The sequence below is a fragment of the Sinohyriopsis cumingii genome, chromosome 16, assembly GCF_028554795.1.
Source record: "Sinohyriopsis cumingii isolate HCF-2022 chromosome 16, ASM2855479v2, whole genome shotgun sequence".
NCBI classification, from domain to species: domain Eukaryota; kingdom Metazoa; phylum Mollusca; class Bivalvia; order Unionida; family Unionidae; genus Sinohyriopsis; species Sinohyriopsis cumingii.
Genome location: NC_142976.1, coordinates 92,863,841 through 93,008,019, shown reverse-complemented (window position 1 = coordinate 93,008,019; position 144,179 = coordinate 92,863,841). Strand labels below are relative to the sequence as shown.

The 144,179-nt window shown below is 37.3% G+C and overlaps 1 protein-coding gene and 1 long non-coding RNA gene across 5 annotated transcripts in view; one reads left to right on the top strand and one right to left on the bottom strand.

Annotated features, from left to right (window-relative positions):
* Positions 1–12,554, top strand: part of LOC149780999 (uncharacterized) — a 22,592-nt gene extending 10,038 nt beyond the window's left edge. Inside the window, exon 2 of the long non-coding RNA XR_016415191.1 lies at positions 12,358–12,554. This is a non-coding gene — a long non-coding RNA (uncharacterized LOC149780999). The remainder of the gene's footprint in view (positions 1–12,357) is intronic.
* An 11,317-nt stretch (positions 12,555–23,871) lies between these two features.
* Positions 23,872–126,984, bottom strand: LOC149780998 (kinesin heavy chain-like). 4 transcript variants are annotated; one of them, XM_089938108.1, is made up of 25 exons: positions 126,461–126,984; positions 112,808–112,831; positions 89,212–89,299; positions 82,056–82,129; positions 79,098–79,202; positions 76,868–76,916; positions 73,680–73,735; positions 71,739–71,826; positions 71,326–71,450; positions 67,714–67,818; positions 65,850–65,998; positions 65,491–65,639; positions 61,807–61,994; positions 61,057–61,332; positions 59,961–60,302; positions 55,852–55,969; positions 51,613–51,787; positions 49,749–49,911; positions 47,327–47,398; positions 44,064–44,180; positions 43,340–43,476; positions 39,378–39,407; positions 33,101–33,180; positions 32,263–32,377; positions 23,872–31,100 (listed from the first exon to the last, which is right to left on the bottom strand). In XM_089938108.1, exons 1-24 carry the CDS (start codon positions 126,611–126,613, stop codon positions 32,265–32,267), a joined length of 2,976 nt encoding a protein of 991 aa, XP_089794234.1. In that variant the 5' UTR covers positions 126,614–126,984; the 3' UTR covers positions 23,872–31,100; positions 32,263–32,264. The 4 variants fall into 4 exon arrangements, with proteins under 4 accessions (XP_089794234.1, XP_089794236.1, XP_089794235.1 ...); XM_089938110.1 differs by lacking the exon at positions 39,378–39,407; XM_089938109.1 differs by lacking the exon at positions 112,808–112,831.
* Between the last annotated feature and the right edge of the window lie 17,195 nt (positions 126,985–144,179).

The following is a 144,179-nucleotide window of genomic DNA, read 5'->3' as shown; positions in this document are numbered from 1 at the left end:
AAGGCACCCACTCTTGGAAGAGGCTACTCTTTTTCTCTTGGGGTATTTTCTTGGATTGCAATGCTTTGCGTGTGCGACCGGCAATAGGTGTTGAAGAGGAGGAGGATGTCTGAGCGGGAGATATCGGTTCTTGTTTCACTTCTGTCTTCACTTCTGTCTTCACTTTCTTTTTCTCTTGTGATGAAGAAGGGGTGGCCATCATCTTTTTAATCCATCCAATTCTGGAGGTAGGTGGTGTTGTTAACTTGCGTACTTTTTCTGGTGGAGTTTGAAACCCTTCTTCTTCTTCTTCTTTTCCTTTTTCTGTCTTGGTCACTGGTAGTGGTGGTACTGGTACTGGTACTGGTGATGGTGCTGGACTTTTCATCAAGGTTTTAAAATCTTTCAGAGTGGGTAGAGCTGTTTCGTCTAAAGCTTTCTGGTGAAAGAGTTGCAGTCGTTGCAAGAGTTGACCGTACTTTTGCGATTTTTCTGTTTCGGACAAATCATGGCGATCCATCAAGGACTGCAATTCGTGTTGTAACTGGGACATCTCGCTCAAATTGGGATTGGGAGGTAAATGCGGGGTGCGTTGTTCTTGCCACCGATGGTATTCCATCCATCGTTTGTAAGGCACTAAAGCTAGTTTTCGTCCTTCCATGGGGTTGTCAGGGGTCGATTCTGAGATCTTGGGACTTCCGAAGGCCTTTTTATCTTGCTCCCACCAGTCCTCCCAACATGGTTCCCAAGACTCCTTTCAGTATGGGGCCTAACAAGAGAGGCAAAATGCCTCCACGTTGGACCAACATCTTCTTTTTTTGACGAATGGGAATTTTCTTTTGAACCATTTGGCGAAGAACGTGACGATGTTTGCTTAAGCATTGTTTCTGGTGTTTGGACAAAGGAATCGTGCCTTTCAAAACGTTCAAACAACATTCGCACACGGTATCGATGACCTCTTTGGAGGCCGTTTGAATGAGTTTTTTTCTTAGGGGTGGAGAAGCTTTGGACAGGACAGATAACATGTCCCTATGTTTGGCTAAACGTGGTGACAGTCCTTTCCTTTTCTTTCCTTGGGGTTTTCTGGAGGGTGACATCTTTGAGTCTTCAGTAGCACCAAAAAAACACTGATACCCTACTCGGTCACAGGCCTTTTTTATACTGGAACGCGTCGCCACTGATTGTCTTTACGTCGTATCAGTTTGAGGACAGGCATGACACGTCGTGCAGGGGTACGCAAGGGACTAAATCGAGCCAGTTCTTGCTTGGACAAATCCAGTAAACTTTGTAACATGCCCGATCTTTCTTGGACTTTGATTTTGGGAGAAGGTACTTTGTGAGCAGCAGCCACTGCCGCTAAATTGGAGGGTCCTGCCACTGGGGAAGTTCTTTTGGGGGTCATCAACGGAGAAGTTCTTGGTGTGATCAACGTCTCCAAGTACTCTTCAGTTCTGGGTGTCATCAACGGAGAAGTGGATAAACGTGAGGATGCCGGAGACGCAGTCACCGCTGTGGCAGGTCGTGGTTTGCGAGTGTAAGGTTGTGTCCTGGCCGAAGTGCCTCTCTTGCGACTAGTTTTCTTCTGTGGACTTTTCTTTTTCTGGGGACTTTTTTTCTGTTTCTTTTTCTGGGGGCTTCTTTTCTTTTTCCGGGGTGGTGGTGTCTGGTCAGAGGAGGGTCCTGCCACTGGAGAAGTTCTCCTTGGGGACCTGGTCTTTTTCTTTTTCTTCTTGGGGCTTCGTTGGACTTTTGTCTTGGGGATAACTTTTGGGGCATTAGGATCCCATCTTAAGAGAGAGCGAATGATGACCCCTCCTAGAGTACCGCTCCCTCCAGGTTTCAAAATGATTTGTTTTTTGGTTTGAGTGTCGATGCGGGGATCGGCCAGTTGGACCAAAGCGACTTTGTTTCGATCGAAAAAGCGTTTGGTTTGATGAGGAATCTGAATGATTCCTTGGAGTAATTGACGTGCCGTCACCGTGAACCATCGTAAGACTTCTTTGAGACTAGCTTCTAAGACACGAGCTCGTGTTTGTGGAATTTTTTCTCGACTGATGCCATACAAGGCACGAATCAATTTGACGGGAAGATGCGACTGAAGGGACGTCATGTTCACACTGTGTGAGACAGACGAAAAAGGGTCTGAGGTTTTTATAGATTTTTTGATGGGGAGTGAAATGAAGTCGAGGACGGAGACGTGTACAGGACAGGCCCTCCGTCTTGGCAACAGTGGTGAAACAAGTGGGTACGAAATCGCAAATCCTCGGGGGTCGTAGGTTTCAAATCGACGAGTAAATAGGCGTGTGGCGTTTGAGTGGCATCGTCGTACGCCTGAGTCAGCCAAGGCGTTCCTAACTGTTTGGCTAAGACTTGCACTTGCGATTTATCTCGAGGGCTTTTAAACAAGACCACGTAATGCGCATTGAGACTGATGGTGCGATGGGCTTTACTTTGTTGAAACAAATTTTGGGTGATGTAAACGACACTGGCATTACGGTGATGCCCTTTGCGCGTGAACCACAGTTTAATTTCTTCTTCGTCTTCTCCTAACATGTCGTCGAAAATGACCAAATGGGTTTGACGGGAGTCAGAGACGATGCCGTCGTCTTCTTTAGGAATGCCTTCCACAAACACGAAGGAATCGCCTTGACTTTCTCGCAAGAGGCTGTACGCCGATTTCGACTCTTTGTAACACCACACGATTCGTTGAGGGGGTCGATCGATCAAATGATGTTTATGTTCGATCAAACGTTTGACGAATTCGGTTTTGCCTGAACCGCTAGGTCCAGCAATGAGCATGTTAAAGGGATGGCGAAGATACAAAGCCTCCCAACTGGCACGATCTAAGTGTTCGTCGATGACTTTGACAGTAGAGGAAGAGGGAGCAGAGACAGCAGAGGTAGCCATTGTGTGAGAAATGTCACTTGTGACACGAAAAACAAACAAGACAAGAGTTTATATACTTTTTCAGAACACGTTTATTGAATGTTTTTTTCAAACATGAATACGAAAGACATAAATACATAAAAGCCAAAGGCTTAAGTACAACGATAAAAGGCACATGATAACCATTAACGTGGAATAAAAACAAGTGTCAGTACAACAACAACATGTTTTGGGTAATGTTCTAACCAGTTCTATAGTAGGGGGTAAGGTCACACAAGTGTCCTCCCGAAAGGGTCTTTCAGGTCTGTCCACGACAGTCCTGTCCTGGGTGACGGGTTCTTCTGGCACCGTCACTAACTCGGGTTGAAAAGTAACTTTTTTCCTTGAACAACTCTCGTGCATACTGGGCCACTTCTTGGGTCCAAGCCTCAAAACCCCATTCTTTCCAGGCACGGACATCTGTCCAATGGGGATGTAAGTCACAAGCTACACACACATCGTCATACACGTCTTGGGTAGCTAAAAGTTGACGAATCTTTTTTTCCTGTTGAGGTCGAGAAGTATCCAGATGAAAACGCAAGGCTTTGAGCAAAAGGAGTTTTTCGTGACCATTTAAGGCCATTGAGGTGGTAAGTACTGATCGTAAAGAGTCCACAAAGAATCGGCTGGTAAACGAAATCCCAGAAAACAAGTCACTAAGACACACACCACTTGTCGTCCCAAATTGAATGGATACAGTTCTTGTAATAATCGATGGTAATGATCCACGGTTTGAATATGGTCGTTCAGTTCCTTCCACGGAATCTGTTCAATGACATGTGACATATGCCGTGGCATGGCAGCCTGTTTTTATATTCTCTTTTTTTCGGATGCAATACACGTACTTTCTAGCCAGAGATCTTCGTTCTCCAGTAGGGAATCTAAATCTTGCATACTGTAACCGAAACGTCAGAGTTCGTTTAGAAGTTTCCTCTTCCGCTAAGTAGATTCCACGTAACAAATGTTGGTAATCCTGTAACTTGTCTTCTTCAATGCGTTGCACTAGGTGAATCTCGAAGTAACCATAATTATGAACATGTCGATCATTAGCGACCTCAAAGTTTTGAACAATGTCTGACCATTGAAACAATTTCTGACGAATCAGTTCTCTTATACCATTCAGGTACCAGTGGTTAAAGATCTGGTGACGTAACGGATGCAATTGTTCTTTACGTTTCACTTGTATTTTCACCAGCTCTCGGTAAATCCTTTCTCTCAACTCCTCAGGCAAGCCCAAAATGTTCTCTTGTAAAGTATCCATAAGTATATACACTGTTTTTGGAATCGTTGGGTGGTGGCCAATAGCCTCGTTTAACTTTGTTCCTAATGTAATATCCACTCATAATCAGTCTTCTTGTACTTTGGAACAGAGCATAATTTAAAAACGGTTCAATAACTTCGAGTTTGCGTTCCACTTGTATTTTGACCAGTTCTCGGTAAATCCTTTCTCTCAATTCCACAGGCAAAGCACGAATGTTCTCTTGTAAAGTATTCATGAATAGGTCAATCCGTACAATTCACAAAAGTAATCCACATAGTGAGTAATTTCTGACCACTGCCATTCAGGGTAACGTCCAAGAATGTCACTGAACTCTTTTGATGTAAACGGTCTAAAGCGATATAATAGGATGAATGCAGCCTTGACCCAAAGAAATCTAACACACTGGTTGACTTTTTTCACTTTCCTCTTATGAATTTCTCGACACAAAAGTTCTACAGTGACCCATTGAGATTTCACTCTGGCAAACCCCTGCCAAACTTCCTTGTAAATCTTCTCTTGCAGTTCTTTAGGTAATGATTCAATATCGTTTTTGAAATGAAGTTTAAATACTGGTCTCGGTGATGTCCAACATTTGACTCCTAGCCAATCTGGTTTCTTCTTCGTCAACGACATGGTAAGTTACTTCAATGTCTCGGTCCCACTAAGGGTATGTAATGACAATTCGGTGACCATCGAGCATGTTCTACGTAGGCCGAATCTTGCGGTTCCCAGTGGTGAAGTGACACACCGCAACTGAAGCACTTGACTTTATCTCCTTCGCCCAAGTAGAACAATCCGGCTCTGGCTAATTCTTCGGAGGTCGGTCCTCCCAGATACTTAGGCCATTTTCCTTTGAACGATTGAAGACGATTTTCAAAGTCGCAGTATTCCGACAAACGCACAGGAAATGAATATTCGTCTTTCACAGGTTCGTTTCGATGAGGGTTGGGTGACATGAACAGGAGTTTGCTCAGGGCTGGATGACATCCGTAAGGGGGTAGACGTGAAGGTGAACATTCCCCTTTAAAACGAAACCCAGTAAAATGTCCAAGAGGACGAGCGGCATCATTTTCGCATCCCTCAGGTTTGACACGCACAGCATCACTTTCCATAATAGGGGTAGGGACACTAAAGTTCCCATGATGCTTTACGGCATCGCTCAGGTCACAACGTACAGCATCGTACCCATCGCAAGGCTCACAATCGCATTCCACTTCCGAAGCCTCACACTTGAATTGTGCCTTTCTAAACAACTTGTTCTGTGTTTCTCTGAAAGTATTCATCTTGTTTGCTCGGTCTTGGTAGTCACAATGAACTATCGATCTTGACCATAGCCCCTTTTTTATACTAGTCGCAATGCAGCCTCCAGCTTGTACATCTTTCCTTTTTTACGTTTTTTATGTCTTGTTTCGGAAGGTACCGTCTCTAAGGTACCGTCAACATTGTACCGTAGTGTGATGGGTGGAAAGGCCATAGAAAGGTAAGGGCAGTGCGGAGACCATCGAGTTTGTTCCAGAATAGCTGAATCTTTATAGATACATAGATCCATTCGTAACTTCAGTCCGCAAGCGAAACACTGTACTTCGTATCCCAATCCTGACTCGGGTCCCAAGTAGACAAATCCTGTTCTAGCTAAAACATGCGAAGAAGGTAATCCTTCCCTATCCGTAGGCCATTTCTGAAACGTGTCCAATCGACGGGCACAATCACAATAGTCAGGTAAGAAGACTGGAAAATGGTAGGGTTTGAACTTGGAGTTCTCATCGGGTTTCTCACTCGATTCTTGCTGTGGCGAAGTCATCTTTCTGGTAGGGTAACTATCCTCTTACAACCAATGTTTTATACCAGCGTGTCCATACGGCAACGTAAAGTGATTGGGAAGTCGCACTCGCTTCTGGTACACGATTTGATAGACTTTTTCCAAGGGCCGACTGACGATGTGGTGAGTGGGTAAACGTACAATCTTGTTCGGTTGATAGGTGGTCACTTTAAAGTTTCCATCCTCTCCCTATTGTAAGGCTTCTTTCAATACCCCAAAGTTGACCACTCGACTGGTACGATGATTCAGAGTCAGTCCTTTCACTTTGCACGTCGTGTGCACTTCTCCTTGTTTGTCCCGGTATTCGTAGCCGTAATTTTTGGGGCCGCCACTGACGAAACTTAGAATCTTGTCGTCGGGATGCTCGTCTGTCCAGGCTCCTAAACGGTCTCCTTCGATGTCAGGGTGATGTTGAATCGGGTGATGGATGTAAATGCAACTGTCCGTGTCAAAGTACAGGACGCGTTCTTCTAACAGTTCTAAAGCTTCGTACAATTTTAAGCGAGCATGGGCTGTCACGTAAGCCGCAATGATGACATTTCCAAAAGGGTCGTCTTGTACAAAGTCCAGATCTTCTTCGTAATTGACCAAGATCAAATCCTCTCGAACGACGTCCACGTGTTTCATGTATTTGGTTTTGTCGTGAATCATCTGAAAGTAGCGGGAAGGTTCTGTCAAATATTCCGTCTTGGGTAAACACGGTCGTTGTGCCATTTTACCCCACAAGCAATTTAACATCACTTTGGCAAACGATCGCCTGCCTTCGTTTTTCTCGATGTGTTCTAAAGAGATGCCTTCTTGTTCGTAGTATTTCTCTTTGAATTTTATTTGGTCTTCGGGAGTGTGACACCAGGACGGATTGCCGCTGGCTTCTTGCTTCAGTTTCAAAAAGGCATCCACGTAGTCTGCGAAAATGCCTTTCTGAGTAGGGTCACCCTTGTGGTATTGTTGTGTCTTGGGAAAGTGGCAAATTTCGTACACTTCTAACAGTTGGTATCCCATGTCCAGAGCTTTGAACAATTCTACGCTGACCCAGGTTCCCGTCAAGGCACGTTCTTCCTGGGTGTGCTGACAAGGTTGGTCTTGGTTGCACGTTTCGGCACAAGTACGGCACAAGGGAAACATCAGTTTGCCTTGACAATGGTGAGGTAAGACGGGATGGTATAGGTTCGTGGGAGGCAAAACTTTGCACTTGATCAAGCCTTCGTATTGTCGAATGTTTTTCAGGTCGATGTGTTCCGTCAGCAATTGCGGGTGCCCTACGGGAAAGCGACAATATTTGCACACGTAGGGATACAGCGAACACACGTCCAAGTATTTGATTTCTTCTCCTTTCTCTTCGTCGGCTTGGTACAGCAAACAGGTGGCATTGGTCCTTCCTCCGTACAAACTATCCCTCGGGTTCAACGGGTCCATGAACTGGTAACTTTCCACGAGGCGTTTAAACTCGGGATCGGTTTTCAAACGGTGATCGTATTCGTGTTCCCACATTTCCACCACTTGGTATCCTTGCTGTTCTAACTTTAGGCGTCGCTGACAAGTGTCCTGGTACAAGTCTTCCATGGTCCGTTGTAAAAACTGATTTTTAGTGTCACGATCAGGGTAACAAACGGGACATCCGTGAAATAAGCAACCGTTAAACTCGTACACGATCTTGGGGTTTTCTAAGTCCCAGCCATCGACCGAATACGTTCCGATGGTCTTTTCGCCCCCTCCGTTGCGGGCATGCTGAATCCACTTGTCTTCCTTGTCGCACAAGTAATGTAACCAACGTAGGGCTTTGACCGAGTATTGACGTTTGACATAGTGGGTCGTTTGAGGGCTGATGACAGCCACGGTGTTTTCAGGCATGAATCGTTGTCGATACACTAAGGAACACGCTTTGGCAATGGTGCAAGCTTCTTTCAAAGGATCGACCCCTCCGTGTTCCATGAACAGTTCTCGAAATTTTCCACAGCAACGCCGTAAAATGTCCACGTCGGAACGACAATACTTTAGCATTTCTTCCTGAAAGTCGAAAGGGTGCGAGGCGTGAGCCTAGTACCAAGCGTAGAAAGCTTCTCGTTGTTCGGTACGCATGTTGTCGGGGTCTTAATAGTGAGCCTCAGGTAAATGGGGTAGAACGGCGTGTTGATTGGCTTCCGTATTGAAAAAGTGTGGAAAGTACCCTTTAGCCATTTCTGTCATTCCAAACGTTTTAGGCATTCGACTCAAAGGCATGGCCAAATAGCTCATCGAATCTTTAAACTGTACTTGTCCCACTTGCATGAAAATGATTGTGGCTCCGTTCAAAGTCACTTTAGGACGCTCGGTGCCTTGTTCCGTATAGTACCTCAAAAGAAACTGTCCATCGTATCCGGAAAAATTGTGAGCCATCACCGTGGCATGACGATGACAATCTCCGTAACGTTCGATGTCCTCTTGGCTCCAAGTCTTGTCGATGGGGTCTAAGACCCATCGAGCGAAATCGGCTAACGTGTTCGGTCCCCGAAAGATTTTTTCACGTCCTCCAGGAATCTTGCTGCAGTGAGGGCAATGACTGAAGATAGGTTCTTGAATGCACTTCTCGCACGCACGATGAGCCACGCAGAAATTAGGGATGTGAATGTCGGTCTCTTGCATGCATTCGAAATCGAAAAAGATGAAATTGCCTTTCTTCTTGTGACCGTCCTCTTTCTCTGGTGGGGGTTGGTATTTTTGCACGTAACATTCGTGTTCCAAGTCCACGATGTGGTGACAAATGGGACATTTTTTTCTTTCCTCGACATACGTGTGCCTTGGCATTGTTGGTAAGTATGCCTTGTCCACACGTAGGGCACAATCTCAGGAGTTGACAAGCACATTTCTTCTGTGAACCTTGTGTTTTCAAATGTTGCTGGTAACAGGTAGGGCTGACAAACGTGCGCAGACAAGTTGAACAAGGCACTGGTTCTTCGCTCAGACAGGGTGGAGAGGCCAAACATCCTGGGCATTTCATTCCACAGTACTTGTGTTGCTCTCGATTGTTATAACCATAGTCACATTTCTCACAATAATAACTGTATCCCAGGAATCCGGTGATACTGGTAATGGTATCGAAATGGTCGTCGTGATAATAAACATGAATGTATTTTCCGTCCTTAAAATCCTGGCCTCGAAACAACAGAGACCCGCGCATTTCTTGAGGGTGCACTTTCAAGGTGTAGCGTGGAGCTAGGGCATCTTGCAATTTTGCATCTCAGGAATGCCACAGGGTGTGTCTTTGGACAGGCCAGCTTGTTGCAACAGGAGTTCTGCTTCGTTTCGTTGTTTGGCTCGATCGGATCGTTGAATAGTGTTCCAGGTTCTTTTCCATTCTGTCGTGTCGTTCTTGTTGGCATAGGTTCGTCCCACCACAATGGCACGGGCTAAACACATCTGGTCATGAGGATTGTGAATTTGGACAAGGCTACGCTTAATGCTGCGAAGCTCGTTCACCAATAACATCTTTTTGCGTCCGGTCCCTTGAGGAGGAGAGACGTGGGTCATGTCCAATGTGGCTTTTCCATCGGTGATGTCAAACTGGTCATTAGATTGTTGCACGTGTTGAATCTTGTCCATGACTTTGGAAGCGGTCAATTCTGCAGGGGTGCTAAACTCGATCCAAACAGGGGATTTCAAACCGTCGTGTTGTATGGAAAGTCTCAAGCGATCGTCTTCTTTGGGTTGACATTGTCGCTTGAGTGCAGTGAGCAGAGAATCCCACACCCCAGTGATAAACACTTCTACTTTCTCTAACGGCACTTCAGCCTTGAAATCTTTAAACTTCACCGTGTATTTGTAAGCCGTGGTTCTAAATTTTCTAGAGGAGCGCTTTTCCGTCTCTCGAATGGAATAGTATTTTTCAGGGTTGACTAAGGGTGGTGAACTTGGTTTAGAGGTTTCAAATTCTGGTTCACTCATGTCCTCTTCAAAATCACTGGCATGAATTTGTGCCAAGATTTCAGCCCTGGTACGAGGCGATAGATCACGTTTCTGCCTCTTACTTTCTTCTTCTTCTTCTTTCTTCTCGAATGAATAGGATCGTTTCATCTTGAGTACAAAACGTCAAATGACTCAAGTTTAAACACCATGGACTAATTTATAGTCATGGCAGACCAGCGTATATAAAAGGGTGTGTGTCTTGTCCTTTCACTATTCATTTCACTCTCAAGCCGAGCACAACGATGGAAGAGACTAACCAAATCGAACGTTTCGTCAGAGCTTTGCGAGGGGTCATTAGAAAATTCTCTTCAGACCAGCCTACGGACTACTCTCCTTCCTTTCGAGATAAAAGTCAAGATACTTGCTATATCTGTCAGAAGAAAGGGCATTGGTCTTCAGAGTGTCCAGACCGTCTAAAAAGAAAAAAAAAAACAGGGGCTAAAAAAGACAAAAGTAAAGATACCTGTTATTATTGTCAAGAAAAAGGACATTGGTCTCCAGATTGCCCAAAAAAGAAACAAGAGGAATCAGAAAAAAAGAGGAATTCTTCAGAAGAAAAGAGGGATTCTTCAGAGGAAGAGAGGGATTCTTCAGAAGAAGAAGAGGAAGAAAGAAGACAATTCTATTTACAAGAGGCAAAGAAACAGGAGAAGAAAAGAAGAAGGGAAGAAAATGAGGAGAAAGAAGAGGAAAAGACGGTGAAGAAATTCAAAAAACAGAGAGACTAAACAAGGAGAAAGAAGAAGTCAATGAACTTTTAATTAAAGTGTTCTGTTGTGAATTGTGAATTGGATTGTAACAATGATAAAAGAATAAATTAATGATATAAGGTAAGTGTCTTTGAGTTTTGATTTTAAAATAAGAACGTACACTCACGCACTCATACAAAGAGACGTACTATAAGGGTAAAATGGGCTGTTTAATATTTTTTTGAGTTATTGGCAATTGAAATTGTATTTCTTTTCGAGAAATGTGGGTGGCCCTGAAAAGGGCCTTTTTATTTTGGTGCAGGGGTGAGTTTAACCAATCAACTTTAACTGCCTTAAGCCTTTGCCACGGCCAAGGCCTACTTCTGGACTGCGTAATGTTGATGATGATAATGATTGGGTTGAAATCACTAAGGGTGGTACGGTAGGCTTAGTCACAGGGTTGACGTGTTTAGCTCGGGAAGGTCGTATTCTCTTCGGTCGTGATAAAGAAGTCTGATACATTTGTTTCAGACTTCTTAACTCCGCTAAAATGTCCAACAGTACCGTGACCGTTTGATTTTCACCCTCTTGTTTCTTTGCTGCTACTTCTTCTTGCTGTTGTTGCTGTTGTTTTTTTCTTACCTCTTCTTCTTGCTGCTGTTGCTGTAGGAGAAAAGCCTGTTCCGCTTCCTTTTGTCGTTGTATAAATTTCTCCAATTCTTCTTTCTGTCTCTGTCTAAAATTCTCCACTTGCGGTAATGAAGAAGATAACGAAGGTTCCGGAACAAATTCTTGCGAGGAGAGAAAATCCACAAAATCCCAATTCACCTCTTCTGAAAGTAAGTCCGGGTTCCCTTGGGCAGTCTCCCCTGCTGGTGCACCCCAATGGATCGTTTTCTGAGTTTCCGTCATGTTGAATCATTGTCGCATAGATTGACTGCACACAAGCGCTAACGAATCTATATAGACCACGTGACGTCACAGACTGTTCTCTTCGGATTGGATGCGAGCTGACTGAATTTTATAACGCGTGTTTGCATTGGTGAATGAACTCAATCCGTTTCAATCCTACCTCTACCTATAAATAAGCGCAGTTCACTGCATTGATTCACCTGTTCTCGTCGCTTCAAGATGTGGACCACAGTAGAATCATCCACCCTTGTGTCTTCCATGATGTTCAGAACGGACATGCTCATGTATGTCCGATCCAAGTGGACCGTTGTCCACAGGACAAACACCAGTTTGTGGATACGTAGGATCTACGTTGAAAGACAAGGATGCCTGAAAAGAGTGCTGATTTACGGACCAACAGTGAGACGCAGCCTAAGAACAAGAAGAAGACCAATGCGGTGCCCTTTATGTTAATGAATACATTAACATAAACCCAAAGGCCCTTTTCAGGGCCAGCCATATTTCTCGAAAAGAGATAGCCTTTCAATTGCCTACCCCTTTTTTAAATTTAAATTTAAATTTAAATTTAAAAAAATTAAAAAAAAAAATAAAAATCCCATATTCAATTCCCCTTTGTCCCTAAACAACCCCCCAAACTCTATTCCCCATGTTAAATTCCCCTTGTACGTATATCGGCCCACTATTTTTTTCCCATGTTAATTTCCCTTGTACGTATATTAACCCACGATTTTTCGCCATGTTAAATTTCCATTGTACGTATATTCACCCAGGGGTCTCCGTAATGCTAATTTCCATTGTACGTATAGTGCCCCACTTAACTACTAATGGAGGATGTGCTGCTTTTCTCAGATTTATGCTGCTCACACTTCTGCACTGCCTCTGCAGTTTTCTATTCAAAATGGGACCGGTATGGATGAGACTCCAACAGGTGGAGTAAACCAGTGTGAGACCTTCTCAAGATTTAGAGTCATTGTTGAAGTGTTTCAAGTGTTATGTATATTTCATTTGCATTGTTTGTTAGTTTTTTTTAAATAATTTTTCTATTTAATTATATGCTATCGATAATTGTATTTGGATTTGACCTTGTCCAAAATCAAGTTCATTTTCTACCTGGCCTGAATCATTGATTTTTTAAATTCTGTAAACATATGTACTATTTTCTCTCAGAGGATGGGTTAATTGTTAGGATTATTATCTTTGCGTGAGTCAAGGACAGTGTGTTTACCATGCTTTTTATAATAGTTTTTGTCATAGACCATCTAATTAAAACTAAGATTTTATCTTGTAAACATTTGGAACCTTTGAGAATGAAATTTTCCACAAGGAAATAGATTTTTTTAGAAAATATTGTTACCCATGGTCAAGTAGAGGACTATATTATATTGTTTTTCTCTATATTTCTTTGTGCTGTAAGATCTGAGCAGAATCAGTTGTATTTTTGGGCTGGAATTTATTTATTTAAATTATTTAACTCAAGTGATTCTTCTCTGGAAATAGAAAGGGCTAAAAAAAAAAAACATTCTTGAATTTACAGTAAAATTGCAAATATGGATTGTATTATTCATTCAACAAAAGACTGTTGACACATCATTGCAACAAAGTCCACCACAGGCACGTCAACACTTCCAGTGTTCGATTGTTTATTTTGCATTATTGGAAAAGTTCATTCAGAACTTTAAATATTAGGACTTATGTTAGAAATTTTAGGATTATTTGGGATTTAGTTTACAATACTATAAGTTCTATTTGTAGTTTTCACTTTGTATTGTACGGAAATAAATTATTTTTGCATTTTACAAAACTTTTGCATTTTCGTTCTTTTCTATTATCTTTTTTACGATCATAGGAAAATAACTAGGATGACTTGAGGGAGTCTTTGAAGCATATCTTCTGACCACCCTGAGATCACTTTCTATCCTTCAGTTTGCCATAGAAAATCTTCTTTGGTAGATATTTTTCTGACATCCTGGTAATGTGGCCTGCCTATCGCAACCATGATTTCATCGGTAGAAGGTGGATGCTTGAAATGTCTGCTTGTGTGAGAACCTCAGTGCCTGGAACCCTGTCCTACCATCTTATCTTCATCAGTTTCCTCATTCAGCCCATTTGAAAGTGGTTCAGCTTCTTGGATTGGTGTCTGTACCTGTACACCGTCCAGGTTTTGAAAGCATACAGCAGGATCAGCAAAACAAGATCTTTATAGACCTTAAGTTTTGTTTGTCGACTGACGCCTCTTTGCTCCCACACATTTGCATGTAGTTTGCCGAAGGACATGCTCACCTTAGCGATATCTGGCATTGGTTTCATCATCGGTGTGGACTGCATGTGACAGTGTGCTGCCAAGGTTGGTGCATCACTTCATCTTCTTGATACTGACCGTGAGACAGAAATGGTCCTTATTGTGCCGCATGTTGGACTCAGATTTTGCATTCAAGGAATGTGTTGACAAGGAATGTGGTGACAAGGAATGTGTTGACAAGGAATGTGATGACAAGGAACTAGAATGCCCATTTTAAGTTAAACAGTTATTGAGCAAAAATGTACTCATGCAACCCTTAGATAGGATGAAGTTTAAGGAAGTAAAATCAACTGGGAAATGAAAAAGTCACTTTTGTTAGCAGTGAGGAGCAAACCACAAAATGAATGCAGTTAAGATGTTTCATCAATATATCATATACGCAAGTGTGTTTAAGACAATATTTTACATATAACGTGTGTTTTGGGATTTTTAAACAGCTTTTAACAATTTTAGTTGTATTGCTACAATGACTGCAGTGTGGCAGATTATAGTAGTGTCTAGCACTGTGACATCATACTGCACATATGTAGCACCATGCCCACCCAATCACATTAACCTGACACCAGGCCAAGCAGTCCTAACACCAACCCCTTAATGCTGAGTACCAAGTGAGGCAGCTGCTAGTACCATTTTCTGGAGCAGATATTGAGATGAACCAGACAGAATTGAGTTACAATAGTCCAGTCTTGAAAGTACTTATGAACACACAAGTATTTTAGTGGCATCAACTGGAAGATATCTGCGAATTGAGCTGATGCATCTCAGCTCAAGATATGCAGCCTTGCATATGTTCATGACATATTGGTGCAATGTGAGAGTACTGTCCAGAGTGACACCTAGGTTTCATACTGAGTGTGTGAATTTAATGTTGGTGTTGCTGATATTTATTGTTTGAGGTAAAGGATGTGAATGAGAAAGTCTTTGTGTTGTGATCAGAATGGCCTCAGTTTTATCATCATTCATCTGCAGCTTGTTCCATGTCATCCATGATTTCACATCAGAAATGCACCTCTCTACACCTTGGATGGTAGCATCAACTTCAGTTGGGTGGCTAGATTTGTATCTTTTGGGTGTCATCAGCGTACAATTGGTGAGACACTGGATGATGATCTATGACACTTGAGAGCGACTGAGTGTACAGAATGAAGAGAACAGGTCCAAGAACAGACCCCTGTGGAACACCACAACATAGATCAACTGGGCTGGAGTGTATTCCATTTGCAGATACAATTTGTGTCCTGTTGACCAAGTAGGACTTGAACCACAGTAAGGCTATATCATGAATGCCAAATACGTGCTGGAGATGGTGAAGTAATATATCATGGTCTATTGTGTCAAATGTTGCAGACAAATCAAGGAGGGTGAGGACTGTAACCTTTCTGCTATCCAACGCAGAGAGAATGTCATTAACTACTTTTAGAAGAGTAGTTTCAGTACTGTGGCAAGGGTGATATGCAGATTGTACATTGCTAAAAAGACTGTTTGAATTAAGATGAGATAAAAGCTGGGATAGAACAACCTTTTCTAAGTATTTTGATATGAATGGGAGATTAGAAACTGGGCGGTAGTTCTTTAAATCGTTATGGTCTAGTGTTGGTTTCTTCATCACAGGCTTTACAATAGCAGTTTTGAAAAATGATGGGAATTCCCCGGATGAGAGAGAGGTATTAATAACATAGTTAGTGAAGGCAATACTGGATCTAAGCACTCAAGCAGCAGTGATGTTGGAATTGGATCAAGTTCACATGACTTTGGTGCACTTTTCGTCAGGATGGTACGTATGAAATCCATAGAGACAGGTTCAAATGCTGCTAATGGTTGCCACTCAAATTCTGTTTCCCACCTGTATGGTGATGACGAGTCAAGTGAAATTGTGGTGTCAAGCTTATCTCTAATGGTTTGTACTTTGTCACAGAAGATATTTGCAAATATGTCCGGAAGGTCGACTGGAGAGAAAGTAGTGAAGTGGTGTAGATTTGTTTCTTGACATTAGCTTGTTAGTAATCTCGAAGAGCTCATTGCAGCTGGAACTTTCCATGATCTTAGTAGTGTAGTGGGCTGATTTCGCTGCGTGGACTGTATTTGTGACATTCTTCTTAGCGACTTCATAGATTTGCTTATGAATAGTGAGTCTGGTGGAAAGCCAAAGTTTCTCAGCTTTACGGCAGTCTCTTTTAGCAGTGCGAAGCTGGTCCCTAACACTGTTATACCATGGAGAACACTTTTGAGTTGATGCTCTGCACTTGGTAGCTGGGGCATGTTTGTCGAGCAATGAAAGCAGGCAGTTATTGAGTTGTTCTGCTGTAGGAGGTAAGCAAGTTGTTAGGTTTGTTTTGATGTCATGCATTAGTTTGGTTCTATTTATCATACGGAGGTTTCTCTTAATAGCAGATAAAGGTGGAGGGTTACGGACTGATCCGTCAAGATGGCATATAATGCAGAGGTGATCTGATGCAAGTTCATGGGATACCAGGGATGACCGTAGAATGTTATCATCAGGTCTATGAAGAATCCAGTCTAAAATTTGACCATGTTTATGGGTGGGTTGGTTAACTGACTGAGGTTGAAAACATTAATGGAATCTGTGAGTTTTGATGTGTTTGGGTTTCTGGGACAGTCAAAGTGAAAGTTGAAATCTCCAAGAATAATCAGGTTGTCACCTATCAAATGTCCATACTCTAGGAGATAGTGGGTACAATACCAAGAGTTCATTTGTGTGAAAGTATATGTTTGTAGGTTTTGGATGATGTGTATAATATAGTGGGTAGGATACCAAGAGTTCACTTGTATGAAAGTATATGGTATTAGGTTTTGTGTGTATGTATGTGTTTATGATTTTTAATGTAGCTATAATAACACGATGTGACAGTTTATAGTGATGTCTAGCACTGGGGCATAATGCTGCAGACATGTAGCAAGATGTCCTACCCAGTCACATTATCCTGACACCAGGCCACCCAGTCCTAACACTAACCTCTTAATGCTGAGTACCTAGAGAGGCAGCTGTTAGTACCATTTTTGTAAGTCTTTGGTATGACTCGAACAGGGATCAAACCCACCACCTCCCGCATCCGAGGCAGACGCTCTAACCACTAGGCCACCAGAGTGGTTGGTAGTAGGTTTTAGATGATGTGTATATAATAGTGGGTACGATACCAAGAGTTCACATGTATGAAAGTATGCGGTAGTAGGTTTTGTGATGATGTGTATATAATAGTGGGTAGGATACCAAAAGTTCACTTGTATGAAAAAGTATGTGGTAGTAGGTTTTGTGATGGTGTGTATATAATAGTGGGTATGATACCAAGAGATCACATGTATGAAAGTATACGGTAGTAGGTTCTGTGATGATATGTATATAATAGTGGGTAGGATACCAAGAGTTGTTGTTGTTGTTGTTGTTCTAGGGTTTAATGCCATTTATCAGCACAAGATAGGCTATACATGGCGGCCGGTATAACTGGATACCAAGAGTTTACTTGTATGAAAGTATACGGTAGTAGGTTCTGTGATGATATGTATATAATAGTGGGTATGATACCAAAAGTTCACTTGTATGAAAAAGTATGCGGTAGTAGGTTTTGTGATGATGTGTATATAATAGTGGGTAGGATACCAAAAGTTCACTTGTATGAAAAAGTATGTGGTAGTAGGTTTTGTGATGGTGTGTATATAATAGTGGGTAGGATACCAAGAGATCACATGTATGAAAGTATGTGGTAGTAGGTTTTGTGATGATGTGTATATAATAGTGGGTAGGATACCAAGAGATCACATGTATGAAAGTATGCGGTAGTAGGTTTTGTGATGATGTGTATATAATAGTGGGTAGGATACCAAAAGTTCACTTATATGAAAAAGTATGTGGTAGTAGGTTTTGTGATGGTGTGTATATAATAGTGGGTAGGATACCAAGAGATCACATGTATGAAAGTATGCGGTAGTAGGTTTTGTGATGATGTGTATATAATAGTGGGTAGGATACCAAAAGTTCACTTATATGAAAAAGTATGTGGTAGTAGGTTTTGTGATGGTGTGTATATAATAGTGGGTAGGATACCAAGAGATCACATGTATGAAAGTATGTGGTAGTAGGTTTTGTGATGATGTGTATATAATAGTGGGTAGGATACCAAAAGTTCACTTGTATGAAAAAGTATGTGGTAGTAGGTTTTGTGATGGTGTGTATATAATAGTGGGTAGGATACCAAGAGATCACATGTATGAAAGTATGCGGTAGTAGGTTTTGTGATGATGTGTATATAATAGTGGGTAGGATACCAAAAGTTCACTTATATGAAAAAGTATGTGGTAGTAGGTTTTGTGATGATGTGTATATAATAGTGGGTAGGATACCAAAAGTTCACTTATATGAAAAAGTATGTGGTAGTAGGTTTTGTAATCATGTGTATATAATAGTGGGAAGGATACCAAAAGTTCACTTGTATGAAAAAGTATGTGATAGTAGGTTTTGTAATAATGTGTATATAATAGTGGGTATGATACCAAGAGATCACATGCATGAAAGTATGCGGTAGTAGGTTTTGTGATGATGTGTATATAATAGTGGGTAGGATACCAAAAGTTCACTTGTATGAAAAAGTATGTGGTAGTAGGTTTTGTAATAATGTGTATATAATAGTGGGTATGATACCAAGAGATCACATGTATGAAAGTATGCGGTAGTAGGTTTTGTGATGATGTGTATATAATAGTGGGTATGATACCAAGAGATCACATGTATGAAAGTATGCGGTAGTAGGTTTTGTGATGATGTGTATATAATAGTGGGTACGATACCAAGAGATCACATGTATGAAAGTATGCGGTAGTAGGTTTTGTGATGGTGTGTATATAATAGTGGGTAGGATACCAAGAGATCACATGTATGAAAGTATGCGGTAGTAGGTTTTGTGATGATGTGTATATAATAGTGGGTAGGATACCAAAAGTTCACTTGTATGAAAAAGTATGCGGTAGTAGGTTTTGTGATGGTGTGTATATAATAGTGGATAGGTATGTGTGTGTGTACGTGTAATAGTGGGTATGATACCAAGAGTTTACTTGTCTGAAAGTATACAGTAGTAGGTTCTGTGATGATATGTATATAATAGTGGGTAGGATACCAAGAGATCACATGTATGAAAGTATGCGGAAGTAGGTTTTGTGATGATGTGTATATAATAGTGGGTAGGATACCAAGAGTTCACATGTATGAAAGTATGTGGTAGTAGGTTTTGTGATGATGTGTATATAATAGTGGATAGGTATGTGTGTGTGTACGTGTAATAGTGGGTATGATACCAAGAGTTTACTTGTCTGAAAGTATACAGTAGTAGGTTCTGTGATGATATGTATATAATAGTGGGTAGGATACCAAGAGTTCACATGTATGAAAGTATGCGGAAGTAGGTTTTGTGATGATGTGTATATAATAGTGGGTAGGATACCAAGAGTACACTTGTGTGAAAGTATATGGTAGTACATTTTGCAATGGTGTGTATTATAATAGTGGGTACGATACCAAGAGTTCACATGTATGAAAGTATGTGGTAGTAGGTTTTGTGATGATGTGTATATAATAGTGGGTAGGATACCAAAAGTTCACTTGTATGAAAAAGTATGTGGTAGTAGGTTTTGTAATGATGTGTATATAATAGTGGGTATGATACCAAGAGTCCACTTGTATGAAAGTATATGGTAGTACATTTTGCAATGGTGTGTATTATAATAGTGGGTATGATACCAAGAGATCACATGTATGAAAGTATGCGGAAGTAGGTTTTGTGATGATGTGTATATAATAGTGGGTAGGATACCAAGAGTACACTTGTGTGAAAGTATATGGTAGTACATTTTGCAATGGTGTGTATTATAATAGTGGGTATGATACCAAGAGATCACATGTATGAAAGTATGCGGAAGTAGGTTTTGTGATGATGTGTATATAATAGTGGGTAGGATACCAAGAGTACACTTGTGTGAAAGTATATGGTAGTACATTTTGCAATGGTGTGTATTATAATAGTGGGTATGATACCAAGAGATCACATGTATGAAAGTATGCGGAAGTAGGTTTTGTGATGATGTGTATATAATAGTGGGTAGGATACCAAGAGTACACTTGTGTGAAAGTATATGGTAGTACATTTTGCAATGGTGTGTATTATAATAGTGGGTATGATACCAAGAGATCACATGTATGAAAGTATGCGGAAGTAGGTTTTGTGATGATGTGTATATAATAGTGGGTAGGATACCAAGAGTACACTTGTGTGAAAGTATATGGTAGTACATTTTGCAATGGTGTGTATTATAATAGTGGGTATGATACCAAGAGATCACATGTATGAAAGTATGCGGTAGTAGGTTTTGTGATGGTGTGTATATAATAGTGGGTATGATACCAAGAGATCACATGTATGAAAGTATGCGGTAGTAGGTTTTGTGATGGTGTGTATATAATAGTGGGTATGATACCAAGAGATCACATGTATGAAAAAGTATGTGGTAGTAGGTTTTGTGATGATGTGTATATAATAGTGGGTAGGATACCAAAAGTTCACTTATATGAAAAAGTATGCGGTAGTCGGTTTTGTGATGATGTGTATATAATAGTGGGTAGGATACCAAGAGTTCACATGTATGAAAGTATGTGGTAGTAGGTTTTGTGATGATGTGTATATAATAGTGGGTAGGATACCAAAAGTTCACTTATATGAAAAAGTATGTGGTAGTAGGTTTTGTGATGGTGTGTATATAATAGTGGGTAGGATACCAAGAGATCACATGTATGAAAGTATGTGGTAGTAGGTTTTGTAATGATGTGTATATAATAGTGGGTAGGATACCAAGAGTCCACTTGTATGAAAGTATATGGTAGTCGGTTTTGTAATGATATGTATATAATAGTGGATAGGTATGTGTGTGTGTATGTGTAATAGTGGGTATGATACCAAGAGTTTACATGTATGAAAGTATACAGTAGTAGGTTTTGTAATGATGTGTATATAATAGTGGGTAGGATACCAAGAGTCCACTTGTATGAAAGTATATGGTAATAGGTTTTGTTGTTGTTGTGGGGTTTAACGCCATTTTTCAGCACACGATAGGCTATGCATTGAGGCCAGTATTGACGGTGGAGGAAGAATCCAGGAAGAACCACCGACCCTCAAGAAGCTACTGGCATGTTTTCTAACATACCCACATTGGCCGAATCCTAGACTCAAACCCACGCAGACAGAGGTGAAATGGCAATGATCCATAACGCAAAGGGCTTTAGACCACTAGGCCACTCGGGGCTCCAGTAGGTTTTGTGATGACGTGTATATAATAGTGGGTAGGATACCAAGAGTACACTTGTATGAAAATATATGGTAGTAGGTTTTTTGAATAATAGTTGTTAGGATACCAAGAGTACACTTGTGTGAAAGTATATGGTAGTAGATTTTGCAATGGTGTGTATTATAATAGTGGGTACGATACCAAGAGTTCACATGTATGAAAGTATGTGGTAGTAGGTTTTGTGATGGTGTGTATATAATAGTGGGTAGGATACCAAGAGTTCACATGTATGAAAGTATGTGGTAGTAGGTTTTGTAATGATGTGTATATAATAGTGGGTAGGATACCAAGAGTCCACTTGTATGAAAGTATATGGTAATAGGTTTTGTTGTTGTTGTGGGGTTTAACGCCATTTTTCAGCACACGATAGGCTATGCATTGAGGCCAGTATTGACTATGGAGGAAGAATCCAGGAAGAACCACCGACCCTCAAGAAGCTACTGGCAAGTTTTCTAACATACCCACATTGGCCGAATCCTAGACTCAAACCCACGCAGACAGAGGTGAAATGGCAATGATCCATAACGCAAAGCGCTTTAGACCACTAGGCCACTCGGGGCTCCAGTAGGTTTTGTGATGACGTGTATATTATAATAGTGGGTAGGATACCAAGAGTACACTTGTATGAAAATATATGGTAGTAGGTTTTTTGAATAATAGTTGTTAGGATACCAAGAGTACACTTGTGTGAAAGTATATGGTAGTACATTTTGCAATGGTGTGTATTATAATAGTGGGTACGATACCAAGAGTTCACATGTATGAAAGTATGTGGTAGTAGGTTTTGTGATGGTGTGTATATAATAGTGGGTAGGATACCAAGAGTTCTCTTGTATGAAAGTATATGGTAGTTGGTTTTGTGATGACATGTATGTAACAGTTGGTATGTTACCAAAAGTTCACTTGTATGAAAGTATATGGTAGTAGGTTTTGTGATGGTGTGTATTTAATAGTGGGTAGGATACTAAGAGTTCACTTGCATGAAAGTATATGGTAGTAGGTGTGTTAATCTTGTATAATAGTGTGAGGAGTTTAAATATATGAAGCTAAACAAAACATAAAAGATACATAAAATCTTAACCAGAGCCTTTAAAAATGTGAAATGTATATCAGTGTAACATACTTTTGTGGTAAGGATACTGTACTAAGAATGATGCGCACACGCTTCTAATTTTATAACTCTAGCATGAATAAAACTCAAGAAATAAACTTGAAACATAAAATTAAACAAAAGTCAATTAGGCATGAAATACAGGTCAAAATGACCTACTTTTGTGAAGATAGTGTAGTACTCATCCCTATATATCACTTCACCAAATTTCATTAATCTAAGTATAACTATATAAAGAATGCAAAAACCTAACCCAAGGCAGTAAATGTCAAATGTAGGTCACAGTGACCTTGCTTTGTGTTTAGGATAATACTAACATATAACTAATATAGTTAGAATATTTTATCATGAACATACCTTGAGAAATAAAGTAAAAAATTTAAACAATCATTTAAGCATGCATCATAATGACCTACGCTTGTGATGAAAGTTGAGACGAATCCCCAAATAAAGTTTCTTGGTTCCAGGTACATAAGTATTTATACAGTAGGCAAGAAAGCTCACCTAAATGCAAAAACTTAACCAAGAATGTACAACTTACTGTCTATGCATGTACAAATTTTGCCATCGCCCCTGGGGAGTAGGCGTTAATGAAACCCTCCAAACTGCTGCCTAGCAGCTAGGAAGAAAAAATGATTGACATTCAGCAAGGATGTATACATGTATATGCTTTTATGTGTGGTTGCTGACACGGAGTTTAGTATAATAGCTCATCTCAACTTTGTATATGACATTTCATTACACTATAATGAAAACGGGTCTATCGTTTGGAATAATATCGACTACCTAACTGAAATCATGTTAGGGTTGGCAGGCCTGAAACTAAGCTTGAATTAATATTGTTTACTTCTAGTTTTTAATACAAAACAATTCCTTAATATGAATTCCAGATCTGATTACCAACAGTTAAGAAATAAAGGGCCTAAAAACACAAAAGCATATCGTGAATTATAATTAGAATTCAAGACGTGGATCTGTGTCAACTTCAAATTAAAGCTTGATCTGTAAATTTATCCTTTTAAGATCTTGGATGATTAAGAGCAAAAGACTGTACATATTAATAAATGCCTTGATCTTTGTCGGACAAAAGTAAATAGGGTAAATCCAACATGAGAGAAAGTTTGGTTAATAATTTACAGTTTTTGTGTTCTTATAATACTACATAAGCCTGCCTAATTAAATGATCAACTATTGATATGGTAAAATGGACGAGTCATATCAGACCCGAATAAATCTGTAGGTATGAATAATTCCATCATACTGTGCTTCAGTATCATTACAGTGATAATGTTTTGCTAGCAAAGCAAGAATATCCATGAACATCAATCAATTTATTTTACGTCGATTTCTTACATAAAAGAACTTATCAATTTAGTATTTATTTAATAGGCTGGGCAGTATTTAAGCTTGCTGCTGTACATGTGCAGTTTCACAAACAAAGCCTCTTCACTTTTTGTTGATAAATCAAGGCTCCACCATGAACAGAGCATCTTACTTGCTCACACAATGATTTACACAATGAATTTGTAACTAGCAAGTACAAAGATTATGAGGACTACATTTTTTTAATAAATGAATAACAATGAAATGTAAAATTTTAAACTTTATTGAGTGAAAGCATGACTCCATTCAACTGTAAAACTTTCTCTATGGACACACTCTACATAAAAGTGTTAACTTCTTGGAGAATTTTTGACCAGCAATATATCATCATATAACAAAAAGGTCTCAAACTTGTATGTATACACCAAATGGCTATGTATTGATAGACATTTAAATAAATTATAAAATGTTGGAAAATACATTTCAAAGTGTCCAGATCCTTGAACTAAATGTTTGCTATAGAGAAATATCAAAGGTAAGCATTACAACATTGGGCTTTATCAAACAGTAGAGGTTTCATCTTAATTGAGAGATATCTGGTGAAATCTGAAAAAATTAATTTGATTGCTGGACAATTATGACACAGACCATGAGGGCTGTCATAAGGGGCAGATGATACAGGCAATCACCTGGGAGGCCAAGTTTGCAGTTTGTGGTTGTTTGTTTTTTTTTGTTTTTTTTGCACAAGTGGGGGTGCCAAAGGCAATGCTTGCCTGGAGTGCTATTTTGTCCAGTGCAAAACTGCAATGGCCTGCACACCATCAATGCTGTGTGATCCAGACATTACAACATTGGTACAATCCTCACGCAAAATTCCTAGATTTTTTATTTTTTTTACCGTACTTGCTAAAATATAGGGTGTGTAGATTTGGATCTGTTCTGTGAAAAGCAGTTTTCATTACATTTTATGCTCATTAAATGTTCCTTATGTACAGTTGACTTTAACACAAGAAATACGATACTGTTTAATTATTTGCACTCGGGAGCATCTCTTGTACAAGAAAAAAGGCAGTCATATTCGAATAGGATTGCCAATAAATATGTAAAATCTATATTTATTCATTGAGAAAAGCACAACAGCCATAAAAGCAACAACAAAAAATGTGTTCATGGAACACAAATACCCTACCAGTGCCTGAATTAAATGCAAAATTTACATGTGATGGATGGATGGACAGAAAACTCCCAACACTCCTACTACTGTGGTTGGGCAAAAATGTGGTCCAAAACTAAGATTTACATTTATGCAAAAATTCTCTACATTAATTTCTTCTGGCACAGTACAGAACAATATCCAAAGCAAAGCTTATTATCTAAAATTGATTTACAATTGCTTCACATATAAGAAAGCTTTTTAAAAGACCTTTTAATTCATTAGTTTATCTTGTGACATTATTTTCATCTGCCATGACAACTTTTGTCCCCTTAAAAACTACTTGTTTACACTCATTACTAACTGATGACTGATATCCTTTGTCCCACTCTTTGCATTAGGCATCAGATAATCATGAATCTCAATTTTACCATCTCATCTGATACACACCACTGTCAAGTAATTGTTCACAAAAATAGTGATTTAATCAACTGCAACTGCTGGAGAAATTATTATATATTTTCCGCTTTATAAATATCAAATATATAAAATCGAGCAAACCAGGTTGCTGCTACAAAAAAAATTCTCTGATTTTGTTCTAAGTTATTTGATCTCAGTGAATGCAAACAAGATAAACTTGAAACTTTCTAAGAATCAGTTTTCCAAAACTGATCTTAGTCACATATTCTGCCGTAGGTGATATTGTGTGGTGGAAATGTAAAACTCTGAAACTTAAGGCCGTTTTGACCTGTGAATCAATAAGACTAGAAGTGTTAAGTACTGCCATGCACACAAACACACACACAAATTCCATCAATTGATCAAGCACAAAATTTTACACCATTTTTATTAACAGTGACTACATCAAGACGCATCTTATCACCTTCAACAAGAAGCAAACAAACAAGAAAATGTAAACATAAAAACACATTTATTTGGAAATAAAAAAAATACATAAACTTTCAGTTTTCTATAAAATGTACTTTACATTTTATCCCATCATTCCAGACTGTCAATAATGTCTTCACACCATTACCCTTATGGATATCTTTCTTCTGAGTATCCAACACTACATTAAATAGAATTCATAGAGGATTTTATTTTTTATGTCAGTATTTTATGCAAAATTAGATATTCCCATCAATCATTATCATTTTTATAAAAATACCTTCAATGTTTACAGTTATCGAAAAACGTATACACGTGAATGATTTTTGGATGAGTCAGATAATTAGTTGTTCTCTAATGCTGGAGTTAAACATAAAAAATTAGAACTGAGATTTAAAATTTATCAACCATTAACATTTTGTACAATAAATGTTACAATTTCTAAACCTTCAACATTTTGTATATTGAGTGTTAGAATTTCTAAACCATTAACATTTTGTACAATGAACATTAGAATTTCTAAACCTTTAACATCTTGTCAAATATCTGACTGCTCATTTATTTTTACTGATGAAATTTTTTAGGGTAGCATTCATACAATTTGGAATCTTCAGAAACAGGCAAATATTGGTATAAGAATCCTAACCTGTATATTTCAAGATATTCAACTTTCACCTAGTTTAAAATTTACAAACATAATCTGACTCAAAGTTCTTAGGAACAAACTACATCATTATTGATACAATAGCTTACTATACTCTACAAATCCTCAAAAATACGAATTTCGATTATCTTTCGCATTCAGCTGTTACAACTCCTGGGATCGAAAAAGGACACCACAAGGGCAACAACTCTCTTCTCGAAACCAAGGGAAAGAACTCTACCACCTATTGATGGTGGTCCTTTCAAGTAACTTTTTAAAGTTACAGATACAACATACACCGAAACAAACTAGTCTTACCTGTTCAAGATTCATTCCTAAATATTGCACATATTAAAATTGAAATTTACAGAAATTCATTTTAAGCTGATTTACCCCATATAATTTTTGTGACCGTATGACCAACACTTGCTATGGAATCGAACAACCTGTAGCAGACCATTTTTCCTTTATAACACCAACTTATCTTACAGTAAAAAAGGTACCTGATGCCAAATGATAGATAGAGCTGAAAATAAAAAAGTTTTTTGATGATACAGTACAATGACATTTTACATAGTTCTTTCCTAATTGTTTTGTATTTGAGAATACAATTCTATGCTTTGTTTCCATTTCCTAAAAATATAACTTCCTAATTCTGCATTCTGACTTCACCGATTTATTTTCCGTAAGAAGATTTACATATTAAACTTTTTAATGCTGTATTAGAATAATCTCAACACCTAAAATAAATCTGCACATGGTTCTCACGGAACACAATCTCACCTACAGGCCAATTTGTGACACAAGGTATATAATTTTCAGGAGCTTATAAATAGAATCTTCACATGCTGAAAATGATGCCAACATTATCCCAACTTTGTACAGGGTTCAAAATGAAAAGTAGAAAATTTGCTAACAGTTTTATGGTTTTGCAACCTTGTAATTTTTTTGTTTTTTTGTACAAAACGCAGCAGCAAAGAAATTGTTTACAGCAAAATTTCTATAATTTCTGGCAAGTACTTTTACCACAAAGATGATAATGAATATGAGCAGGTATTAATCAGATATGAAAATAGCATTGTTTGAAAAAGCATCTATAAGATATGATCAGTTAAATGAGTCTGCAATTGTCTTACTGATACATGTGGCAGACAATGTTCTCCGTACAATGAGGGATGACAATATAATGAATGTCATAAAGTTTTTATATTGGCAGAACCTAAATAAAACGTTAGATAAAAACTTCTTCAATGCTGTAAGCCATTCTGCCATACTGGATTATAAAGCAGGTAGCTACTTCATGCTTAATTCTAATCTCCCAAATTTCCGAGACTACCAGCTACTTCATGCTTAATTCCAACCTTGCTATATATTTCCTAAACTTCCAAGGAAAGCAAGCTTAGATATTCTACGAAGAAATATAATTTTTAAGACAAGATGTACCTAAACATGAATAAACTTAAAATTCTATTTTCTTTATTTTGTCAAAACTTTAAAAATCAGTCTGGCCTTTCTTCTTAAAGAAAAGTTAATACAAGAATGTATGCCTGTTATTCTTGATAAGTCATTATGTTTATATCCCTTACCAAAGTGGTATACAATTTGGATAATACACTTACATACAATGATAAATAAATAAATAAATGATTGAGAATATAATCAATGTACATCAAAGGGTGACATTTCCCAGATAAGACTTGGAACATATATGGAAATTATTCACCTCTTTTCAAAAATAAGAAATCAGCATATCAGTGATTTGTTATGGAGAACCAATGCATTCCTATTCTATTGGCCTGTATATTTTGGGCACATTCCTATTTTATTGGCCTGTATATTTTGGGCATATTCCTATTCTATTGGCCTGTATATTTTGGGCATTCAAATGCAAACAATGAGACCCATCCCATCATTACAAACATCGGGGCTTTTCTTTGACCCTGTTGAAAGAATATCTCTCAGAAATGTTTGAAAGTTTACTTAGGTCCTTTGTAAAAACTGCCTTAAAGATAATGGTGGGCCAACCTGGTGCGACTCTCAATTCTAAAATCAAAGAAAAACCGATGATAATGCATCAGCAGATGAGAGTCTGTGCTATTCATACTATGTATAAGATATGGATAATTGCCTGTAAAATGTGGGAACATACTTTTATACATGAAGAGTCATAATAAAATATTTTTTGGTTGGTGGGCATTTTTTCGTGCTACTCCAATTTTTTTGTGTCTATCCCCAAGTAAGGGTCATTTACAGAGAAAGGTATGAGAGAATGTACCCTGTCTCTAATTGCCTAAAGTACAATACATAAATGAGTATATAAAAACTGATCAAATTTACACGTGTTGCAGATCAAAAAAAGTATTCGGTACAACATAATTATTGATACAACATTAGTTTTCCAGTCCATTCTGCCAATTTATTAAACAATATAAATTTATTACTAATTTTCCATAGTCTTGTATAGTTATCATTAAATTGGCATTTCCTTTCACAGGTGTGTTACTGGAACTATTAAAACAGTATAAGCATTTATCTTTCCTATTATTGAATAGCAGAATTTATTATCATGTCTTTTTATGTTCAATTTCTCCCACAGTATACAGAGTTACATTATACCAAGGTAAGTAGTGATGTCCTATCAATGACATCATAATGTAATCATCATGTTATTTCAGGCTTTGCAGGAAACATTGATTTGATTTTCCAAAAGCAGACTTCACTGAAATACACAGCACTGACCCTGATCTGCATATCCATTATACAATGGTAAAAATATGTGTTATTTCTGTACTTCGATGCATATTATGCAATGCTAAAGACAGTTGTACTAGCAAATACACACTATTTTCAAAAGTACCCTGTAACACAAACATTCCATTTAAAATAACAAGGCATGAACGACTTCCAAAATGTGTCTCTATTGTTCTGCATGTTGGCATGCTGCACTTTTCATGTAAAGGCAATGTGCAAAGGATACAAGATTAACTCCAAGTAGAACACTGTATCATACAATACTGATTCTCGCCTTCAGTTCATTTTGTGTAATGTATATAGCATGCTAGTACTTATAAACCTATCACCACAAAAGGGTATTTATTACTATAGTTCATTCCACACAGTAGCTCAGTAAATTTTGAGGCTGACATCATTACAAGTAGCTAAAAGCAACTAATTCATTTCATGCACCAAGTATACAACACTATTTGAAATGGCCTTGAAATAGAGTGTTTACACATCTGATTAAATATATACTTAAACAGGGTGGTCTATTTATATTAAATTTTTCAATGCCACCATGACCAGATGAGTCAATTTGTTTATTAAGGAGTGAGCAGTTTTCCTATTCAGTCATAATGTGGTTGCATCCCTCTAATTTATTTGCAGTATCAATTATGGACTCTTCCACCACTTAAGACAAATATGATGGACTACATGTGCATAGAACAGTATTATTTCATCATGTATCAAATGAATGGTTTTGTGCTGGATGCCAATATGAATTATGTTTAAATCATTCATGCATAAAATTAATTCAGTACTTTTAGCAACATTCTGAGATGCTGCCACGAAAATTCAACGAGAAACAGATGTGGATATCATTCACATGATGCTGTGTGGAACAAACTATAATACAATAACAGAAGATGGTGAGTTCCAATTACGACACTGGGTTATATATCTAACCATTAGAAGATCATGTGCAATTTATAGAGCCACAATTTTTTAGTGTATGCAGTGACAAATGATGCAGCAATAAGACATTATTCTCCATGCAGCTAAGCAGCACAGAATTTCAAGTTTGTGACTATTTTTGACAGTGAAATATGTGTACTTTTCTTGTTGCTGTTTACTTTACTAAAACTAGCACAAGTAACAGTAACAGCAATTTATACCTACTGTGCAGTCTTTGCTTATTTTTCAAGGGAAATCTATATACTGCACATAAGTCAAATTTATTTTTTCCCTCATTTTCTTTTCACAGATCTTTTCAGAAAAGTACAGGTCATTGCACAATATAAAAACAAATTGTAATTGCAATGATACAGTAGCAATGCAGTACACTTGTCAACAATGAAAACATTACAAGTAATAAAATGCTGGTGAAGTATTCAGACTGGACATATCTAAAGAAGCAACAATGTTCTAAACTGGTTTTGCAATGAACAAGTTACATTTCTCATGAGTAATGTCCCTTTGAAATTATTTTTTTCATTATTAAGTGTAAGAAAAACTTCAACATCTTGTAGATTGTTTGTTGATAAATCATCACTTTCTGCACCATAGGCTTAGCAATATCACTGCTTTATGTGGAGCTGTTCTATTTTAATCCTATAGCAAGAAGCCAGGATACTTGTATAGATGACATTTCAACACAATGAATCAACACTTCTATTTTGTTCACTATTTATAACTAATCATGACTAGACATGTCCAATTTCAGTGTTGCACAAGTGAAGTCTAACAGTATATGCATTAATGCATGTTAAAGTCATATAAAATACAATTTATACTTTACGCACAAAAATTTTCAACAACTGCTTTACTGTTCCTTCTTTTATGATAACTGAGAAGAGGAAAAGAAAAATTTCAAAGGGAAATAACCTTAAGAGATTATGGCACAAATGATGGTACACTATAAGAAAGCCAAGGGCACTACATCAAATACACAAAAATGGAAGCAGTCTATGCAATGGAATGCCATGGATGGATATTGTATCATCTGGACTTTCAATGTGGAGTGTTCAGTCCCACCGATGCATACAGTATCATGTCATCAGTATCTTCTGTCTGTGATGAAAAATGGGACTTTGTCTGAAAAAGCAAACAAAAATACTCATTTGTTACCAACGACAGTGGACACAACAATAATACAACTGATTCCGCTCAGATCTTAAAGCATGAATGAATAATTTCTAGATAAACACGATTTTACAGTCCTCTACTTGAGCTCAGGTCACAAATAGCATTTTCTATTAAAATTTTGTTATACCTAATGGAAGATTTCATACCATGGAAGGTTCTAAATGATTACAAGATAAAATCTTAGTTATAATCAGAAGGTCTGTCACTAAAATTATAATATAAAATTTGGTAAACAACAGTTTGAACCCACATTTCATGGTGAAATTTCCTATGTTCTGGACTCGGATTGAGAAAAGCATGTTCCTTATAAAACCAGAATACAATTATCCATAACATATAATACATTTTTTTTAAAACCTAACAAATCATGCAAATTAAATATACATAACACATAGCATATAAAACCTACAAAATATTCAGATTAGTTTCTCAAAACTTGTTGCACAGCAGGACCTACTTAAAAAAAAAACGATTAACCTGAGTAACACACACAACTCAAATTTGTTTCTCAGTCGACTTCTTCTACTGTCATATTCATGGAGAGATCTAATGCAAAATCAACCATCAACTCCTTCAATTAGATAAATGCTTACTTAGCTTAAAGTAGCAGTATCTTTGTTCATTAGCAACACTACCTCAGATGACTAATCCAGCCCTTTTGACCATCTGGAGTGTCACCTTCCTGCCACTTATCAACCCCACCCACCCATTCCATGGGCAAGCTCACCTTTAGGCAGCACACATTCCTGCCACTGATCAACCCCACCCACCCATTCCATGGGCAAGCTCACCTTTAGGCAGCAAACATTCCTGCCACTGATCAACCCCACCCACCCATTCCATGGGCAAGCTCACCTTTAGGCAGCATACATTCCTGCCACTGATCAACCCCACCCACCCATTCCATGGGCAAGCTCACCTTTAGGCAGCAAACATTCCTGCCACTGATCAACCCCACCCACCCATTCCATGGGTAAGCTCACCTTTAGGCAGCACACATTCCTGGCACTGATCAACCCCACCTACCCATTCCATGGGCAAGCTCACCTTTAGGCAGCACACATTCCTGCCACTGATCAACCCCACCCACCCATTCCATGGGCAAGCTCACCTTTAGGCAGCAGTTTCCTGCTTTACTGGACCATTAATAATTCCTCCTCCACCACGAACTGCAGCACTGCCAGCCGATGATCCTCCTGGGTGCTGACCTGGGCGGATGGGCTTGGCTGTTAAAAGATGCGAATTGTGAGTGTATACTTTTGTCAGTAGAAAAACAATACTTATGTGTTCAAGTATTGAAGACGTAGACTTTTTAATGGAAATTCCGACTATACTATTTATCATGACTCAGATATTAATCCCGCAGCAAAAATATGAAATAATGCATGTCATAAAAGGCAATTTATCTCAAACTATGTGTTTTAGCTAATCTTCCAATTTGGAGACATTCTTCACATGATTTCCATAGAATGAAACATCTTGCAAGCTCCATGAGGGTATCCTCCAAATGCCTAATTTTTTTTACTAAAGAATAATTGGTCACCATAGCCTACTTTTTAAAATGAATGAATCTTAGTCAGAGCTATGAATGGTCTGAAAACTGACTAACACTGAGCAACTTTTGCCTGTGATGAATAGTGCCCCTCAGGAGAAACACATTTATCACACTTGGCTGCTGCGCTCCAAACAAATCGAACAAATGGTACTGAAATGGAACATATGTTGTCAATGACATCAAAATGGTATCTGAAATTTGATGTACATGCCCCCCTTATGCTTCACAGTTGAGTGAGAAAACAGTATTTTTTTTTATTTTGAAAAATTATTGGAGAAAAAATGGTAAAACATTTTCCCCCATGAATAGAGTACTAAACCAATTGCTACCAGTTTTCCTCCATGAACAGAGTACTAAACAAATTGTTACAATTTTTCCCCAATGAATAACTTACCAATGTTAGCTGCATGACCACGGCGAGCAAGGTTCTTCTGTCTGACAGCCTCCTTGATTCTATCCACCTCATGCTGGTACCTGTTGACAGAAAGATAACATTACGTTAGTATTAAACCAATTGTTGCCAGTTTTCCCCTACGAATAGAGTACTAAATCAAATGTACCAGTTTTCCTCCACGAATATGGTACTAAACCAATTGGTACCATTGTCCCTCTTAATACAGCACTAAACCAATTGTTATTAGTTTTCCTCCATGAATACAGTACTAAACCAATTGGTACCAGTTTTCTCCATGAATAGAGTACTAAACCAATTGTTAACAGCTTTCTCCCATGAACAGAGTACTCATCTGACTGTTACTAATTTTTAATCATGACGAGTACTGATCCAATTTTTAACAATTTTCCTCCAAGAGTATTCAACTGTTTCCAATTTTCCTCCATGAATAAAGTACTCAACCAAATGTTACCACTTTTCCTCTATGAATAGAGTATTTGACCAATTACCATTTTCCTCTATGAATACAGCACTTAACTAATTGTTAGCAATTTTCCTGAATGAACAGAGTAATTAACCAATTTTTTAAAATTTTCTTCAATAAATAGAGTACTTAACTATTTGTTACCAAATTTCTGCTGACTTGCAATGGCAATGCAAAGTGCCTGACAGCTGCTAGAGTAACATATTTTTGAGGTTTCAAGTCACACCAATGGTGAGATTTAATGTATTTTTTTAAGTTGAATTGGGGAAAAAAGGAGCTAAATTTATGACAATGTCCTTTAATCAAAGAATTACAAATTTTAAAAAAGAAAAGTAATTCAGAAAATATGTGAATTACTATAAAATATGCTGATAGATAATGAAATGAAAGTTAAATGGGAGCAAGATTGGGAACAGAAAATTCCATGGTGCAGCTCATTGAAGGTTAATCAGGTATTCAAACATGTTAATATTCCCTTTAGTTATTTGAGCACGTTATTACAATAATATAAGCGTTCAAGGAAAAGATGATAGTACATTGTAGATGACAAAGTTAAGGTAGCATTTAGCAAGTAAGATTATCTCATTGTTAGCATTACTAGCACTTTAAATACTATATAAGTTAAGGTAGCATTCAGCTCTCAAAGCAAAATTATCTCACTGTCTGTTAGCATTACCAGCACATTAAATGCTATATAAGTTAAGGTAGCATTCAGCTCTCAAAGCAAAATTATCTCATTGTCTGTTAGCATTACCAGCACATTAAATGCTATATAAGTTAAGGTAGCATTTAGCAAGTAAGATTATCTCATTGTTAGCATTACTAGCACATTAAATACTATACAAGTTAAGGTAGCATTTAGCTCTCAAAGCAAGATTATCTCATTGTCTGTTAGCATTACTAGCACATTAAATGCTAAATAAGTTAAGGTAGCATCTAGCTCTCAAAGCAAGTAAGATTATCTCATTGTCTGTTAGCATTAGCACATTAAAGACTATATACATTTTTCCATCATACCTTTAAAATGCTGCCCATGATACTTATAAAGTGGTTATTTGCTGTACAAGAAGAACAGGAAATTATTTTTTTCAATATAAGTCTACAAATGTTTGACTTTAAGTTTGCCGATGTTCCAAAAATTGCAGAACTATACAAATGTAGTTGTTGTCTTGAGGCTTAACACTATTTTCCAGTGCATATTAAGCTATATTAGGCTATACATGGCAACCAGTATAACTGGTGGAGGAAGAACCAGGCAAAACCCCAGTAATATCCACCGACCCATGGGAAGCTACTGGAACGCTTTCTCATGCACCCACAATAACCGAACTTCAGACTTGAGCCAACATGAACAGAGGTGAGATGGCAGTGATCAGTAACGGTGAGCACTTTAGACCAATCTGCCATCTGAGGCCAAAAATAAATTTTAATAACAAATTCTTTAAGATGTTGACATGGGATGAAAAGCAACAAGCTCTAATAATCTAAACAAAATAAAGTTACACTCAAACTTAATACTTAAATATATATTTATCTTCTTCATACTAATCTCAAATAACTGTATTACCTTAAATATCAGCAATTCTTTCCCCTGAACAAATATCAAAATTTTGAAGGGAAAAATGTATAGTTGAGTCAATATTAGCTAATATTATCAATTTCTGTTTAATTTCTTAAGAAATCTACGAGTAAGAAACAAGAAATATATTAATCAAATAACTGATGCTAACTGATGCAATAGGAAAATAAATTTCCAGGTGCTGAGGTGAGTGTTATTGAAACGTCTTAATAGTCTCTATGAGCTCCTCAGTGACACTAAGTCTCAAGATTTGCAGTCATTCTTCACTGACTAGTTCTTTAGATGTTAAGCTATAACCAAGTTTTGAATTTTGTAAAGTCAATGAGAATTAAGGAACCAGTCTGTGACACAGCAAAACCAACATTAAACTGGTGAATAATATTAAGTTGAATAACACTGTAGTCATCATAACTCAAGCATGTAGAAGTTATTATCACAAGAGTAGAAAATGATAACCTTTTTACTTACGGTATGTCTTACTTATTATTCAAACATAACTATGTAAACAAAATTATTGTTGAAAAATGCTGGTATTAGCCAAATCTTGAACATGTAAGAGTAAAACGCATGATGATGGATGTAACAATTATTACTATCATTCATACAGAATCAATAGCATCGTTTATACAGAATCTCTAGCATCATTCATACAGAATCCCTAGCATCATTCATGCAGAATCTCTGGAATCATTCATACAGAATCCCTAGCATCATTCATATCATTCATACAGAATCCCTAGCATCATTCATACAGAATCTCTGGAATCATTCATACAGAATCCCTAGCATCATTCATATCATTCATACAGAATCTCTAGCATCATTCATATCATTCATACAGAATCCCTAGCATCATTCATACAGAATTCCTAGAATCTCTAGCATCATTCATATCATTCATACAGAATTATTAGAATCTCTAGCATAATTCATATCATTCATGCAGAATCCCTAGCATCATTCATACAGAATCCCTAGCATCATTCATACAGAATCCCTAGCATCATTTATATCATTCATACAGAATCCCTGGCATCATTCATACAGAATCCCTAGCATCATTCATACAGAATCCCTGGTATTACTCATATCACAGATACAGAATCCCTAGCATCATTCATACAGAATCCCTGGCATTATTCATATCACAGATACAGAATCCCTAGCATCATTCATACAGAATCCCTGGCATCATTCATACAGAATCCCTGGCATTATTCATATCACAGATACAGAATCCCTAGCATCATTCATACAGAATCCCTGGCATCATTCATACAGAATCCCTGACATTACTCATATCACAGATACAGAATCCCTAGCATCCTTCATACAGAATCCCTGGCATCATTCATACAGAATCCTTGGCATTACTCATATCACAGATACAGAATCCCTAGCATCATTCATATAGAATCCCTGGCATCATTCATACAGAATCCCTGACATTACTCATATCACAGATACAGAATCCCTAGCATCATTCATACAGAATCCCTGGCATCATTCATACAGAATCCCTGACATTACTCATATCATAGATACAGAATCCCTAGCATCATTCATACAGAATCCCTGGCATCATTCATACAGAATCCCTGGCATCATTCATACAGAATCCCTGGCATCACTCATATCACAGATACAGAATCCCTAGCATCATTTATACAGAATCTCTAGCATCATTCATACAGAATACCTAGCATCATTCATATCATTCATACAGAATCCCTGGCATCATTCATACAGAATCCCTAGCATCATTCATACAGAATCTCTAGCATCATTCATACAGAATCCCTAGCATCATTCATACAGAATCCCTAGCATCATTCATATCATTCATACAGAATCCCTAGCACTCTTCTTATCCAAAGTAATACAACTAGTCAACGTAACACAAACACATATACAGAGTGTACAAGTGATCTATGAATTTCTAACAAATGTTTTATTCTTCACATAATTTACTGCAACTTACGCAGACTAAAAACATTTAAACATTAACAAATTTAAACAATGAAAACTTGGTGATATTAAAGAGTTTCATTTATGAAAATAAAATTCAAAAAGCAAACTTGTTAAGTCAAAACTCAAGTAATAAATGGTTCCCATCACAAGTTTCTATTTTTCGAAGTCTGGCAACGGCCTAGTGCAATGTATAATTGGAAGAGAGCAGCAAGCATAAATGTGCATGAATTGCAAGGATTATAATTTATTTGTGCAATTAAGCTGATGATATTAATTTGTGCTAGATTCAGTTTGGGGTGCTTTAAAACCTGAAACGCCTGATACTATTTGGAAATGCAGTTTTTTGTTGTTGGTAAATTATGTTTCTCTATGAATACATACTCAATCGCATTAACTATAGGAACTATGATACCTCCTGAATCCAGCCCGCATGACAAGAAAAAAAGAAAAAAAAAGAGCCTTTTCTCTCTCTCTCTCTCTCTCTCTCTCTATATATATATATGTATTATACAGACCGGGGGAAAAACTCTTGCCCCTTACTTCCCCTTAACAACTGCTAGGTGGTGCCAGTTCCAAGCTGAGTGATACATCAACTAGGATGCTGGCATTCATGGGGAGGATGGGATTATTTTTATCATAATGTGATTGGGTAAGTATTCCAGGAGAAACATAATTTACTGAAAAGTTTACTTTCTTACTTGAATACATTCCTCAATCATATTAATGTTAGGAGAAAGGTAATAGGAAGATGGAATAATCGGCATTCTACACCTCTACCATGTGATGGAAGAATGGCTCAGTTCCTCATATGAAGGATGGTCCAGGACAACTATACACAGTTTGGAGGGAAATTTATGAACTCTTCTTATTGATAAATTTTCTGGGTGCTAAATTAGTCTGTGACATTCTCTGGGACTGGTGGTCATCTCAGCAAAAGTACTAAATCACTGCATGACATTTTCTGGCACTTATGGTCATCTCAGTAAAATTACTAAATTACTGCCTGTGACATTCTCTGGAACTGGTAGTCATCTCAGCAAAGGTACTAAATTACTGCCTGTGACATTCTCTGGGACTGATGGTCATCTCTGCAAAATTACTAAATTACTGCCTGTGACATTCTCTGGGACTGGTGGTCATCTCAGCAGCAGATGCTAGACGTTCCCGATCCAATTCTCGCCTCTGTGAAGTATGATCCCAGAGATAAAAATTCAAGGTTGACTGTGCATGCCAACTAGCAGCTTCTATTACATCTCATATGAAAACAAGGCTTGCAGAGATCACTCACTCTAGTCTCCTGAGTTGAAATCTTCAGGAGGCAACTCATATGGTTTGAGACCTTACCAAATGTAAAACCAACTTCAGCCATGATGATAGGGCTCAAAGGCAGTATCTTTTTGAAGGGCTTTCACCAAGAGATGCTTTCATGATATCAAGGAGAAGAAACATACAATGACTCTTTGACTGCATGCTGACGGCAGCCTATATTCTTTGCTCCAAAGTCTGGCAGCATCATTAAGATCATAGAACCATCTGAACTGAACTGTAAATAGTTCAGGTCCACTGAAAGGGCATGCAAATCATTCATCCCGCTGCCAAAGCAAAGGTTATTAGAAAGCATGTGCTGTATTAATGTAATTTCAGCAAGGTTCTAGCTAAAGGCTTGCAAAACTAAGGTGGTCAAGGGGATCTATTGAGTGGGAGTTTCTTCCCTTTGTCTATATGGAATTCATCTTTTCGGGTGAGCTGGATTCAGAAGGTAGAGGAATTTATTTCCATCACTTTAATGTGATCGGGGAATGCATTCAAAGGAGAAATCTGTTTGTAAACATCAACATTTAGTTCTAAGAGCTGAAACTTTATTTTTAAGGGCAATCAGGTAGCAAGGAACCATGCATGGTTTCAACAGGGTATGCCATTGCGCATCAACTCTTAGAAGGTTTGTTATCTTAAATGTCTGCTTGGCAACCCAGTTGATTCAGGTTCAATACCCAATCAAGGTCATGGTCATTACTCCTTTACCATTACATTTATGGACTCGTATGACCATCAATAATGTTCATATTCATCTGGACTGTTCCGATGGGCAACCGTGGGTAACATGTTGGTAACATTCATCGTTGAAATCTGAATTTGGGGGGTGGGAGTGCAGGAGTGATGCTTAAGTTGTGAAGCACTGAGGCAGATATATATATGTGTGTATTTATATAAATGCATTTGTAGCATCCTACGGATTATCTTACCCAGAAAACTTGCTCTCATTCATGGATGAACTAAAACAGTGGTATAAATGCTCAAGTTATATCATCTGTGTAACTTGCTGTCATGCATGGATGAACTAAAACAGTGGTATATATGCTTATTCTGTGTTGTATAACTTGCTGTCATGCATGGATGAACTAAAACAGTGGTATAAATGTTTATTCCATGTCATCTGTGTAACTTGCAGTCATGCATGGATGAACTAACAGTGGTATATATGCTTATTCCATGTCATCTGTGCAACCTGCAGTCATGTATGGATGAACTAGGTGGTATAAATGCTTATTCCATGTTATCTGTGTAACTTGCAATCATGCATGGATGAACTAACAGTGGTATATATGCTTATTCCATGTCATCTGTGCAACCTGCAGTCATGTACGGATGAACTAAACCAGTGGTATAAATATGCTTATGCCATATCATCTGTGCCACACAATAATATTCCTGCCATGACAAAACTAAAGGTTGCCTAGGTTTAAGACTTTCGCATCTACTGCTACAATTTATCTAAAATTTCATCATCTTGTACCTGACCATGCTATTGTCTAAATACAACAAAAGCCAATAACTGCTATCATCTAAATGCCACAGAAGCCAATAACTGCCATGCTATCATCTAAATGCCACAGAAGCCAATAACTGCCATATTTTCTTATGAAGATGCTAAGCTAATATGAATAAAATCTGATTTCAATTGATGGCAGACTGGCATCAATGTAAATACTTAAAAGCCTTCCAATAAATTTGGTCAAAATCTGATTTCATCTGATGGCAGACTGGCATCAATGTAAATACTTAAAAGCCTTCCATTAAATTTGGTCAAAATCTGTTGAGAGCATATGAAAAGAAGTTGTTTTCCATTATTATTAATGGCTGCTATATCTGACAGTGAATTGGCATAATTTGTATAAATCTGCCCTTACTACCATAATGCTGTCAAATCTAAGCAGATTCTGAGAAATGGTATTATTTATACAGATTTTTAAAGCTCTTTATGTGACTGTTTTCTGTCAATGTGCTAAAAAGTTATGATATTTGAGAAGTTGTTGAAAGGTTTTTCTACATTTAGTAATGCAACTACATTTGATGGCAGTCTGTGAAGACTCATAGCCAGGATTTTTTTGTCAAATTTGGTCAAATTCAGCAGTTCTGGAGAAGCTGTTTTAAGGTTCTTCTATTTTTAGTAATGGTGGCCATATTGGCAGCTTTGCATCATGTGACCAAATTTGAAACACTTTCATGCCAGGATGATGTTAAATTTGGTTAAATTGTGTTCAGCGGTTCAAGATAAGTTTTTAAAGATTTTTCTATTTTTAGTAATGGCAGTATTTGAAGCAGATCAGCACCATATGTATGTAATTGGCAGCCAATTTATGCCTGGATGCTTTAGTCAAATTCTGTTTAACCATGTTTTCAGAGCAAGTTGTAAAAGAGCAACTGATAATGGACAACACATGATGGAAGACAGATGGATAATACCATAATCTCACCAGAATCTAAGAAATGTATATAAAATTGAAAAGATGCTGTAATGGCTGAAAAGATATATTAAGGTATCTTCTTAAGACTATGAAATACTGTGTAAAAATTCCATGGGTTAGTCTCAGATGTCACTCAGGAGACAGAGGACATCAGGGTCTCTGATGTCACTCAGCAGACAATTATGTCATCATCTCCGATGTCACTTACAGACAGATGTAGTCGGAATCAATTGCCTATTAAAATCTTCCAATTTTTGCTGACCAATACATTAGGCATTATCTGTCAGCCATTAATTCATGACCACGGAAATATGTAACTTACATATATGTTATGTATATTTAATTTGCATTCTTTGTTATTTTTTTAAATTATTATATGCTGTAGGTTATGTAAAATTGTATTTTGTAGCTGACCTTGTCCAAAATCAAGTTTATTGTCCACCTAACTAGTCACTGATTTTTATTAAAAAACATTCTATAAACAACTAATACTAGTTTGTATTTTCTCTACAAGTACGGATTTAATGTAATGAACATTATCAATAGAAATATAAATATTTATCTTGGACTGAGTCAAGGACATTGTGTTTACTATGTTCATTATTATAATTTTAGTAAATCATAACTGAGATTTTTCTAGAAATGAACTTTTGGCCCTCATTCACGTTATTCTTTTGTCTAAGTTTTTTTAATATATAATCTTGTTTACTGGAAAAATTATTTATTCCTGTGATAACATCTGGACAGAATTGATTTATATGTTGTATTCAGATTTTGATTTGGGTGGAATTATTTATTATTCTCTGGAAATACAATGTGCTCAATTATATTTTTGGAAAGAGATATTAACTTGGAATTATGTGTGTGTGTGCGCTTTGGAATTTTAACGTAGCTTTAACAATTTTTCAGTCATATCGCTACGATGTCTGTAGTGTGACAGTTTATAGTGATGTCGAGTATTGGGGCATCATGCCGCAGACATGTAGCATGATGTCCCACCCAGTCACATTATCCTGTAACCAGACCGACCAGTCCTAACATTAACCTCTTAATGCTGAGCTGTTAGTATCATTTTTGTAAGTCTTTGGTATGACTCGGCCGGGGATCGAACCCACAACCTCCCACATCCACGGCGGATGCTCTAACCACTAGGCCGCTGGAGCAGTGCTTGGAATTATGGTGCATGTGTGTGTTATTTGGATTTTTAACATAGCTTTCACAGTTTTCCAGTCATATCACTATGATGTCTGCAGTGTGGCAGTTTAAAGTGATGCCTAGCACTGGGGAATCATGCCACAGACATGTAGCATCATGTCCACACAGCCATATTATCCTGACTCCAGGCCGACCAGTCTTAACACTAACCTCTTAATGCTGAATGTCAAGCAAGGCAGCTGCTAGTACCATTTTTATATGTCTTTGGTATGATTTGGCCATGGTTCAAGCCTGCGGCCTCCCATATCCGAGGCCAACACTCTAACCAATGAGGCCACCACATTGGTTGGGAATTATAGTGAATTTAAACAACCTTGGATTATATTACTGTGATTCAATAAAAGACTGCTGGTACTTCAATACAATTCAGGACATTGGTACATTAGTACAATAGTGACTACCACCATTATGGGCACATCAACACCTTCAGTGTTGGAAATTATTTGAATATGACTAAAGATTATTCAGAATTGTATTGATTGGGACTTGTGTTAATAATTCTAGGATCATTTTGGATTTAATTTGCAATACAGTAAGATTTTAAGTTTTCACTTTGCATTCTGGGAAAATAAATTTGTCGAATTTTACAAAGATATTTGTTTTTTGTTCTTTTCTGTTACTTTGTTTAAGACCATGGAGTTGTAACAGTACCTTAATCATTTATCTTCATGCCAACTCATTCATACATGTAACCTCACTGATTTAGTTTGTTGGACAATTACAATTCTGACAATGAAGCAAGTGTTATGGGTCTAACCAAACTGTACAAATGGGATCTAGCATCATAAATTAAGCAAATGACTTATTTCCGATAATCTTAAAATATGGACCAGCAAATGCCACCCATGTCTGGCAAAATTTCAACTTATCGATTGGCAATTTACCTTGACATCACTCCATTTGCAGACTGACATCAAAGACTTGGACTAGACTCTAAGTTTAAAAGTGCTGATGCCATTATCTAAAATAAACTGGACATGGATCTATAAATGATGGATAGACAGCTATTATGCAGGATGTTCCCTTCAGCCATTGCTACAAGGTATTAAAAATCTTGCTAGGTCAAGTCCACTACTATCTCCTGGGTCTGTAGTAATAGTCTATCTGTGTGCATTACATACAGTTCCTTGTTTCAAGGGGCCATACACTATTTGTACTGCTGTAAATAATAGATTTCTCAAATGCAAGTCAACCTTTCAGGTTTCCAAATACTGAATGCCTATCCATCTGTCTACAACACATACCGTTTCCTGTCTCTCATGGCCCCTTCCTTCGCATCCTTCAGGGCAGTTTCCAGCGACTTGACTCGTTCCATTGTGGCCCGAAGGCGCTTCTCAAGTTTTGGGAGCTCACACCGCAAATCAGCATTATCACGGACAAGCTGCAAGAAAAGTGGAATATATATTAATTAAATATACTATGTATGCAACAAATGAATTGGAATATTTGTAGATTTTGGCAAGACAGAACCATAGTTTTACAAATCAGATTTTTTCAACAGTCCCTGATTCCAGAATGGTTGCTCTACTGGCTGAAAAGAATTTCCAGGCATCTAAGATAAGTCCTTTACTTCAATTTTAACTACTGAATATTCAAGCATTTCTGATATTCCTGAGACACTACAATATACAAAATGTGGAACCAAAATTATTTTCTCATGTTTGAGTTAACATGTTCATATCCTACCATCAGACCTGCCTGGGTTAGCAACCACTGTGTGTCCTTAGCCAAAGCACTTAACTGCCTCTGAACAAAAGAACCTACCTGTGTTCTGTACCGTAAAGCAGCAAACCAAACCAAGCCACACAAGTACTTAAAATAAAAATAATAGCAACTCCAAAATTTTCATTAAAAAATGCAACATAGAGTGTTTACCACACTGTTACCGCTGTAAAATCAACAATAATCTTGATCACTTTAGTAAATGTAGGAATTATTTTAAAAATAAAAGAGAAAACACTTCCTAACCTGTTTGTGGACCTTGGTAAGTTGTTCCAGGTTGTTTTCCAAGAAGGAAATCTTCTGTTTCTGTGCAGCACTTCCTCCTGTGTCCTCCTCCTCCTCCTCATCCTTCTTAGCAGCAGACTGGGGAACAAATGTCAAACATCCATGTAAAATTTTCCAAATCTGATTGCATTTGATTGTAAGAAAACTAACAAATTGGAACAAGTAAGTAAGAGTTCACAGAGGGTAGGAGCTTACAAGCTACTTCCCACTTCTATGGCAAGAGTCTGAAAGGCACTGTATTGCCTATTTGTTTTTGGACAAGAAAATATACTTTTCTGCTATCCAAAAGCATACAAAAATATTTTAGTTGGTGTTCTAAATTCAAATGAACAAAACAAAACCTCCAGGCCTAAGCAACCAAATTCACATATGGAAACTGAAATATAATGTGATATAACAAGGCACTATATACAGAATGTAAAATCCCAAGGAATCAAATACACATGGAATTGGTCTACCCCTTATGTCACATAGCAAGGCACTATATACAGAATGAAAATTTAAGGTTCAAGCAACCAAATTCACATATGGAAACAGGCTTATGCTGTCACACAGCAAAGTAACAATGAATCTCACTGTAAAATTCCAGATAGTAAAATAGTCAAATCTATTTCAGAAGCAGGTAGGTCCTAAATAACACAACCAATGAACCAATCCTGCTTTATGTGGTCTGGTATCACAACTTGCACAGGCCTATTAATAAACTGAATTACAATCCAATACTTATATATTCATAATAATATAGAACACTTAAAACAAACATGTTTTTGCTAGGCTATTTTTTAAAGTAAGTTATTATCCACAGAAATTAGTTCCCAAATATATTAATGGTATATGACTGGGTGCAGATTTGTGTAATTATCCACTCTAATACATCTGAAATTTTGTTTTGAAATTAAGGGTTTGACTTGACTAGTTTAGCCATTTAATGAAGGGTGACATCTACGTAATGCTTTCATAATTTTAATTTTTCTTCCATATGTAGTATAAATTGTATTTGTTACATCTCTGTATGCAAGATAATGAATAGAGAATAATGATTCTCTCAGTTAATGAAAATTTGATTCTTAACTTGTTGAGGCTACTTCCAATGACAAATAAGCCATTTCTCAGTTCCCAAAAATCATATTAGTCTCACTTTTATTAACACTGTATAAATAATGTTTTATTTAAAAACAATGTTGACAAATTCCTGGCCATGACAAATTACTTTGTCAAAAATGTTGGTGTCCAAAAGTACACTTCAATTTTGGTAGTAAAAGATGATGGCAGAATGATGTTATTATATCTTAAAAACAATTAATATCTAACGTAGTTAAGACACTGCCTTGCTTTGATAAATGATGTAACATGACATAACAATAAATTGATTCCTTATAAATTACACTGTAACACTGACATAACAATAAACTGATTCTTTATAAATTACACTGTAACAGTGACATAACAATGAAATTATTCTGTATACATTACACTGTAACACTGAACTTATTATGTGTTCTCAAGTTGTGCAGTAAACATCTGTCAGCAGCAGACACCTTAAAGCCAAAGTTTGAGAACAACAAAGAAAATGAATTTGACATATTTCCCTCTCTCTCTCGTCTAATAATTATTAAACAGGCTAATTACACATGGAGTCTAATAAATATTCACCAGGCTAATTAAACCTGGAGTCTAATAAATATTCAACAGGCTAACTAAGCCCAGAGTCTAATATTCACCAGGCTAACTAAGCCTAGAGTCTAATAAATATTAACCAGGCTAACTAAGCCTGGAGTCTAATAAATACTAACCATGCTAACTAAGCTTGGAGTCTAATAAATATTAACCAGGCTAACTAAGCCTAGAGTCTAATAAATATTAACCAGGCTAACTAAGCCTAGAGTCTAATAAATATTAACCAGGCTAACTAAGCATACAGTCTAATAAATATTAACCAGGCTAACTAAGCCTAGAGTCTAATAAATATTAACCAGGCTAACTAAGCCTAGAGTCTAATAAATATTAACCAGGCTAACTAAGCCCAGAGTCTAATATTCACCAGGCTAACTAAGCCTAGAGTCTAATAAATATTAACCAGGCTAACTAAGCCTGGAGTCTAATAAATACTAACCAGGCTAACTAAGCTTGGAGTCTAATAAATATTCACCAGACTAACTAAGCCTGGAGTCTAATAAATATTAACCAAACAAACTAACTTTAGAGCTTGATTACAAGAAGTGCCTCTCTAAAGTGCCTAAATGACCTAAAAAAAACCAAAATATACGATGGTGTGACAGATAGAAGTACAAATGTACAAATAAGGCTTTCACTTAGTGCCCCTAAAACTGTCATGGTGGGAAATTACAAGAAAATTTTAATTACCAAATAACCTGAAATTCTATCACAAGACTTCAAACAGCTAATGTACCATCTCCAGTTCTGTTTCAAAGACATTATAGAGACCCTAATGGGTCTACCACTTTGTCTAAAAATGAATAATAATGCAGGTACTCTAGTGTGAAACCACACATCTCTACACCAAATTTAATTTTGCCTGTTAAATCACATCTAGAGGAACAATTTGCTCCAATAAATATATCCTTGCCTTTCATGCATTCCACTCCTACCACATGAGTGATGAATTTATAGTAAAAGAAAACTGCATAGCTTTTCTGAAACTAGTTCTGGTACATCGACCTTCTGATGACATAATATATAATGTTTCACATTATCCATCTAAAAACTGCAAATGTTTTGAAAACATTGTCATTTGTTGTATCCGGCTGTGAGAAAATGGCAATAACTCTTAAAGAAGTCTCAAGAACAAAAGAACTTTTTAATACAAACATCTGATGATGATGATGTCATAATACAAATTTCAATCTAGAAAACATGACAAACCATGAGACTAGTCGCAGAAACGAGAATGTTTCACACATATGCAATAAATGTTAAGACAAAAAAGGGCAATAACTCAAACAAAATTTATGGGTGCAAAATGATTTGTTGCTATCCACATCTTCTTGTAATTACCATAATATTTGCCAAAATCTGATGGCAATCCATTAAAAAATAAGCTGGATTAGTTAGAAGGACTGATAGACATAATACTATAAAACCACACCTCTGTGTAAGTATGGAATATAAATTTAGCATTCAATCATGCTAAAAGGAACCATACTATTGTTAAAACCAGAGTGACTCTGGACTGATACTATCTCCCTTCCATCACCAATCCTCACCTTTTTCACTCTGTTCTGCAAATCCTGCACAAAGAGTTTTCTTAGGTTGTGAAGAGTCTGCAACTCCTTTGCCTGAAAGATACAGAGGAAATAAATGGTACCGACTTCTGCTCAACAGATGTAATTACAAATGAAAAGAAGCACAAAACATAAACTATACAAGTATATATCAATGTATATACAACAGAATGCATGAATTTACTACATATGCATATATCCTACGAATATCTATAGGTCATGTTAACTTTATCTTTGTAATTCCACTGGAAAGAAAATAATAACATAAGAAAACAATTATACTATCATTTTTAACTTACTCAGAATTTACACTTTCAACACTCAGATGTTAAAACAAATTTAAGATGAATAATTTAATAGAGAGAAGAGAGATAAAGAAATAATTATCAGAGAGATAAATTCATGCAAAATTAAGTCTACACTCAAGAGAATTTAAGTTCTGCTGTGAATGGGTTATCAACAAGATGGTTGAATGGTCAGATTACAATCCATCAATACTGTAAATTCATTGTTGTTCATGGAGTACCAATCATTGTAGATTTCTTGGCTTCTTGGAAACATGTATTGACACAGCCATTCTACAAGTAACAGTGTTTAAGAAAATAACCTAAATGCAAATCCTGAACCACAGAAAATAAGTTTAATTGTAATGGTAAATACAACTCATTGAACTATGAAACATGGATCACTGTGTCCTAGTTTTCACTGATACCTGTAGTATTCCCAAGTTATATAACTCCACAGGCAACAGAAAATGAGCTAAATGTAAAGGTTAGACTGTGATATGTAGGTTGTAGCAGTCTGATTTTCAATGAAAAGTATAGGAACTCCACATGACACAAATGAACACCAACTCAGGCAACTCTATGAGCAACATTATCTGAGAAAATGGAGTAAATACAAACCTTAACTCAAAGGAAAACACAAATAACTGAACCATTAAATACAGGTTAGTGACATAGTTTTTCACTGAAGGCTGTTGTGCTCCTCATGATTACATTACATATCAAGTTATGTCAATCTATGCAATAACAAACCTCAAGATTACATTACATACCAAGTTATGTCACTATATAGGCAATAACAAACCTTATGATTGCATTACATACCAAGTTATGTCACTCTATAGACAATAACAAACCTCAAGATTACATTACAAACCAAGTTATGTCACTATATAGGCAATAACAAACCTGATGATTGCATTACATACCAAGTTATGTCACTCTATAGGCAAAAACAAACCTCATGATTACATTACATACCAAGTTATGTAACTGCTACAGGCAATAACAATCCTCATGATTACATACCAAGTTATGTCACTCTATAGGCAATAACAATCCTCATGATTACATTGCATACCAAGTTATCTGACTCTATAAGCAATAACAATCCTCATGATTACACTACATATCAAGTTATGTCACTCTATAGGCAATAACAATCCTCATGATTACATTACATACCAAGTTACAGGCAATAGCAATCCTCATGATTACATTACATACCAAGTTATGTCACTCTACAGGCAATAGCAATCCTCATGATTACATTGCATACCAATTTTTGTCACTCTACAGGCAATAACAATCCTTATGATTACATTGCATACCAAGTTATGTCACTCTACAGGCAACAGCAATCCTCATGATTACATTACATACCAAGTTATGTCACTCTATAGGCAATAACAATCATCATGATTACATTACATACCAAGTTATGTCACTCTATAGGCAATAACAATCCTCATGATTACATTACATACCAAGTTATGTCACTCTATAGGCAATAACAATCCTCATGATTATATTACATACCAAGTTATGTCACTCTAAAGTCAATACTGCCTGAGAAATAACAAAATGCCAACCTTAACCAAAATCAACGAACCATGAAATAAGATCATAGCTCAAATTTTCACTGAAAGGTGCATTAATCTGCAACACAGCTAAATATCAACTTATGTGACTAAAAGTATGAAAAAAAATGACCTAAATAATGACCTAACCGTAATCCTAATCTTAGTACTGATGCTAAATATCACTAATCCTTAAGCCCGAAATGATTTGCAATCTGGCCAAATAGATCCAGTGTATTTGTACAATGATTACATGAACCCTGCATCATATTAAATGACACTGGTAAATAGCACTATTACAAAAGATATATGATACATGCACCACAGAGATGTTTCTACCTGAAGATAAACTATTGTTTAAAAACAATATAAATATGCATACTATGAAATAGAAGACGAAGTAAAAATGTGTGTGTGTGTGTACACATGTCATTTTTATCTCTTCTATCTGCTCAGTCCTCATTTAACCCTATTCTGTCCAAAAGAAGTCACTTCTCTGATTAATTTATTAGGTATGCCAATGTATATCCCTCAACATACCACAGTCTCCTCAAGTCCTTTGAGGTCTTGTTTTGCCTGCTCCCGTCTGTCAATCTGCAGCGAAAGTTCTGCCAACTTGGCCGTCTTTTCGCTTTCTTCCTGTTTGAGCTTGTCATAGTCAGCCTGAAACTTTTCCGATGCCAACGCCAACTTCTGGTTAGTACTGCAGGAAGACAGTTATATTTTATATTGTCACTGTTGTCATTATTATATTTTATGCTGTTACTGTTTACAGATGTTTTATACAGAAATATGTTGTTTAGCTTTGCATACATTTTTCTAAATTTCTGAATCATCTTAACCCTTTACCTCATAGAGCATAGTTACAAACTGCAGTGCGCTATAAATAGAACACCTATTCGACTCCATACGCATAGGCCTGTCTGTTAACTGTTAAGCAATGTAGTGTCTGTTACGTTAAACAGCAATTTTAACCATTTTACATTTTTGGTACACATCTATTATGTGTGGAAAAATTTAAGAGTAAAGTCCGATTATTATAGCTGTGTATTTATTTTTCACGGAAGAATTTTTTATGTGCTTTAAAATCTTGAGGGAACTCGTTCACCATCATGTCAGTGAGGCCGCATGACCAACCGTAGCTGCCATTTCTCATACTCGAAATTTACAAGTTTTTCGTCTGTGTCTACATCACTAAGTCATCTGAATTTAATAATTTACAAAAACTAATTGCTGCCTACATCAACAGCAGAGCCTTTACCTAAGTTATTGAATCTTTCATAGTTGTGATTCTAATCATGAAAACTTCATAAGTAGTGAACGAAATCCGCGACTGCCATTTTGGAGAGTGGAGATTACGACCCAGTTACATTAAATAGCAGATATCGACCAGTCCATAAACAGTGACCATGTGATCTGATGTAATTGTCATTTGCAGAAATGAATGTAGTATCTAACAGGGGTTTTTCCCCGAAGGTGGCACTACGAAAACCGGCTCAAAATGGCTGATGTCTACAGCAGTGATCAAAAGGCGCTTCCATGCGAATTGAGTACAGGGGTCAAAGGCGCTTTCATGCAAATGGAGTAGAGGCATCCAAAGACACCTGCATGAGGTGAAGTGTTAAGCTACAAGCTGCTTCCCAAAAATACAATTTTCTTTACTTTTTATTCTGTGCAAGGTCATTGTCATAGATTTCTGTATCTAAACAAAAAACACCATTGATGTCAACTAACCTTCATCCTAAAAGAACAATTTCAATCATTTAATAACTAGGTAAAACTACACTTGTTAGTGACCTGATTATGGGACAGAGTCAATATTCTAAGGAATACTGTAACCGAGATGCATTTGATGTGAGGACACATTAATATCAAGGTGAGACAGGAATTGGTATTCTAAGGAACACTGTCAGAGAGATGCACTTATTCATTTTAAGATAACTCTACACTGTAACTTTGGTAATAAACTCTGGAATGTTTGTTACAGGAGCCCAGTTTTCATGTGCAACCAAACATTTTCCTAAGATATTATTGTGGTGTATGTTTGGTTTCAATAGCTTTACTCAAATAAGATATTATTGTGGTGTATGTTTGGTTTCAATAGCTTTACTCAAATAAGATATTATTGTGGTGTATGTTTGGTTTCAATAGCTTTACTCAAATAAGAGTAACAAGCCTTCGTAAAAGATGGCTGATGCAAAAGATTACTGGATAATACACAGCAAGTCAAATGCATACCAAATACACATTGCTTTTCACCAATGGGATATAATAAGAAATTGTAAATATTAAACCACATACAAATTGCACACCTATACGTACTACCATCTTTAATCAAGTGCCAGAAAATGAAACCTGTAAAGGTATTAATTTCCAAGTACAAAACATTATACATGTAACATACTCTTTCAGCTGATCAATGAGACTCTGTTTGTCGGCAATTTCATCTCTGAGTGCTGCAAGCTGTTTGTTATGATGTTCTCTGTGCATTTCCATCTGGGATTCCATTGCATCCTTAATCTCTTCTGCTGATTTTGTCTCCTTCTCTTTTGTTGACAAGTTGGTCAGATGCATTTGTTCTGTTGAAAAAAAAAACATCATTATACATGATTTTGACATACAGTGTGTGTGTGTGTGTGATTTGGATTTTTGACATGGCTTTAACAATGTTTCAGTCATATTGCAACAATGTCTGCAGTGTGGCAGTTTATATGATGTTTAGCACTGAGGCATCATGCCACAGACATATACCATGATGTCCCACTCAGTCACATTATCCTGACACCAAGCCGACCTGTCCTAACACTAAGCTCTTAATGCTGAGCGCCAAGCGAGGCAGTTGTTAGTACCATTTTTATAAGTCTTTGGTATGACTTTGCCAGTCTATAATGGTGACATGCATGTCTGTAATGGGTTTGATGCCCACAACCTCCCGAATCTGAGCTGGACGCTCTAACCACTAGGCACCGGAGTGGTGCACTGACATACAACAAACTCTGATTGACATAACTCATGAACACAGTGAGTGTATGCAGTGTACTAAGATGAAGGGAACTCAATTTGTTGCATGTCCCCATTACAGACATGCATGTCCCCATTACAGACATGCATGTCACCATTATAGACATGCATGTCACCATTACAGACATGCATGTCCCCATTACAGACATGCATGTCCCCATTACAGACATGCATGTCCCCATTATAGACATGCATGTCCCCATTACAGACATGCATGTCCCCATTACAGACATGCATGCCCCCATTATAGACATGCATGTCACCATTACAGACATGCATGTCACCATTATAGACATGCATGTCCCCATTATAGACATGCATGTCACCATTATAGACATGCATGTCACCATTATAGATATGCAGTCCAAAATCTGAGCAAGTAAAAAATCTGGGGGAAAATGAACTATTACTATAACCACATGAAAATATAACACGGTTCTCTCCATATACAAAGATGCAAACCAAATTGAATTTTTCTATCTGAAGTGGTTTTGCTTAATCTTGCTAACAAGGATTTTTTTTCCAAAAAGTAAAGCCCAAGTAGAAAAAGTTGTAAATTAAAAATTGAGAAATTGCTGCACAGGTCTCAAAATCTGATCACTTCATCAACTTGTCTATAAAATTTTACTTGTCTAACTCAAGTGGACTTTGTTAAATTATGCTAACAAAATCTATGTTACAAAAAGCTTGAAGATGTGCAACAACTAAAAGAAAGAATTTCTGTAATGGCCTGAAAATTTAAACAAGTTGTCTATATTTACACACACATATTCTTGCCAAATTTCATTCATCTATATTACGCGGTTGTCTTGCAATCTTGCTCAGAAACTTCTTGGGATGGCCAGCCATACAAGACATAATCGAGATAAACCTTCTGCAAGCAATGAGGCATTATAACTGTTGCAAAGACCATATATTCATCATAACACTGGAAAACATGCATAAAGACGTAAACAATTTTGCATTAAATGACCTTATAAACAACATGGATAGTTCAGGCAAACATATTTAGCAATTGTTTTGCTTTACAGCAAGTTTTCCAAATAAATGTTCTTAAAGAGATACCAGTAAAATCTAGCTTCAATAAACAGACTTTTACCATATTTTTCAGCCAATAAACTGATGTTAAGTACAAGTTGAACTCACTAATTTTGTAGATTTTCCATCCTCAATTCATATATCAGACAATGTGGAGGAGTATGAGACAAAGGCAGATCAACACCTTGACTTCATCTTTACTGCTAATAACTTCTGGTTACATGAATATTAATGGTATCACTGTATGCAATTCCCAATTACCCAAAATTGTGAAATTGCAGTTACCAATGCTAACATGCCTTTTCCACAGTTTGTTTTGGAAGAGAGGTTTCAGGGCAACTGTAACCTGTACTGTTCAGTTACCTGACAAAAGTGATCTCCCTCATGTACAAGAAATTATAACCTATTCCATTATCAACACCTCTGAATGAACAGTTCATTCCCGCTTTAATTATCATATCCACTGTCACAAGAACCACATGGCTATTTAGTATTTACATGCCAATTAAACATGAAGACTGCTTTGGCTGGGTTATTCCAGTTGACAATGGTCTGAGGGCATAATTGGACACAAGATCAAATTATTGAGAATACCAATAGGAAAATGAGGCTATCCATAGGAAAATGAGACTATCCATAGGGAAATGAGGCTATCCATAGGAAAATGAGGCTATCCATAGGGAAATGAGAAATGTATAGGAATTAATGACCAAGACAGAAAAATAGAGAAAAGTCACATAAAAGAATAAATAAAATGTATTTTAAGAATTCTTTATAATATCTATAAAATAATGCAGCAAATTTAAAGAAATGAATAGACATATTCTTTAACAAGTTATCAAGTATAAATGAGAGCACCTCCATGTTCTAATTTATTTTATTACTGTTGCGCGCTTTAGTCAATAAAATAATGGTACGGGTTCACTTAATCATCTCTAAATCTGATCCCTAAAATTCTCTCTCTTCCATATCAGAATACAAGATGGCGGTCAGCTCATTATTCCCAGTCTCAATCTCAACAATCATGATAGTTTCTGCTTCAACAAAAAGCCATTTCCAAAATCGACTGTGCCACAGTATTGCATTGTCTTATGCTAAGTCCCCTTCACTGCATGAATCTATTGGACTGCAATTGAAACTTTCAACTGCTAAATCAGTTGCAATTTGCTTGGCCTAGCATCATAGTTAAACAGTGTTCATTTCACAACATGTGGCACATTATGTCAACACATTTTCTTCTAACTTGTCCTCAACGTCACTTCATCTTGCTATGCCACCAGGATTTCTTTGTTTTTTTGGTAATGTGTGATGCAACCTTAGTTTTAAGCCAATCCCTGACAAATTTTTCACTTACACCATATCTCCAAATCACTGTATTAGCTATACTTAAGGCAATTTCAATGACATAAAAATATATATGAAAAAACCCAGACTTACAGGTCCAATTGTATTAACTGATATGTAGGAATGCATGGTATTAAGAAAAAAGGCAAGATACAGTGATCTGGCAAGAACAAAAATACCAGTGCTATAATCAAGGACATGCCAAGAACTATGACACTAACAATGATTAAGCCATAAAAGCTACAGATGTCAACATTTTAAAACATTTAAAGGAAATTTCTGAAAAAATGTGTGCATTATTATTTTGTCATTTACAGACATGTCAACTCAATCAAGACCTTCTCAGTAAGGTAGCAGATTTTGTCCTAAGTTGGGCCAATTTTCAGTAAGGTGTAACAAAATATGATGTACTGTTATTGTCAAGCTGGAAAACATGCATTTAAAAGTCCAGAAGTGTGATTCAAGACTGATGTACTGATGGTAAACATTGGGTTCAACTCAGAAGTTTGTAGCATTTACTTTAACAATAATTCCCTCATGTACAGTTTAACAAACTGCAGTTCCAAAACCCTACGAAGCTCAATGGTTTCTCAACATCTCTCAATTTAATGTAAACCTTTTTTTAAAAAAATGATGTGGTGACAGCAATCATCTTTCCTGTCATGTTACATACTCAAATCAGCACATGACCACTAAATCTAATATATGCCCTTCCTACTTTTGTCACCAAGAATCTTAATATTCCATTTTATTCTTCTGTACTATTAAAACTTTTTAAGATGTTTATTGTCCCGTTCATTCTGACCACTCACATGATGAATGCCATTTAATTATAAAAAAATACCACGATTATGAAGACATTTTGACATCACAAAATATGTGCAGTTTATAACATCTGAGGTACTTTGGTAAAACTCGTTCCCTGTCAAATTTCATTGAATCTAATATGAAACCCGGATCCAAATCATACACGGACAATCCAGTATCCGGATTTTACCACATACAATCATATTTTCGTAATTTGTGCTTTTATTCCATATGTCCGAATTTTAAGGGTAATTACCATAAGACTTACTGCGAAATCATAATGGTTGGCAGGTCTGCATTTACTGGCCTTGACCTTTAACCTTTCACACCATACATATTTGAATGGTATGATATGTTGTTGATTGGAAGAACCTACAATTTGCATATCCAAGGACCAAAAGCTCTACTGTAATACCACTTCATTGATACTAACCTTGAGCTTTGAGTCTAGCCACTACATCATTGAGTGAGTCCACGTTTTCTTCCAGTTTTCTCTTCTTCTGATCTGTATCCCTGATTGTTTCATTCAGAGAGGCCATCTTGGCTTCATGCTAGAAGAATCACAGTAATTGTGCACATTTTTACTTCACTGTATTTTAGAAACTTCACTCAGTAAGAAAATGAGATAACAATTCCAAAAACAAAAGGACCTTTTAAAACGTTGGTTTCTTTTCTATTTGATGCCTATTTTACAGTAAATGTACCCTCTTCAATGCAGTGTCAAAACTTTATCAGCAGTCACTACAGTAACAAGGTCACTTTCTCACAATGGTTAGATTCTTTGAATCCTGCAACTAGTTATTACCACTTTTACTCAGGGCCATTCCATTTAAACATACATGGTACCCAGGGAAGGCAGTTTTTTAAAAAGTATATGCCAGGGTACTTTGATTTCTGAGAGTTCATATTAAAATGAGAATTTTTTTAAATTGCATCTATGGGTGAGTACCCCACTTTAAAAGTGCCTTCCTGGGTCCCATTTTTTTTAATGGAACAGCCCTCACTTATAAGTCTGATAAAATAGTAAACAACATAGACTATGATATGCTATCATACAATGTGCCAGCCATCTGCATCTATGCACGTTGCTACGACTAATCAGTAAAACACAGACCCTGATCTGCAGATGCATAATGCACTCACAGACCAAGGTCTATGAAGTTCGCAGTTGGCTCTTACTTGCATGCAAATACATATGGGTTGTATGTGTGAGTGCTATGTATAGTGGTCATCCGTTAAATGCGGTTAGTGGTCCACATAAATGGTCCCAATCACATATGGTCCAATGGTCCATGTATTTAATGGTCAGGTATTAACTGCAAGATCAAATATGGTCCATGTATTTAATGGTCAGGCATTAACTGTAAGATCACATATGGTCCATGTATTTAATGGTCAGGCATTAACTGTAAGATCACATATGGTCCATGTATTTAATGGTCAGGTATTAACTGTAAGATCACATATGGTCCATGTATTTAATGGTCAGGCATTAACTGTAAGTTCACATATGGTCCACGTATTTAATGGTCAGGCATTAACTGTAAGATCACATATGGTCCATGTATTTAATGGTCAGGCATTAACTGTAAGATCACATATGGTCATATGGTCCATGTATTTAATGGTCAGGTATTATCTAAGATCACATATGGTCCATGTATTTATTAGTCAGGTATTAACTGTAAGATCACATATGGTCCATGTATTTAATGGTCAGGTATTAACTTGTTGTTGTTGTTGTTGTTGTTGTGGGGTTTAACGCCATTTTTCAGCACACAATAGGCTATGCATGGCGGCCAGTATTAATGGTGGAGGAAGAACAGGGCAAAACCCCGGGAAGAACCACCGACCCACGAGAAGCTACTGACAAGCTTTCTCATATACCCACATTGGCCAAATCCTAGACTTGAACCCACGCAGACAGAGGTGAGATGGCAGTGATCCATAACGGAGAGCGCTTTAGACCACTCGGGCCCCCCAGGTATTAACTGTAAGATCACATATGGTCCATGTATTTATTAGTAAGATCACATATGGTCCATGTATTTAATGGTCAGGCATTAACTGTAAGATCACATATGGTCCATGTATTTAATGGTCAGGCATTAACTGTAAGATCACATATGGTCCATGTATTTAATGGTCAGGTATTAACTGTAAGATCACATATGGTCCATGTATTTAATGGTCAGGTATTAACTGTAAGATCACATATGGTCCATGTATTTAATGGTCAGGTATTAACTGTAAGATCACATATGGTCCATGTATTTAATGGTCAGGCATTAACTGTAAGATCACATATGGTCATATGGTCCATGTATTTAATGGTCAGGTATTATCTGTAAGATCACATATGGTCCATGTATTTAATGGTCAGGTATTAACTGTAAGATCACATATGGTCCATGTATTTAATGGTCAAGTATTAACTGTAAGATCACATATGGTCCATGTATTTAATGGTCAGGTATTAACTGTAAGATCACATATGGTCCATGTATTTAATGGTCAAGTATTAACTGTAAGATCACATATGGTCCATGTATTTAATGGTCAGGTATTAACTAAGATCACATATGGTCCATGTATTTAATGGTCAGGTATTAACTGTAAGATCACATATGGTCCATGTATTTAATGGTCAGGTATTAACTGTAAGATCACATATGGTCCATGTATTTAATGGTCATGTATTAACTATAAGATCACATATGGTCCATGTATTTAATGGTCAGGTATTAACTAAGATCACATATGGTCCATGTATTTATTAGTCAGGTATTAACTGTAAGATCACATATGGTCCATGTATTTAATTGTCATGTATTAACTATAAGATCACATATGGTCCATGTATTTAATGGTCAGGTATTAACTAAGATCACATATGGTCCATGTATTTATTAGTCAGGTATTAACTGTAAGATCACATATGGTCCATGTATTTAATGGTCATGTATTAACTATAAGATCACATATGGTCCATGTATTTAATGGTCAGGTATTAACTAAGATCACATATGGTCCATGTATTTAATGGTCATGTATTAACTCTAAGATCACATATGGTCCATGTATTTAATGGTCAGGTATTAACTAAGATCACATATGGTCCATGTATTTAATGGTCAGGCATTAACTGTAAGATCACATATGGTCCATGTATTTAATGGTCAAGTATTAACTGTAAGATGATAATCATTTTGAAATCTTATATAAGTTACAATTTCCGAGTTAAAAATGTGTTTACTGCTTTAACTAGTAACAAAACTATACATATCCTGTTTTCTTCATATTAGAATTCCAAATAATGATTCTTTTACCTGTTTATCCTTATCATCAATCCACCCATCATCTTTCTCAAATGTATGGCTTCTTGATAAATGCCAACTGATCAATCACCACAGGAACCACTATACATAGGTTTGACTGAAATCATGGATTTGTGTTTCTCCCAAGATGTTTTTTAAAACCCCCAAGTCAAAGGCCATGTGTTCAATCTCTTCAATAATTAATTAATGACTATTGCAGTATCGAAAACATACCCTGAACATTAACAGTAATTGAAATGAAAATATTCTATTCTGTCAAATGAAAATACCAAGTCATTTACAAATGTATCTTTTGTAACTATGAAATAATTGTATTTTCTTAAAAATTAGACATAATAACCTGCCAAAAATTTGAATACAGAAATAAAAGAATCTAAACAGTTACAAAAACACACTTATTAGCTCTGGTAAATCAAATAACAAGAAAAATTTTAATTAGACCATTATTCACAACAGACCAGATCTGTTCTACATTATCTGGAGACCACAGTCAAGGTAGATCTCATGCTTTTTCATTTTAAGTTACATTCCTTGCCCAAAAAAAATTTGAAGTGAAGATAACAGCACACTTAACTGCATACAGCTCACTTAAGTATGACCCTGAATCCACATATAGATCAGCATAGCACATATAACGGAACACAGCATACTTGGCTATGAAAATCTCCTCCACATATAGATCAGCATAGCACATCTAATGGAACACAGCATACTTGGCTATAATCATCACCTCCACATATAGATCAGCATAGCACATATAACGGAACACAGCATACTTGGCTATGATCATCTTCTCTACATAAAGATCAGCATATGTAACTGAACACATCACTCTTAACTATGACCTTGAATTCACACAAAAGTCAGAATAGCACACAGCCCACTTAACTACGATCATGACCTCTACATAAAGGTCAGCATGGCATATGTAACTGAACACAACCCACTTAACTACAACCATGACCTAACAAAGGTTATCCAAATCTTTATGTAAGTGAGGCCCAGTATAAGAATAAAATATTAACAAAATTGTGCAAAGGTCATATATTAGATCCTAAATTTTTTAAATTCCAATTACTACTTTATTTCCCACCTAACTCTTGGGCAAAGTTGCCGATCCCTAACTAAAAGTTAAAAGGTCAGTAAAGGTCAATATCATGGAATTTAGAAGAATCTTGTAATATGTTTTGTAGCACATTTTTACCTGCTGAATAAGAAGTTTACAGTCTGACAGATCCTTTTCTGCAAATTCCAGTCTTTTGGTGTTCTCTGCCTGTGTGGACTCCAAAATCTGAGCTCTGTTTACAAGTGTCTTCACCTCAGACTTCATTTTACTAATGTACAGCCGTGCAATGGTGAACTCCTCCTCTATTTTTTCAGATTGGCCAGGCACAAGTTGTGTCTCAACTGCATTCCCACCAACAATAGTTCCTATGTCACTCAAATCCTTCAGCAGGGAAATCATCATGTCTGTCACTCGCTTGCGCTGATGGAAGGTGGAATCTTTCAGGCCTTCAAGCTCGGTCTGCAAACTGTTAAGTGTGCTCTGAAACAGGATTTAGTACTGTCAACCTTCTAGCAATGTCATAAATGATCTTGTATTGATTTTATATCAATTGTTGCAACAGTGCATTCTAAGTACTCTAATAGGCCCAGGTTGTGAAGGAAACCCATATACCTGAGGAAAACAGCCAGAGCCTAATTTCAACATTTTTTCCCCTTACTGGTATTTGTTTGCAAGTTGAGAAAAAAATCTACTAAAAATTTCATCTTTGTTTGCACTTTTATATATATGAATGATTCAAAGGAAGAATGGGTCATATTCTGTAATAAAAGTAACGAGTAACATTTCCAACAATTTCCATAAAGGGGAGACTACTTAATCTTCCCCGCAATAAAGTATATCAACAACAGCAAGTGAAATAAGCCTTGTTTGTCAGTTATGGAAATGTCTGTGCTCACATAAAGATGGAAGTGCTTTAAATCTCAATCTGAACTGTGTAAAAAGAAAAACAAAAAAAACTTGCATCTCGTGACCATGCAAGTGTCCAATTCTAGGCCTTCATCCTTCGATGAGCAACAACTACATCTTGCATGCTACAACTGAGAATAAACCTTTGACTGCAAGGGTGCTAAGCAGTTACTTCTTTTTCAGACATCATATTACAAATACAACTGGAGTTAATGTTTCACATTCAGATAGTTTTCAAATAAATAAAAAAATTCTCCCCAAAATTATGGATCATCTTAGAAAAATTTCTTTTGCAGCCATATAATTATACTGTTGATGATATACTGACCATTTTCTGTGTCAGCTCCTCACTAAGTGTCTCATTTTCTTTGTTCTTGACATCCACCTCCTGTGCCTTCTGGTCATAGTTCATTGCCAGTTCCTCCAGTGCCTGGAGCACCTCCTTCACCTCATCTTTGGCCGAGTCATTATCAGCCTGGATCCGTGCCATCTCCTGCTGTGTACTGTCATAATCACGACGTGTCTGCGTGAGGAGTTCTTCCTGGTCTAGCATTTGCTGCTTCAGGTTCTCGATAAGCTGGGCCATGTTGTTGATCTCATCATCCTGCAATGTAATTTTATATATTAATGTCCTCCTAGGACAATTAGTAGCTTATAAAGCCAATGTTTTTTTACTATAAAGATTTTATCAAAATTAAATTTATAATCAATACTGCTAAATTTTCAGGATCCATTTTCCATCCTGCAACCCAATTTACAATGAACTTGACATACTTACAATGAACTTGGCATACTTACTGCTCATCTGCTAAATGTCTGGCTACCACTAGTGCCATTTAAGCACTTTGATTCAAAAATGGTTAAAAAATCTTTGCTTTCTGTGGATCAAGATTACAATTTTGTTACAGTAAATAGGAAACTACTACCCTTGCACCTGCAGTACTTGTGGGGTAACCAGACAGATAGCCTTATATGCCATATACCACAGCTGGATGATTCTGCCAAATATAGTGGATATCTTTTTGTATTTCTTTTTTTCAACATGGTATACTAAACCTTGACAACGTTTTCAACTGACCTTGTCATCCAGTTGCTGGTAAAGTTTAATCCGCTCAGATTCCATGATAGCTCGGTCAGAGTCAGAGATCTGGCTGACACTACCTGACAGGGCAGATATACTGCCCACCATGCTGGTTGCTGGGGTGGAGCCAGGGGTTTCTTCTGTTGCGTTAATATCCACCTGTTCATCATTTGGCACAGACTGGCCTGATGGAAAGAAAGAGGCCATTCTTTTACAGCTGTCCACAACATTAAAAATTCTCTGCATCATGAATTCATCATGAATTTTCTCTCCCCTCCCTACCTCTCCTTCCCCCCCTCATCTCTTCTCATCCCTTCTCCCTCTTTCAATTAGTGTAATTCCTGCCGTTTTAGTGTACATCATTGTTCATGGTTTTGTAAAAATATCTTTAATTCATGTATTTTTGTAGATATTAATGTTGTTTTGTAAAAATGTATTTAATTCATTTATTTCTGTGGGCATCAATGTTTGTGTCTTTGTCAAAATGACTTTAATTCATGGATTGAGGGTCTTATTTATTTTTTTACACAGAACAATCATCATTTGCTATATCTTAAATTTGTGGTTTGCAACAACCCCATGAAAAGCAAAGAAACTGGTACCCTATGAAAATTAACAAATTCACCATAACAATATACAAGTCATTTCACAGTTACATTTCTTTTAAGGACCATGATAATTCCAGAGTCCTGTTTGCAGAAAATGTTAAGTGACTTCTAACTGGATTTTATCCAATAATAAAATCAACCCAGGTTTCACATTTCTTTTTGTCATTAAAGGTAGACTCCCAGCTTTATCACAGAAGAATCCCTTTACATCTGTACATACAACATGGTAGTTGACATTAGTACTTGGAGGTCTCAGAAACACTTAATCACGGAAGCAAATTTTGTATCACTCAGGCAGGAGTCCTCTGAATGCACACAATAGCTGGGCAGCAAATTCAAAGGTTTGCCAGTCCTGCTTCCTGCTAAGCGGGAATAAGTGTTGATGAAATGATCATGTGAGCTTGTGCTGCTATTTACAACAACAGAATTCATTAGGTGAAAAACTCCCATTTGTACATGTTGTAATTACGAGTACATCAAAAGAGCATGGCGCAATAGCTGTGTGACAAGTTGAATACTTTGACTTGATGCTTAATGCTTGGAAAAAGTGCTGATATTTACAATGACCGAATTCAGAGCAAACAACTTTAGCTTTCATTACTGTGTTTGTTTCCAAGTGTAGCTGAATATGCAGTGCATGTGACCTTGAAATCAAGACACATCTTAGGGGTTAAACAGCAAACTGACAAAGATTATGAGATTCACAAGAGTGCTCAAGTTGCTGGAAATGACAGTTTGGATGAAAAAGTAGCCAAGTGTAAGAAAGTGTGTGATACCTGGCTTAGTGTTTGCATTAAGACCTTTCCTTGGATTGACCAAATTCAGTCTCACTCCGATAGATAAACCAGAACTATGTGTCTGTGGTGTAAAGAATTCAGAAAACTAAACTCTGGTTCTTCTCAGCTGTACATTTATCTACTTCATGTATGCTCAATATGCTTCTGGGATGGGACTGCAACTTTTGCTTGTCTAACTCCTAACTGGACTAAAATAGGAGTCCTGGACTCCTAGTTTTAAATTCTAGCAAGATCTTAATACTACTGCTATAAGGAAGTCTTCATTATTTCAAAATTGTTACAGCCATGTCAAATAAATCCAGCCAAGAACTGTCAAGAAGCAACACAAGTTCAATAAACAAATACTTCATTATAATATCTTGCATCATAGATACGATATGACAGACAAGTCTGGTCTGATTTAGTGTTTAACAGCACATCAGCACATGAAAGGTTATGACTTGCCCAAAGATGCACCAAAACAGCTGACCTGACCTCCTCAGGATCTGAACCCAAACTATTCTGGTTGCAAGCCTGGCATACTAACCACTGAGGACTAAATCATGATTTTGATATACAATGTTCCTTATTTACCAGTATTGGACTCCTAATGAACTTCAGTGACCAGAAATCAAGGTCCCTTAGTCACAAAATATGTCAGAGCAAAAATAAAAAAAACTGAACTTGAACAAAATGAAAATTCAGACTCATTGTAATACCATTGACATTTGGTATGTGTGTAAGAATTCACACCTTAAAATCATGCCAAAATGTTCTTGACTCTAACCTATTATTTTTTTAAATTTAAGCACAAGTTCAATATTTATTCTGCCAGTCTCATGAGTATGGGGCAAGATCTGAAGTAGAGTAATGTGCCAGTAGATCAGGTCAAGGCTGTTTGCTTAAGTTAATAAGTTGAAAGAACTGTGCTCACTCTGAGATACTGACAGATTATGTGACTGATTGTCCCAATCTCATTTTCTTTTTAACCTGAAACTGAGATTTAAAAAAATCATTATTTGCTGGCAACCTCAGAGTTTTCACCAAACAATAAGCAGGCATCAGTTTTCACCAAACAATAAGCAGGCATCAGTTTTCACCAAACAATAAGCAGGCATCAGGTTTCACCAAACAATAAGCAGGCATCAGTTTTCATCAAACAATAAGCAGGCATCAGTTTTCACCAAACAATAAGCAGGCATCAGTTTTCACCAAACAATAAGCAGGCATCAGTTTTCATCAAACAATAAGCAAAGATCAGTTTTCACCAAACAATAAGCAGGTATCAGTTTTCACCAAACAATAAGCAGGCATCAGTTTTCACCAAACAATAAGTTTTCACCAAACAATAAGCAGGTTTCAGTTTTCACCAAACAATAAGCAGGCATCAGTTTTGACCAAACAATAAGCAGGCATCAGTTTTAACCAAACAATAAGCAGGCATCAGTTTTCACCAAACAATAAGCAGGCATCAGAAAAAAATAGAGTCATAATATCCAGATTTAATCTCTAAAGAGATTCATTTAATTCCTGAGAAAAAATTGGGGAATCCCTAGACTTCTTTTGCAAGAATAAAAAAGATTCCCTGGTAAATAAATTTAAAACTAAAGAGTTATCTTTCATTTTCAATACTATCACTACCTCTGACTACAATAACAATATTGTCATCAAAATAAGATGACATAAAATCTCAATCTGAAGAAAATATTTGAGAAATATAGTGAAAATGGTGCCTGGATTTTGCTGCCACGTTTGGACGACCCCCATACATACTAAGCAAAGATGGGTTGCATTATTGAAAGGTAAATCTTCCAGTTTTCTACAAGTGAAACATCACCAAATTAAAATGACAACTTGAAACCTTTCTTCTGACAACACCCTACACACAAACAGGCGCCATCTTTAAAAACTAATCACTGTCGGTAATTTTCAGCAAGGTAATATCAGAATGACTAGTAGTTGGTCATAATTTTCAAATACTTCTCTGACAAAATAGGTAAATGTAAACTAGTAAAATTATAACTCTACCAGTTACTTTGCAGAAACTTACAATGACTTGCAACATGCGCAGATTTGTAACTGAATTTCCAAATTTCTAAAACATTAAGTTAATATACAAGCTCAAAATGTGTGTCATCATTTTTTAATTGGTTAAATATTTGTTCCAGAAAACTGGAATGGTATGCCTAATCTGTTGTGTATAAACAGATCTGTTTCACTGCTTTTCTTTGTTCTGCTTTACAAAATTAAAGGAAAAATCCTGAACTGTAAATGTTCAAAATAAATGTGTTGCTTACCATTTCGCCATTTGCTAAGCTCCACCTCCAACTTGGCAATAATTCCCTTCAGCTTGGCATTCTTTTCCTTCTCTCTCTCATACCTCCGCTTCCACTCATCTGCTGTAAGCTCTTCATTGACAGAAACAACGTTCTTAATTGTCTTAGCCCTGTAAATTAAACATTTTATACCATTACAAAATATAATCTTCAGAATTTGTAATGAAAAATACAACCATTTAAAGAAAATTGGTAAGTGTTTTATGCAATAACAAAACTGTCCACTCTTCTTAACTCTATGACACAAAACAGATACAAAATGTGTATTTTAATGTCAACATATTGTTATAAAGGTATAATTTACAGTAACTTGACTATACCTTTGTCCGAAGAGCAGCGTAGATTTGGTTTCAGATTCATTATAGGAGGCGGGAGAGCAGCAAATAACCATGGTTGTGCGGGCATTACCTCCCAAGCTTTCCTGAAGGATTCTAGTAAGCTTGCTGTCTCGATATGGAACGTGGCTTTTCTGGAGAGATGAAGCAGAAGCAAAGTTATTCACCAGATCAGAATATATCCCAGGCCATTTTCAGTGATTTATTTTTTCTGGTCCAACTAGCTTCAATATGGGACCATCAATTAATAAATGATTCAGCACATCTAAAAAAAAACCCACCCTATCATCAGAGTATTATGCAGAAACAGAGCAAGTCTAACCACACACACACACACACACACACACAGAAATGCAAAAACAAATGCTTTATGATTTCAAGAGTAACAACGAGAATGATTTGAGTCTTTTCTCTGCATGAAGATATTAAGTAAAAATTTACAAAAGCAGAACAAAGAACATTATCTACCAATTAATTGTATCTTGCTGTTTAGCAAATTCCCCATGCTGATATGACCCTCCTATCAGGAGTAGTGATAACAGTATTTTCAATATGGACACTGCTGTGGCCATATTGGACATCTGAATGGCACGAATTTCATTTAGGACAAACTTGACAAAATAATAAGTCGTCTGGTAAAAACTCCATGTCAGTATTACTTTTCACTCAGGAGGAGTAGCAACAACAAAAGCAAACATTTTCAAGGTGGCCACTATGGACAATGATTGGCACCATTTTCATTTAGGATCAACCAGACATCATGAGGATGACTCATAAGATTTTCAAGATGGCCACTATGGCAGCCATTTTAAATATCAAATTGGCTCCATTTCTTTTTTAACATAACGGACATCACAAGAAAACGTATAGTGAAAACTCCATTGCAATGTAACTTTCCTGTTAAGATTTTCTAGACGAGCATTGGCAGCCATATTAGAAATCAACTTGACACCATTTTCACTCAGAACCAACCGGACAGCACAAGAAGACTTTTTCCCATTTTGAAATGTCCATTCATACAGGGGGACTACTGATAATAAGATTTTCAAGATGAATGTGTGTGGAAAGCTTCAATGAAATCTTCTAAGTAATTAAGGAAAAGTAACAATTACAAACTTGTGCTAATGGATGGAAAGATGAAGGACAACAGACCATCCCATAAGTTCTTCTGGTCTGTGCTAGTAGAGCTGATAGTAAGATAATCAAGACAACTGGAATGACTCATAATCACAAATACTTGAGAGTTTTCACTGTATATTCCAAATAACCCTGAGATCATAATTCATAGTATGTCAGACATGATGCATCTTGGTACTATGACTGCATTTATGGTGTTTGGTCAGAAAATATTTTAGAATGTGAAAGGAACTGACATTTTGTATACATGACCTTTTACCTTTGTCTGCCACCCCAAATCTTACCTTAACATGCCTCTCATAGACCCAACTATACAAATGAGCATTTTACCACCTCTCAGAGACCTCACTGTAAATAACATTTTACCCCTTCTCAGGGCTCCTTCATTGCATATCTGACCTGTTACCCCCTTTCACTGACCCCAACTGCACATCTGCCCTTTTACGTTCTTTCAGGGACCCCATTATACATCTGACATGTCACCCCATCTCAAGAAACCCAACGGACAAAACCTACGGAAGATAACTTTATTGCAGATCCACACGCATAACACAAACTTTGTGAAATTCCACCCAGCAAAAAATGAGACGTGTTAACGGATATAGACGGACATATGTGCAGAGACAGGGTACCATTGTATTCCCAATGCTTTGTAAAAAGCACACAGATAAAAAAATTGTATATGTGTATTTTTTCAGAAATGATGACTCACGTTTCCATCAGCCAAGGCTGAGATTACATTGCCGAGAGCGGAAAGGGATTTGTTGATGTTCTTTGCTTCATCTAAGACAGATCCTTCAGCTCCTGTTTTGCTGACCTGAAATTATGAATAAAAAATAATAAGTTGATAGAAAATGATTGCTCCCACATGAAGAAATGAAAGTCGAAAACCAATTTCTTCCAGGAAAATAAAACCTTGGTTACTTTACCAAAAAGTCATTCAAGCATGAAACAGCATATGTGGCAACCTGACTGATGACAGAGGTATAGTACTGCTCAAGTGGACTTTCAATTGTCGATGTGCCATGGTGGAGCAGTTAATTCCCTCAATGATTGTTCCACAACGAAACTCCAAGGTGGGGGGCTGAATACCAAGAAATAACCACCATGACTTGGCAGGCACTGCTTGTGCTTCTGCACCATAGATGGGGCAACTGACATTAGTGATTGACATTTTAACAGCTAAATCATGAAGACCACCCATAGAAATACTTCAACGTCAGTGATATACAATTGGATATAATTTGAAGAATCAAGCCTTTATATCAATTATATATTTGAAGAAAAAAATCATTTCAGAGTAATCTTGTACATTCAATGCATATGTGTTTAGAAAAAGTTGATTGACTTCAATGTAATATATATACCACAATTTGCAGTTATTGCAGACATTAAAAATGTATGTGCATTCCCTAGTCATTTTAAACAATGTAACCCAAGAAGTCAAGACCATGGTCAGTGGACAGTGAAAAGTAGATCACAGACACTTCTATAAATTTACATTTTTACTTTATTCAAAGAAATCTGAAAAAGCTTGTGCATCAACTTGGTGAGAGCAAATCTTTCAGCTTCACTTGAACAAAATCAATTATTCTGTTGTTACAAAGGAAACATAATCCTCTAACATACGGAAAGTTTGATTAAAATATAACAACCACTGCTATGTAAAATAAAAATGGATGGAAAACAAAGAATTTACACTGAAATGTGAACAATGTGCTTAGCCCTTAAGAAGCATTGACAGTACAAACTGTCTTCAAACAGCAACATGTGCACAATGTAGAATCTACACAACTTTCAGCCAGCTAGGTTCTGATGCAACAGGGCCTACAGCACACATTCCATAAGGAACCTACTATTTAATCTTTGGGGGAGGGGGAGTAAAGGGGTGCAAGCTGTGACATTTTCTGACTGAAAATTATTTTTTTTGTCTTTCTTTACAAGACAGGTAAAGAGTAGTCTTTTCCCCCACAAGACAATTGTTTTAAGTTTTTTGAAAAGAATCCTAATAAAGGGTCTGTCCAAAAGACGGACTTGATTTAGTGGATGTTCTACTGAAATCAAAGCATTAGCCATTGTCAACACTGGTACAAAATATTGACAATAATTAGCATCAAATGAATGTCAGTTTCGGCTTGGGAAAGTATTATTTATATTACACAAAACCATTTGACATGTACATCATATTTAACAGCCCCAGTTAAAATCCAGCAATTGACAGGGGAAGTTTGTTAATAGTGTTATGACTATAGTGTCTTAAACTCTGTAACAAGAAAGAGCAAAACCAATAAGTTTGTCTAATTGAAAAATATAATTTATTTCCCAAAAAACAAAGTGAAAGAATAAAAATAACTTCCAATATAATGAATGAATTCCAAAAATCCTAAAAGAAAAGCATCAATTCTTCCACTCGAGTTGATCAGTTAATCCAGAAAAGAGCCAATTTTTCCACTAGAGTTGAACAACTAATCCAGAAAAGAGCCATGAAAGTAGTTCCTCATAATTGATACACCTCTGACCTTCACCCTCCCAAAACTAATGAAAACTATTATATTACAGAGTTAGCAGTTAATGATATTTAGATTTAGACAATCCAACCTTCTGTTTCAGACCCAGTATGAACTAAATCTGCCAGTAAGGGAGTGCTTATTGAGTACCCCTGCTGTAAAGGCAATAATTTCATAAAGTCCCCATATGGTGCCAACGCACACCAAGCTGCATCTCAAAAGGTTTGGGAAGATTTTAACTGTCAGAAGTGTGACAGAGTGATGGATGGACACAACTGCATAATATTCCCACTTGTTTAATAGTCCTCCCTATAGATAACAATTTTTTTTGTGCACAAATCATTGTTCTTCTTTAAGTCAGTGACTTTGACATTTGACCCCAAAATCAACAGAGTACTTCCTCACCCAAGTGCAAGTCATCCCAAAAGTGGTAACTGTAGATGGTAGACAACCCACAAGTTACTGTGTACAAATGAAATTGGTAACAGATGGACATATAGACAAATGGACAATATCAAAACAATATACTCCACCTTAAAATGCTTATCAGACAGGGGCCCCATTCTCTGACAAGACACATTCTCAAGGCATAATACATGTATTATCATCACAGTAATGCCATCTCAACTGCTAGATCACGTCAAGTCGTCAGCATCATGATCCTGCTGACAACAAGGCATGATCTAGCAAACAAATCAAATGAACCTGATATTTTTGTTAAATACTTATAAATTTTCTAATAATTTAGTGAAAATCATTGATAAAGAAAATAAATTATTTAACGTTTCAACCTATTCTAAAAATGAACATCCTACAGGATGAACCAAATTACATACTGGCAAGTTACAGAACTGTCAAATTCAGCAGGTTTTAGTAAGAGTTTTCCTATTTTTAGTAACATCAGCCATATCAAATGGCAGATAGGCATCATATATATATAAGTTAAAATACCTTTATGCCAGGTTACTTATTGTCAAATTTTTAAGGTAGTTTTTAAGAAGTCATTTGAAGAAGTTTCTTCAGTAATGGTGGCTGTATCTGATGTTAAGCAGTTTTTAAATAGTCATTTCAAGGTTTTCTATTTTTAGTAACAGTGACCATATTTGATATTAGATCGGCCTGCTTTGCAAAAACTTGTCTGTCATCTATGCCAAGATGAATGTTCTTACATTCGATCAATTCTGCTATTTGTTGTTGTTTTCAGTTTAATACCATTTTTCAGCACCTGATAGGCTACACATGGCAGCTAGTACATCTGGTGGAGGAAGGACCCAGGAAAATCCTTGGAAGAACCACCAACCCAAGGGAAGCTACTGGGAAGCTTTCTCATATATACACCAAGGGCTCCTTTCAATTTTCAGTAACAGTGGCCATGTTTGATGATAGATTGGTGTCTAATGAACACACCTGAAACACTCCTTGCAAAATCCAGATATACCCCCAAAAAGTGTCCTACAAGGAGTAGGTCCCCTACCTAATGGGATGCTAGTGGGGGAACACTTTCTTGTGCAGTTACTTGTTACTCTACCACATGCTGAGATGGTGAGGTACTGTCAAAATGCATCAGTGTTTCTATCTTCTCATGAGTCAGCATCAACGATCAAGCCATAGCAAAAGCTCACTAGACCCTTGAAATACAGATTAGACATATTTTACTGGATTTAATGTCTAGTCATGATACAAATACATACCAATTTTCTTTGAGATCTCTCAACAGATTTAGCTATTAGATAAATGAATCTGAAGGACAGATGGATGGATGGACAAACAGACTCCAATATACCCCACCCCACATAAATCTGTTTGCAAGCACTTACTTTTTCACTTCCAGCTAAATCCACTAAATATAATTTTCCACTGAGTTTCTTTTGGGTCTCCACATTTTCTTGCTTGACATTGATTAAAAATACACTATGGCTCCTACTGCTGTGTTCATTCATATCTGAAAGAATAGAAATGAAAGGAAAGTAAGTTAAATAATGCAGATGTCTGTTATGAAGAAAAGAAACATCTTTGTGCACTTTGCAAAACTGATGTTTTTCAAAGATATTTTCCTTTGCTGAAATTAGTGAAAGTTTACCTTTGATAGTTCTAAAATTGCAGAAACAGAAAAGATCTACAAATCTGCAGAACCACACGATTCTCTCTCTCTCTCTCTCTCTCACACACACACACACATACACACACACACACACAGAAAGGGAAATCTTTACTTATTTCAATGGCTTACTAGTTACTGCTACATGTCTATTGGCTTTTCCTTCATCTATTGTTTCCATTACCTCCTCTGGACTAGAAACAAACCTCTCTGTGGCTCCCTGCAACATAAAAATAAACAGTGTCCTTCAAAGGGCAAGATGCTCTACTGACATAAAGAATTTCCAGGAATACATGATAAGAATAATTCGATGTTTTTACAGCTCAGTGTTGAAACCATCTGTTATACACGAGTGATAAAGATTTTAAAATTGGGTCAGTGTGGCAATTAAACTGATTATAAGATTGGCACCATTTCATTTACAAACAGCCAGACCTTATAAGTTATCCAGTGAAAACCCCATGTCAATATGACTTTCCATTCAGGAGTAGCAGTAAGATGTTCAAGAATGCCACCATGGTGACCATATTTCCAGTCAAATTAGCTCCATTTTCATTTCCATCTTCTAGTGAAAACCCCATGCTGATACAATCATTCATTAAGGAAGAATAGTGATAACAAGATTTTTAAGATGGCCACAGTGGTGGCCATATCTGGTGTCCAAGTGGAACTGTTTTCATTAGAACCAATTAAACCTTGTGATAAATGCAAAGATTCATAGCAATCCTACCAAGCACATCTGAGGGAATAGCAATAATTTGTGCCAATAGATGCTGTGGTGGCCATATTGAATGTCTGAACAGCACCATTTTCATTTAGGCCCAACCAAAGATCACGTGTCCTGTAGTGTAAAACCCTTGTTTATTCAGAAGTAGCATTAACAAGATTCTGAAGTTGGTTGCTGTGACAACTATACTGAACGTTATGCATCATCTTTCTTGTTAAGGACCAGCTAGACAATATAAAAAGTCTTGCACCTTTCTCATTAAGGACCAATGAGACATTATAAAAAGTCTTGCACCTTTCTCATTAAGGACTAGCAAGACATTATAAAAAGTCTTGTACCTTTCTCATTAAGGACCAGCGAGACATTATAAAAAGTCTTGCACCTTTCTCATTAAGGACCAGCAAGACATCATAAAAAGTCTTGCACCTTTCTCATTAAGGACCAGCGAGACATTATAAAAAGTCTTGCACCTTTCTCATTAAGGACCAGCAAGACATTATAAAAAGTCTTGCACCTTTCTCATTAAGAACCAGTGAGACATTATAAAATATCTTGCAATGGAAACCCATGTTTTTATGATTTTCCATTTAGGAATAACATGAAAAAAAGTTTCAATATTGCCACCGTTGCAGTCATAGTGAATGTCAAGGTGGCACCGTTTTCATTTAGGACCAACTTGACCATGGAATAAATGTTTGTGTGCAAGGTTTCATGGCAATTCTTGATGTAGTTTAAGAGGAGTAGCGATAAACTTATTCTAATGGACAACTGAGTAACCATAAGCTCCACTGGTTTATGACCAGATGAGCTAAAAAAACAAAAAATGTGTTTCCAAAAAATCTCTTCATTAAAGAAGAAATTTGAAATTGTAAGTGTAATGTTATTTTAGCAATTATTAAGAATAAACTCATGAAAGCAATATGTAAATTTAAAGTTTGATTTTGTAAAGCCTGTTTATAAGCATATCCTACAGAGAGCAATATTTAATGGGAAAAAATATCTCAATTCCTTTCTTTTCTACAAAGATGTTCATTATTATAAATTATTGATCTAAATATTATCAGCCACTGCCCCCTTAAAGAAGCATGGTGAGAACTGTAAATATAAACAAAATTGTTTGTTTACAGAAAAATAGAAGTGAGATCAGACTGACAGACTGCTGGTTAGTGACATGCTAAACAAACCGATGTCAGTTGGAACATCAGAAAAACCAATAAATTATAGTTTGTTTGTTTTTTTTTAATTTTTTAAAACAACTCTCCCCTGTTTGAAGAACAAATCAGTATATTTTTCTGTCATTTTATTTTATGTAACTGTGTAGCATTTTATTACTTTATAAGTCTTACCTTTACATAAGGAACCCTGTTTTTATCTTCATGTACCGACAAGTTTGTCTTTGTTACTGGAAAATAAATAAATTTGTCAGTTTCTTGAAACAATTTTGATGAACTCATTGTTTAAATTTTAATAAAAAACAAGGAGTATGTCATTTACATAATTAATTTGACACATGTATAGACTATGTACCTAAAGTGACAAAAGCTTAATGGGAATGCAGTGTACCAATTTTATTGGATTTCATGACTGTTTTAAATTATCAAAAGATTTTCTTTCTAAATAAATAAATGCCATCATAAAATGTCAGCACCTATGAAAGTGCTATTTCTTTCTAACTGAATTTTTATTTACTCTGCTCTGTGTGCTTAAAGTTAAAGCAAACAGATCAAGAAACTGCTTCAGAAAGTTGCATATATATCATTCCCTCACTATAAGATCATGCATTATAACACTGTTCCTGTCATAACACCCTTCATTACAACATGGGCTCCTGTTATAAGGGTCCTATTATCCTTAATTACAACAAGATTCCTGTTGTATGGCCCTTAATTACAACACAATTCCTGTTATATGGCCCTTAATTACAACACGATTCCTGTTATATGGCCCTTAATTACAACATGATTCCTGTTATATGGCCCTTAATTACAACATGATTCCTGTTATATGGCCCTTAATTACAACATGATTCCTGTTAAAAGGCCCTTAATTACAACAAGATTCCTGTTATATGGCCCTTAATTACAACAAGATCCCTGTAATAAGGCCCTTAATTACAACAAGATTCCTGCTATATGGCCCGTAATTACAACAAGATTCCTGTTATAAGGCCCTTAATTACAACAAGATTCCTGTTATATGGCCCTTAATTACAAGATTCCTTTTATATGGCTAACATGGTTTAGGATCTTGTTTCAATACATGGTTGAAATACTCTACGCATAATGTACTTCACCATAAGGTGCTCTCATTATAAGGTGACACACTAACTTACTTCAGTGTACAGCATTATAATGTGTGATTGCTATATATTACTGCATCTCTATATGATTTCAACATCTCACAGGTATTTCTCATATGTTAAGCCCAATGGACGTTCCTTGCAAACTGTTTTGAACTACAAAAGGGTGGGCTTGTACACCAAAAAAGAAAAAAAAAAAAACAAATTGAAAAAAATAGTGGGCTTAAAATACAAAAATTTCAAGAAAAAAGGGCTGACTTATGTATATATATAAAAACAACTGAAAAAGTTGTGGGTTTATGAGGAAAGCTTTCAAACATAAGAGTTAGTCAAAGTTTTGTGAAAGTGGGTGATAGGCTTTTCATGTGAGAATTATCATAAGGAATTTTGTTTTACGTTTTTTTTCCCTTAAGAACTGTACATGAAAGTGGTAAGAATTAAGACACCATTAAATAGTGAGAAGTTTGATTCTTGCATGTATTCACAATGGCCCTGTGAGTAGTGTGGCAGTTTATAGTGATGTCTAGCATGGAGACACCATGCCACAGATATGTGACATCATGTCCCACCCATACACTTTATCCTGGCACCAGGCTGACCAGTCCTAGCAATAACTACTTAATGTTATGTGCCAAGTGAGGAAGCGGCATAACCATTTTTATACGTTTTTGGTATGACTTGGCTGGGGTTTGAACCAGCTAATTTTTAATGACAAGATTTTCAACATGTTCACTGTGGTAATCATAATGGACATCTGTGGGGCACTGTTTTTATACAGGATCAACTAGTTATCATAAAAAGTCTGTTGGTGAAAACCCAACGTCAATATGATCATTAATTCTGTTGTAGTAGTGATTACAAGATTTTCAGGATAGCTGCCATGGTGGCTATATTGGGTGTCATATCATCAACATTTTCATCTAGAACCAAATAGTCATCATAAGAAGTCTTTGGCAAAAACCCAAGGTCAATATGACTTTCCATAGTGGTAACAAGATTTTTAACACAGTTCCAGTCATGGTCATACTGGATTTCACATTGGCACAATTTTCATACAAGACCAACCAGACACCATAATAAGTCTTCCTGTGAAAATCCCATGTTCATATGACTTTCTCTTCAGGAGGAGTAATAATAAGATTTCAAAATGGCTGCCATTGTGGCCATATTGTGTGTCAAAGTGGCACCTATTTCATTTAGGACCAACTTGACATCATAAAAAAAGTCTTTTAGTGAAAGCCCCACTCTGGCAACTATACTGGGCATCACCATTTTCATTTAGGACCAACCTGACATCATAAATAACTCTAGTTCAAACCCAATGCTGATATGACTTGCTACTTAAATTTTCAAGATGTCTGCCATTGTGGCCATATTAGATGTCAGATATGCACCATTTTCACCAAGGACCAACTAGACATCATATAAATTCTCTTGATGAAAACCCCATGTTCATATGACCATCCATTCAGGAGGAGTGGGAATAAAATTGTCAAGATGGATGCTGAGATGGCCATATTGTATTTCCAGGCAGAACAATTTTCATTAAAATAACTAAATATCACAAGAAGTCTTCTGCTGAAAACCCCCTGCCAACCTGTTCTGGAGGAGTAGCAAGATTTTCAACATGGCTGCCATAATGGACATCAGATCAGCACCATTTTTAAGTAGGACAAAGTAGTTATCACAAGAAGTATAAACCTCATGCTGACCTATCATGCGTTCATTCAGAACAACAAAACTGTCCAGCTTGCCACTAATACTATGATGGCCATATTGGATTTAAGACTAACCAGACAGCAGAGGTATGCAGGCAAAACCCTCATCAATATGACTTTCCATTCATGAAGAGTAACATTTACAAGATTTTCAAGATGGGACATCAAATGAGTACCATTTACAGTTAGGTCCAACAAGACATTATGTCTTTGAGTTCACATTGATATGACTGTCCATTTCAAAGAAGTAGTGAAAACTAGAGTTTCAAGATGGCCAGTGTGATGACCATACTGGGCATCTGAGCAGAACCATTTCACTAAGGGCCAACTATACCTTGGGATAAATGTGTTTAAATTTCCTGGCAATCCTATGAGTAGTCTATGATTGTTAGCAATAAAACACACTTGTGCTCAATGATAGATGGACTGCATATGGCGGATGATGGACAAAGGATGTGTGACAAAGTAGAACTTGTATTCAACATGTTGCATTTCAAGCTATTCATACAAAACTCACCATCTAAGAGGTCACGAATTTTATCCATATATATTTCAAAATAGGATACCTGAAATAAAAAATACCAAATCAAATTTTAATTATGCAGTTCTGTATTTGTAAAATATAAATCCCTGCTCCTCCCTCATTTGACATTGTCCCAAAGTTTGAGCCTTTTGGTGAAGTCCTGGAATGCAAGGACAGACTTAGTAGCCAATGTCAGTTGCATATTATCTGCAGCCTTTTCAAGAAAAGCAAGTTTATGCTTAGTTAAATACTGGGATCTAAAGAAATTCCAAGTCATGACTCATGGGCTATATTATATACACTATGTCCCCGAGACAGCTGCAAGTATGGCCCTAGTGACAAAACTTACTTGCAGGTCTACATTTGTCCTTGATGCCCAGTAAGTCCACATTTGTCCTTGATGCCAGTAAGTCTACATTTGTCCTTGATGCCCAGTAAGTCTACATTTGCCCTTTATGCCCATTAAGTCTACATCTGTCTTTTATGCCCAGTAAGTCTACATTTGCCATTTATGCCCAGTAAGTCTACATTTGTCCTTTATGCCCAGTACGTCTACATTTGGAAACAGGATGTGGACCTCAACAGCTTCCAACTTATGACCATGGAGCTAAGTCACTGGGGATGGGGAGGTGGAGGGAGGAAAGATACCTAGGACATAACCCAGGAGTCACAGTCTGAAATATGTCGACAACTGGATCATTGTTGTCACATGACAATTTGGTGACACATGCAGTAATTTACAGTTATGCAAAATCACCTTTAGCACCCTAACACCACACCTTGGGACAGGTAAAAACTCAAAGGTATCAGCATGGTCTACACCTAGTATTCCCGTACAAAAACTGATATGTGTGTATGCATGTATGTTTCTAAAGATGGCAACATACATGTACAGAAATTAAAGGACACATATATAAAGATCTGACATATAATTTCATAAGTATACTTTTTTTTGCAGATGTTTCATTCCATATGCATAAGGAAATTTGTTATCATAATCAACCAGCTGCCTGACTCAAGATTACCTATTAGGCGACTAATAAATTTAACATCAATGCCCATCATTATCCAGTCACATTGCTCATTCAATAATAGGATCATCAATGCCCATCATTATCCAGTCACACTGGACATTCAATAATAGGAACATCAATGTCCATTATTATCTAGTCACACTGCTCATTCAATAATAGGATCATCAATGCCCATCATTATCCAGTCACATTGCTCATTCAATAATAGGATCATCAATGCCCATCATTATCTAGTCACATTGCTGGAACATCAATGCCCATCATTATCCAGTCACATTGCTCATTCAATAATAGGATCATCAATGCCCATCATTATCTAGTCACACTGCTCATTCAATAATAGGAACATCAATGCCCATCATTATCCAGTCACACTGCTCATTCAATAATAGGAACATCAATGCCCATCATTATCCAGTCACATTGCTCATTCAATAATAGGATCATCAATGCCCATCATTATCTAGTCACATTGCTCATTCAATAATAGGAACATCAATGCCCATCATTATCCAGTCACACTGCTCATTCAATAATAGGAACATCAATGCCCATCATTATCCAGTCACACTGCTCATTCAATAATAGGAACATCAGAATTTCACTGTGATATATTACAGTACAGGACAATGCATTGCAATATGTATTATAATATTTGGGTGAAATGTTAAGAATAAAATAATATTAAAAGTTTACAAGAAATCAAAATTTAATGTGGGACAGTCTAAGGCATATGAAACAAGTTCCTGTACAAATCTGTATCTCCTCAACTCTGACCTCACAGAATTACACACACCCAGTGCTCTAAGATTTATTTCAGACACACTGCAAGGTCAAATGGCTTAAGAAATATGCTTGCCTTGACTCAAATTTAATTTGCCTGAAAGGGTAATATATTTTTACATTCCCTGTGAAACTATGATAATATTGCTACAATTTAAATAAAAATATACATTAAAGTAACTCACTTTCTGTGGCCCCCGTGATCTCAAAGAGGTATTTTCAATGGTGTCTATAGGAAATACATTGAATATCTTCTACATTTAAGAAATCAATTAGACTGTAATTTATCCGGACAAATCCATATGATTTATGGCATGCTTGAAAAATACATACTTTTTAGTTTCTTTGGAGATTATTAATGATGAAAAACAAGAAAGAATAAAAGAAAAGACAAAAATATTACTTACTTTTATATGGAATTCTAAGTTTTCATCCATTCCATAAATGTAGTTGAATATATCCTGGACAATCCTGGGTATAATACCCTGCATTGTGGAGTCTCCCAACACACCCTAAAAAAAAAGCGTATTTAAATACAGCACTTGAGACTTCCAACTCAAATCTGAAACAAATCGGCTTGACACCCAACTTTTCACAGTTATTCATTCCTTTTTCCTGGGAGTCCTAGTGTTCTCTATCCAGAACTATTCACTTTTTTTCTGAATTCTAATTGTCTGACAAAAACATGACTTGCAAAGGATAATTTTTAAACAGCTGTTGGTAAACAAGATTCCAGACATTTTCTAGACCGATTTGCAATTTTTTCCCAACTCCTTTAGCACATGTATTTAAAGTTGGTGTTACTATAAAGAAGCATATGGTATCAACAATATCTGAAACAGTATTCACCATGATAGGTCATGTGTGTCACAGTTGACACCGTATCCATCCTCTAAGAAAGAAAACATAGTTGTAAAAAAAAACATATTAACACATTAACCCCTAGCGATGACATAACAGGGCAGGAGGTAGTAGCATACTGCCGAACTCTGTAGTGTCATGGTTGTGCAAGATAAACTAAAGTGGGTGGTATCATAGAAAGGGAGACAGATGTAGCTCTACAATGATACCAAATAATCTGGAAGTTCTAGTTGCACTACAAAATACACATTAAAAAAACTCATTTCTTGCACCCGACTTTTTTCTAACCAAAATTGGCTTATGGTTGGAATTTGATTTTGTGTCCGAATTTTAGACTTTTTGGTCTCAGATTTAAGGCAAAGCTGGTATGAACTGCAAACAGACAGATGAGCCTTTGCAAAAAGTAGGATAAGATGGGCATTTGGAATAAAGAGTGGTCTCGATACAAAAATAATGGCTCCGTGTAGCAAAAAAACAAAAACAAACAAAAGAACTCCAACTTTTACCCTTCTGCTCATGCACGAGTCAAATAGCCAATGAAAAATTATGTTTCTAACACTGCTAGGCAGTATGTTATTGAAAGATCACCGTGGATTTGGTGTTTTTGGATCTATTCAGAAATGGCTTTCAAAATGTGTTTCCTACTCAATTTTCAGGTTAAAATGACAAAAACCTCCAGGGATTAATGTGTTAAACAGTGCATTTTGATGACATCACCAAATTTGAATATTCTTTGCGTATTTAATCACCTGTGCATCGACACTGCACATAAATTACAAGTTTAGCAATTCCTTGACAATTTGTGAAAAAAACCCCAACTCCTTATTAACACATTAACCCCTAGCGACGACTTAACAAGCAGGAGGTAGTAGCCTACTGCCAAGCTCTGTAGCATCACGGTCGTGCATGATACACTAAAGTGGGTGGTATTATAGAAATGTAGACAGATGTAGCTCTACAATGATACCAAATAATCTGGAATATCTAGTTGCACTACAAAATAAACATTAAAAAAATCTCATTTTCTGCACCCGACATTTTTCTACCCAAAATTCGCCCGTGGTCAGAATTAGATTTTGTGTTCGGATTTTAGACTTTTTGGTCTCAGATCTATGGCAAAATGGTATGAACTGCAAACAGACAGATGAGCCTTTGCAAAAAGTAGGATAAGATGGGCATTTGGAATAAAGAGTGGTCTCGTTACAAAAATAATGGCTCAGTGTAGCAAAACAATAAAAAAAACTGAAAGAAGAAGTCCAACTTTTATCCTTCTGCTCATGCGCAAGTCAAATAGCCAATGAAAAATGATGTTTCTAACACAACTAGGCAGTATGTTATTGAAAGATGACCGGGGATTTGGTGTTTTTGGATTTATTCAGAAATAGCTTTCAAAATGTGTTTCCTACTCAATTTTCAGGCGAAAATGACAAAAACCTCCAGGGTTAATGTGTTAACAAGTTCAAGCAACAATTAAAATAAAACCAAGTAACCCTAATCCTAAAATTCCAATATTTTTCCAGACCTTTAGGGAAAAACCATATTCTATACTCTTTCCAAGTCTGGAAAAAGCACTTGTCACCCCCTACTTTTTCCAGAATTTCTAATAACCCTGTAAGAACATGTAAATTGTTTACCTTTTTCTTTTTACAAGACTCCCTCTAGTTTTGCCTTGTATTTAGCTATAAAAGGCATACATTAAAGGGAAATAAAACACTTTAACATTGGGGTTAATCAATCTGATTAAAATCATATCTCCACTGTCCTAACAGCAACTGCGTAGGGGTCATGTTCTGGTGACATACATTATTACCATAATTGCTAATTTTATAAGCCAATCAGAAGAAGTATTATATCTTCAAGTCTGTGAGACTAAGCAGTATAACTGCAGAGAATCAATTTGTCCCAAATGATCTGATTCACTTCAAGATTAGTGAAAGCTGCATTTCTATCAACAATTAAGAGATAACTGAGATGATCCGTCTTCCACTGGATACTTGGTGCTTTTAATGTTAAAACTATACCAACTGAGACTAGTCTATTTGGAACCCATGTTTTTCTACCCAGGAATGTAAGGAAATCATCTGAGGAGATGTACTGGTGCGATGGCCCTTAATTACAACAAGATTCTTGTTATATGAAAATCCCACCTTCATTCATCCCCACAAATTATGCCCCCAGTGTAAATCACAGGCAAGACAACAATCTTTTAGTATTTTCTTGAAAGAAACTTAACTTTGTCAAAAACTGTCATAATGCATTCTGAAAATGTACCCAATTTGCAAGCCTTTTTATTTCATCAAATAGGTTTGAAGTCATATTGATATCATTACCAATACTGTAAGCAGATGAACATAAGGTCACAATGCCCTCTATTTTTTTTCCTGGACAGAATGGGGACAAAGAGAATAATGAACTCAAAATATTACTCACTGATACATGTATAATATTTTCATTCCCAGTCTGATTAATTATGTCAACCTGGGTTGACTATTTATTTGGATTACCTCCATGGTGTGAGTCTTTCCACTAGAAGTCTGGCCATAGGCAAATATGGTTCCATTGAAACCACTGAGTACATCTAAAAAATAGAGCAAACAGAAAGTGAGTGTAATTTACCTATAGGTTTATGATTTACATTTAAAGTAGGTTTAGCATACGTTCTAAATATAGTTAACAATCCTTTGAACTAGACATCTGCAGCCAAGCAGCATAACCCCAACACTTATTTCCATTATCAAAACCTCTACATTACCCTCCTCCATTACAGAAGCTTCAATGTCAAAATCCCCTCTGGGATGAAAAAGTCCATATCTACTGTGAAAATAGACATTACTGTCTTGTACAAAACAAAACAAAAAACAAGGCTGCAGTTTACTTTACATGGCTGCTAACCTAGTGCAACGTACATGGGGTGGGGGTGGAGGCTTAGAAGCTAAATAGATAATCCCCTACCATTAAAATCTTAAGCAAACTTTTAGATGTATCTGGCCTGTACTGTAAAGTATTGGTCACCTCTACAAGATCTATGCTGAACAAAAGTCTGGTATTACTGACAGTTACCAACAAGTTCATTCGTTTCATTTTTCTTTCTTTCACTGACGTGAAAACCCATGCTTATGACTTTCTGTTCAGTAGAAGCTCTGGCAAGATTTTCAAGATGGTGCTGTAGTGGGTAGTGGCTATACTGGATGTCTGAGCAGCACCAATTTCAATTAGGACCAATTAAACATATCCATAAATGTGTGTACATGTAAAGTTTCACGGCGAGCCTCAGGGAGTTTAGAAGGACTAGTGATAATAAACATGTGCTAATGGCCAAAAAGATGCTGTGATATAGACAATGGATGACAGACAAGAGGCCATTACACAAGCTCTTCTGGTCGATGACCATGCAATGGTGCAAAATTTTGTAGAGATTTCACCGTGAACTTTGATGGGGTCAGCATGACACGTAAACATTAAGTTTGATGTATTGACTAGGATAACTACAGCTTAGCAACTTGTAATAATTAATCTGTTCTATTTGGGACATGACCTGAGTTTTAACCCTTTAAGCCCCGATCCCGTCTGTAGGCGTGATCCAGTTTCTGCATTCAATGGCCGATCAAGCCTGTAGTCGTGATTTTTTTACTGCATTCAATGGCCGATCCTGTCTCCAAGCGTGATGAATGTGTGTTAGATTCAACATCTCTGATTGGTTAGAAATGGGTTTATTCCAAGAACTAACAAATATTAAACCAATCAGAAATGATTTTACTTTCATTTGCGGAAATTTGAATTGTTCAGAAGCTAAGGGCTCCTGTTTTGAAAGCGGTTTAACTACATGTGTTCTGGTCATGAAAAATCGTAAATGATGGTGGACGTAAGAGTGATTTTTGATGAGAGCAAAAATGAGGAGTTTCTCGGGTTTGATCTTGAAAATACTGAGCAAGCTGAGGAAAGATATGTTCGGCAGTTGGATATTTTGTGAGATTTCGATTCGGACATAGAAGTTTCTGAGACTGAATCGTCCGAAGATGAGGATACTGACAGCGATGATGATCGAGTTCTTGCGGATAAACGTTGCACATAATTTTGTAAATTCTGTATAAATAAGTCGTGAAAGACTTGGACAAATAGGGGAAAGAAATACATCACTGTGTAGACAAATTCATTTGCAATAAATGGTGAAACTTTCTTGGATTTTAATTGGATATAAGCAGAGAAATTAAGGTAAGAGTGAATGCATGTGCACGATGTTTACAAAATTTTTCAAACAGGTAAAAACTCTGGGGCACACGCAGCTAGACACAGCTTAGCGCTGCTGGGGCATAGCAGCAGTGATACTGATAACGGGTCTGGGGCTGAATGAGTTAATCAGGATAATGGTTAGAGTTGCACAAGTGTGCAATGTCAATGCAAGGTCAAAGCAGTAAAGTGATAAGAACTGAGACCAACTAGAGATTTTATGAAGTTGTGGTCTACCTGAAACAGGTGTCATAAAATTATATTTTCCAGAATAGTTATTAATAAAGGCAGACTAGAAAGAATTATTCTGACTTTGAGGGAATGATCAAGATTTTTGGCAGGTAAAATTGGAATCCTGATTGGCTAAGCTAAAAAATGGGTTAGTATTCCCAGACAGAATTCAGGGTTTTAGAATAGTTCCCCTCAGAATTAATCAGTCCAAGGTTTTCTGCCATGGAAGAAGTCTGAGGCATTCCAAAAAAAGTATTAAGTAATTTCTCTTGCTAAGCAAACTGTCAATAAGACAAGAGGGTCTGAAACGTTTTGAAACCTATATCCAGAGAAGGCCAGAGGGAATTCTTTCTCAGGAAAGCACAACATCAGTCTCAGTTAAATATGGTGTGTTCATTGATATATTTGCAATCACTGTTGAATTTATTCATTTTAAATTCACACCTCAATTTTCCCTTGAGTTCAGAAATAATAGTGCATTTTTATGATTCATGTTTGTCAGAATATTATATAATATTTTGTTATATGAATGAGTTCAGAGTTAGTTGTTTGCATGTACAAGAAATCAGATAGTAAGATTTCATGCATTTCTTTTCACTTAAATTGTGTAAATATACAGATTATCTAAATGATCTGTATCATTTATGCGGAGGATTGAGTTTCCTGTGTCTGGAAATCTGTCAATGAATTGATAATTAGCAAAGTAACATAGTTAGGACCAGGAGTGGAAGTCCAATAATCTCTGTGTAATTAAGCTGTCAATTTTTTCCAAGTGAATCAATTGTGTAGAATTAGGAATGTGTGGACTGATAGGTCAGCTGGTAAATTTATGGTCATCACTGGGCATTGATAGTATCTGCAAGGGCTAATTATGTCATGGTCAGTTAAGAATGCAGTAGCAGCTAAGCAGACATCAAATTATTATAATAGGTTGTTTATGATTAGTGCAAAATGATCATAGCTAGTTCTGAAGAGTTCAATAGACAATATCTGATACAAGAGTGGGAATATTTGTTGATCCCAGGAGAAGAAAAAACCTGATAGTATTTAGGTTAGGTGTTATATTTTATTTGAATGAAAAGCAAGATAGCTCCATAAGGACTGCACAGAGAAAAGACAGTGCAGACTGCAACCAATAAGAGGCTAAAGAGAGAGAGAGAAGGAAAGAAATGGAAACACTGGTCGATCACTATCAGTGCTTCTGGAAACACTAGAAGCACCAGGCAAAGCTGTAATGCCTGGCAATCTGAGTTCGATCAGTCAGGTGGATCATATGATGAAATTTGTTCTATCAGTAACAGAACAGTTAACTGAAATTTTGCATAATTTTGTAGCTCTATTTCTGAGAGAAAGCGAATCATTCACATGTCATGTTTGATTTCATTTTTGTTTATACAATGGATTAAATTGTGGTATTTTCAATATGGGGTTGTGTTATTCTATCCTACATCTCTGCTCAGTTTTCTATTATTTCAACCCCATATTTTGTATTTTATGTTATTAATAACTTGACTGGAGCAATAACACCGTGGTCGATCATCTTCTAGATGGAGTGGGGAAGATCTCACATAATCCACCACCCCATCACAGACCAGCATAGCCAACAATATGAAAATTATGTTGTTAGATAAAGCTGTACCGATTAATTGGCCATACTCATAATCAGGCCAATTATTAGAACAATCAGTATAATCGGTATTGGCAGAAATAATCGATGCCGATGTAAACAAATTTCCAAAATATAAACTCAATCATAACATTCATCTTGACATGACTTTAATTTTAAATCAGAATTAAATTGTGGAAATTAAGGAATAAATATTTGTTTTGGGGGTTAATTGAAAGACAATACATTCTTATAAATAAATACTTTTTAACACACTTGCTGTAAACTACTGCCGTTTGTTGTCTGCACAAAAAAAAAGTTATTAATACCATTCATGCACTCACCCCAATTACAGCAGCCAACCAGCCATTGAGGTCTCATGTGACTGTTGTACTTCCCACATACACATTAGCAGATAGTTTGGCAGATCAGATAGCTAGCAAATTTTAAACTACTACAAAACTCACTATAGTTAATCTGTTCTTTAGCCAGTACTGCAATGCTGCTAATCAACAAACAGCGGTCGGACGCTGAAGCAGCTGAACACTCACATACAAATATTACGCAGCACTGATATTGTCATGCCAGCACCAGCAACATTACCCTGGATACCCTAGTTGCTAAGCTGCTTCAGCGTGCAACTCGCAGCGTGGTGCGTGCATCCATCTAGCCATGTGGACAACTTAGTAGTATCTTACTTGATTTAAAGCACTGAGCGAATCGATTGGATTATTAATATTGACTAGCGATTGTACACTATTAAATATACTACCAAGATTATGCATAATTTCGAACTCAAAACACTCAAGTTTAGTCTGGAATTACTTTAAAGTAAATGCAGTTGATAAGTCCAAAGCAAATTGTACACTTTGTAAAGCATGCATTTCCAGAGGTGGAAAGGATTCTAAAAACTATACGACATCAAATCTTGTCCACCACTTGTGCTGCATGCACATTGTCGAACATGGCCTGTTTCTAGCAGGTAAAAAAGAAATGGATGCTGCACAGTTAACCTCAGTAGCTGCAGCAACTCCTTGTACCCTGACTATTGACACCATGCTGAACCAGAAGCAGCCATTTACATTTGACGACCTGAGAGCTATTGATTGGCACAAAGCTATTGCAGAGCTCATGGCAGTTGATATTCAACCATGTTCCATTGTTGAAGACATTGGATTTTGACATCTGATGGCCAAGGCAGAACCGTGGTATAAGATTCCAAGATGAAAGTACTTTTCCACATCCTTGATACCTGGCATGCATAAGGCGATACAAAGCAAGGTGTGTGATTTAGTTTAGGCCCAATCTGACCTTAGTCTGACCTCTGATGTGTGGTCAGACCCGTCCATTGGTGTAGCCTTGTTGACTCTTACAGCACACTGTCTGTCAAAAGAATTTCAGCGAAAACAGGTAATTTTAGCTGCAACGCCTCTCGATGAATCACACACAGGAGAATATCTGGCAAGCAAACTGGACAAATTATGCAAGGAATACAACATCCCCAAAACTCTATGTTCTTCTGCGTGACTGAGTGGCAAACATGGTTAAAGCAATGCGTCTGGATGAAATCAAGAGCATCAGCTGTTTTGCACACATGCTGCAGCTCATTGTCAGTGAAGGCATTCTGTTGCAATGAGCTGTCAAAGAAGTCTTGGCAATTTTGCAATCCATAGTCTGCAAGTTCCAGCACTCTATCCTGGCACAATAGCAGCACAAAGAGCAGCAGGAAAAATTTGGCCTTGCCCATAAAAAAATTCTTCCATGATGTCCAGACATGCTGGAATTCTACATGCAATATGTTGGTTTTGTTATATGAACAAAACAAGTCTTGGGGGCTAACGCTACTCTCTATGACCTGCCTAGCCTAACACCTCAACAGTGGGTCTGGATTAACAATATTATGGACATGTTAGGCCCATTCGCGGACATTACCAAGGAGGTAAGTGATAACCAGACATCAGTATCCATCATTCTTCCTATGCTGAAAATGCTCTGAATGTTGCTGGCTTGAGAGCATAAAGCAAGTCAAGGTATTCAGACAATGTGCCGTGATACTGTGACATCACTAAACATGTGCTTGTCTTGGCCACCATCTTGGATCCACTATTCAAACATCGCCTATTCAACGAAGAATTACATGTGACCATATCCAAAGAATGGCTTAAAGCAGAATGCATCATAGTTGCGTTAGCTGACAAGCAGGAGCCCCTGACCAAAACAAAGAAAAACTAAAACTGAAACAAATGCCATTGGACTATCAATGTCACATCTCTGGGATTTGTTTTCTGTGGCCTGTGACAAACCTGTCCATACCATCAATGAAATAACTCATTTGGATAAAGCCATTGATGCAATGCTTAAAATGAATCTGGCCAGCCCTCTGTTGCCACGAGAAGACATATGGCTGGTGGAATGCTCACAGGTTTCAGTTCCCCATCTTGGCCAAATTAGCAATACAGTATTTGTCTGCACCAGCTTCAAGTGTTCCAAGCAAGTAGCTGTTTAGTGGCACAGGCAAGATTTTTTTGGATCGTTACTTGGCGAGAAGGGAGAAATGTTACTGTTGCTTAAATACAACCTACCTCAACTGTTCTTTCAGTATTAGCTGCAGCCAGCGTACAGTGACGTCTAACTTTAGTCTTCAAGCATGCATATTAACTTTTTTTTTAGTTATTTATTGAAATCTAGTAATGGTGACCTGCATCACTGAATGTAAGTTAAGAGACTAGCTTAATACATTTTCATTCATTTATATCTTGAACTGGCAAACCATAAGCTTTATCAGTGTTAGTTTTAAAGTTTTCAAGTTTTATCTTTGTATGATTGTTGTTTTCTATAAATTGCTGATGATGTTGATGTTGTTGGGTTTAACGCCATTTTTCAGCACATGATAGGCTATGCATGGTGGCCAGTATTAATGGTGGAGGAAGAACCCTGGAAAACCCGGGGAAGAACCACTGACCCACAAGAAGCTACTGGCAAGCTTTCTCACATACCCACACTGGTCAAATCCTAGACTCAAACCCATGCAGACAGAGGTGAGATGGCAGTGATCCGTAACGGACAGCGCTTTAGACCACTCGGCCCCTCAGGGCCCCGCTATAAATTGCAATGTACTTCTTATTTTCTTTCTGTTTGTTTTTGTAAAGAAGTTCAAATTCACTTGCCACATAAACAACCTTGTTATAACTCACATGACAAAATACCTTGATACTAATAGATTTATGTTTCTGAACTAGTCATTGTTATAAAACAAACAATAATGAAAAAATCGGTCTCATAATCGGTATTGGCAATTTTAATAATTGGCTGTATGCTGTATCGGCATAATCGGCAAAAAGTGACATTGGTACCGCTTTACTGTTAGATCATCCAAATTTCTGTTAAGAATGATGACAAACAACTGTATCCATTTGGTGGTGGACAAAAGCCTAATTAAAATCAAACAGCTGGGTCATTTTGGTTCAATGAATTAAATGTAGCTTATTATCTCTGCATTTTTTTACACTCTACATGTAAACAAGGAGACTCGTGTGAAAACCTTGTCAATAATGGAGTAAATTTTTATGCAGACCAACAATACTAATGGTACTTACCACCAACAATGGGTTTAGCTGCAACATCATAGACATATTCTTGGGTGACAGTGGGTTTCAAAACCTTGTCGAACACAAATAGTTTTCCCTGAAACAGAACAGAAGAAATAAGGTGTTGATGTAACAACTAACTAAACCTCACTTGTAAAATTTAATGATCTTCACGAAGAAAGACACAATGTGTTATGCATCAGAAAATGTTAGCAAACATGAAATTTTACTAAATTTTTCTGTGGCAGCAAAAATAATGTGAGCATAAAGTTTTAGTAAATTCTTCAAAAGCAGTAATTCAATAAATATATTCCAAACAAAATTATCAAAATTATTTAACAGGATGAGTGAATGCTAAATAAAAAAGGTAACAAAATAACAATATGTACCTAGCTTTTAATAAAATGTCAGTTAAGGTCACATAGTTTATTACATCAGCAACACAAACTAATTTTGGTAAAAGACAATAAATACTATGCCACATTCATATGAAAAGCAAAAAATGTTAATGGTATATAATGATTTTTAAACATTAAAAGTTTCTGTTCCTTTCACAACATTACACAAAGATATCTGTAATTTCATGACCAGTAATTTTTTAAAACATTTTATACATTTATAGCACATGTTTATGTTTGTATAAAAAAAAGCAATATCCCTGATAACCCTCCATGAATACACATACTGATGAATTTTTTTCGAACCACTTAAAATAAAAACAAAAATTATGAAATACATATTAAAATGCTATATTTTGCATGTTCGGAAACTGATAGACCAGTTTATGATTCTGCACTATGATACCAAGGATCAAGTCATTCAAGAATAAAGCAACATCAACATGCGAATGAAGTTTACTGTACATCAAAGTTAAAGTTGTATAAATAAATCAGGAAAGATCTTTGATCCATGCAGGTATATATTCACATGGGTTAAAACTAGAGCCACTGCAGTGGCCCCTAATCACAAGTTCCCATGTCTTCACTATTTATTCCAATCCTTCCCTCCATATCCCCTGCTCCAGTACTCCTCCAACCCCTTTAGACAGTGACCCAAAGGTAATAATGCAAAATCCATCACATGTGATATCTGTTTAATGCCAATGTATACATTTATCAAGTTGCTCAGAAAATGACCAAAATGTAAGTACCTAACATTTTTCATTTTGCTGACCTCTGACTCTCTACCAAAGGCGGTCCTGACTAAAACCAATGACACAAGCAGATAATTATCACAAGGGGTACACAACAACAAAGTTTCATGAATTTCTACCCTGCAGTTCAAAATGTGGTAATGAACAGATGGATTTATAGTAGTAAATCACAGTATCTCCCATTATATCATAATGATAATTTGTAAACAAACTGCAGGAGTCAATTTTCTTATATAAACAGGTGCAACTTCAGGTAGACAAGGCAGGCATCATGCCAATTAAGGACTTTGGTATGATCGTTTACAATAATATTCACTCTTCCTTTTGTTGAACTCTAAGGTGGTTCCAAAAACATAAACTGTTTTACAAGGTTTACTGAAATTAACAGCTGGTTTAACCAAAATATGTACTAGTGAAACTTTTGGTTTTTGCTAACAACACAACGTAACATTTTTTTTATCACACACATAATACATTTCAACAGAACAATACAAAATTAGATTAGAAGTAAGTGTTAATAGTGCAAGTTAGTACACGCATACAATCAGAGCGTTATAGACTATGGAAGTTTATGAAGAGGTGCATTAAACGAGTGGTAAGAATTTTGAATAGGTACATGAACAAAAAAGCAAAAGCAAAACAGCATGCCCAAGCATTTTCCTAAGTTAGTACATCCCAATTAAAAAATTTTTTTACACACATACAAACCACCACCATCATATTATATTTGTCACCAGTTTCTATTTTCAATGGCAAAGTAATAGCATGAAGTAAAATTGGCCAATTATGATAATTTTGGTACCAAAAATTCTTATATTTAATTTTTGAAATTTTTTTTGGTCAATCTACTCCATATATTTTCCCACCTGTTCAAAAGTCAAGGTACAAAATTACTATAAAGGTTAATTAGTGCAACATTGGGGAACACCGTATGGATGAATGTGCTGGATGACGTAGAATTTTAAAAATTTCCATGCACTCGTCCCTGTAACAGATACTTTCCCCTGTCATTATAACTTTATTAAACAGAGCTCACTTGTCCACTGCACTACTCAGAGCCCCAGATAAGCAGTGTATTTGTGTAAATACTCCACTAACATTAAGGGTAACCCAATTAAAATAAAAATCATGTGTTATCAAATATTTGTATAAATACTCACTTAATATAATGGAAAACCCAATAAAAATAAAAATTATGTGTATCAAATAGAATCCCATTTAAACAATTATTGAAATAAAGTGATTATCAACCGTTATCCATTCTCGCAATATTCATCTTCATCCATTTTATGTAAACAATAGATCAGTTCTAGTTTCTGCTCTTTATACCATGCATCACTATACAAAACTTATATTTTTTTGTAAACCAGTCAAACTTTATACGTCACTACCCTACGAGGCTTTGTACTTTTAAGTGAAGTGACATTGCCAATTTGACCTGCAACATGATGTCAGGAGGATGCAACACTACGAAGATCATTATATCGCAAAAAAAAAAAAAACATCAAGGCTACTTCATACATACTAAACCATCCAATTCCGCAATTATTGTACGAGGAACAACAGACAATTTAACTAAGGAATGCATGAATCTGCATGTAAGAACTATTTTTGTGTTTTTACCCAATTAAACTCACTTTTGATGTGTAAATATACTTCTTTACTCAACTGAATTTTAAAATAGCTAACTGACAAATATAGGCAAGTAAAAAAAAAATCAACACAATGTTTATCCGGAGCACTGCCTACTTAATGCTTTTAATAAAAAGCCACAGGCATCTAATGCAGGCTTCATACCAAAATAGGACCAAACCATAATAACATCGTGTTCCGGCAGAACACATCAAACTTAAAACATCAAAATGTATGTTATGCCCCATTAGATAAATATATAATACAAGAGAAGTTTTGTAACTTGAGAAATTGCAGTGTCTCTTTCATGTGAAGAAGTTTTGCTTTTCAATGACCTATCATCATATCTTTATGACACTGTCTGAGAAATACAAAAAATAAAACAGTCTAATAATTTCTGGCTTTAACTTATCACAGGTCTGGAGGATAGTTATATGATATGTAATATTTCTCCAAAAATTATCACTGTATGTGTGACTGCCATTAAGAAATTTACGGCTAAGCGTTAATCTGTAATATCTAATCATATATACATATACATATACATACACATACACCAGGAAGCCATCTATTAGAAGGGTTTAAAGCCAGCAGTCTTCACTTCAACCATAAAATTTTCATGATCTGGATCCATTTTAGTATTAAGTTTGCACCAGGCACCTATGCAAAACAAAAGTCACTATAACGGACATAAAATACCTGTTAAGCAATTTAGAACTTCACTGCTTGCAGAGTGAAGAAATTGGACCAGTGTCCTAGTCCTATTAAAGCCGAACTACACAGAGGCATGTATACAGTGACCACAACAGCATTTGTAGGTAAACTGCTTTTGTGAAAGTATCAATATAAATAAATAATGTCAATATAAAACAGGGCAAGATTATTATTTATTTATTTTGAAACAAAGCTCAACACAAATACCAAACACAAGGTTGAAAATCTTAATCTGTACTTAACCAAATGGAGTGGGCACCATGGCACTAAGGCTCTTAGTTGTCACATGATTTTGAGTGATCTTTAAAGAGTGCCTCTCAATCACTCATTTAGGTGAAAATGATAATTTATGCATGTGAAACCGAAGGCTTAAGAAAATTAATGCACACAGATTTATTCACAAGGTACGAATTTGCATCTACTTGGCACAGGGACAATTAAGTCAAGTTTCCTCAGCACAGCCAATTTTTGTACAGGGTCTTCACAAGAGGACAAAATAGTTTTCCTAAACCCTATATATATATATATATATATAATTTTTTTTTACAAATGACAAATGGAGTGGGCACCATGGCACTAAGGCTCTTAGTTGTCACGTGATTTTGAGTGATCTTTAAAGAGCGCCTCTCAATCACTCATTTAGGTGAAAATGAAAATTTATGCATGTGAAACTGAAGGCTTAAGAAAATTAATGCACACAGATTTATTCACAAGGTACGAATTTGCATCTACTTGGCACAGGGACAATTAAGTCAAGTTTCCTCAGCACAGCCAATTTTTGTACAGGGTCTTCACAAGAGGACAAAATAGTTTTCCTAAACCCTATATATATATATATATATAATTTTTTTTTACAAATGACAAATGGAGTGGGCACCATGGCACTAAGGTTCTTAGTTGTCACATGATTTTGAGTGATCTTTAAAGAGCGCCTCTCAATCACTCATTTAGGTGAAAATGAAAATTTATGCATGTGAAACTGAAGGCTTAAGAAAATTAATGCACACAGATTTATTCACAAGGTACGAATTTGCATCTACTTGGCACAGGGACAATTAAGTCAAGTTTCCTCAGCACAGCCAATTTTTGTACAGGGTCTTCACAAGAGGACAAAATAGTTTTCCTAAACCCTATATATATATATATATATAATTTTTTTTTACAAATGACAAATGGAGTGGGCACCATGGCACTAAGGTTCTTAGTTGTCACATGATTTTGAGTGATCTTTAAAGAGCGCCTCTCAATCACTCATTTAGGTGAAAATGAAAATTTATGCATGTGAAACTGAAGGCTTAAGAAAATTAATGCACACAGATTTATTCACAAGGTACGAATTTGCATCTACTTGGCACAGGGACAATTAAGTCAAGTTTCCTCAGCACAGCCAATTTTTGTACAGGGTCTTCACAAGAGGACAAAATAGTTTTCCTAAACCCTATATATATATATATATATATATATATATATATATATATATATATATATATATATATTATTGTTTTTTACAAATGACAAAAATGCAAAACTAGTTTTCAACTAGCCAAAGTGCTTCAGTCTATACTAATGGCAAAATAGAAACAAGACAAGAAATAAACAAAAAAGATAGTGTAAAACGTCAAATTTTGAATAGTACTGAACCTTAAAGTTGAATGCGTTGAGCATTAAAATTTTATCACATTTAAGCCAGAAAAGTCTTTGTGAAGGGTCACTTAGACCTTTTTCTTTTCTCCCCCATGTCAGTGTTAAACTTGAAACGCCAACATCTATGACTAATCGAGATTTGAGCAGGGCTTCACAACACTGTCCTGAGAAAGTCAACATTTGAGCTACCATCCATAACTGCTTGATAGCAACCCATGTCAAAATAGTAATTTTCAAAGGGAAGATGATTGCAACGTAGTTCAGAGATTATAGGCTGTCCAAAATCTGATGAAAGAAATGATTATCCTGGGAAAATTGCTGCGTATGATTAATCAGAGTAAATTACACTTTGGAAGTAATGTGAATTCAAAGTGATGATCTTAGTTGAAATTCTTATGTCCAAAATTTCCTGAGATAAGTTTGGCTCCTAGAGTCTAACAAGAATATTGCTTTCCTCGTTAAACAAGAAAAGGGGACCAGGTGGCTGTCTTGTAAAAAAAATACAGGGTTTAGTGCTAGGATGCACAATTTCTGAAAGAGAACAGCATTAACTCTTTACCTTCTGCTAACTCATATATGCGACCATAAAAATAGCCTTGTAACCCCAGAGACGCATATACAAGCTGCTAATAATACTCTCTCTGTCCCGGCTGGCTCATACATGCGTTTCTGGCCAAGGGTTGGGAAACCCCCGATATGCATATACACATTTCATATTAAAGCTTTGTACTGGATGAAATTTCAAACATCCGTTCTCTTTTATAATATTTAGCCAATGAAAATAGTCTTTACATAAAATGATGAACGTATTCTATTAGTAGTTTTACGGCATATAAGCGGGAAATTCTATTGAAAATGAGGTCAATGGTGACAGTGAAACAAAATGTCAACATTCATGTATTCCGATGACGATTCTGATGGAAGCTTTGAAGGATTTGAAAGTGATGATATTGATTTTAACCAGATTCAAGATGGACATTAGTATAAGTCCTGTTTTGACACCTGACATTTCAGATTTATCTGAATCCGAGGATGAAACGCGAGACAATCAAATCTGGTCGGAACACATGAGACCGGTAAATGTGGACGACTTTACAGCAGTTTCAGGGCCAGCATTTATTTTAGAAGAAAATGCAAGGGAGATAGATTTCTTTTTACATGCTTCAGGCAGTATCACAAAATATTACCAAATCTGCAATAAAATAGTGGACACAATGGTGTGCAAAACAGTGGTGAGAAAAGTAATCTAATATACATTTTAAACACATATATTGAGATATATTTTTTTATTATAAATATGTGAATATAAACATTGATTCCTGTGGATTATATGTACTTGTTGGTGGAAATGAGTGGCACAAAACATTGGTAAGTGTTTAAAATTTTATTTTTCATTAAATTACATAGTTTGCATGGGACAAAATTGATACAGAAAATGTAGACAGCATGTAAATAACTCAAGAAGTTTTCACTCAGGCAGCTGTTATGATGCTCTGGGGTTCAGCCTACAAACTGCTGCTAGAAGGCATGCTGCTTATCAGGCTTAGTAGCCAGGGCAGCAAGTACTTGCAGAAGGTAAAGAGTTAAGGTATGCAATTTTAATTTTTCAGGTAATTTTCTATTTTTGATTGTTTGTTTTATGCAAATGTGTTTGACATGACTAGGGTCAATATTATGTATCATTTATTCAATTTCATGAAAATCTGTTTATGCTAGAGTTATTATGCAATTTATCTCTTTAATTTTACAGTTACAGGTTCATTTACAGAAATGATGGATTGCATGCGAGTAAAAGTTTCATGTGTGTTGGATTTCATAGGGTTATATGAAATAATTTCCTTTGTATGTTAGGACGATATTGATTATTGTGAATTAACAATAATTGCATATTTATATCTGATTTTGTAATGTTTAAATAATCTTGTAGGTTAGGGATTGCTGTGAGCTAGAATTTTGAAAATTTTATGCAATAGTAATCGAGCATGTGATAGCATAGGTAAAGAGACATGGTAATGTCAGATACACTGCTCACATGTTAATTTATGGTCAGTCGCTGTCAAGCGAGAGAGATGATCTATCAAATTAGGTCAGAATTTATGCAGTGTTTGGACAGCTAGTTATGCTTCTGAGTAACGTTAAGTGAGGGAATTTTAAGTATGTATTGGAAGTGATACCTATAGAGATTTAGAGGTAATTTTGTCCATTAAGGAAACAGCTTTCTGTGAGAGACAGGACAGTCCAAAGACATAAGTCGGAGATCGGGAAATAGATGATGTGTTCAGAATTAAAGACTAGGAAGTCCAGGAAGAGATGACGCTTTCTGAATAGTAAGACTAGAGAATAGGAATATGTTACATATAGGTCATGAGAGGAAGGTGATGCAATCAGTCGTGGACATTGCGCTCTTTTCACCACTCATTATTATGATGAAATAAATCTCAAATTAGACACTGCTATTAAATTCTGCTGATGACTTAGATTTAATTGGAGTTGCCACTATTAATTGTTATTGATTAAATTTTGTTATTTTTCTTGTCTAATGGGGCTCGTATTGCATTATTTCTTCCCAATAGTCTGGCTCAGTTCTCTGTTGATATTCTATTTATCCACTCCCACCGGGCTATAAAATCGAAGGTCATTCAGTAGATAATGCCAGCCAAATCCAATTAACTACCCCTCTTACTAAGAGGGCTACAACACATATATCATGTGACTACACAACTTTCAAGACCGTATTGTTTGGAATTTGTAGATTTAATAACACTTATTATTATACAAGACTCTTTTTAAAAAGTGCAAGACCACTACTGCTGTCGCCAAAGCTCAGACAAAATCTCTTGACATTTATAGACATGACCATGTACTATTCTTGGCACTAACAAAAAAATTAAAAACAAGTAAAAAAAAAAAAAAACAGGTAACACTGTTATATGTATCAGCTATAGTGGCATTGCACTTCTAATTGAAAAAGGTAGTTTTGCTACCAAACTTTAGTTTCACAAGAAGTACTATTTAGGAACTGGTCCTCAAGACTACAATTTATATTTATCTCTGCTGCATTACCCATTATTGCTGCATGCTGCAAGTTAAATGTATGCTTTTGGCTGACCAGATTTTCTGCCAGTGAAAGTAAATGCATGTTATGCAGCACCCCTGAAGCTATTACGTATGACTTGATCAATATTTAGCAAGTGTTTCCACCTTAATTATTCCTGGGATGCTCTAGCCGGTCTGCAATCAATAATCAGTGTTCACTCAAAGCTTACTTGTACTCAGTCTATGCAAGAAGACCTGAACTGTACTGGCAAAGTGTAGCAAAACTTAAAGCACTATATTTTGTACTTGAGATGTGAAGTCAAAGATTGAAAATAATCCAGTCTCCAACAGGCAGCATCACCTGATATTAATGTGCAACTGCAGAATGTAACAGGATTGCAAGTTTTCAGTCAATACACACACAACTGGAATGCATTTATTTTTGGCAAGTCCCCATAAAAGCTTAAATATATATAACACACAGGGAAATCAATGGCACATGAATTCTAATAATGATACATGGATATGCATACATCAATACATACCTTTTTAAGTAAGAAGGTGTGTATTAATGTTACTATCAAACTGCATCACCATGGTTCCTGACGTATGCTGTTTACAAGCAAAGTATTGAAAACCTAATGCACTACATCTTATACTAGAGAGTGTGGTGATGTTAAGTTAAAAATCAAAGACCATATTACTATCGAAAAACAGACCTCACATTGTCCAAAAGGCTCAACACCACCATGTCGGCCAATTCTGCGCAATGATACGACATTCCTGTAAACATTGGCTCATATGTTGTTTTTGGTCGAATATCCAATTTGTATCAAGAAAGAACAATCGTCCTTTTATGAAGGAAGTGATATTCATAAAGTGTACAAAAATATCCCAAATTTCTACCCTAAATGCATATGAAAATGTGATTTCTAAGTGTAAACATGAATACCCACTCCATGACCATCTTGAACGTGTAACCCAGAAAATCGTATTTACTATGTATCTTTTAGAATCATAAAATAAATACATTATATAAAAGATGGAAATGTATACCTTAAAACAATACTGCATTTTAATCCAAGTTTCCAATTTCGCAAGATGTCACACACAAAGTTTTATCGTCAGCTACCCGCTCTAATGGGATTCTCAAGAAATTCCCCGGCATATAGTCTTTTTCCAAATTCTTTAGTAATTTTTCCCATAAATGAGAAGTTGTAAACACATTATATCCTATTCACTGTTGGTTCTCTTCAACATAATAGCTTTTATCTTTAAAAAATGCTGATCTAATTCTTTTACACAATCAGTTTACTTTGCTTAGTATCTCTTGCTATTTAATGGCATTGTTGCGCTGAATTTTGTAAACCAGCTATAAACCTGACCTAATTACTCAACTGAAATGCTGACAGGAACAGTTCAAAGTAATGTATTTCATTTCCATAGTGCAATTAATAAACGTATCGTGAGTCACGAAAACGGGTAGTATCCGGTCTGTCCAAAATCACTATTATACTGAACAGAATATTCTGGGGACAATTGACTCTTTTCAAATGCGGTATTTTATTTTCGTCATCCGGTTTAATTGGTATGCATTTTGTTTCAATATTGGTGACATAAACCTTAGGTGTGCAAAAATGCCCAACAGCATTGTACATAAGGCGTTAGTGAAGATTAACTGTAGAGAACCTTTATACTTGATCTCCTGCCTCAAGCTTGATGCAAAAATGAACATCAATGGATGTGTCCATATTTCATTCAAAGTAATCCAGTAACACAATGAATAAACTAGACAGATTGGTTAGTCATTAGCACAGCAGAAAGAGATCTTCTTTGCATAATCTGCCCTTATCCCCCTTATATTAATATGCAAAACGTTTTTGAAATCCACCACACAAGTTTATGCTCCTTAGTTATGTGCATATTTGACTCTAAAGTAAACAAAGATCAGACCAAATTTCTTAACAATGAAATATTAGATTTCAAAATAAAATGTAATTCATTCTTTCAATGTTTACATTTGTAAACAAACATGTGACTGCCAGTGATGCTGGAACTACCTGTTCAAAGTGAACTATAAATCTGTACGTCTCTGCTTAAATGGATTGTTTAGTTGGATTTTTCTGTTAATTATTCTTTTAATTAAAGAATTAAATTAAAAATGCCCAAACTCCCTTTCAGACCAAGATGTTGATCCCTTCTGGCTATAGAGTATGTAATTGGTATACCAAGTAAAGTTCTCAATCTTTCCTAAAAAAAAATAGTGCTACTGGAGAGCTCTGGATTAGATTTAATCTTTTCTATTATCTGATATTTATTGCAATCTATGTTGTGGTCAGATAAATTAAAAATCTCAGACACCTGGTAATCTTTACGCATATCCCTCAAGTGCTCTTTTATTCTCACTCTGAATTCCCTTTTAGTCTGTGACCTACATATTTCCCACATTTCATGCAGGTGAGTAAATACATATAGATGACATTGCATGTGGTACAGTGTCCTCTTAGTTTTGTGGCTTCTTGGAGGATGGTGTTCCAAGCACTAACAAAATTGGGATAATTAGCAAATCTTGGGTGTATATTATTTTCTAATCCTTGAGCAATCCTCCCTTTAAAGCCACGTTCTTGGAGGTAGTCAGACACTTTTTTTAATTTCATATATTTGGAAAGAAGTTTTCTTGCTTCTTTATAATGTGAAATTAATTGGAATGGTAGTAGCAAATGCTTTGCTTCTGGGCGTTCTGTAACTGGTTTTTCCAGTTTTCTCTTTCTGTTCAAAGTCTCTTTTTTCCTAACAACTGTAAGTGCAGAAGAGCTGGACAAGAGTACTCATGCACTCTTGTATAGACTCATTGGGCTCTCGTTGGTTTTGGGATCTTGTAGATTGGATTCCTGCTGACGGTCGCCTTCATTTCCGATAGAATATAAACTTTGGGAAGATAATGACTCTTTGTAATAACTATTGTAACTCATCAGAGGAAATATTATGGGTTGATGAATCAACCTGTATTATACCCTCCGATGAGTTACAATAGTAATGAAACCGGTCAGGGACTGGGGGGGTGACAAGGAGACCCCAGCAGATGGGAGGGTTTGCTTCCACATCTAAACAGTCATTATCTTCCCTATTCTTTAAAGAATGCTATGATTTTCACATCTGAAGTGCCGTTGCTACAAAAAAGTTGTACAGCACTCTGCAACATAACATTTTGGATAGATTAATTGATAATGCTAATTCTTTTAAACAACACTATTTACCTTTAATTGTTTTTGTTGTTGTTGGGTTTAACGCCATTTTTCAGCACACGATAGGCTATACATGGCGGCCAGTATTAATGCAGGAGGAAGAACCCGGGAAAACCCCGGAAAGAACCACAGACCCACGAGCAGCTACTGGCAAGCTTTCTCATATACCCACATTGGCTGAATCCAAGACTCGAACTGCCACAGACAGAGGTGAGATGGCAGTGATCCGTAACGAAGAGCGCTTTAGACCACTTGGCCACTCAAGGCCCCTTTATTTTTACCTTTAAAACACGTTGGTTAACAGAAACAAGTTTGCAAGCTACTACAGGATTTCTTTGTAACTGCAGATCCCACAAAAGCATCTTATATGCATTACCAGACACTACATCCAGTTTTTCATATATATATATATATATATATATATATATATATATATATATATATATATATATATATATATATATATATATTAGTTGGAAACAATATCATGGGGATCCTAGGAATATTTTACTGAAACTGTTGGATGCATTTAAAAAAAGACAAACTGAATCCTGGCAAAACAAGAGTTAAGAGATGTACAGGAAATAAAACAACGTTGAAAGAGATATTAGGGATAATCAAATCCTAAAGCCAGATGTTCTGGACTATTCATTTTCAAAGTCAAGCAAGTCAATATTTTAAGGCACTAGTCCAGGTCAAGTGCTTTTTTTCCCTAAATTTTTAAAACAAGTTAGGCAAGTGCAAATTTTCAGTCTTTAATAATTTTTTCGATTCATCCCCTGTATGCACAGTGAATGCCTGAATCTTCCTCTCCATATATTCATTCACATCCTGTGATAATTGAGAATTGTTACATGTGCCTATGCTCAGTTACCACCTGACTGCATATTGGACAAATTGGTATGATTAATTGGCAGTGTTTTAACACCAATAGTATACAGTCATCACTCACCCATACTCAGGAGCAGATAATCACTGCAAGTCAATGCCATTAGTCTGCCACTGAATCTATGGTAACCATTTCTCCAATGAGACACAAACCAGACTCTTTGGCAGCAAAAAATGTCAAATATGACACGTGAGACAGAGAAATGTTTAGCCACATTGGGCTGATAATTATCCATGGTGTGAAATCAATGAAAACACAAACTCAAACTGGCATAGACAATGGAACTAACAAATTTAGGATTTAGTTCTGGACCTCACATTGCTTGCATGTACAAGACACTATCTAGCATGTACAAGACACCATCTAGCAATGTACAAGACACTATCTAGCAATGTACAAGACACTATCTAGCATGTACAAGACACCATCTAGCAATGTACAAGACACTATCTAGCATGTACAAAACACTAGCAATGTACAATACACTATCTAGCATGTACAATACACTATCTAGCATGTACAAAACACTATGTAGCAATGTACAAGACACTATAACATGTACAAGACACTATCTAGCATGTACAAAACACTATCTAGCAATGTACAAGACACTATCTAGCATGTACAAGACACTATCTAGCAATGTACAAGACACTATCTAGCATGTACAAGAAAATCTCTTTATTCAGAGTTGTAGACATTCCATTAAGAAAGCTCATTTTATAAACTAAATAAGAATAAATTAACAACAAAAAATTAACATAGCCACACCACAGCCCATCATCGAAAACCATTTTCTGACCTGGAAATGCTGTGTAATCTCTAAAATAAGAACTATGTTGAACTTGGTGTTGATCACAATAAGTTCAGGGCTTGAGACTTTGTTCTGTCAAATGATCAAGTCTTGAGAAATGAAGCTGGGGAAAGTCTGAATTCCAGTACATTACTTTGTTTTTTGCTGACAGAGATACTGATGCTGGGTACTGAAGGTAGACAAAAATGTATGCAAGATAGCATGACAATGGAAAACTGAAAATGTAAGCCTTTTGAAGAAATAAATATGTTGTACATTATTTCTTTTGTTTTTTCTTTGGGTTAAAATGGATAAGTTTCATTGAATCTAGGCAAGTGATTTGAAATTTTTCTACAAGTGATAAGGTTGGTGTATTAAGTGAATTTTCTGATGGTACTTGTCCTGGACAAGTGTATTAAAAATATAGATTGATCAGTCCAAATTATGAACCTTCAGTAAGCCAAATGGTCAATTGGGGGGAAAGGTTGAATTTCTAATCCGTTCAATTAAACAGCATAAGTTTTGGTAAATGTCATGGTCTTATTCATTTAATTGTGATTTTATTGTTTTTACAGTGAAACCGCTTTAAAATTTCTGTTCATTTTCTATAACATTTAGTGTTTTAGTATCAACTGTCCATACTTACAGGTATACCATAAACAGTATCATTCTAACAACACAACCACTGCAATGCAAAGTCTATGAATGCAGGAGCACAGTGGGAGCATTGTGTGAAGATCTTGACAGGGTTATACAATGTCAAGCCAGGCTAGTTCACTAGGTTATACTTATTTTATATATATAGTGCCAATGCACCATCTTGACAGCACATGCTCTAAAGAATAGGGGAAATATCAATAACAACCTATTATATCAATGGATGGATATAACTTTCAATAGCACTCAGCTGGTGTATTTTGCTTTATGTATAGTTTTTACAGGAAATTATTGATGTACTTGTTCATCACACCAAGGAAATTTCCAAGACATCCAGGACAAGAAAGACACCAGGTAATGACACCTGTGAGCTTCTCAACAAGAGATAATCAGCCATTGCCCAGGTACATACATGCTAATGCAGACAAGTTTGAGCAACCAGTGGCATGAATCTTGTGTATGTCTACACTACAGGTAAAGGTATGATTTTATCCATGTGTGTGATTCTCTAAAGCCACTTTTGCAGTGGTGTCGAGGCAAATTTAACTGTTTGCTAATAAAAGTAAAAGCCATTCCTGGAAAAACATGAAACGAGGGCAAAACTATATATATATATATATATATATATATATATATATATATATATATATATATACACACACACACACGAATTATCACGAATTATCATATGGAACAAACAACAACAAAAACAAAAAACAACATATACATGTATCCACCCTCAATCAATTATAATGGCAATTGTCTAGTCTTTGTCCATATAGCGCATTCATTTTTTTCCTTCAATATGATGATGATGATGATGATGTTTGTCCATCAGTGTTGATGAGGACCACTTAATGTCATCGAGTCACTGTGGGTGGGCCCATAGATGGCTGATCAGTCTGATCCGGGCCTGGAAGAGTCTGTTGCAGTGGGGACATGGATGTACAGGTTACTGACCGGGATTTGCGGAACTGCTGTTCCTTGATTTGCGCAGATCATGTTTCTCAGCTGTTTCCACCAGTCTTTTCTGCTCAAAAGCTGCCGAGTGCGCCAAGCAGATCGATTAGCAGCAACACTCTCCCAGCTGTCAAAATCAATGCCTAATTTCTTCAGCGAGGCCTTGAGGGTGTCCTTGTACCTCTTTTTTGACCACCGTGAGATCTCTTGCCTTGGTGTAGCTCTCCACAGAAGACCTTCTTACGTAGGTGTTCTACTGGCATGCGGACATGGCCAGCCCATCGGAATTGTGCCTTGCACAGCATGGTGTGGATGCTTAGTGAATATCTCTGTGTTCAGTACCTTGTCCTGCCATCTTATTTTTATTAGTTTCCTCAGGGAGTTCACATGGAAGTGGTTCAGTTTTTTAATATGGCGGCTAAAAGGTCCATGTCTCGCAAGCATAGAGGATGGTGGGGAGAACAAGCACTGCATAGACTTTGAGTTTGGTGGCAACCTTGATGCCTTTCTTATCCCAGACATTTGAGCAGAGTCTACCAAATGCTACGCTGACTATGGCAATCCTGGTGTTGACCTCATCGTCTATGTGGACTGCTTGTGAGAGATGTAGCCAAGGTATGCGATCCTGTCTATATTTTTGAGCTTTTGGCCATTGACAGTGATGGATAGTTTCAGGTAATCTTCTCCAGGAGCTGGCTGTTACAGAACCTCAGTCTTGCTGGTAGAGATGGTGAGTCTGAAGTTGGTGCATGCTGTGGAAAAAAGGTCCATGCTCTGTTGCATGCCTGCCTCCATGCTGGAGTTGAAAGCAGTCATCAAGATGACATAAATGACTTGTGCTGAGGTGGATTAAAGCGAGGAAGAGTTGCGCTGCGTCAGCCTCACTCTCTCGTCAATATAACACTCTTGTCAACCACTATCCATTACCACAAATCATGGACCTACCACGACCTACTGACTAAGCTTTGCTTATTTTGAGTTATTAGACTTGAAACTACATAGGTAGACTATTTTTTATTTTGTACGAATATTAAGTAGGAATGAGTGACTATCATAATAGAGATATTAGTGGTGGGTGTATGTCAAAGAGCCCTGCTCATTACAATGTACATGCAGGGTTTGTAACATATATTTTTTTGTGTGAAACCAAAGCTATGATAATGGGAATCTGGGGACACAACTAGAACTCCATATCAAAAGCCAATTTTGCATCAAGAGTACTGCATACATAAACAAACTGAAATCTATACAATAAACCATGTTTGCAAAAGAAGCCCCTCTAGTACCATTGCAAAGAAAAACTGTTTTTCAATTTATTTGTGCCTTTCTTTTGAACGCTGAGTAACCCTTCATTAGATACACTTACAAAATGTAATAAAATGTTTATTAAAGGATTCTGCCAAATACAGATGCATCAGGCACATGACAATAAATCAAGATGCACTTTCATGTACATGTACTAAATTAGCTTTTAACACAGTCCACTAAAAGCATAAGCAAAAACAGCACTTAAGGTCCCTTATTAAATACAACTTGTACACTTGTAATGATTCTGAAATGTACGTGTACTGATTAGTACTGCAAATGCCATGTTTTGTTTTATGCTGAATCCTAGGAGATCAGTTCATACCATTTAACAGTCAAAGCCTACTAATACATAAAGTACTCAGAGGAAATATTTGACAGTACTATTCATAATGTATGCAGAGTAATTTCTAAAACATTCTTTCCCATAGTACTCACCGCTATTTGAAGTTAACATGCAGTTATTAATTAGGTAGATACACCATGTAGAAAGAAATAGTTTGTATACTTGATGTTAATCCGTCAGCATTTGAGTTGGTTATTTTTTAATTGGATTTGTAATGCATACCCTTGATCTGAGGGTTTTTGGGTGGGGAATCTTTATTGTTTACTCTCTTGAAATCTCTTTGCAGATTATAAAGAAAGTATTTGCAAGGATTCTGTGTGCTCAACTTTGTTAACATAAATTTAAAGACTGGCACTAAAGACTGGCACAAGTTCATTTTTACATGATGTTCTTATTTTCTCAGAAGGTAAATCTAAAAGTGAAACAACTCTTAAAAGCAATCTAACGCTGTATAAAATATAAGCCTTCATAAGACCGTTATAATAACGAAACCTGTTGTACAATAAATTCTGTACACAAACAATTCTTACTTTTAACAGAAATTGTATTTCCATTTACTCTTCAAGTAGAATTTTAAAAACAATTTTGAAAGTTTATAATGGACTATAATCATATGACCATTTTGTCTCGGTTCAAAATGTCAGTGGTACAAGTGAATTTTTTAAATTTAGAAGACCAAGAACAATGTTGAAATATTAAAGAAATTGTGAAACAAATCTATCCAACATTAATTTTCAGCTTTCTAATGTCGACTTAAGTACCAATGTTGGAAGTAGTTCAGCCAGCTCAAACATGTACAATTCTGATAAACATCTTCTTAAGCCTGCAAAGGCATTTCAACAAGCAACAACAATCCTGACAAATACAAAGCAAATTCTCAACAGAAATCCCCACGACACAGATTCATATGCAGTAAGAGACCTTGTGGGCAGTTTATATCATTTAGTTTACGTTTCATTCTACTATCGCCCCGTATCAATAGTCCAGGTCTGTATTGTGATACGCTATCGCCAGAATAAATATTATGATTCATCCAAGCATCATTGATATTGAACCAACTCGATCTACCAGTCTAAATGATGCAATGGAATGCTGGGATTCCAATTTATTCCAAGTCTAATCAATATAAAGGTGCATGATAACTTAGGCTGAAATCCAACATACCTTAGTGACGTTATGTTGTGGAACCCAAGTTAGGAAGTAATATTCTTTCCAGAAGTGCAAACATTGGGACCCAGCAACCTCTACTAGGTCCAAAAGTGTATTTTTTTACAGAAAAACATGGGTTGCAAATATCGTTACCTATTTCAAGTTTATTTAAGAAATTCAAAGATATATCATTACCACAGGCACTTTCCTCAAAGATTTATTAATTTCTGCAAACAATATTCACTTAACCAGCATTATATGGTTAGAATCAGTCCTTGTACTCAAACTACATCACAGTTCTGTCCAATAATTATGACAAGGTTCTTTTAGTGGACAAGGAAACTGTAGCAAACCATGCCACAGTCTGACTCAACAACTGATTCAAAAAAAGTAAGTACTTAATGAAGCAATTCATAAATCTAAAACATGAGTGCCTGTAATCATTATTAGTGTCACCTATTACATGCCTGTTTTGTAATGGGATTTGACTTCTCATGCATGAATCACCAGAGTACTTTGTGATGGATAACCAACTTAAGTTGACGTGCCATAAAACACCAAACCAATAAATATTCAGCAAATCCTAAAACAGGATAAAAATAATTAAATCTGTACCTTATTTAAGAAATTAACATAATTATTTGAAGCATCAATTAACTATATTCATTGTGAATCCCATTAGTTTTTTTGTTGTTGATAAAGTAAGCCAATTTAACCAAGAACTGCTGTGCAGATAGAGAAAAGAATGGACTTCTCATTAGAGGATTACCAGAATCTGAAATGTGATCAGTAAGGGGCATTCTTTAAATATCAAATATGGAAGGGTTATATTCCCACTGCAAATGTTTGTACCAAGCCAGGACTGGGTAGCTCAGATGCTAGTGTCCGACTTGTAATCCATGGGTCATGGGTTCAATATGCACCCAGGTTTCCTAAGGTTGGTTGCCTCTGTACATCTTTGGGAAAGGCACTTGGCCACTATTTCCTGGGCATCATATAACCCATATTTTAAAAATGCTTTTATTCCTAACCAACCAACCAGATCTGGATGTCAGCAAATGAATTGGTAACACTGAGTGAAGTGATTCATAACTGTATCAATAAAATCATTTTTCCCAGTTAATGCAAACATAGGTATAACCTGTACTTGAAGTGGAGAACTGATTCAAAATGATAATAGTCATTTGCCCTTTTTATTTTGTACATGGATTGAGATGTCTGTATATCCCCTCCAGATGCAAGACTAAGAGTCAAAAATACCCTTAGGTCATAAATGGGGTCAGACTTGGTGTCAAAACTGGGGATCAAATTAAATATTATAATGCAAACTTGAGGGTAAAGGGAAACCCTATATACTGCATCAAAGGTAATGAATTGTAACCTAAGTTGCACAAGCATTATCATTTCAACCCTGGGAGAACATTGGGTTTTACAGGAATAAGGTCAAAAGGTGGTCAAAATGAACCTTGTACACTCTGTAGACTCCAAGTAGAACAGTCAATGTCTGAAGTAAAATGCTAACTGAAAATTTCAGCTTTGGCTGGTATCTAAAATAATGTTGCTCATTCACTGCAATCCAAGTAATGCTCATATGACTATATTTTATGATATGATACCAGTCATTTTTATTAATGCAGGTGGGAAAATAAAACTTTGGGCTGCAATTTTTCACTGCTTGCTAGTGTCTGAAGCTAAATTTTACAAGTTTTTTTCGAGTAGGCCTTAATAAACAAATGCAGAAACTTGCAAACTTTTACTTTTCAATTAACTGCAGCAAGCACTGAGCCACACAAAAACTGAACACCAAATTAGATAATCCGGTGTATAAATTTATGAAACAATGGGAGAATATGAACAGAATAATGCTTTTAAAACTAGCAGAAAAATATACAATACAAAATGGTCATGGCCTGCAAATCAAGACCACATAAATCAAAACCCAAAATCTTACGGAAGTGATGATGATGATAATGATAATGATGATGATGATGTAGGATAAGCAACTGCTGATCTGTCTTGCTTTTCCAATATATACTGGTTTGACAATCATGTATTTAACAAACACCTTTAGGATAATTAACAAAATTCTTGAATTCTGTTATGCACCACTTAGGTAACATCTTAACCAGCACCAGTGATTCCTGTTGTTTATATTTGCCTTAATATATAGCACTATCTCAACAACCATGCAGGAAGTGATCAAAAATGGGTTGAATCACGTTAATGGCTGAGTAAAGGATGGGATTCTGAAAGATTTTACACAGCATGCAACCAAATCCAGAGGCAGTAATGCAAAGTCTGTCACATCGCATACTATGATAAAGTTTGTAGTTTTAAATGACACACATATCTGTAAGACATTATTTTAAAAATGTCATTTTAATTAAAAACTACCTCTGATTCCACTCCCAAGGACCATGGTGCGAAGACTGACATCACTCATGACCAACATAACAAACTGTTCTGAATTTACACCATGCCATTTATGAGATTTGGTAACTGACTAACAGATGGGGCCCCCATGTGGCAGAGTGGTCTAACGCGCTCTCGGTTACAGATCACTGACATCTCACCTCTGTCTGCGTTGGTTCGAGTCTAGGATTCAGCCAAATGTGGGTATGTGAGAAAACTTGCCAGGAGCTTCTCGTGGGTTGGTGGTTCTTCCTTTTTTTTTTTCCAGGTTTTTCCTCCACCACTAATACTGGCTGCCATGCATAGCCTATCATGTGCTGAAAATGGCATTACACCCCACAACAACAACGACTGACAGATAGACAGATAGAAGGTGCCACAATATTTGCCACTAAAGAATGGGGACAATAATAATTACTGAATCCTGTATAGCAATGTCCCATTATTACGACATGATGCAGCTGAATGTATTGACAACTGAAGGATAATTTCTCACGACAGATATCAAATTACTATGGATTACAAGGTTTCATTAACACATTGACCCCTGGTGACGAGTTAACGTGGCAGGAGGTAGCAGTCTACTGCCGAGCTCTGTAGCATCATGGTTATGCATGATACACTAAAGTGGGTTGTATTATAAAAAGGTAGACAGATGTAGCTCTACAATGATACCAAATAATCTGGAAGTTCTAGTTGCACTACAAAATACAGAAGGAAAAGCCTCCTTTTTTGGACCCAATTTCTTTCTACCCAAAATTGGCCTGTGGTTGGAATCTGATTTATTATCTGGATTTTAGACTTTTTGGTCTCAGATCTAAGGCAGACCAGTATGAATTGCAAACAAAAAGATGAACCTTTGCAAAAATTAGGATAAGATGGGCATATGGAATAAAGAGTGGTCTCGATACAAAAATAATGGGTCTGTTAAGCAACAAAAAAAAAAAAAAAAGGAACTCCAACTTTTACCCTTCTGCTCATGCGTGAGCCAAATAGCCAATGAAAAACTATATTTCTAACACAACTAGGCAGTATGTTATTGAAAGAACACCTGGGATTTGGTGTTTTCAAATGTATTCAGAAATAGCTTTCAAAATGTGTTTCCTACTCGAATTTCAGGCGAAAATGACAAAAACCTCCTGGGGTTAATGTGTTAAGAATGTTGCTTTAAAACAATGTTAAATGCTAATATACATAATGAGAACAAGAACTCAAAGCACACATGCACATATATATTGCATTTCTTGCTCGACTCCCTAATCTGTCCAGAAGGAGAAGTCAATTCAAGTTGAGTTTGACCCCTGTGATAAATGAGATTAACAAGACTAGACTGTACAAGCTGTGAAAATACATTTCTGAATATGAAACAAAGTAGCTATTAATTAGCATTACCGGCCTGTGACCATGATTAGACAGGTCAGTGTACGTTATTGGTACAAAGTACCCAGTACCTGGATATCTGATTATTCAGAAGAAAATGTATAAAATGAAACATTTCAACCAATGTTAGCAATTTATTTTGTTTAGTAGAATTTTTTTCTATCAATACAAACTATATCGGAGAGAAATTTATTGTTTTAAAAACTGACCTCAATTAACTAATGATCATTCCTTTGTTGTTGCTGTAGGGTTTAATGCCATTTTCAGCACAAGATAGGCTTTATATGGGAAGTATAAATGGTGAAGGAAGAACAGGGGAAACCCCGGAAAGAACCAACGACCCATGAGAAGCTACTGGCAAGCTTTCTCACATAGCCACACTGGCCGAAGCAGAGACTCGAACCCACACAGACAAAGGTGAGATAGCAATGATCCATAAAGGTGAGTGCTTTAAACAAATCGCCCCATTGCGGCCACTCATTCCTTTGTAATCAGGATGCAAAAACTCTAACCCCAAATTGAGAAAAAAATTATATTAAGCGAAAATTTTACAAAATCTGATTTTATAACATTGCTCTAAGTAAGGATAGAATCATCATCCACATTTTGGAATAGTCTCTGTACATGTAGAGTATATAAGAAGGCATCCAAATGAGGTTAGAATAACCCACATTTTTGCACTGTCCCATGCTATAAATCTCAGAACACATGCCAAATATTAACATTAACAGGATTGTTACAGTAATTGTGGATTCCCAGATCAAAGACCATTTGCAACAGTACAACGCACACAAATTTTAGTGTATGAGCTAACTTCACGATAATGGATTTTCATAAATCACTTATTTATTTGCAGATTCTGTATAAAAAAATGACAAAATATATGCAAGTATTATATTTTAGGAAGCACTGGAGGACAGAAATTTTCAGCAAACAATTTGTGATGCTAAGATTCCAGGTTAAATGTCAAACTAATGAGGCCAAACAAAATGAGTTTCCAGATGGACAACCATCCCTGTTTTTCACTGCCAAACCTAGCACTTTTTCCCCACATAGTTAAAAAAATAATCCAAAAAATCACAACAAATTATTTAATATATATAATGTACAACAAATATTATAAAAAAACAACAACAGCCTGCCTACCTAACTTTTACAACCAATGCAATAGGAAACATATTTTCTTTCTTGGAACATGTGAAAAGATGGACCATGGATGCAGTTTACAACGACTACTGGTAGTTTTGTATTACTTCTTGTGCCAGATTAAAGCAACCATATTTCATCCTTTTTAAGAAGTGTTAATACCTAAAATCTACATTTTGACAATAGGTAATTTTCCAACATTTTATGCTGTGTACTTAAAAACCGCACTTCATGATGAGTCTTAAATCCAGCCAAGTCCAAACTATGATTTATGGTAATTAGCATATCTTACATAATGCATTTTAAAATAATTTTAAAGAGTGCATGGTGTAATTATGGATTTGTACGCACTTATTTCTATTTATAAAAATCATGCTGAAAAAAATCAATACAATGACTGAAAATCAGGCAAAAGATTTTCAAACCCTTCTGTCTTTCACGAAACCCTTATATATCCAGAAAATCCCCTAATATTTTACATATATATAGTTACGCCAATTTTCAGTACAGGAATACATGCCAAGAGGGGTGTTAGCTGAATCCCACAAGTGAAGGCATTACAGTGCATATGGAACATGTTTTTTTTTGTGTCAACATCTTCAACAGAAACAGAATTTTAAACAAAGAGATATATCCGAATGTGTGCAGCAATTATTAAGGCAAATTTAAACAACAGGTTATGATGAAAAATGTTAGGCATTAGAAGTTAATCTAAAATGCAGGGCTGAAAAAATCTCTCATCTAGCAATCCAAGTTGAAGATTTTCTGCACAAGCGAAACTCTGTCATTTTCCCAGAATTTTAAGATCAACTATGAAGAAAATGAGTTCCATAAAACAGTTTTGCCTGTGAATGGAGACAAAGCTTTCTGCTCAAGTGAGCAGGAGGATAGGAATCCTATGTATATTGTGGAAGTAATATTTGACATACAGTAACAGTATGATGTATATTAAAATAAGACATGGACCAAGTAACTATGGCTGAATCTTCATCAAGATGACCATTATGACTGCCACCCCCCAAAAAAGCCATATCTTTGTCTCATCATTCATAGGCAAAACAAAAGTAGGATTTTGTGGTTATTCTTCAAGAATCTCCAATCAAGGCCAGAAGAAACATTTTTAAAGCTCTAAAGAACAACTTACTTCTCTTCGGCTCTCAGGTCCTTGCTGAAAATTCAAGCATTGGCACTCCAGTGAATCTAGCGATGTTATGTTCAGTTATATAAAATTCATTTGCACATGAAAATTTTTGTATTAAATCCAGCTCATATTCAGTGTAATCTCTAGGATTCATTCAACTTTGTGAAATGAATGAATCTCACTTTAAAAATGAATCTGAGCATTAAAATTGAGTATACTAAACCAGAAATATTCATTTATTTTAACAAAACTCATCTATCATGTAAGATGTTGACTTGCAGATAATACCACCATCAAATGCTTACCAAATGACTTTAAAATATGAGCAATCCCACACTTTCACTGATTATCTACACGAAGTTCTTAAATGCATTTTACCAACTGCACTTTTCAAGGCTGTGTAATGAAACATGCAGTTTTTGGTATTCTGTGGTAATGTCTTGGCTGTCACTTGTCAAGGATGTGCAATGAAACATGCAGTTTTTAGTATTCCGTGGTAATGTCTTGGCTGTCACTTGTCAAGGATGTGCAATGGCAGAAATGTAGTTTTTGGTATTGAGTATTGTGTATTCAGTGGTGTGTGTGTGATTTGGCTTTTTAACGTAGCTTTAACAATTTTTCAGTCATATTGGTACGATGTCTGCAGTTTGGCAGTTTATAGTGATGTCTAGCACTGGGGCATCATGTCGCATGTCCCACCCAGTCACATTATCCTGATACCAGGCCGACCAGTCATAACACTAACCTCGTATTGCTGATGCCAAGCGAGGAAGCTGTTAGTACCATTTTTATAAGTCTTTGGTATGACTCAGCTAGGGATCGAACCCACAACCTCCAGCATCTGAGGCAGATGCTCTAACCACCAGGCCACCTGAGTGGTCTTGTATTCAATGGTAATGTCTTGGCTGTCACATGGCAATGCTGTGCAATAGCAGGCATGCAGTTTTTACTATACAGTGGTAATGTCTTGGTTGTCACTTGTCCAAGCTGTGCAATGGCTGGCATGCAGTTTTTGGTATCCAGTGGTAATTTCTTGGCTGTCAATTGTCCAAGCTGTGCAATGGCAGACATGTAGTTTTTGGTATCCAGTGATAATGTCTCGGCTGTCACTTATCAAAGCTGTGCAATGGCTGGCATGCAGTTTTTGGTATCTAGTGGTAATGTCTTGGCTGTCACTTGTCGAGGTTGTGCAGTGGCAAACATGTACTTTTTTAGTATTCAGTGGTAATGTCTTGGCTGTCACTAGTCTAGGTTGTGCAATGGCAGACATGCAGTTTCTGTTATTCAGCGGCAATGTCTAGGCTATCACACGGCATGACGTGCAATGCAAACTTGCAGTTTTTGGTACTCATTGGTAACGTCTTGGCTGTCACTTATCAAAGCTGTGCAATGGCAGGCATACAGTTTCAACTATTCAGTGGTAATGTCTCTATTGTTATATACAGCTCTAAATTAAATTCATACAAAATAGTGTCCTACTCATAAAATATGATTGCTGACAAAGTGGCAATGATAAAGATTAAAAAAAAAAAACACAACTTCTATGCTAGTTATTTCTCATAGTTGTTAAAACATATTGAACTGTTATCTTTTTAAAGATACTATTGTCTCCCTTAAAAAACTGAAATTTCCCCTTTATGGGAATGCCATTTTGGGAATTCTCCCTCTGGTGGAAATCTTCTAAAAATCACTGCATAATAAAAAAAAATTGATGAAGAATAAATTTGCTAAAGTGTGCAAAATGACAACCCTTCTGTGTGAAACTTTACAGAATGGCTTCAGATTGATAAACAGGCAAGTAAAAAAAATGAGACTTGAATTTAAGTTGTCATAAACTTTAAAAGGAAACACTTTTTTGTACTTATAAAACAACACACCTTATTCTGGATATCCTGCCAGAACCACCATCAATTTTGTTTACAACTAAATGTACATACAGTGCATTGTAAGTTTTGTTACTGAAAACAAATGTTCTCACAGTTTAATTTACTTTCAGATTTAAATGCAAGCCGATCACAGTTTGATGGGCTGAGCAACACTAATCATACTGCATGAAACTTTAATTCATATTTGTTGTTGGTTGTTGATCTACATGTTGAATGGAAAATGACATAACTTGTTTTTAAAAACAATATCATACAGAAGTGGCATTAGCAACTGAAGGTCAAGTTAAGTGGCATTAGCAATTAAGTTAAGTGGCAATAGCAATTGAAGGTCAAGTTAAGTGGCATCAGCAACAGAAGGTCAAGTTAACCTGAAATGAGCTGCAGATCTTGCGTTATTTTAACATTAGTCTACACTCATTATCCAACAACATTTATTATAGTAAATACTTGTTTTATGAATTACTGTTCTTTCCAAACAAATCAATAATTGAATGACAAATGGTGATTATGCATGAATTTTATCATTAGTTCAAAATAAATATCATCTTCCTCACTGTATGGAGTGACTTTAAGCTCCAAGATATATTACACTAATGACCATCAATTTATTTAACATTGGAACTAACATTGCAGACTACCACAATCATTGATGTTTCTATGACCAGGTACATTGTTTTAAAATACACATTCATATGCATCTTATAGTTTGTACACCTTTAGCAACCTGGGTCAACAGAGACATGGATGGACAGCCACAAATGAAAAGTAGTAGACTTATTTTCTGATTATTCTGAAAAAATAGCATCCAGAGGGAACACATGGTCATGTCTTGGGGACAGAGGAGAAAAAGGAGCCAATGCTCATTGTGCAACACACACAAACACACAGGTTCTCAATAGATGTGGATCCTCAGGTTTTTACCCCTGGAATTTAGATTTAAAGTATTGCTGATACATGGAAATTATAAAATATGCATTTTTATGTTCCACATTGATTTGGACGAAGCATTAGTCCAAATTACCCTTCATTCACCTCAGTCATAATTTCCTACTTAGTGCAAGCTGACCATTACACTGCTGTTGGCTACAGTGCACTGTTTTAGAACTTAGCAGCCAATAATATCACACCTATGCAAAATGAAATTGAACTGGCAGAACTAAAATATGACGTGATTCTTAGGATGGCATAAATGAATCAAGCTTGGAGATTATCTTTTACGTTTACAATTGTCTGAGGAATCAAGTACGACTTGATTAACATTTGATCCATTATCAGCATTTGTTTGGTTGCCCATCAATATACATTTGATTCTACTGGCAGCAGAAAACAAATACTGTTTTAAAGGCCTTCTACTGGATATACCTTTTACAGCTGAAGTCTACCCTGCCACTTTGGGAGTAACAAAATGAACACTACTATTAGTATTGTTTTAAGATCAATCAATATATTTGGGCATTCTATCTTCACACACAGAATCCAGTGGGAACCAGTTTAGTGCAGACAGGAAATCTTAAACCAGTTGCTGAGTAATTGGATTAGGAGGGCTTATGTGTGTACAACAAGCTACTAATTGATTACCTTTCTGTTGTAATTTTAGAATTGAAGACTTTTGCCATTTAATAAAAACCGACCGACCTTTGATGGAGGTGAGAGAGAAAGGAGATCACACAAAAAATGATTCCGGCACAAACACTTGAGCTGCTTATCTGATTTTGTTATTGTTGAACACATTAACCCCTGCTGCCCCGATAACTCGTCTTACTTTACCTCCCTCATCTCCCGAGTGCCTCAATAACGTGGCTGAGTTTACCGAGCTTGTATCTTGGGTGCCGAGATTGAGTGGCAGGATTTGTCTAGGCCTGTATCCCACACGAAGAGTTAAATCAGGGCAAACCAATGATTTGAAGTCATTTCCTAATTATGCAGGCAGTTTAACCAATACAGTTTTAGCTTACATAGAGTGAACATTGCTGAACAAAGGGATTAAAAAATGTGATTGAGATAGCAGCAGAAATAGTGAAAATATTTAGATCTGAAAATGATACAAATTGATGAGAATCAGCCACTTGGGAGCAGACTTTTACATCACAGATTCTAATGGATAATTTGCAGGATTTTCATCAGACGAGATTGATAGTGACATCGAAATAGCTGTTGGAGATAACAGCGGTAGTGATGAGAATGAGAATGTTGAAGAGGATGTAGAACAAGAAAATGAAAGAGCTGATCGTAAATGATAGAACACACATTGACAAGAGGCCATACACAGGACCAGCACAAGGGCCAACAACGAATTTAGACCCTGATGCAAATGAATTTAATTTTTTGGAGCTTTTTTTCCAGCATTTTTATTTCAGCTGACTGTAGATAAGACCAATCTCTATCCAAGATGAAAGCAGGAGGAGAAAGAAGACCCACACCGGAAAGATGTTACAAAGAGAGAAATTAAAGCATGGATGGAGATGAGAGTTTTTATGAGTATTCTTCAGCTCCCTAAGACAGCCATGTACTGGTCAACAGATGCCCTATTTGGAAACCTAAGTGTGAGAGTAATCATGAGGAGAGATAGGTTTGATATAATATCACAATATTTTCATTTAAATGATAGTCATCATAATCCTCCCAGGCTTCAACCAGGTCATGACAAGCTGCATCATGTGAGGCCAGTGTATGATGCCATTCAAAACAGCTGCTTGGAAAACTACAATCCTCATCAAAACATAAATGTAGATAAAATTTTGAGGCAGGTTGGCTTTTCACCAGTATCTACCAGCCAAGCCATCAAAGTATGGGATCAAGGTCTGGATGAGGGCTGACCCAATGAATGGCTATACCAATGATTTTCAAGTCTATACAGGTAAGGATGCAGGTACCAGAGAAGTTGGATTAGCAACACATGTCATTATGGACCTAACACAAAAGATTTGGGAAAGAAACCATATAGGAAATGTACACAATTATTTCACCAGTCCAGATTTATCACAGAAGCTTCTACAGAAAGGTACATATGCATGTACAACCATAAGATTTAACAAAAGAGGATATCCTAATAAAAGACATTAGGGTTCAAGGGGGGAATTCAAAACAGTACAGCGAGGGGAATTAACAGCCTGTGTTCGGATGGACAAGAAGCACATCTATACTCTATCAACAGCAGAAGATCCAGCAGCCAAAGAGAGGGCAGTAAAGAGCAAATCCAGAAATGGAGAAGTCAGGGACATCAGAGCACCATCTATGGTGCCAGAGACAATAACATGATGGGAGTGGCCACTGCAGACCAGCTGAGAACACAGTACAATATATATAGAGCAGCCAAAAAAGTGGGTGTACCTGTTTTTGTTTTTGTTTGATATCACAGTTACCAATGGATTCATACTAATGAGAGAATCAGAACATCATGTCAAGCGGAGCAAGAACAGACAGATAAAAGCACACAGATTAGTTGATTTTAATATGAATCTGGGAAAATTACTTATTGGAGATTGCCAGGAAAGTGATATAGCAGCACTAGCTACAAACACCGGAGGCCACTATCCTAAGAATTGTGAAAAGAGGGGAAGATGTCAACAATGCAGTAAACAAAAGTGACGCTGGGAAGTTATGAATACGAGTATTCATTGTAATGTTCATTTGTGTGTGGATTGTTTTAAACCATATGTAGATCATTTTAAGAATCGTTAAATAAATGTTTGGGAAATAAATTTTGTTAGCATGAGTGTTATAATTCAAGGTTTGTTATGTGTGTGAGAATTCTAAGGAAGAAAGGTAAGTAAAGAGCAAGTAAAATATGTCCATCCATTCACAGGATGTTAAGTTTACAAGAGAGATGACAAGTCGAATTTCAGTGTACACAAAATATAATTATTTCATGCATTGATGGTGTTAATAATTCAGTGTGAATTCATAAGGGATTTTATGGATTATTCATGGCAAGAGAAGCAAATTGGTAAGTACATCATTTGCTTTTACCTTTATGCATGAGTTTTATTTCTGCATGTAATTTTTAATGAGAACTGCAGTGCCACATTTCAGCTTAATTAAATGAATACAAAAAAAAAAAATGTATTGCAAGTAGCCCCCTTTTTAAAAATCTGCAAGCCAAGTGCTGTCAGCAAGTCTCAGGGATACAGGCACTGGTAAGGCTAACACTGCTCTAGGTGATCTCTGCAAGTACATGTATGCTGTAGGGGAATGCCTAGCTGTTTGGCTCAGGGGTTAATGTGTTAAATGTTACTGCATTGCGCAAATTGGAAGGCTTCAAGAGTTGACACATAAGCTGGAACACTACACATGGCACATTCTGGGACTCTGTGAAGTTAGAAGGAAATCCCTAGGAGAACACTAAACCGAAGATGGGCATATATTATACTATAGTGGAGAGTGTGACAAGTCCATAAATGGGGTAGGCTTCCTTGTAAACAAAGCCATCATGGGATCTGTGCTTGAATTCTGCCCCATATCTAGCAGAATCATTTCCATTCGTCTGAAAGCATCTCACTTTAACATCACAATTATTCAAGTCTATGCTCCAACTACCGATGATGATGATGAAGAAAATAGAAGAGTTTTACAACAAACTACAGGGTATTCTAAACATGGTCAGCAAAAAAGACATCCTCGTCGTCCAAGGAGACTGGAATGCCAAAGTTGGCAAAGATGCTCTAAAAGACTGGGACGTACATTGTGGACCTTCTTGCAATGAGCTTACCAACGAAAGAGGGTGACGGCTGCTCGAGTTCGCAAGCTACAACAACTTGGTACTAGCCAACACCCTGGGACAACATAAAGCTTCACGATGCTGGACATGGCACTCACCAAATGGAACCCATCACAACCAGATCGACTACATACTGGTTCAAAACCGTTACCGATCTGGCATCAATAGAGCAAAAACAAGGACATTCCCAGGTGCTGATGTTGGGAGTGATCACGACCTCGTGATTATGAACTTCCGAGTGAGGCTGAAGAAAATTAACAAGCCATAGAACATCAGGCTCAAATTCAACCTTGAACAACTGAAGGACCCTAACATCTGCAAGTCATTCCAAGCCACAATTGGAGGAAAATTTGTTCCACTCCTTGTGATGGATGCTGATGTCAATGAGATGACAGACACCTTCAACAGAGTCATGACAGCAGCTGCCAAGGACATCATTGGCCTCCATCGCCCAAAGAAAAAACCCTGGGTTACAGAAGAGATTCTGAAGTTGTGTGATGCCCGAAGAGAACTAAAAAACACCAGACACACAACAAGGGTAATGGAGTACCGAGAAATAAACAAGAATATCAGAAAAAACCTGAGCAAAGCAAAAGAAAATTGGATTGGACAAAAGTGCACAGAAATGGAGAACAGTCTGATAAAGAATAACAGCAAAAAGGCATTCCAAATTGTGAAAGACCTAACCAGACAGAAACAACCAAGAGTCAGTACCATTCAAGACAAAAATGGAAAATGCCTCACAGAAGCAAGTGACAATGCAGAAAGATGGACTGAGTATTGCAAAGAACTCTACAACCATCTGTCCACAGGAGACCCAGATGTGCTTGAAGTTCCAAACTCCTCAAATGATGATGACTTCCCCATTCTCAAAGAAGAGGTAAAGTCAGCAATAACAGCACTGAAGAATGGAAAGGCAGCTGGAGTAGACAACATCCCAGCTGAACTTATCAAGAATGGGGGAGAATCAGTGAAAGAGCTACTAACAAAAATCTGCAACAAGATCTGGCAAACAGGTGAATGGCCAACACAATGGACCCAGTCACTGATTATAACACTTCCCAAAAAAGGCAATCTCCGGCTGTGTCAAAATTACAGAACTATCCGTTTGATCAGCCATGCTAGTAAGGTAATGCTGAAGATCATCTTGAACAGACTGAAACCACAAGCAGAAGAAATAATCGCTGAAGAACAGGCCGGGTTCCGGAGTGGAAGAAGCACAACAGAACAAATATTCAATCTCACGGTTCTGTGCAAAATGTACTCGCAACACCAACAAGACATCTATCATGTGTTCATAGATTTCAAAAAGGCCTTTGACAGAGTGTGGCATGAGGCATTGTGGGCCACAATGAAGAAGTATAACATGGGTCAAAAGTTAACCAATACCATCAAGCAGCTGTACGCCAAGGCTACCAGTGCAGTAATTGCCCAAGGTTCTGTGGGGGACTGGTTCCAGCCAACAGTGGGAGTGCGTCAAGGCTGTCTCCTGTCACCCACGCTTTTCAACATCTACTTAGAGCGCATCATGAGTGAAGCCCTGGAAAACCACTGTGGGACAGTCAGCATTGCAGGGCGTAACATCACCAACCTCCGCTTTGCAGAGGACATTGATGGGCTGGCAGGCAGTGAAGATGAGCTTGCCACCTTAGTGAAGAACCTGGATGAAACATCCTCCAGATTTGACATGGAGATAAGTGCTGAGAAGACAAAGCTGATGACAAATAGTGGCAAACAAATCTCAGCCAAGATTAAAGTCAGCGGACATGAACTGGAAACAGTGAGCCAGTTCAGATATCTTGGTTCCATAATCACTGAAGAGGGATCAAGAGCAGAAATTTTGTCAAGAGCAGCACAAACAATGGCAGCTATGTCAAAGCTAAGACCCATCTGGAGAGACAAGAATATCTGTCTGAAAACTAAAATCAGACTATTGCGAGCTCTAGTCATCTCAGTCTTTTTGTACTCATGTGAGGCATGGACCCTGACAGCAGAAGTACAACGAAGAATCCAGTCACTTGAAATGAGATGCTACAGAACCATCCTTGGCATCTCTTACATGGACCACATCACAAATAAAAAAGTGTGTAACACCATCAGGCGCAAAGTAGGCCAATATGAGGATCTCCTCACCACCGTCAAAAAGAGAAAGCTGAAATGGTATGGCCATGTCACTAAAGCCAACAGTCTATGCACAACAGTCCTGCAGGGCAGCATCCAGGGTGGCAGAAGGAGAGGTAGACAGAGAAAAAAGTGGACTGACAACATCACAGACTGGACCAGGAAAAGTTTTGAGGAGACACAGGCATTGGCACATGATCGAGACAAGTGGAAGGAACTGGTCAGATGTTCAGCAGCACAGTGCCTCGACGACCACACTAGGTCATGAGACTGCTGCTGCTGCTGATGATGATGATGAATTGTTTTTGAGAATATTTAAGAGCAGTTGATATATGATCTCAGTTCATGTCAAAATCATGAAGCTTTATCCAAATGCTCCAGAAACACTGGCTAATAAATACAACACTTGGGATTACATCTATGTCCAACTCAGAAACTTTCTCAACAAAATTAACCTAGATTTGAGGAGTACTAGATAGTAGTAAGCAAACCTTAAAAACCAGCCACAAGAAAAATGAAGTTTATGATCTTTCTTGCAGTATTAGCATGGCCGCTTTCTCACTGCCAGATTCTAATGATACAGAAGACATTTGCCATGCTTAACAAAATAAAGTCATTCAAGGGAAATGAGGACCAGAAAACTATAAGAAACCTGTTAAGTGTTAAACTTCAAATTAAATTTTTAAACAATTCAATCATTAAAACAAATTAATCACCAATAAAAACACAACTCAAGTTTATCTACCACCGTGGACAAATGGCTTCTGGGGCTGCCATATTTTCCAAAGTTTTGTCTCATTGACCATAATCTGATGGTTAGACAAACACGAGTGGGTGAAATGACTAACTGATCATGATGTATCAATACTTTTGCCATACCAGTACACACACTATTACAAGTGGTGGACAACTGACACAAAACGACACTTACCCTATACAAGTTACTTTAATATTCAGCAGTCATGAATAATTATTACTTGTTTTACCTCTTTATTCTTTAAACTGAGAATTCGTCTGAGACAGGCATCATAAGCGCATGCACTCATTTTGGTCAGTAAAATTGAAAAACCTACTAACAATATCCACTCACCTTCTACAAATTAGCACAAGGTGACAATGTTTGTAATGACCCCCTCCCCAACGGTGCAGATGCTAATCAGCATATCTCAACTGCATGTTCAGCATAATATATGTGTTCCCCATGTATAATGAAGTACCTGACTCAACATTAAGTAGACACTTTGACATAAGTTATTCTGTTCATTTGTATCTTGTCTACTTGGGTGTAAACTAATGGCTATAGTTACATCATCTCATACAGTGAAATATGTTGCACTGAATTCTGCATGGTGGTTATTGTTTGTTCTACTCTACAAAAAGCACTGATCAGAACTTAATACAGCTTATTCTCTGCATGACACAAAGAAAGTAGTGGCAAAGCAACATACATGTATAAATTTTGCACAGAAGTGGTTATTATATGTTCTGTAAAAGTACTTACATTGTAAGCAAATTTGGAATGTTTAATTTTATGCAAAGAGATGTAATCAGTTACTGAAGGTGCTAATGGTAAGGGCAGGAGTGGGTGTCCAAATTTCAGACTGCATGAGTTTGTAAACGTACGTCCATATTTATTTTTTTAAAGAAGGGAAGCAGGTGTTGTCAATAGTTTTCCTTCTTCACTAAAACAAACAAATGCCTGTGGCCAAAGCAGTTGTTTTCAATTTGCAGGAAGTACAATGTAATCGATTGTATTGGCATTCACTCTCCCACATTCAGACTTGATCTAGATGAGGTTTTCCATGCACATGGCTATTGAACCATTTCTTCTGTTTTAATGATCACCATGTCTTCCATGAAACTGGTAATAAGATATATTTTAAATTATTCATGCAAAACAAATGATGTGGTGACCAAGATGAGTCATGTCCATCTGACACAGATGAATGACCTAGAAGGTTCAATTAACCCCTGGTCACGTGTTTACGTGGCTAGAGGTAGTAGCCTACTGCCGAGCTCTGTAATGTCAAGGTCATGTAAGATACACTGGGTGGTATTATAGAAAGATGTAGCTCTACAATGATACCAAATAATCTGGAAGTTCTAGTTGCACTACAAAATACAGAGAGAAAAACCTCATTTTTTGGACTCGAATTTTTTCCACCCAAAAGTCGTCTGTGGTTGGAATCTGATTTTGTGTCTGGGTTTTAGACTTTTTGGTCTCAGATCTAAGGCAGACCAGTATGAACTGCTAACAGACAGATGAACCTCTGCAAAAAGTAGGATAAGATGGGCATTTGGAATAAAGATTGGTCTTGATATGAAAATAATGGGTCAGTTAAGCACAACAACAACAAAAAACTCCAACGTTTACCCTTCTGATCATGCACGACCTAAATAGCCAATGAAAAACAATGTTTCTAACACAACTAGGCATTACGTTACTGCAAAATCACCTGGAAGTTGCTTTCTTAGGATTATTTCAAAATGTGTTTCCTACTCGGATTTCAGTTAATGTGTTAACACTACTGATGACTAACAGGTAGTCTCTTTGATAGTATTTTTGTTACCTTTTGAAAGATGAGATGGGCATATAAACAGATGCCAAGTCTATGTCTATCTCTATGTCTTTCTTTTATCTTTATACTGGACAAACAACCAGTATGTCAACACTCATAAACAACATACAGACCTCCTAAGTGTGGAAAGCTATAAAAATGTATATGTATATTGATAGTGTATTGTGGGCTGTGTAGTGTGAGTCATATTCACCCACAGCACATATGGGACATTTCACCATACAAACATACATCAATAACTGATAGCAAGTTAATCCAATCAAGTCATGATTGATTTCATATTCCTTTAATTATGGTAAACATCAAAGATAATCTCAAAACAATCTAACCTTGATTCAATCATGCACCCCTAAATGTGACCTTGGTGACCTCATACTATTAGCTCATGCCAGGTCATACTGATTTAACACAGGTGCAATAATACTGGTCAATTAGCATACAGTAAATTTGTTATGTACAGTGCCTGCTCAATAGAAAATTATGTCCAGTCAACTGAAGGGTAATTAAGAATGATGTTCTGACCCATATCAGAAATGGGTCAAATTCCAAGCCCAAATGCTGAAGGTATGCTTCTACTGAGAACCCGACAAATTAATATTTTTTAAGGCAAATTTAAAAAAATCAATGTTTTTTTTATTTGCCTCTTTTACCACCAAATATTCTGCACAGAACAAAGATTAAGAATGCATTGTCATGTGACAACTGGTATTATTTCATATTATGACTTTTTTTTCAAAACAAAATTAATGCAAAATATATATTTAGGGTCTGCAAAGAATAATTAAGTATGGTCAGGTAACCTGACCAAACAAGGGAGGGGTGGGGTTGATACTGCACTCAAGCGGGGGCCTCAAAATCATGCTTACACTACAATAATCTATAATTTACTGACAAAAGCTATATTTGGACAATCATTATCCACAATAGTACTGGTAATGGGGTCTCTGACATTTGGAATATCTGCAAGCAAAAATAAAAATGTTTCCGGTCTGCTGGGTGTCACTGTTTCTCACTGCTGACCCTAGCACTTTTTCTAAATAGGTATAAAAAAAAACATTAAAATAAACATTCCTACCCTAATTTTAAAACTAGTGCAGTATGAAACAAACATTTTTTGTAGGCCTTAAATGTTGGCAAGCAATCATTCCAGCCTATATAATGTGATGTTTTCCACGTGTAAATCAGTTTCCTTGATTATCTACTTATTAAAAGCAGTGTTGCATCTTGAGCAAGCCATGGGCATATTCTCTCCCCTTCCACAAACTTTCCCAGACCCTACAATATATACAAGTCCCTGTATCTTGATCATTACAGGGAAAAGAGGTACATAAAGTTCCCCTACCAAATGCACTTGACAAAGCCGTACATGGACAACTATTTTATTTTATGGTTATTTCTCTGCTGTTACATGCAGTTCTAATGCATCTGATGTCGTTCCATTGCCATAACACATGATTACTGCTTCTGTTCCAATAATGAAGATAAAGAACATTAAGTTTAATCTTTATTCATTAAAAGTCATTTATTATACATTTGTTTAAATGTACCAGAACAGGGCATAGTCATTTACAATGTTCTCGTAAAAGTGAAATGCACCCCCACCCCAACTGACCTGCAAATTAAAATCCTCTTTAAATAAAGTGCTGAGGGGGAAATTCCCCACTAGCTGAAAATGCTTGATAATTCACTGATAATTAAGCATTATACCACATAACTTTGACAAACAGAATTAAGTCAACATTCTTGATCATATTTATCAAATAATTTTTTTGTTCTTTATTTTGAAATTTAGATTTTTTTAAAAAATATATAAATACTAAATAAAATCTGAAAGTGGTAAAATCTTTGTAAAGAGTTACTTTTGAGGACTATATTAATAATCTGCTACAGAACTGCCATCCATTCTGAGTTGTTTACTATGTTCAATTGCCACATACAGTCAATCTGCAATAAGCAGGTACACAAAACATTCCATGCTGGCAGCTTTCAGTAGGCAACTAAGCTAGAATGATGTAAGCCTCAACTCCTGGACCAATCTGAATTCACCTTTCTGGAGTGCTGCCAGGTGATATGAAACTACGATTTAAACTTCCAAATGTGCACCCAGTAATTCTGTACTACCAAATATCATAGACGGTTGCTTATAATCGAATACAATATCATTGGATATAACAAAATAAAAACACAACATACACTGACATTTAAAGACCCAACCAAACATGAATTATGATAACGAGGTATGCGTCATCGTTGATATGATAATTAAGCAACTAAAATTATAAAGCTTGCTCAAATCAGTGGATAATATCGACGACATAGTAAAAGTAAAATTTATCTAAAATGAATGTCTTACCCCGATTCCGATAGAGTCATCTGTTGGAAACTTCAGGATAAACTTACTCCCAGCTTTTTCCTCGGCATCATTCAAGGGTCGGACTCGGCAGATGACTTTGATACTACACTCCCCAACCGAAGGAGGTTCGACTGCTAAGTTAGTTGATGACATTGTGAAATTTATAAAATGGTGCTATAATCTACCGAAGCCAAAGCTATACGCAGAAAGATCACGCAATAAGACTAGCTTGCACAGATGTGCAAGACGGCTGCGCTGTCACTCAGCTTAACGATTCATCATTCATCGATCCAACAAACAGTTAATCGGCACAGAAAAGAAGTCAGATCTCAGTCACAATAAACTCTTGCCTTCTTTTTTGCAAGTTTAATTTATCGTTAGTAATATCTGATTCCACTCAGTACTGACTAGAACTCCTGGCTACTGAAAATACCACCTGAATCTCGTCATTTTTGCTCTTCTGAGCTGTGAGTACCACCTTCCCTCTGCCATTAGCAGCCACGAATTGTGGGTAAAATGACGTCACCACTCTCGATTCAGATGTAATGGCATTCATTCATGCACTTTATAATCCTCATAGTATGGTCTATTTATTTTCTTCCTATCAGAAATAATATTTTACATGTGCTATCGCCATCACCGGTGATGGTTTTTCGTTGTTTAATTTTTTTAATATTTTTTATATATTTTTTTTTTTTTTTGTAGAGCAAATTTCTTCTACGCCATGTCTGTGCAAGACAAGACAGATTTATTTATCTCCCCTTAGAGAATTTAAAAGTACTGGTTCAGACGCGAGTATTGGTAATACATGGTTATAGAGAACCAAACGGAAAGTAACATTTAGCCCACGGGGTTTCATTATGGACCTCTTGAGAATCAAACATGAAAATCCCAAGTTAAAATTCTCCATAGGTTGAAAATATGGATGTTTATAAAGGAATTTAACATTGCCGTAGGTCTTCATCTTTGGCCTCTTGCAAGCCAAACAGGAAATGTTATACTGGAGATAATAATATAGCGTTTCCATGGTGAAAAATGTATAGAGCCGTATTGGTAATATAATCTTTATTTTTTAATCACAATCCAAAGACACCACATGCATTATCCAACCCGTGTTCAGGAAACAACCCCCCCCCCACTCGTCCTTACTAAGTACAAATTGCAGTGGCGTAAATGGCCTCTGGGCGACGATGATGGTGCAAAGGTGTTTGGCGCCCCAAGACCTCTGACGCCCGTGATTTTGACACCCCACGCTACTGTTAATACATCATTTTGACAATGACAGAGAGACTCTATTTCAATAATGAGCCAGACCTCCGAGAAGCTGTGACAGAGAACGTCGTAATACTTGCGAGTTTCGATCTGGTCAGTTGCCCCGAGTCACGGTATTGACAAGACTGAAGCTTAATTGACACATTGCCATAGGGTTAGGGTTAATTGATACATTGCCAAAGGCTTAGGGTTAATTGATACATTGGCATAGGGTTAGGGTTAATTAATACATTGTCATAAGGTTAGGGTTAATTGATACATTGCCATTCCAAATGGATGAGGGCAGAAGATATTTATATAAGCATGTGATTATTTTTCATCAAATAACCTGCATTCGAAATGAGTATTTAAGTGTCTCTGTCGATTCCAACCAACTTGCATACTTTACATCCTATTGTAAACATTTTTTAAAGCGGATAAAGTAGAGATAACAGCCGATTGGTCGAAATGTAGTTAGATTAATGACCCAAAAGTCCTGAAAAAACTTAATAAGTCGCTGTTCTTCAAAACTGACCAATTTTATTTTGGCATTATGGAATTTGGACTACATGTCAAATTTACTTGTCTCCCAAATCGAAGAACCTGACAAATCCAAAACTACACGCCTCCAAAATTGAAGACTTTGACAAAGATACTCAGATCACAATTATTTTGCCAATATAGTCTCTACATCTGTTTCTCAGTACTGGTATGTTAATCTATAGTACCTTCAAAGATCATCTCAGGGTGAAGTTCTTGTTATGTGTTATCTGGCATATTTTGAGAGGATGGACTGTCAACAAAGCAACGTGCAGTGGGTCAAACGTTTCACTTCCGGGTCAGTATTTGTGTCTCATTACTCGCTATGCACTATCACCACAATACATACAGACAACCGCGCCATAATGCTGATATTCTAACGAACAAACAAGTACCTTTAAGCAAATAGTAAAAATGCCTATAGCATAACTATTGTATCACCACCAAAATGAGAGAGGAAAAAATGCTTTAAAATTAGACTGGAACCACATTCGTGGGTATTGAGCCGGAAGTGACAATTGTGAACTGAATCCAAATGTACCAAAAACGCAGTGTCAGTTTGATATTTTGGAAAAACACATGTGAATTTACATTTTTTTTAACGAAGAATGTTACTTAGTTTCAGTTACAGTCAAGACATATATTATACTGACTTTAGCAAGTCACAAATGGTAATTCGACCAAGTGTAACATTCAGACGTGTCCTCCGAACTGGTCGAGTAGAGGTAATATCAAAATTGGATAGTAAATCGCCAAATAGCAGATACGCTTACTTAGCGGCCAAAGCGCAGAGTGTTCCTAAAACTGTGCAATTCTTCGAGCCACTCAGGGTATCTTCATTCTTATGGCACCTATATATAACTCTCGAGTACGGAGGTTTGAACCGAATTGATCATTTAGCTCGAAAGTTGGTGGAAATTAAGACAGCTGGAATTCTTTCAAATGCAAGTTACTGACATTTTTCTGGCGAAAAGTATTACCATTATATATAATAATAATAATAATAATAATAATAATAATAATAATAATGATGAGGACTTTGTATAGCGCCTAATCTTTAGAAGTTCTAAGCGCTTTACAACATTAGACAACACCTATGAGATAAAAAAAATATAATGATATAATTACAACAACAAACACCATGAAATTAGAAAACATTAAAAAACATGCTGAGAATATTTAAGGTAGGAAACATTATTAGGTCTTTAAGTTTGTTCTTGCAGTCGAAATAAGTGAGTTTTGAGAGCTCTCTTGAATGTGATCACTGTGTCTTTGTGTCTAAGTTCAGTGGGAAATTCGTTCCACGTTGCTGGGCCCTGGTATGCAAAAGAACGCTGTCCATATGACTTTGTTTTCATAGTGGAATAATGAGTATACGATTGTCAGAAGAGGAGCGTAAGTATCTTGCTGGTGTGTACACATGGGTGAGGTCGGATAGGTATGTTGGACTAGAGTCCGACAGTGAAACGTAGCACAGAGAACACATTTTGTGTTTGATTCTGGATGGAATGGATAGCCAGTGTAGGGTACAGAGCAGCGGGGAGGTGTGCTCTGATCGTGGTGCTCTAAGTATGATCCAAGCAGCTGTGTTTTGAACTTTTTGAAGTTTCTGGAGCAGATATTGAGATGAACCAGATAGAATTGAGTTACAATAGTCCAGTATTGAAAGTACTAATGAACACACAAGTGTTTTAGTGGCATCAACTGAAAGATATCTGCTAATTGAGCTGATGCGTCTCAGTTCAAGATATGCAGCCTTGCATATATTCATGACATGTTGGTGCAATGTTAGAGTACTGTCCGGAGTAACACCTAGGTTTCGTACTAATTGTGTGAATTTAATGTTGGTGTTGCTGATATTTATTGTTTGAGGTAAAGGATGTGAATGAGAGAGTATCTGTGTTGTGATCAGAATGGCCTCAGTTTTATCATCATTCATCTGCAGCTTGTTACATGTGATCCATGATTTCACATCAGAAATGCACCTCAGTAGTGAATGGGGGCACCCTACGGACAATGGGAATTAGCATTAAAAAACCCCTTGGGCAAATCTACGGACAATGGAAATTTAACATGGAGAAAAATCGTGGGCAAATCTACGGACAAGGGGAATTAACATGGGAATAAATCGTGGGCCACTTTACGGACAAGGGGAATTAACATGGGAATAAATCGTGGGCCACTTTACGGACAAGGGGAATTTAACATGGCGATAAATCGTGGGTCACTCTACGGACAAGGGAAATTTAACATGGGATTTTTTTTTTTTTTAAATTTTTTTAAAAAAAGGGGTAGGCAATTCAAAGACTATCTCTTTTCGAGAAATATGGCTGGCCCTGAAAAGGGCCTTTGGGTTTTCTTCTTCTAATTTCTTCTTTTCCTCCACCAAGTTCTTATTTTATCTCCTACACTCTTCTTCTCTTTCTTTTTTTTCTTCTCCTCCTCCTCTTCTTTCTTCTTCTCTTCCTCCTCTTCTTTCTTCCTCTTTTCATTTTCTTCTTCTTTTTCAATTTTTTCGTTCCAATTGCGTATTCTTATTCTTTCCTCTTCATCCTCCTTCTCCTCCTTGATCTCTTTCATGACACCACTAATCTTGTCCTTTGCTTTCCTTAAATTATTAATTTCCATCTTCACACGATGGGGACTATAGGAATAATGGTCTTCAACCAGTCTTAATAGCATCTGTTCCATTATTCCTAAGTTGTCTAAAACGTCTTGCAAGGTTTGTATTTTGTCCATTTGGTTTGACGCCATCTTCTTTTTATTCTTTGCAGAATGGTTTGAACGACGAATACTGTGGGTTATTATAGTGAAAGCGCGGACGTGATGGAAAACATCCCCTAAAAACATAAAATTCATCTTACCTAGATCATGACCCATCAACGCGCGTACGTGAAGGAAAACATCCCCCTACTTTTTCATTTCATATAATATAACCCTAACTATACTCTTCAGACACGCTAAGAAACCCATAATCTACTATTCACACAAACATACCTTAGCTCTTACAAACACAAACACACAAACTCATACCCTCACATTTCTTAAAAAGAGTTAGTGTTTATATACACACTACTCTACCTACACACATTGGGAAATTGATCGTTATTTCTTTTCTAGAGTATTGGGTAGCCCTGAAAAGGGCTGTTTTTTTTGAACTCCTGATGCACCTATCTAATGGTTGCACCGTCCTGGCCTTGCGCCACACACGCATCTTCTTCCCCAGTCTTCTTTCACCTTTCTTCTGGGGAGCGCAGAGGGAGGATGATTCGCTTCAACACCCCAATCCTCTGTCTCGGGAATATTGAACGACATCCTCTCTTCTCTTTTCTTTTCCTCTTCTTCCCTCTCTCTTCTCTCCTCCTCTTCCTTCTTTACTCTTGCTTCTTCTACTATAGCCTCCGCTGATAGTTCGTTTACTATGCGCCTGGCATATTCCAGGTGCATCTGGAGTTCTAACAGTTTCACTATTCTGCTACTCATTCTTCTGGCTGTGTTGATCAATCAACAAGGGTAGCTGGACTGCCGAACGAGTTTCAATTTATACTGAAAGCGCGGACGTGATGGAAAACATCCCCCTAATAACATAAAATTCATCTTACCTAGATCATGACCAAAAAAAACAACAACGCGCTGACCTAAAAGAAACACTCACTCACTTTTTATGCTACCCATCACTATTGTAAAATTTTTATAAATCACTTCAATAGACTATCCACATACTCAAAGCAATTCAATCTAACTCCAAATATACACCTCAAACACCAAAAAACATCATTTTAATCTACTATCCACACCAACTTACTTGAGCTCTTACAAACACTAACACACCAACACATACCCTCACATTTTTAAAAGCAAGAGTTAGTGTTTATTTTCACACTACTCTACCTACTCACATTGGCAAATTAATCGTTATTTCTTTTCTAGAGTATTGGGTAGCCCTGAAAAGGGCTGTTTTTTGTTTTGCTATGGCATTCTTTTTTAGTTTCTAAGAATGCGATGTCCTCTGAGGATAGACTTTCTGGCGATAGGTCTGCTTCTTCGAAAAGAGAAGAAGAACTCTTTCGTGTCGATACGGCAATCGACAAAGCCTCTGTCAGGTTCAGGTTGCTGCTGCTGCTGCTGTTGCTGTTGTTGCTGCTGTTGCTGCTGTTTCTGAAGTCTGTACTTCTCTGTCCATTCTTCTTTTTCCCTGTTCATTTCTTCTCTGAAGAGCTCTTCTATCAGGTCTTCAGTGATTTTTAACATTCTCACATTCTCTATTTCTTCTGGCTTCGGTATCAGACTGTGTCTGACCCTATGCAAATTCACGTAGGCTTCGTTGAGTTTAGCTAGTTTGGAGCACATCTTCGTAGGAGGATGAGTCGACAATGGATGGTTAGACTGGGAACAACCCGGTTCTTAAAGTCAAAGCGCGGACGTGAAGGAAAACATCCCCCACACGGTTTTCTAGTCTCAACGTTTCAGTGAGTGTCATGAGAGGGATAGTAAGAAATGAAAGAGCATCAATTCAACATTCTTATAGCTAAACAAACCACAAAGGCATTTTTTTTCAAAACACAACATTTTTTATTCAAAAATCACTTAACACTAAACAACAACAACTCTAACATTTTTTAACAATAATCCAACACTATAACATCAAACAATTTTTTTCAAATCACAAATATTTTTTTCTCAATAGACAATCTATTTTGAACAGGGCTGACAACGTTGTGAATGAAATTGTGATTTCCACTGTTGGAAATCATTAGGCCATTGATGGACACTACGTTTCCTAGCTTGAGACAAAAGATAAGCATAATGGTCACAAAACCATCGATCTACTTTCACATCGTTTCTAGCAGAAGAACGAGGATCGAAATGAGTCACTAAATGTTCTAAGGAATAGCCCAGGCTGCGATGATGCAGAAAATACACACAGTACTGTCCACACACCAAGGAATCTGTGCCTTGTAATTTCACGTTATTGAATCGGGTGGTTTGAGCATTTCTTCTCATAAAGTCGATGATATCGTCTTCCAAAGGGGGCAATCCGTACGAATCGAAATATTCCACACATCCTTCTTGAGGAAAGTAGACGGCTACCCAGTGGGTTCCTGGGAGATGACTCTCGTCCGTGTTGATCACGTAAGCTTGATGGTCTTTAGGTTTGCGATGAGGGAGTTCATCTTTAGCACAGACGACAGGATTCCAAGAAGCTGTATACGAACTGTGGTTCAAAAGGTAATAAAGTTCCCAGGTATCCATTTGTGTGGTTTTTGTCTTCACAGGTAATAATAAGTCGTCAATTCGATCCTGACTTTTTGCTTGAAAATGTCTGACGAATAAACGGTTATTCGTTCTGTTTCCTCACTCTGATTCAGGAGAGCTTCGATACGATGGATCTCTTGAGTGGTTAATGGTGGACAAGAATGTTCACGCAAGTCTTTATACCACTGGTGCAACACGTCTTTGTCCGAGATGAGACTCCAAGCTTCGTCCAGATACTCGTCCAATTTTTCTTCTTGACTCAACATCAGGCATTTATCGTGTTGAATTTGACTGGGATGATCGTTTTGACATCCATAGCAATTTTTCTTGATCAATTCCGTCATTTTGTCGACCAAGTGTTTGGCAAAACAGGAGACTAAATGGGCTTCTTGTTCTGGCCATCTCGACTTCATCATGACAATTTCTTCGTCTTTGTCTTGGGATTCTCCTTCCACGGTCTCCTCACATTCCATGTCCAAAGTTTCTCCACTAGGTAAAGAGGGATAACAGTCTTCCATGGTTTCTAGTAATTTAGAATGACTTCTCTCAAACTGTTGATTTCTATGGTATTATCGAATTCTGCATACAGGATGACGTTCAACGTTGGATTAACCTCAGCAGCGGGGTCTTTGATTGCAAACTGAATTTCCACACGAATCTGGCCGGATTTTATAGGGTGGAAATGTCCCTCGTCGCTGCCTTGATCTGGAGTGAAATCGAAAGCCCACAAAGCGTAGCCTCCTGCATAATCCTCGTACGTAATACCGTGACTGGTGTTGGTTCCTAACTGTCCGGTGGCTTCGTACAGGGACAAGTACGATCTCAAGTAATTCTTCTCTTTAAAGTCAGGTTCGAAAGGTCGGGTACACAAGGTTTTCCCATCGCGACTGACTTCGATCTTGGACACGTCAAAGTGTTGAAAGTTGAAAGGATTTTTTTTGATAGCTCCGTTGAAGGCTTCATTCTCGACGATACCAATGATTAAACGTTTGGGTAGCTGTCCTTGGAACAAATGATCTTCGATCATGGATCGCTGTCCCTTGGGAATGGTGAACGTTTTCACTTCCACGCGTCGTATGGGATACTTGGCGGTTGTTCTGCTCAACGTCTGACTGATGTCGTTTCCCACTTTAGGTAGCACTTCCACACGTCGCACGTAGAGTCTGGCTTCTTGGATTTTGGTTTTGTACTCGTCATCATTAGCCAATAAATGGAAAGCGGTACTGCTCCGATTCAGTCTCAGGCGAACATTCACTCCGTTCAGCAAATATTTCTCTTGCAACCACATGTCCAAATGTAAACGATCCATCAGTTCTAAACTTTTGTTAGGTCCTTTGATTCTGTCTCTTCGTTCTATAAATCCCGCATTGTGATTTTTGGCTGTATCAATTTCTAATGATTCAAACTCGCCTTCATCGTCAGCTTCCCATACCACACAGGCATTGAGATGAGTGTTCTTGGCATCTATTCCGTACGTCAAGAGATTTTCCAGGTAGGCTCGATAAGGGTAAGTATCCATGCTGCTGCTGACCAGTTTGTTGTTCAAGTACAAGTCCACTCCACTGAACAAGGAATGCATGAAATTGTTGACGGGAGCTACTGCTTCAGTGTCTATATCACCTCCTGTCTTATCTACAACTTTGACTTTCAGGTACAAGTAACTGCTATTCAGATCGATGTAATCTTCGGGCTGTCCTTTGATTTCAAACTCGATGGGAGCGGAATCGGTCAATGAGGAGACGGGATGAAATTCCACCCACTGAGATTCTTGCATGGTCATCATGGTGGGGGGCATGGCAAACAGATCCAGTTCCGTCTTGGAACAAGCGCAAGACTCTCGGTGCATCATTTTTTCTCTGTGTCTCAATAATCGAAAACGTCTAAGTCTCGAACGGTTCTTCTTTTCTTAGCCTTTCTCGCTTGAAGTCTGGTGAAAGGGTGTTTTCTTCGTCGTCTCTTTCTGCCTTGTCCTTGCTGAATGCCTGACTCGGTAGCGTGCAGGGCATTTATAGGTGTGTCTCGTCGGCCCAAAATGTCTTTGCCCGTTTGCAGCAAGACATTTTTGCCAGCCCTCATGAAGGCTTCTTTAGGGTTTTGTTTGTCGATGATGACATTTTGGAGAAATTCTTTGCCTTGCGTCAGTGCCGCATCTTTCAAGGCGTGCAATCCGCGTGTCACCATCGGTTTCAAGACTGGGGCCACCGAACGAAAGGCCGATTTTAACATGTCTCCTAAGCCGTGTCCTCGCTGTCGTGCAACCCCTCGGTACACTGGATACATGACTTACTTACGAGTCGTGAGAGAACCGTTTTCGAAAATGGAGTTTCACCGTGACTTTTCCTTTGGTGAATGGAATATTTTGTCCCAAATCTCCTTTTATAGTAATGTTGACTGTGTCCAAATACGACTTGCTGACAGGCAAATAGTGAGGATGGACAAATTCGCGGTGGACGTGGTAAGTGTTTCCACCTTCCTCGTCAGCGTTTGCGGCAGAATCCACTTTGAAAGGAATGACACGCAGTAACGGTACGGAGGTGTGTCCCACCACGTTGTACTCCACCACATCGGAGTACACGAACATCAAATTCAGTCCTTGGTTCAGTTCTACCGGGGTACGAAAATACTTGGCAAAAGAATCGTTGTCAGAAATGACTGGTAATTCGGGTTTTTGTTCTACTTTCTTCCTCAGCTCCATGTCTCCGCCCAACATGTCAAACAATTCAGGACAAAATAAGAAAGACATCATTTTACGCCCCTCAGGAAATTTCATCAGGAAGCGACGAGCTGTTTTATGGTACTCCAGGGTGACGATACCTTTATTGACACTTTCCAAAGCTTTCAGAAACACGCCATTAAACCTGGTGACTATGGTGCTGACCAAATGTTGACCACTAAAATAATAGCCTGGGGGAATGAACAAGTGATAGGTGGTGTACTTTTGTGTACGGGTTTTCTTGTCATATTTGCTATGGGTATCCATCCACTGTTGCACTTGCTCGTCATAAACTTCCACATCAAATTTATTTTGGTTGGGAAGGACATTGAGGACTTGGGTCGGGTGAATCATTTCTACTAAAGCCACTTCCCAATGGGCTTCGTGATCGAAGGGGATGGCTTGAGGTAATTTGGCCGTGTAACAGCACAACGTGTTGTGGGGAAACACCTCCATGGAACTGTCACTGGGTAAGGTTAAGTAAAATTGGTTTTGGTGACTCATAATTCCAGAGTTCTGTGGCTGTCCGAGGGAATATTACTGGACGTCAGAGGCGTGTCTCCGCCCAAAATGGGGTTCTGGTTGTGGTTGTTGTTGTTGTTGGAGTGGTGACTGGCACTGGCACTGGACACAACGTTCCCGTTCGAGGAGAATTTCAGGGAGGGATTGGGAAGCAGGTAACCGATGCAACTGCTCAATAAAATGGTCCACAATTGTTTGTCTCCTTGTTGCAAACTCAAATTGGCAATGGCTGCCCCGATGACACAATACACCACGAAAATTTGGCAGAAAAAGACGATTTGCGTTTTAGGCACACGTTCTCCACACCACACCCACAAGGGTTGTTTTTGTAAATCTTGCACAGAAGAACTAGGGGAAGAAGGACTGGTCGACGTAGCTGCGTCTGCTGTGTGAAAGGGCATGATGGTCACTTCTTCTTTTTATAGTCGATGACTTGCGAAGCGTCGATCCAAGAATCGAAACTGGGTGGATATCCTTTCCAACGTACTTTGACTTCTTTGACACGTCGTTTGCCCACTTTACGGGTTCTGCGTTCGAGAATGCTTTCGATGTCGTACACGTCGTCTTCTTTTTTGGTGACACGTTGTAACTCGGGCAAATAAAACGTTCCTTTGAGTACTTCTCCGTTCATGTCTTCCAATTTATAGACGGTTGGATGACGGCCATGCACTCGTCCAGTGACGCGAAACAATTCGGTCGTCCAATTAGGTAAGTAACCTTTGTCGAAAGTGCGTTTGGTTTTGCCAATGCGCACCCAATCTCCTACGGCCAACTCTCCACTTTTCTTGGGGACAGCCCTCGTCGGGGACGTACCGAACAGGCGCTCGAACACCAGCACTTCGTTGTCGGGAGTCACGTCTTGCGGGGCACGTCCGATGCTTCGATGGTAAGATTGGTTGTACGCTTGCACCAGGTGCGGTAAGATGTCGATGTACTTCAGAGTGTGGTGATGCGTAAAATATTTCCACATGCGTTCTTTCAAAGTACGTTGAAAACGTTCCACGATGCTGGCTTTGGTTTCGGGATTCTCGGTGGTAAAAAAATGAATGTCACGTTTCTTTAATTCTTTTTGGAAAGCTTGGTTCAGAAATTCGGTGCCTTTGTCCGTTTGCCATCGAAGAGGGCGACGACCGCTTTGTTTCAACACCCGTTGCAGGGCTCGCACTAACTCGCTGCTCGATTTGGAAGTCAAGGGCACGACCCAGGCAAATTTGGAAAAGACGTCGATGACACAAAACAAATATTTGTAGCCACGATTGTAGCTGGCCAAATGAGAGACATCGGCTAAATCGGCTTGCCATTGATGATCGATGCCTTCCACTCGGGTGCGACTTCTGGCAAACTTGCGTCGAATGGGTTTGTGTAAAGTGTAGGTAGCTTGTTCTTGTAACCATCGTTGCACTTGAGGTAAACGGAGACTTTTCAGTCGAGTTTTGGCAGCACGATACAATTTTTGAACTCCTGCGTAACCTGCAGGATGGGAGGGATCGTAGTAAATGCTGGCTAAGACTTTTTCCATTTTTTTGTGTTGGTTGGTGTGTTAATAAGTCACCCACTCTTCGGTGATGCTACTTTGGGTGGGTCGAAAGGGTGGTTTGGAAACGGATTTACGTGTCCGATGGGCTACGGGAGTAGAAGTCGAAGGTAGTGGTGGTGGTGGTGGAGGTGGCAATGGAATGGCTTTGGTTTTCTTTTCTTTTTTCGCTTCTGGTTTCCCTTCTTTCTTTTTCACTTCTGTCGAAGGAGGTGTGGACATCATCTTTTTAACCCAAGCTTTCATTTCTTCTCGTTGGGGTGTGGGGGACGGGGTCAACAAGGATGCTGCAATCTTACTCGAAATGGGAGCTGCTGACGGTGTTTGAAACACTTCGTGCGTCTCTTCTCCCTCAGGTCTTTGTGGGGTAGCATCTCTGGTGACGGTTGGGGATGACAGTAGTGGTGGTGGTGGTGGTAATGATGATGATGGTGCTGGACTTTTCATCAAGGTCTTAAAATCTTTCAGAGTGGGTAAAGCTGTTTCGTCTAAAGCTTTCTGGTGAAAGAGTTGCAGTCTTTGCAAGAGTTGACCGTACTTTTGCGATTTTTCTGTTTCGGACAAATCTTGGCGATCCATCAAGGATTGCAATTCGTGTTGTAACTGGGACATCTCGCTCAAATTGGGATTGGGAGGTAAATGCGGGGTGCGTTGTTCTTGCCACCGATGGTATTCCATCCATCGTTTGTAAGGCACTAAAGCTAGTTTTCGTCCTTCCATGGGGTTGTCAGGGGTCGATTCTGAGATCTTGGGACTTCCGAGGGCCTTTTTATCTTGCTCCCACCAGTCCTCCCAACATGGTTCCCAAGACTCCTTTCAGTATGGGGCCTAACAAGAGAGGTAAAATGCCTCCACGTTGGACCAACATCTTCTTTTTTTGACGAATGGGAATTTTCTTTTGAACCATTTTCCGAAGAACGTGACGATGTTTGCCTAAGCATTGTTTCTGGTGTTTGGACAAAGGGATCGTGCCTTTCAAGACGTTCAAACAACATTCGCACACGGTATCGATGACCTCTTTGGAGGCCGTTTGAATGAGTTTTTTTCGTAGGGGTGGAGAAGCTTTGGACAGGACAGATAACATGTCCCCATGTTTGGCTAAACGTGGTGGCAGTCCTTTCCTTTTCTTTCCTTGGGGTTTTCTGGAGGGTGACATCTTTGAGTCTTTAGGAGCACCAAAAAAACACTGATATCCTACTCGGTCACAGGCCTTTTTTATACTGGAACGCGTCGCCATTGATTGTCTTTACGTCGTATCAGTTTGAGGACAGGCATGACACGTCGTGCAGGGGTACGTAACGGACTAAATCGAGCCAGTTCTTGCTTGGACAAATCCAGTAAACTTTGTAACATGCCCGATCTTTCATGGACTTTGATTTTGGGAGAAGGTACTTTGTGAGCAGCAGCCACTGCCACTAAATTGGAAGGTCCTGCCACTGGGGAAGTTCTTTTGGGGGTCATCAACGGAGAAGTTCTTGGTGTGATCAACGTCTCCAAGTACTCTTCAGTTCCTGGTGACATCAACGGAGAAGTGGACAAACGTGAGGCTGTCGGAGACGCTGTGGCAGGTCGTGGTTTGCGAGTGTAAGGCTGCGTCCTGGCCGCAGTGCCTCTCTTGCGACTAGTTTTCTTCTGTGGACTTTTCTTTTTCTGAGGACTTTTTTTCTGTTTCTTTTTCTGGGGGCTTCTTTTCTTTTTCCGGGGTGGTGTCTGGTAAGAGGAGGGTCCCGCCACTGGAGAAGTTCTTCTCTTTGGGGACCTGGTCTTTTTCTTCTTGGGGCCTCGTTGAACTTTTGTCTTAGGGATAACTTTGGGGGCATTAGGATCCCATCTTAAGAGTGAGCGAATGATGACCCCTCCTAGAGTACCGCTCCCTCCAGGTTTCAAAATGATTTGTTTTTTGGTTTGAGTGTCGATGCGGGGATCGGCCAGTTGGACCAAAGCGACTTTGTTTCGATCGAAAAAGCGTTGGGTTTGATGAGGAATCTGAATGATTCCTTGGAGTAATTGACGTGCCGTCACCGTGAACCATCGTAAGACTTCTTTGAGGCTAGCTTCTAAGACACGAGCTCGTGTTTGTGGATCTTTTTCTCGACTGATGCCATACAAGGCACGAATCAATTTGACGGAAGATGCGACTGAAGGGACGTCATGTTCGCACTGAGTGTGAGACAGACGAAAAAGGGTCTGAGGTTTTTATAGATTTTTTCATGGGGAGTGAAATGAAGTCGAGGACGGAGACGTGTACAGGACAGGCCCTCCGTCTTGGCACCAGTGGTGAAACAAGTGGGTACGAAATCGCAAATCCTCGGGAGTGGTAGGTTTCAAATCGACGAGTAAATAGGCGTGTGGCGTTTGAGTGGCATCGTCGTACGCCTGAGTCAGCCAAGGCGTTCCTAACTGTTTGGCTAAGACTTGCACTTGCGATTTATCTCGAGGGCTTTTAAACAAGACCACGTAATGCGCATTGAGACTGATGGTGCGATGGGCTTTACTTTGTTGAAACAAATTTTGGGTGATGTAAACGACACTGGCATTACGGTGATGCCCTTTGCGCGTGAACCACTATTTAATTTCTTCTTCGTCTTCTCCTAACATGTCGTCGAAAATGACCAAATGGGTTAGAGGGGAGTCAGAGACGATGCCGTCGTCTTCTTTAGGAATGCCTTCCACAAACACGATGGAATCGCCTTGACTTTCTCGCAAAAGGCTGTACGCCGATTGCCACTCTTTGTAACACCACACGATCCGTTGAGGGGGCCGATCGATCAAATGATGTTTATGTTCGATCAAACGTTTGACGAATTCGGTTTTGCCTGAACCGCTAGGTCCAGCAATGAGCATGTTAAAGGGATGGCGAAGATACAAAGCCTCCCAACTGGCACGATCTAAGTGTTCGTCGATGACTTTGACAGTAGAGGAAGAGGGAGCAGAGACAGCAGAGGTAGCCATGGTGTGAGAAATGTCACTTGTGACACGAAAAACAAACAAGACAAGAGTTTATATACTTTTTTCAGAACACGTTTATTGAATGTTTCAAATATGAACACGAAAGACAAAAATACATACAACCCAAATAGTGATGTACAGGAATATAAAACACAGCAAAGCGATCAAAGTGGAATATAAACAAGTGTCTGTACAACATGTTTTGGATAACCAAGATGTCCTAGGGACAGTGTGTAATGTTCTTACAGTCTCTACATGAGGTATTGTCACACAAGTGTCCTCCCGGAATGACCTTTCAGGAATGTCCATGACAGTCCTGTCCTGAAGCGAGTGGTTGTTCTCGGTGACGGGTTCTTCTGGCACCGTCACTAACACAGGTTGAAAAGTAACTTTTTTCCTTGAACAACTCTTGTGCATACTGGGCCACTTCTTGGGTCCAAACCTCAAAACCCCCCTTTTTCCAGTCACGAACATCTGTCCAATGAGGGTGTAAGTCACAAGCTACACAAACATCGTCATACACGTCTTGGGTAGCTAAAAGTTGACGAATCTTTTTTTCCTGTTGAGGTCGAGAAGTATCCAGATGAAACCGCAAGGCTTTGAGCAAAAGGAGTTTTTCGTGACCATTGAAGGCCATGGAGGTGGTAAGTACTGATCGTAAAGAGTCCACAAAGAATCGGCTGGTAAACGAAATCCCAGAAAACAAGTCACTAAGACACACACCACTTGTCGTCCCAAATTGAATGGATACAGTTCTTGCAATAATCGATGGTAATGATCCACGGTTTGAATATGGTCATTGAGTTCCTTCCACGGAATCTGTTGGATTACATACGACATAAGTCGTGGCATAGCTGCCTGTTTTTATAGTCTCTTTGTTTCGAAAAGAATACACGTACTTTCTAGCCAGTGATGTTCGTTTTCCAGTGGGTAATGTAAATCTTGCATACTGTAACCGAAACTTCAGAGTTCGATTAGAAGTTTCATCTTCCGCTAAGTAGATTCCACGGAAAATATGTTGGTAATCCTTTACCTCGTCTTCCTCAATGGGTTGCTCTAGGTGAATCTCGAAGTAACCAAAATGATCAACACGTGAATCATCGGGGGCCTGGAAGTATTGAACAAGGTCTGACCACTGAAACAATTTCTGACGAATCAGTTCTCTTATACCCTTCAGGTACCAGTGGTTAAAGATCTGGTGACGTAACGGATGCAATTGTTCTTTACGTTTCACTTGTATTTTGACCAGCTCTCGGTAAATGCGTTCTCTCAACTCCACAGGCAAAGCACAAATGTTCTCTTGTAAAGTATCCATGAACAGATTATTATGGTAAGAAGTTACTTCAATGTCTCGGTCCCACTAAGGGTAAGTAATGACAATTCGGTGACCATCGAGCATGTTCTACGTAGGCCGAATCTTGCGGTTCCCAGTGGTGAAGTGACACACCGCAACTAAAGCACTTGACTTTATCTCCTTCGCCCAAGTAGAAAAATCCGGCTCTGGCTGATTCTTCGGGGGTCGGTCCTCCCAGATACTTAGGGCATTGTCCTTTGAACGATTGAAGACGATTTTCAAAGTCGCAGTATTCCGACAAACGCACAGGGAACGAATATTCGTCTTTCACAGGTTCGTTTCGATGAGGGTTGAGTGACATGGGTAGGAGTTTGCTCAGGGCTGGATGACATCCGTAGGGGGGTAGACGTGAAGGTGAACATTCCCCTTTAAAACGAAACCCAGTAAAATGTCCAAGAGGACGAGCGGCATCACTTTCGCATCCCACAGGTTTGACACGCACAGCATCACTTTCCATGATAGGGGTAGGGGCACTAAAGTTCCCATGATGCTTTACGGCATCGCTCAGGTCACAAGGTACAGCATCGTACCCATCGCAAGGCTCACAATCGCATTCCACTTCCGAAGCCTCACACTTGAATTGTGCCCTTCTAAACAACTTGTTCTGTGTTTCTCTGAAAGTATTCATCTTGTTCGCTCGGTCTTGGTAGTCACAATGAACTATCGATTTTGCCTAGGGTTCCTTTTTATATACAGACCAATACCGACGTGACCGTACGGTAAGGTGAAATGATTGGGAAGTCGAACTCGCTTCTGGTATACAATTTGATAGATTTTTTCCAAGGGTCGACTGACGATGTGGTGAGTGGGTAAACGTACAATCTTGTTCGGTTGATAGGTGGTCACTTTAAAGTTTCCATCCTCTCCCGATTGCAAGGCTTCTTTCAATACCCCAAAGTTGACCACTCGACTGGTACGATAATTCAGAGTCAGTCCTTTCACTTTGCACGTCGTGTGCACTTCTCCTTGTTTGTCACGGTATTCGTAGCCGTAATTTTTGGGACCACCACTGACGAAACTTAAAATCTTGTCGTCGGGATGCTCGTCTGTCCAGGCTCCTAAACGGTCTCCTTCGATGTTAGGGTGATGTTGAATTGGGTGATGGATGTAAATGCAACTGTCCGTGTCAAAGTACAGGACGCGTTCCCCTAACAGTTCTAAAGCTTCGTACAATTTTAAGCGAGCATGGGCTGTCACGTAAGCCGCAATGATGACATTTCCAAAAGGGTCGTCTTGTACAAAGTCCAGATCTTCTTCGTAATTGACCAAGATTAAATTCTCTCGAACGACGTCCACGTGTTTCATGTATTTGGTTTTGTCGTGAATCATCTGGAAGTAGCGGGAAGGTTCTGTCAAATATTCCGTCTTGGGTAAACACGGTCGTTGTGCCATTTTACCCCACAAGCAATTTAACATCACTTTGGCAAACGATCGCCTGCCTTCGTTTTTCTCGATGTGGTCTAAAGTGATGCCTTCTTGTTCGTAGTATTTCTCTTTGAATTGTATTTGGTCTTCGGGAGTGTGACACCAGGAAGGATAGCCGCTGGCTTCTTGCTTCAGTTTCAAAAAGGCATCCACGTAGTCGGCGAAAATGCCTTTC

Excerpts from the sequence above, each read along its gene's own strand:
- LOC149780998 (XM_089938108.1), bottom strand. The coding sequence starts at position 126,613 with ATGTCATCAACTAACTTAGCAGTCGAACCTCCTTCGGTTGGGGAGTGT. Across the intron at positions 112,832-126,460 it reads ATGACTCTATCGGAATCGGG|CAAGGACCTGAGAGCCGAAG; the intron begins GTAAGACATTCA and ends TTGAATTTTCAG. Across the intron at positions 49,912-51,612 it reads CTCATTGATCAGCTGAAAGA|TACTAACCAGAAGTTGGCGT; the intron begins GTATGTTACATG and ends GTCTTCCTGCAG.